General features: G+C 43.1%; 4 protein-coding genes across 4 annotated transcripts; 1 reads left to right on the forward strand and 3 right to left on the reverse strand.

The window, feature by feature from the left end:
• Positions 1-1,685: 1,685 nt before the first annotated feature.
• FAM237B (family with sequence similarity 237 member B) lies at positions 1,686-2,981 on the forward strand. The gene is made up of 2 exons (XM_065397751.1): positions 1,686-2,067; positions 2,953-2,981. The coding sequence occupies exons 1-2, from the start codon at positions 1,686-1,688 to the stop codon at positions 2,979-2,981; spliced, it is 411 nt and encodes a 136-aa protein (XP_065253823.1).
• Positions 2,982-15,463: 12,482 nt separating this feature from the next.
• CFAP69 (cilia and flagella associated protein 69) lies at positions 15,464-56,217 on the reverse strand. The gene is made up of 23 exons (XM_065399518.1): positions 56,098-56,217; positions 54,622-54,675; positions 51,911-51,976; positions 50,906-51,015; positions 48,838-48,914; positions 47,403-47,501; positions 45,311-45,460; positions 45,015-45,192; positions 44,186-44,309; positions 43,237-43,285; positions 43,003-43,124; positions 41,597-41,813; positions 37,068-37,232; positions 34,733-34,851; positions 34,162-34,280; positions 32,416-32,497; positions 31,618-31,810; positions 30,747-30,884; positions 28,695-28,771; positions 28,061-28,258; positions 22,958-23,044; positions 19,580-19,684; positions 15,464-15,640 (listed from the first exon to the last, which is right to left on the reverse strand). The coding sequence occupies exons 1-23, from the start codon at positions 56,215-56,217 to the stop codon at positions 15,464-15,466; spliced, it is 2,826 nt and encodes a 941-aa protein (XP_065255590.1).
• Positions 56,218-68,633: 12,416 nt separating this feature from the next.
• STEAP2 (STEAP2 metalloreductase) lies at positions 68,634-83,679 on the reverse strand. The gene is made up of 4 exons (XM_065399112.1): positions 83,188-83,679; positions 78,888-79,415; positions 76,363-76,527; positions 68,634-68,918 (listed from the first exon to the last, which is right to left on the reverse strand). The coding sequence occupies exons 1-4, from the start codon at positions 83,677-83,679 to the stop codon at positions 68,634-68,636; spliced, it is 1,470 nt and encodes a 489-aa protein (XP_065255184.1).
• A 33,566-nt stretch (positions 83,680-117,245) lies between these two features.
• On the reverse strand, positions 117,246-128,805 carry STEAP1 (STEAP family member 1). The gene is made up of 5 exons (XM_065399977.1): positions 128,649-128,805; positions 126,231-126,323; positions 122,225-122,737; positions 120,190-120,354; positions 117,246-117,503 (listed from the first exon to the last, which is right to left on the reverse strand). The coding sequence occupies exons 2-5, from the start codon at positions 126,309-126,311 to the stop codon at positions 117,246-117,248; spliced, it is 1,017 nt and encodes a 338-aa protein (XP_065256049.1). The 5' UTR covers positions 126,312-126,323; positions 128,649-128,805.
• Between the last annotated feature and the right edge of the window lie 15,374 nt (positions 128,806-144,179).

Here is a 144,179-nt window from a genome sequence, read left to right on the forward strand (position 1 = left end):
CAGTCAGTAGAGGAATAATAAGGTTCTCTTGACTGAATGCGAATTGTTCCCCAAGTGGTTGGACAGTTAACAGTTTGTATATCCCTGAAACAACAATAGCAATTTAATATACTTCATTGCGTATTGGTGTTTTCCTATACTTCGTGTTAAGGTTCTGAGGCCTGTGACTCTTGGGTTCAAATAGAGGAGATGGCTCTAAACCTTGGGGGAGAGACGACCTATCATGTCAAAAAAATGGAAAGGCTCTCATTGACTTCAGTGAGATTTGGATTAGGCCAATAAGCCATAATTAACTTGGTCTGTGCAAATCATTTTATTCCACCTGTATTCAAGCACTGGGAATATGTGGATGCCGAGGAGAATAATTGTTGAATTAAAATACAAGTTGCATCACAGTGGAACAGATTTCCTTTTAAAGTGTGCTTCATTTGGATTTGAATAATAATTAAAAATTAAAAAGACACAGAAACAAAGATATTATGTACTGAAACAAATCAACAGTGTTCTTCCTATTTACAAGGTACATCCTGGCTCCAGCTCTTTCATCTCCCAGCTTTCATCTCAGCTGCTTTCTTAGGTATGTCTTCAGTGAGAAACTTCAACCTGTAATTTTCCATCAGTGTAGCTCAGTCAATGGTAACAATAGTGGAAGCTATAGGACAGAGAGGTCTCAGGTGTTTTAACCATTGTGCAATCTAACACTGTTCTGAAAGACAAGGTAAGTGAGGTGATATCTTTTATTGGACCAACTTCTGTTGGTGAGAGAGACAAGCTTTTGAGCTACACAGAACTCTTCTGCAGGTCTGGGAAATGTACTCAGTGTCACAGCTAAATACAAAGTGGAACAGATGGTTTAGCATAAGTAGTCAGATAGAGCTGCACCCGTGGAGAATTTCAGGTCAGAATTTTCACAGTGTAGATCAGCTCACAATGGCTGTATACTCTGTAGTGTTTGGCTTTTCATTATGACTGGTGGGGTTGCTACTCTTTGCCTCTCCCATTCTGCTCTCTCTAGATATCTAATATTTTATGCATACACGTTAGAAAAGCTATAATAAGTGTTTGCTTAATTTCAATGCAATACTAAAAGAAGATAGCCTTGGACTTACTCTTCCCTCTGTTATGGCTGGAAAGCCTCATTCTGTGTGCAACAGTTTACTCTTTGCCCTGTTACTGCCAGTCTGAATTGGAATGGTTAGTGACTGACAGAACTGCCAGCAGCGTAGATTGTTTATAATCCTGATACTTGATTACAATAATTTTAAACATGAGTGTTATAATTCTTTAAATCTCTACTAATAATTGAACAACTTGCAAAGAGGCAGGGTGGTCTAAACACAGGAGTGGTAGATGGGAGCTCCTGAGTTCTAAGACCAGCTCTGAGGCCAACATAGTCTGTGACTATTGGCAAGTCATTGAACTTTTTTATCTCAATTGTTCCATCTGTGAAATGGAGTTAATAATACGTAGTTGCTTTGCAAGCATATTGTAAAGCATATTGTATTGGTTAATGTTTATACTACTGCTTTGGAAATGAAAAGTGCTCTATAAATGTTAAGTGTTATGCATGACCACAGTTCATAAATCATCTTAGGGATACCTTCTAAAGTTATGTGAGAAAGGATTAGAGAAGGGCAAAGTTACTATTGTTTTTATGTCCTTTCTTTTAGGTACCAGTGTGAATCATGGACTCTGTGTGTAGAAGAAGGTGGTACCTTCAATTGGGCTGTATATTGATAGTGAATTTGGTTTATGCCAATCCAGAATATCAGAAAGAACCTCCTGGAAGCCTGGGTGAGATTGACCATCACTGCTGGGAGATCTCCTCTCACAGGCTGGTGGAAATGAAGAAACTCAAGGTAGCAGATGCTATCATTGCTCTCTGGGATTTCATGATGTTCCTAAAAGAATCACCAAAGGCCAAGCATAATGAACTCTTCAATGACTTAGCCCAGAACTTCTGGGATATGTATGTAGACTGTGTGCTTTCAAGGTCCCATGGAATGGGTAGAAGACAGTTACTATCTCCCAACTATTTTTCCACATACCCACAGAGAACCTCACAAGGTAACTCTAATGTACAATACTAACCAACTAAACACAAGCCTTTAAAGCCATAATATTGTTCCAGCCTTCAACTGTCTATTTTTCAGACAACTCAACACAATAATTTCTAGTTTTCTGCCCATCTTTCTTTATCGAATCCTTTGCAATGCCATTTTAATCATAATTTATATCCTTCTTTCCTTTTACATTTATAGTGCATCAAATTTTGGAGAATTTTGTGTGTTGTTCAGATTGTGCTAGATCATATATGCCCATATAACGCTACTATGTGCTCTATTCATGGCAAATTGGGCCATAATTACTTTCTTAAGCTATTATATTTTTACTAAGATTTCTCTTAAAAGTGTCTGTGTGAATTTAGTGCTAATAAAAGCTCATCAAGCGAAACTAACAAGGTTGGAGACTGAATTCTTCTGTTTATTCACAGAACAGAGGTAAAAGAAATAGCAACAGTGAAATCTTCATAGCAATTATGCTTCACCTCTGACCTGGAGAAATTATCTCTAGGAGAGGTTCAGATTCCCTGTCCATTCAAGTCTCATCCTTCCCACTGACACATACTATTAGGGCTTATTTTTGTAACATGGACACCTGGCCACTGAGAACCGCCAAATGGTAACAAATTCACAGGTCACTGTTGCTTTTGGGGGGATTTGAACTGGCAGCCTCTGGATGACCAGCTCTATATCTTATTAACCAATCCCCAGAGATAGCTTTGCCCCAAAGTAATATAACCCCAGTAGATTTTTTTTTTTACAGCGGCAAAGAGTTTAGATTGAACATGACACACAAATTGAATAGACCAAAATAAAAGATATCACATAACCCTAGCATTCCTAAACAGATTGCTAGGATAATAACCAGCCCTCTTTTCTAATCTTGCAGGGTCAGACTTCTCAAAACATCAGTTTTAGGCCAAAATGGGAGAAAAATGAAGATACCTCAGCAAGATGACATCAAACTGAAGGAAAAGAGCCTGCTTGTCAAAAGCACAGCCTGTACTGTAGCTGCTTATGAGCATTGTTCCTTTGATGGGTTTTGAGATTTTGTTTTATGTTGTACGAGCACATGATAATTGATAAGTACTTCAGATGTGTGTTACCAACATGTTCCCCTTTCTTTAAACGTACCAAGGTTGCCTCCCCCCCCCCACCCCCCCACCCCCCGCTGCATGTGTGAATGCTTTATGTATTTTGAGTCAATATCTGTGTTCTCTCAGGTAAACCTGTTTAAACTAGTGTTATATTTTTGTAGACATTCATCTTTCAAATAATTCTTTTTTAAAATGTTAACTGCAATGGAAACCCAATATATTTTTATACATTAAACAACAGAGTGAAATGGCAACAAGCATATTTTATACAGTATCTTGCATATGAAATGGATTTCAGTTTTAAGATCTGCAAAAAAGTACCAATATCAACCCAAAGGGAGAGATTATGCTTGATGTAGTGTCTTGCGCAGCCTCTAAGTTTGTATTTGATCACTGCTTGGTCTTGGTTATAGTTTAATTAAAATATTTTTCTATGCAACAAGGACTGAATAATAGTCACTGTCTCGTACTTGTCCATTTGTGTAGCTGATTAGTTACAAATTCAGTACATATATAATATAAAAAAGGGACAGTTACATATTTTGTATAAGATTAGCATGTGCCCTATGCACCCAGGTGAGAGTAAAAGGGGTGCAACGTATCCCACACGTGGGCTACTTGCATTACAGGTTGCAGTATAGTGGGAGAGTAGCCTCAGGCAGATGGGCATGGAGTGGAGAATGGATGGAGTCTTGCCTCCACTACAAGAAACCAACCAGCACAGTAGAGCTGGCAAAGAGGGGGCAATAACCGACTATCAGTCTCTTCCCAAGCAAGGGGAACTTGGTAATGAACTGTGGTTCTCCAAGTTGACACTTGTTTTCTGTTTTGCTCCTGGAGCTATGCGACTTATGGCAGAATGTTAAATCAAGGTCTAGCCCTTTACAGGGGTGGCACTGGGACAGCCTGGTGGGGGCTATAGCCATCCCAAAATTTGCCTTAGCCCCCCTGTAGCCACCCCTCCCAGTGCAAAAGTCAAATGTTACACAGAAGTAAGGGTGGCATGGTATGGTACTGCCACCCTTATTTCTCTGCTGCTGCTAGCAGTGGCACTGCCTTCAGAGCTGGGTTGTTGGAGAGCGGCGGCTGCTGGCCAGGTGCCCAGCTCTGAAGGCAGCACTGCCACCACCAGCAGAGAAGTAAGGGTGGCATGGTATGGCATTGCCACCCTTACTTCTGCAGTTCTGCGCTGCTGCTGGCTCTGACTTCTATCAGCACTGCCCCCAAAATACTACTGGGCAGAAGCAAAACAAGTGTGATTTCACTGGGCTAGGAATTTGACAAGATTCTCCTGATTAAAGGGGAAAATGTCCAGAAGGCTTCCCCAAATCCCCAATCACTGCCTTAAAATTTACAACCTTCTTACAAGGGCTGATGGGCCTTCTTGTGCTGGGAGAGGATAACGCTCCAGATGCTGGGTGCAAAGGAGGATATGTTTTTGTGAAGTCTTGAAACTCCAGACTGCTTGAAGTCAACTTTTACTCACCTGAAAAGGACAAACTCTTAGAATGGCTGTAATATTTTTTGTTATCTATATCCCAAGCCCTGGGACTTAAGTCTGAAAAGAACGAGCATACGTGTGACACAGTTACCAGTTGAGTAACCTGCAGGATGGGGTGGAGTGATTCTTAGGGCATATTTGTAAAGGGTCTTTACAATGGGTGAGAGATGAGACTCACTAGAGGCTCTTGCAAATGTGCCATACTACAGTCTGGATTCCAATGTGGACCAATCCTGAATTTGCTTCAGTTTGAACGGCTTCCAAACTGCGTGAGATATGACCCAACCCATTTGCCTTAATACATGTGGTTTCATTTGCTTTGTGCGCTTGTGCTGGAGCCCAGGGTCTAGGACCCCGCGGGGTGGGAGGGTCCCAGAGATCAGGCTCCAGCCCATCCCTACACAGTAATGAAACAGCCCTGCAGCTTGAGCCCTGTGAGCCCGGGTCAACTGGCAGGGGCCAGCTGTGGGTTTTTCTTTGCCGTGTAGACATACCCTTGGAAAGCCAGTGAACGATGCTTAAGTTAAAAAAATTAGCTGAGGATGCTGCAAGGCTTCAGATCAGCAAGACCTTTCAAAATAAATTTATTTATAAAACAAAAGTTGAATTTTTACTACAATCCTCATTTTGACTTAACGGCTATAGCTGGAGTATGCTTCTTTAGCGACCCAATATATAAAGCTGGATCAATTGTTTGCCTTATAGAGCCCAGTTTATCTGAGCTTTCTAACTTGGCCATATAAACAGTGCAGTAATGATCCAGGGTTTTTCAGTGAATAAAAAAGGTGACTTTAACTATAGTTCATTTACACAGGTGTAAAACGCATTCACACTCATAAGGTCACCATTTATGCTCATTTATATCAGCACTATTTTTGAACGGAACAACAGTTGCAATGCACCATACATATTTTAAAGGACTCCATCCTGCAGCGTGCAGGGAGTCCTCAACTCTCATTGATTTCAACTGGAGATGAAGGGACTCAACACCTTGCAGGATCAAATCTAATATTTTTTTATACTCTGATGCACTTGTCCCAATGCAAAGTGGTCTCTGATATCTTAAGAAACTATATAATATTGACTATACTAATATGCTAAAAACAAGTCAAAGGTACAATTATAATAAGTTCAATAATGCCAAGGCATGTATTATTATTCGTACATGGAGTACTTCACAAACAAGTCCTTGACCCAAGTAATTTACAATATAGTGTAAACAATCAATTCAAATGGGACTTTATTGTCATGACAAGCTAGCCAAAGAACATTGACAAAAAGGATGAAGTTGATTGGAGGAGGCTGTTCTAAGCATAAACGGAAGCCTGATGGAAGACATTGAATGAAGTGTGTGAGAGATTGAAGGATAAAAGATTGGACAACCTGTGGGTGAGGGGGATGAGAGAAAGAGTATTGGTTAATTATCTTGGAAAATTCATACCTAGTCTACCAAAGCAGCATTTTACACCTAGAGAATAAAAAGTGAATGGTGCTGAGGTGCAGAACAGGAGGAATCATGGGAAGGTTTAAAACAACAACTAATACAAGAGCCAGTGTTAAAGGTCTATGCACCAGGAAGGCCTATTAAAATTTCAGCAGATGCTTCACAGTCTGGGTTAGGTGCAGTGATTTTACAGAAGCATGAGGCTTGTTGGCAACCAGTGATATATGCATGCAAAATCACTGACTGAGGAAGAAACCATATATGCACAGATTGAGAAGGAGCTTTTAGGAATATTGTTTGCCTGTCAGAGATTCAATCAGTATATTTACAGCCAGATAGTGGAAGTTGAATTGGACACAAGCCCCTGATAGTGTTATTTAGCAAACTGCTAAATGACTGTACCTTAAGGCTTCAAAGAATGATAAAGCTGCAAAAGTATGATTTGGTTGTGACCTACGCACCCGGTAAATTCATGTTCACTGGCACTGCAGATGCACTTTCCAGAGCAGTGACTTCCACTACGAAACCAGAGAAGACTTTAGAGACAGAGATTCAAGCCTATGTAGATCTGATTGTAAAGTCAATTCCCATAGCTAACAGGAAACTGCAACAAATAGCAGGAGAACTAATGAAAGATGAATCATTGGGGATCCTTAAAGAAGTGATCATTAAAGGGTGGTCTGAAAAATAAGAACCTGCCATCCAAGTATAAGACTATTGGAACTGCAGACATGAATTTACTGTGATAGATGGGGCGATTTTCAAGGGCAGAAAGGTTGTAATTCCAGTGTGCCTCCAAAAAGAAATGCTACAGAAGATCCATGACGGTCATTTGGGAATTGAGAAGTGCAAATAAGTGAGCACAAGAGGTGCTGTATTGGCCATGGATCAATCATGACATTACTAATGTGGTAAGAAATGGCTTTTCATGCTTGAAATACAAGCCATGGCAACAGGCAAAGCCACCGAGACCTCATCCAGTTCCACAAGGACTTACGAGAAGGTAGGCACTGACTTATTTACCTGGCAATCAAAGGATTATTTAATAGTCACAGATTATTATTCTCTGTATCCAGAAATTTGCACACTGCACAGTGCTAATAGTAAGTCAGTAATAGTGAGCATGAAGGGAATCTTCTCCAGACATGGAATTCCAGATGAAGTCTTTAGTGATAATGGGCTGGAATTTTCCAGTGCAGATTTTAGGCAATTTGCCATAGATTGGGATTTTCATCACAAAACATCAAGTCCAAATGACCCCCAATCACATGGACTTGTGGAAAAGTCTATTCGGTCAGTAAAGAACTGTATGAAAAAGATTTTGATAGTGGGGGCAATTTGTATAAAGCTTTATTGGTTTATGGAAGTACACCCCTGGAGAATGGCTTTTCTCCAGCTCAGCTGTTAATGGGAAGAAGGATCAGATCTAATTTACCAATTACTGATTACTTGCTGAAATCTCATAACAATGAAACCATATGGAAAATGAAAGAAAATCAGAAGTGGAAGCAGAAATATTATTTTGACAAAAGGGCCCGTGATCTCCCATCTCTTAAATCAAGAGATGGGGTGAGCCTGAGGAATGACACCTCTAGTACTTGGGGCCAAAGGGGTACCATTGAAGAACAGCTGCATCCGAGGTCTTATGTAGTTCAGACAGATCGGGGGACACATTTTGACATAATCGAAGGGATCTAAGAGTCATCCCAGAAAGTTCCAAAACATTGACAGAATATGTGGACATTGGCATTTCCCCAGAGCCGCCCGGGGGGGGGGGGGCAAGTGGGGCAATTTGCCCCAGGCCCCGGACCCCGCAGGGGCCCCCACGAGAATATAATATTCTATAGTATTGCAACTTTTTTTATGGAAGGGGCCCCCGAAATTGCTTTGCCCCAGGCCCCCTGAATCCTCTGGGCGGGCCTGCATTTCCCAACTGACTGATCATTTATCATCAAAGGGGAAAGTGTCAAGGAACAAGAGAACAACTCAGACTCTAGTGAAAAGCTGATACTGAGAAGATCAGAGCAGGAGATTAAATGTCCTGAAAGACTCAAAAACTTGCTAACCTGCCTAAAGAAGGGGTATTTGAGGAAAGTGAGTGGTAAAGACTCGAGAGTGATGTGCTGGTAACGTCTCCTCTCTAGGTAGTTGACATATTGGGTTTATAGAAATGTACTAGATGGGCTGAGAATTTAATGTATGTGTTATTAGATAGTTGATAGCTGGACACACACACACACACACACACACACACACACACTCGGCAGGGAGCTTGTATGTGCCAGATCAGGCTAGCACAATGACTCTGGTGCTGGAACCAGTCCCCAAGGGGCTTTGCCCCCACAGCAGCTGCAGCAGATCCTGGGTGCGTACCTGAAGGAGCTCCCCACACCAGGTGCAGTCTGCCACAGAGCCAACTGCAGAAATAGAAGAGACAGAACTTACCCCAGAGCCTGGTAAGTTTCTGGCTCCAAGTTTATTTTTTATTAATATAGGAATGAGATGGATTTCCAAGTTATGAACCAATGCAAAAGTTATTACAAGTTGCAGGCAGCAGTGAGTAATGTATCCATTAATGACGGCTTGCACGCTGACAACTTGTTGTCCCACCCACCCACTACATGGAATTCAATGGAGACTGGGAAATGTAAACTGTGAAACAATTGTTTAAAATGAAGTTTAACTAGAAAACTGCACATTTGAGCTAAGATGTGCTGGTGTGTTAAAAATAAGAAGCTTATATTGCCTTCCCTGTTAGTATGCTGCTCTGTACTAACACAACAGCATAAGAGGGCCACCTGGAAACAGTTAACTGTCGGGGAGCAGGTTGAAATGTAGTCTATGTGCAAATGTAGTCCATTTAAACTAGGGTGTAGTCCATGGGCAATGAAATAATTTGTCCAAAATACAGCTGGGGGGTTGTATGCAGTCCAGAAGTGTGCCTGGGGTGGGGTGGGGTGGGGTGCGGGATGTAGTTGTGGAGTTCTTTGTGTCCGTATAAATGTGTAGGTTTGTATGCAATCATCAAAGGCTGTACTGGAAGTTGTGGCGAGGTGGTAATCCATACTAACGCAGCATCATGTTGATCCCAGCATGAGTTTTGCCCTGATCCTGAGTGCTAATAGCTGCAAACTTTACCCATAGCAGAACTCCAGCTAGGTAGTCACATTTCAGGGAAGGGTGTATTTTCCAGGGCCACCGTGATAGCTGACGAGCCCACTCCACTTGTAGACGTGCTAATCAGTCACAATAAGTTTGAATAGTTCGGTGGCATACATTGCTGGCCTGCCACTGGCAGCTTGGAAAAAACCTCTCTCTTTGCCTTTCAGGAACCACAATAATTGTTATGTCCTCCAAACTGTGGAATGCTTGCAATGACAGAGAAGGCTTGAATAGTACACCATGGCCACCTCCCCTCCCCAAAGCCCAAGGCAGTCTGCAATTTTTAAATAAAATTGTGATTTTACACTTACCATTCTCTGTTCACCTTTTCCCCCCTGCAGTTATCCTGGTTGTGGCCACAGAGCTTCGAGGATCTGAAGAGTTCCTCTCACAATATACTGAAGTGCAGTTTTACAAAGTATCAGTTTTTGTCCTTGAGCGTCCATAAGGATTTTTTTTTGTGCTCGTGAACTGAATTATTTGTGATTCACTGAGACAATGTTGTTGTTTTATGTCTGCTGGCAGGCACCTCTACTGGTTGCTGTACCTTGGCAGGTTGAGCACATGCCAGTAGAAGTGGGGGGAGGGATAGCTCAGTGGTTTGAGCATTGGCCTGCTAAACCCAGGGTTGTGAGTTCAATCCTTGAGGGGGCCACTTGGGGATCTGGGGCAAAATCAGTACTTGGTCCTGCTAGTGAAGGCAGAGGGCTGGATTCAATGACCTTTCAAGGTCCCTTCCAGTTCTAGGAGATGGGCTATCTCCATTAATTATTATTAAAGTCTGGGTCTCTGTAGCGGTCCAAGAGGAAGAGTTTCCAGGAGGAACTTATGGCTGACATTCTGGACAGGCCAAGCATGTGCAATACCAAACACAGAAGGATTCATGGCAAGCGGAAAGGCCAATAGGGGGCAAATGGAAAGGCACAGGCAGGCAGCAGAGCCTGAGGACAGAATTGCAGGGCGGGAGCAAACACTTGTATCGCAGTTCCTGGAACAGGAATGTTAGTTGAAGGAGAAAGACAGAGCCCAGCAGAAAGACCTGTTTGGGCGGCTGGTTTTGCTAACGGCCACAAGAGTGTAGGCTCCTGCTCCTCCTGCACCATAGGCAGAGCACCCTCTGCTGTACCATGCACTGCATACCAGGAACACTTTGAACAATTCCATGGCTCGGTGGCCGATGCAATCTGGACTCAAAAACAGCTGGACAGGGCCAACCCATCATCAGCATACTTCCACCCCCAAGCTGACCTCCTCCCCCTTGTAGTCTGGGGAGCAAGCCTCCACACCCGTGCAGGGGTGGCAAGAACATGCTAAACACAGAAGAAAGGGAAAGGAGAACATGCCAGGGGCCATGCAAAATTAGGGGATTTTATTGATGGGACTGTTTTCAGTGTTCAGAGTTTGGTTGATGCTCTGTTTTATTACTGGTTGTGGTGTTGGTTTATTACTGTTCCAGTGTTCTAAAGGCAGCTGGCCTGCCTGGCCATGCTTTAATATTGTTATTTTTGTAAGACGAATAAAGGCTTTTATTTTATTAAGAGAGTTTATTTTCACCACTACATCACATCTTATACTGTGTAAGTCTGGTTGAGTATTGGTTCAACAATCCATGACTGTCTTGGGCCCATTCAGGAGCAAACGGCTCACTTTTGGCTTCCCCGGGATGGTGCAGAGCACAGCAAGCCACAGTAATGCAGACAGCCTTGATGACACTGGAATCCAAATGGGTCTATAGACTGTGCCAGTGGGATTTCAATCCGCCAAACACACATCCAGTCACCATTCTACAACTGCTGAGGGTGTAATTAAACCTTCTTTTGCCAGGAGCTCTGAGATCAGGCTGTAGTTTCATAAACTAAGGCAAAAGGCGATCTGTGGAGTCCCCCAGAATAACAGTGGGGACAGTAACTCCATTTATGACAATGTCATGTGGTGGGAATAGTGTCCCAACCTGTCCATGAAGATAGACTCCTGATCAGCAGAAAACCCTGGCATCATGAACCTTTCCACTGCAGCCCACGTTGGCATCCATAAATTGGCCTCTGTAGTCCACAATGGCCTGCATAATAATTGAGTAGTACCCTTTGCGGTGCATATACTCATTTACTCCCTGAGAAAGGCAAATTATAGACATGAGTCTCATCAGTGGTCCTGGCGCAGTTTGGAAAGCCCATTCTCTCAAAACCAGCAATTACTTCTGGGATATTGTTTACGCCCACCACTTCTGGGTAAATCACACACCTGATTGCCTGAGAAACCTCCACCACCATTTTACCCATAGATGACTTTCCAACACCAAACTGGTTAGCAATAGGCCAGTTGGTGTAGCCACATTCCAGACAGTTATAGCAACCCTCTTTTGGACCGATATGGCCATCTCCTCATGCATGCACTATGATGCTGGACAGTTGGGGCAAGCTGCTCACAAAGCTCCAGAAATGTAGCTTTCTTCATGCAAAAGTTCTGGATCCACTGCTGGTCATCTCAGGTCTGCAGGATGATGTGATCTCACTGGTCTGTGCTTGTGGCCCTGCTCCAGAAGTACCAGTCTAAGTAGCAGGGGATCAGTGGCTATATCAAAAGTCATGAGCAGCATCAGCCAGTTTGAGGCTTCCACATCTGTATTGTCATCCTCCTCTTCCTCCTGTTGCTCTGTCAGGTACCTTTGGTGGGTCAGAAGATGCCACTGAAATATCCACCAGCATCTCATGGAATCTCTGCCTGTTTCCTGACACAGGAGTTAAAGACCAATCAAGAGAAACTCTTCAATTGGCAACTCCTCCATGTGGCTGGCTCTGGTTGCTGGGAGTATGCAGCCCCAAAAGATGGCTTGGCAGGATCTGTTGGGAACTTGGTGGGCTGCGACAACTTCCTGGAATGTGCAGGGTGGACAGTCAAGTTTTCTGACACTGCACGATGAACAAAGGGCTAGAGCAACCACATTTCAGGAGGGCGCGAGGAAGCCTGGGAAATAGTTGGTTGGACTCAGGTCTGCATATTGCACTGTGGATGCTGGAGCTCCTGTGTGCTAGTGTCCAGTAAGCTAGTGTCAATATGCAGTGTGGGTGCTCAATCCCTGGGTTTAAAAACCCTGGGTCCATGGACTCACATCCCACTAACCCTGGGCTTATGTTGCAGCGTAGACATACCTTTTAGCAGTACAGGTGTAGCGATCCCCCCCCCCTTTCAGTAATTAGGCTAAAGTACTTGTTAGGACAAGTGGATGGATAACATGCCAGCCCAGGTCTGTATCTTTGCAAGCTAATCAAATCTCCGAATATGGTGACGATGGTTCTCCCCCAACTTGTGCTTGGAATCATGGGCAGCTCCTTATGGACTCTGAATCTGCTGCCTTGTGGTTGGGGTTTGGTTCTAATGCGGGACACATCGCCTCTTTCATAAGGTGAACTTTGAGGCAGAAATCCCTGTTTTTTTTGTCATGGTGGGAAGGAGGTACAAATAGGGCATTTGTCCCTCACACAGCCCCCAGTGAGGCAAGTCAAGCAGCTGTTGTGCCTATCTGCAACAGGGAACACTATCTTTCACATTGCACATAGCTTGAAATCTGGGGATTTTTTTCATAAAAAAATCCACAGGGTACCTATACTATAACTATACTACACTAAATATTGCTATCTATAACTATGTAGACTAGAGGAATTTTGCAACATGCTCGCCATGCTTAATATCCACTGTGACATTGCATGAAAGCTAGATTTCCCTCCCTCAATAATTAGTGCATTTGCACAGAAAAAGGCTAGAAAAGTATTTGTTAAATTAAAAAATATTCAAATTATGTCTCACTCTTTTTTTGGTGCCTTATTTTGTTTTCATGTGTCGTCATTTCTTATTTTTATTATTGCATGGGTCCTCAAAAGCTGGAAGTGACCCAGGCCTCTCTGGACTTCTGGGAGGGCCTGGCTGCATGTGCTACCTAGTGGTATTGCTGGTAAAACTCTTGGGCCCACACACAGGTGTATATGTGCACAATCACTCAAAGAGAGCAACTAATAAGAGCTTCTGTAGGTAATTCCTACAGTAGCAATACAGCAGGGCATTTGCAATACAGGCACAATGGAAGATGCAACTGGGTAGGGTCTTATGTTTCCAAAAAAAAAAAGTCGGTGAGATGGCTGTGTGCATTAACATAACTTTTGCCCAGCTAACTAGTGGGAGTTGAGAATGGTACATGTATCTTAAACATATATCTATTTTGAAAAATTGGCAGGTGCTCAGCAGCTAGCAGTAATGAGTGCTATAGGCAAATAATAAATTTCAAATGCAACCTTAATTCTTCTATACAAGTATTTATTTAAAAAAGAAAAATGGAGTATGCTTTTCTGTTAACCCAGCACTTGGATTTCGACTCACATATCATGCCATTCTGTGAGTCAGCATCATGCATGAAGAGTCATGAAATTACAGTAATATGAATTGATTGAACAGGGCATTTACTGACATGCAAGGTGTTAAGCGGATAGTCTATTGAAAGGGTAACCTCATTGTTAAATTAACATCATAGACACCAGAGGTAGTCAATTATGTTTTGTCAAGGTCCAAATTTCTTGACTGAGGTATAGTTAAGATCCAGATGCCAGAGAAACACTTTTGACACTGCAGTAATAATTATAACAATAAGTAAATAGCTTTCACAGTCTATTCAAAAGCATCTGGCAGTCTGGATTTGGCCTATGGTCTGCCTATTGACTATGCCTGATGTACACAGTCTCTATTAACTTCTCAGTGACAGTATGTCAGAAATGGCAGAGCTGCTTACATTTAGTTCCTTTATAAATTCCACAAACAAAGATTAAAATACTTGTCACCCTTGCATGCAGAAAGCAAAGAAATGCTTCTTTAATAAAGCATGGCTAACTTTTCTGCAGGGGGAATTTGGAAAAAAAAAATCTTATAAACATAAACTAAACAAGCCAGATGTAGGTTAAACACCAACAACCAGAAAGGAGCCAGACCCTCAGGTGCTGTAAATTGACATGGTTCAACTGAATAATCTTCACTAAAATTATAGACAGCTTTCATGCCTTACAAAGTAACATTTTGGGCCCATGCTTACTGCCCCTCCATATGAGAAACTGTGACTGACTTCAAGGGAAGGTGGAGAGGTCTTAGAGGATTAATTACAATTAATGGTGTTGTGTACATGATTTTGTCATTTTTTCCTTTGCAGTCTTCTTTATATAGAATTAAAGTAGGATATTTCAACAAATGTCTGTCTTCATTTTTGCCTACAGCACCCTATAAATTCTTTCCATTCAAAACACAACCACTGGATTGTGAAGAAAAGCACACACAGAAAAAACCCTCTTCCTAGGAATTACAAAGGGACTAATTTGTGGTTAAGTTCTAGAGAAGTAAACACGTTTTTTTTCTAATTTCCTTTACCCCTTTACACAGTGAATGTTTGTATTTCCCCTGTGGGTGGGAAAGACAGACACTATACACAGTTAAAGCAATTTATGCTGCAGTGTTGTGATAGCTACAAATTGCAAGGTCAATCAGTGGCACAGGAGACCTGGATGTGTAAGGGGTTAGGGCCCCAAAACACTGGCCTTTGCTCAGGTCACCTCATATGCTGCCTCTGAGCTGTTTCCACTTCATATAAAAAGGACTGTGACTCATGCAGGGGACCAGTGGGGCTAGGGAGGTCTCTCCAAAGAGGCTCGGGTGGGACTGGCACAGTTCTCTGCCAAGAGGGAATTTGGGCAATTGTCTGGGAAGGAACTGATGGAATAAGACCAGTGGAGGCCTGAAAAATCTAGGGAGAGCAGGATATTCTAGAGTATCTTCACTTGCATGAGAGAGTTAGTGTGCCACTCTGCACCTGGAAGCTGACAACTGGTTTCTGAAGTTTGTGTACTTTATGGTACCAACAGCGGAAACTGAGGCACATCCAGCCAGCTATTGAGTCAGGGTAAACTGAGCCTAGCACAGCTGGCTTCAATGATCAGAATCAATGAACCTCTGGAACACACATTGCATGGAATTCTTTATTCATGAACATTGGGATGTTCATTTTTTGTAAAGCAAAAATATATTTTCATCTATAATAATTAATATCAAGATCTTCTATATATTTAACCAAAGAAATACAAATAGATTATATCTTACAAATGATGTTTGGAAATATATTAACTAAAAAATACAAAGCACTGTCTGAAACAGTACAGGACAATGTTTACTTTACAGATACTGAATCTTTCTTGAATGGGTCCAACACTTTAACTCCTTTGATCTTTTTTAAGGCTCCTCCACGAACAGAGAGCTTTCTAAGAGCAAGGTCTGTGTCAGGCAGAGGCCCTCCAGTTAATTCAGAAGGTGTACTTTCTACAGTTACCAAGCGACCAGATGCAATCTAGAAAACAAAACAAATGGCTTGACATTCATATTAGTCTTTTAAAATGAAATGAGAGTTAAATCACAGGCCCTGTCTTTTGAAAATGCTACTCAGAAGCTGGAGGTGCATTATGAAGGTTTCCTACCTCCTCTCAAAATACTCTTTAAACAATATACATAATTATTCTATCAATAATGTAGGTTGAACAGCTTCTTGATGCACTATGCTGCTCAGCCTTTATGTCTGATCTTTAGCATGTAAGAAAAGAAAATCAAGTTCTCATTAGACGAATAAGATGTTGTGCAATGTATTCTGCTATTTGGATTTGCAGTGTTGCAAGTATTTTAGTGAAGAAATAAACATGTGGATTGTAATTTATTGGTCAACTGGCTTCCTTAGGCTGGTTTATAAAAGAGGGTGAGAGCAGTATTTCCATTGTTTATAGTCGAAGATAATTCTGTAACCGATTCCCAGAATCCCTAGTTATATATGTTAGTGCATCATATCACCCCACAAACTCTCTCCACCAGGCTTGATTATGCCTTGAGAATAAGGAAATAAGGAGACTAGAACCTGTTTCTCTGATACTCTTCTAACTGCTCTCATCTATTGCCTTCAGAAACATTAGACATTCAATGTTTTATAATGGATCCCTGGCGGGGGTGGGGGGGGAGGGAGAGGGAGGATGGGATAAGAGTTTGATGTGGAGTGGCTTCTAGATGAGATTTGTTTTGATCTTTAGGTCTTCTAGAGACCCACAGTTTTTCCATTATACTAGCCATCTTTAAACTGAACAGGTTAAAGCACTGGAATGGCAAATCCTCTATCCTGGACTGGAGACCTCAGGGGAAAGCTCAGAAGTCTCAGGTCTGAATGGCAGATATTAACTGTAGTCTCCACCAAACAAACCAACAACATATGGAGCTCTTTAGACCATATTTGGCCTTCTACAATAATCATCCTAGATTCCTCCCTCCTCACATACAGAGAACATTCTAGTGGAGGGATTTGGGTGCAGAGAGACTCTTGTTCCACAAATACGATCTGTAGATTGCCAGCAATGTGTGTAATTTGTAATTCTCATGTGCGGTGTTGCCGATGAATATGACGTTCTACTGCTAAATTTATTTTCTTTTTGTAGCATGGACTCATCTCTCCTTGATTTTTCTGCAGATGGTGGAACAACAATTCAAGGCAACATGTCCAAGAAATTTAATAAGATCCACATTAAAAGAACTTGCTACATCTTCTCTGCTTAACAGGACCCCACAGGTATAGAAGCAGACAGAAGTAAGTCAGAAGCGCTGAGCTGCCTTCATGAGGCACTGACTGGAATGGCGATTTTCTTCTTTTCATCTCAACTTCAAAATGTTAGATAGCAAGTCTTCTCCTGGACTGTCAAGAGTTCAAGACACAGAGACTTTGTCATGCTCCCAAGAAGATCCTGAAAACATCTGAAATCTTCTGAGGAAGAGGTAGTTGTACACACACACTCATATAAGGTAATAAAGAGAAGGGAAAAGACTGGATTAAACTTGAACTTTCTTTTTCCAAAGACTTTGTCTTCAGCCACATCAGATGGGACATCTGTGAAGGAATGGATAACTGGAAAGGAAGTCCTTACTGAAGTCATTAAGAGCTGCACAGGTCTTCCCAGTGACAGAGGCACAAGGTCCTAGTCTCTCCAAATTTTTCATAGAAGTCCTCCTGTGATATCAAGGTACAGACACCACAAGAGGAGTACAGGGGGTCTGAATGCCAAAGACTAAGCAAGTGAATCAACTGGTTGTATACAATGTTATGGATTCTGCCACTGCCTGACCTCCTACCTTGGGTGCCTTAATGATATGCTGCTATAGCTCAGAGCCCTGACACCAGTAACCAACCTACAAACATAAAGGTCTCGCTGTGGATTCCACCAGCCTAGTTACTCTTTGCAGGGTGATCCCCAAAGTCCTCCCAGTTCCAAGTCTCCCCAAAACAGTCTACCATGCATTTTTATCTACCAGGTGCTCAGACTTTTCCCCTCTGGTTCCTCACCCCTGAAGTAGTGAAACTTGCCCCCAGTTATCAGTTCACTTTGGCACATACACTCCACACAATTTGCACAACAGATACCTGCTTGGTGTAAAGGTAACCCCCCAGATAGAAAAAAAAAATCAGATTCAAAGATGAAATAGGAAGAAAAAGCAAACACATACAAGTTACACAGAAAACAAACAAAGACGCAACTTCAGGCTTTACATTTCCATATTAGCTAAATTCCATTTTCTAATATAAGTTACCTATTGCCTCTGAACAGGTTCTCAGCATACCCTCTGTCACAGACAGAATTGAGCCTTCCACAGACCACACTCTGCCTACAGGCTGGCCCTGAGTATTTGGATGTCCTTCACTTCAAATCCCTTCCTTTGTAAGGGTTTGCAGTTTTTTCCCCTCTCTCTCAGGTTATGGGATTCATGACAGGGGAAATGACCCACCGATACAGGTGCACTGCTGTAGAGTGTCTGGCGAAGACGCTCTATGCCAACTGGAGACAGCTCTCCTGTCAGCATAAGAAAACCATCTCAGCGAGAGGCAGTAGCTATGTCAGCGGAGAAGCTCTCCTGATGACATAGCACTGTCCACACTGGCACTTAGGTCAGAGTAACTTGGGTCACTAAGGGGGGTGACTTATTCACACCCCTGAGTGACATATACCGACATAAGTGGTAGTGTGTATGTAACCCACACACCTTTTGGGTGTGGTGTTCTGTCCCATCTAGTGGCACTGAGACCACTTAAGAGAGAGAGAAAATGAGTCTGCTCTACAGCCTTAGCTACCAGCCAGTTGGCTTTTAGCACATGCGGTAGAGGGCTCATGCACTAAGCTCCAAATGTCCCCGGTTCTATCCTGCTCGCCGATGACCGGGGTCTGTCAGCATTACATGTAGAAGTTCTTAGTTTTCCAAGTCTGGGGTTTTCTTTTCCGTTTCAAGTTGTTTCAGTGTTTTCCCATTTCCCAATGATTTTTTTCTAACTGGGCAATGGATGGGTACTTGAAGTTAGTTTTGTGTAAAATAACTGGCTTGGCAGGAGCTGCCATCCCCTCCTCCTTGCTATAACGTGTACTTGAAATTGTAGTACTGGACATGAACATACTATTGTATATACACATCAATATAAAGATTCATAACCACAGTTTTTATACATATCTCAATGACCATCGAGTTCAGAACATTGCAAGCATTCATAAAAGGTTTTACTTGGCATATTTTTATGCACAATAACATGGTATACAATCAGTTGATTCAAATGCTTATTCTTTGGAGTTCAAAACCCCTATTCTCCCCTTGGGGTGTCTGGACCCTGATTGACCCATAAATGGTAGAGCCTACATGCCTGAATTTCTTTACAATAGCTTCAGATCACAGAGACCTTCTCTGACCAATTTCAATTCCCTGATGCCTGTGGATGTGTTACAGTGGTAGAAGTGGTGCTTACTAACTATGCTGGGTGGGGCTCTGTGCAGACATCTACCTAAAAGACAAGACTAACTTCCATCAAGAATGCTTTCAGGACTCTTTCATGATCTTTGCAGGCTCAAGGAGTAAAAGCCACACTGCTGGAAAAGGCCTTTGTGATAAAAACCCTTTTCTGAAGCATCAAAACATGTGCATTCATAATAGACATCTTTCTGCTAAAAAAGGCACAGTACTTTAACCTCACATGCTTGGGTCTGGTCATCAAGGACATTTCTTAAAGCAACTTGGGAAAAGAGGGGATAGGACAAAAGATAGAATAGACTGAGATCAACTCATTTCTGGAACGGACAGGGAGCCTAACATTAAAAAACAAACAAACAAACAAACAAACAAAAACTAACTAACTAACTAACTCTTGAGCCTAAACTACACTATTTTATTTCTATTAGCTTGTTATTGTGAGTTAAGCTGAATGCCTGGAAACTTTACTTACTGTCGTATTCAGGCCTTTAATTTCAGTTGAGTGGAGCGTTGCATTCTGTGGTCTTGACTTTGATCTAGAAGCGTCTATTGATTTTTCCTGAAGTCTTTTTGCTTTCTAAAGATATTTAGCAAAGCAAGAGTTATTTTTATGAGACTTAGCACCACACCACATGCAACCAGACAGAGAACATGTAATTAGTATTATAAAATAAAACATGAAGGGTCATTTCTATTTACTTTTAACGAAAGTATGAATAATGAGAATGTAAAGTCTGTAATATGAGCTGATTCATCAAAATCTGTTGGAAAACAAAACAATTTGGTATTTCAGCCAGGAGATAAAAAAAAAGACAGAACAGAGTAAGTGTAGCCCAGGGGTCGGCAACCTACGGCACACATGCCAAACACGGCACGTGAGCCGATTCTATGTGGCACGCAGCTCCCTGCCGCGGTCCCGGCCCCCAGCCCCACTCAGCCCCTCCGCCCACCGCTCTCCCCTGCGGGGGCAGGAGGCAGAAGCTTGGTTCTGCGGCAGCCAAGCTTCCCCCCTCCCTAGGGTGACCAGATCACAGGGATGAAATATCGGGACGCGGGGGGGGGCAGAGCAAAAAAAAATGGCGGCGGAGCAAAAAAAAAAAAAAAGCAGTTTCGCAGGGGCGGGGGGCATTAGCAGGCCCCAGCCGCGCCGCCAGATTGTACACAGCGCCCCAGCCGTGCGCGCTGCCCACCCCAGGGCAAAAGGTGGTCCCGATGCAGAGGGGCCTGGGGATAAAGAGGGCATCGGGGGGGACCGAGAGGAAGCGCTGGGAAGCAAAGAAGTCCGGGTGGGCGAGGGCGTATGGCTCCAGCAGGGCCCCAGGCAGGGCACAGGCTGGATGGGCGCAAGGAGGCAGAGCCCTGTAGCGGGACTGGGCAGGGACAAAGCTGTCTCTCCCCCGGAAGCGGCTGCAGGAGCCCCCGAGTCCGCAGCTGGCCGCGGGGCAGCGGCGGTGCATGGGAGCCGGGGACCCCGGGGGCGGCGCGGGTGTGCAGGGGACCGGGGCTGGCTCAGCCGAGCTGCAGCGGCGGCCGGTCTCCCGAGGAGCTCCCCGGGGCTCCAGGCTGGGCAGCGGGCAGGAGCCGGGGCTTTTCCCGGCCCCGCAGAGCCTCCCGCCCCCCAGCCCGCCCTGGGCACATGCGGCACGTCCCGCCGCCGGCGGGGAGCCCCACGCCTCTCCCGCTCGGCTGCGCTCCACCGGCTCCTTCCCGGTGGGGCGAGCTGCTGGAGCGCAGCCGAGCGGGAGAGGCGTGGGGCTCCCCGGCCGGCTCCTCGCCCCTGTCCGCCAACCGCCCTGCCTGGGACAAGTCTCGCCTCCGCAGCCCCTCTCCGCCGTGTGTCTCCGGAGGCCCACGTCCCCGGTCCGCGCCGCCCATCCGGGCCAGAGCCAGCCCCGGCTGCTGCCTGCACGCAGCCCGGGCCATGCCCAGCTAGCCCCCGGCAGCCGCGGCAACTTTCCCTTCCCCTCCCGCACTCCTGGTAGATGCCCGACCCTCCTCCCTCCATCCCCCCTCCACACATCCCTCCTCCTAACCTCCTCCCTCCATGGAGGGATCCAATGGGGGATGGAGGGGGCGGAGTTGGGGTGTGGGGGGGGCGTGAGTGCCGGAGCGGAGGGCAAAATTGCTTTTTTGTCCAGTGTCCCGACCGAACATCGGTCGGGATGCCTGACAAAGAAGGAAATATCGGGACAGTCCTGGTAAAAGCAGGACGTCTGGTCACCCTACCCTTCCCCCGCTTCTTCCCACTGCGTGGTACTTTCCTGCCCTGCCTCCTCTCCATCTGGGCCTTTATTTATAGCTCAGCCATTCAACTTCTGCTCTTGGACAATCCTTTATCCTCTCTATACCTTAGTTTACACATCTTTGAAAGGGAAATGATACTACAGACTACCTCAGAGATTGGGTGTTGTAAAAGTTAAGCATTAATAGAGGCTGAGAAAAGGGTCAGAAGGGACATGACAGACCTAGAATTAGTAGTTGAGGGGCAGAAGAGGCAGGAATCTCATGAGAGCTGTGGTGTCCCAGGCTGATCAATACCTTCCCAACATGCAAGTTTTTCTTTTGTGTTTTGGATTTGCATGGTGGGCTGACATTCCCCAGAATAGGCTGGCTTGCTGCAGAGCCAATATCTGACTGAACAGAACGATCCACTAGCTCAGGGGTTCCCAAACTTGGTTTGCGGCTTGTTCACCCCTGGCGGGCCACAAGACGCTTTGTTTACTTGAGCGTCCGCAGGTAAACAAAGCGTCTCATGGCCTGCCAGTGGCTTACCCTGAACAAGCCGCGAACCAAGTTTGGGAACCCCCACACTAGCTAATGAGCCTGGAGGTTTTAAAAAAAAACAAAAAAAACCTCTCTTTATAGTCAACTTTTATTCTTCACTTAGTTTCAATTCATGACTGCAGGTTACACCTTGCCACACAGACGGAGAAGATCACAGCCTAGATCTCTGCTATATGCCTGTACTTGGTACACTTATACCAAGACCACTTTTTTCCTCGGGTGTCTCTTTTCAAGAATGAACAGATTTGGCTATAGACATATTTCATTGTCAATAATTTCCTTCAGTCCCCAAATTAGTCTGGTTGTCTTACTTTGGATTCTACCCTGGATGTCCTTTTTGAAATGTAAATGCAAATACTGTACACAATAAAAGTGATCTTGGTATCAGAACAGATTAGCATGCCTGAGGTTATCTTCAGATACTTGCTGTGGGAAAAACCAAGGGAGGGATTATCAAAAAAACACAATGATGGCCAAATTTTCAGTTTTAGCCTCTCTTTTTGGTATCTGCTTTTGCACATGAGCATGATTGTACTTGCAGAGAGAGTGCTCATCTCCACTTTGTGACTGGAAATCGAGGAGCAGTCGGGTTACTAGTGACTGCATGGCTCTGACAAGAAGCCTTTGTCTTCAGTAAAGAACAGAATTTCTTTTATGTTTTATGAATAAAAATAATACACCCTAGCTATTATATACTTCTTATTAGTAGATCTCAAAAAGTTCTTCACAATCTTTAATGTATTCATCTTCACTACACCCCTAGGGATGTATTATTATCCCCATTTAACAGGCGGGGAATTCAGGTACAGACAGAATAAATGACTTGCCCATGGTCACACAATAAATCTGTAATGGAGCAGAGAACCAAACCTGGTCTCTCAAGTACTAGGGAAGTGTACTAACCACTGAGCCTTACTTACTATTAGAGCATTACTAAATCAGATTTGAGTCCAGCTGTAATTTCTATAGTAATATCCTGGTATTCAATACTGAATAAAACTGCTTGGAATTGTTCAATGATATAACAACATTGCCAATATAACGCCCCCCCCAAAAAAATTCTTACCTTTAAAGCCTCATAATTTGACGTTCGAGTTAAGAAATTTTCCCAGGATTTATTTACCATTTCTCTCTGCTTATGGATAGCTTGAATCTACAATGTGACAAGAGATTTGAGGAGATGTAATACACACTGTATTTCCATTAACTGTATTGAATTCCTTGCTCCTGATACTTGGACAGTGCTTCCACCTATTTACCCTGATTTTGTGGCCTCCCCTCTGGCTATTCTTAATGTAGCACTTTTCCTTTGCCTGGAAGGATGAGCGGGATCAGTGCTTCTCTAGTACTGACTAGAGGAGACTGCTAGAGAATGTTGTGCTTGTCTCACTCCCAAATAAAGACCAGGCACATCACCACCACATCACCAGGCAAACCAGCTCTTCACTGCCCCTCAAGATGATGAAGGGGCCACAGAAAGCAGTACTGACAACTCTGTAATTGAGAAAGGAGAAATCCTTCATTCAATCCTGTCATAACTATAAAGGGAAGGGTAACAGCCCTCCTGTGTACAATACTATAAAATCCCTCCTGGCCAGAGACTCCAAAATCCTTTTACCTGTAAAGGGTTAAGAAGCTCAGGTAACCTGGCTGACACCTGACCCAAAGGACCAATAAGGGGACAAGATACTTTCAAATTTTGGTGGGGGGCTTTTGTTTGTGCTCTTTGTTTTGGGGGGAGTTCGCTCTTGGGACTAAGAGGGACCAGACATCAATCCATGCTCTCCAAATCTTTCTGAACAAGTCTCTCATATTTCAAACTTGTAAGTACAGTCAGGCAAGGCGTGTGAGTTTTATCTTTGTTTTCTCAACTTGTAAATGTACTTTTTGCTAGAGTGTTTACCTCTGTTTGCTGTAACTTTGAACCTAAGGCTACAGGGGGTTCCTCTGGGCTCTTTAAGTTTGATTACCCTATAAAGTTATTTTTCATCCTGATTTTACAGAGATGATTTTGACCTTTTTCTTTAATTAAAAGCCTTTTTTAATAACCTGATTGATTTTTCCTTGTTTTTAGATCCAAGGGGATTGGATCGGAATCCACCAGGAGTTGGTGGGAGAAAGGAGGGGGGATGGTTAATTTCTCCTTGTTTTAAGATCCAAGGGGTTGGATCTGTGTTCACGAGGGAGTTGGTGGAAGAGTCTCTCAAGGCTACCCAGGGAAGGGAGTTAGCCCATTGGGAGTGGTGGCAGCGGACCAGATCTAAGCTGGTAGTTAAGCTTAGAAGTTTTCATGCAGGCCCCCACATCTGTACCCTAAAGTTCAGAGTGGGGAAGGAGCCTTGACAAATCCTATCTACTTTAAAGCTGCATGGAAGAGGGAACAGAGATGCAATCAGTTGTGGTGGGAGGAAACAGATATGAAAGGGAGGGGGAATTACAATTATGAGACAAATAGGAAGACCTTCTTGAGAGGGGGAAAAAAGATGCTGTATGTCCTCCTAGTGGAAAGGAAGAAAACAGGGCCACGATCCCAGATGGCAGGAAGAAAGGAGAAGAGAGCTCCCCTACCTCAGGAATAGAGAGGGAGAGAGAAATGGAGATTGTGGAGGTGTTGATGGTGAGGGAATCAGGTGGATGTCTGCTGTCCTCTTCTTGAACATACCAGATGGGTATCAGGGCACTGCTTCTCTTGAAGAAAACAATGGCAAATAGAGAAAGCCTTTTGGGGAAGGTTCTTACATGGGGATGGCAGATCTTAGGGACGCCATAGGTTCAGATAAGCAGCCTAACTTTTGGATGTTTATCCAGTTCCAACTCTTTTGAGGCCCTGAATTAAGCTATTCATAAACCTCTACCCCGATACAACACGACCCGATATAACACGAATTCTGATATAATGCGGTAAAGCAGTGCTCCGGGGGGGCGGGGCTGCGCACTCCAGCGGATCAAAGCAAGTTCGATATAACGTGGTTTCACCTATAACATGGTAAGATTTTTTGGTTCCTGAGGACAGCGTTATATCGGGGTAGAGGTGTATTAAAAACAAAAATTCTAAAAGCCGCCAGAATAGACACAAAACTCTCTAGGGGACTGGGGCTCTAGTGTCCTCCAGACTTCCAATTTCTTTGAAGAGCTGTCCCTGGAATTTTTTTAGAATGTTGACAGCTACATACATATTTAGATTTAACCATCTAGTAATCAAAACTTTTACATTATATGTGGTGTTTTGGGGAATTAATTTTACTGTGATCACCTTAATTTTTAATTTCTGGATTTATTTCAATTTATAACCTAAACATTGCATTATCATAGCTCATGGATGAAATGTAAAACAGACAGCCCCCTACCTAAATGGGCTAGAATTGTTTTCTTTAAGAAAAGTTCCAACACAATTTTGGCACATCTGAGCTGGCCCTTTAAACTAGAACTGGGCCAATTTTTTTTCCCAGTAAAAACAGTTTATTCACCAGAAAAAGCAGTTTGCATGTTGACCAAAACTATTTGTGAATTTGCATGGTTTCAACTGAACTGAAAAAGCTGAAATATTTCGGAAATGTTGAAATGAAATGTTTTGTTTTGATCTAAAATAGGGAAAGAAAAGTCAAATTACTTAGACAAGTTAGATGTCTTCAAATCACCAGGGCCTGATGAAATGCATCCTAGAATATTCAGGGAGGTGACTGAGGAGATATCTGAGCCATTAGCAATTATCTTTGAAAAGTCATGGAAGACGGGAGACATTCCAGAAGACTGGAAAAGGGCAAATATAGTGCCGATCTATAAAAAGGGAAATAAGGACCACCCAGGGATTTACAGACCAGTCAGCTTAACGTCTGTACCCGGAAAGATAAAGGAGAAAATAACTAAGCAATCAATTTGCAAACACCTAGAAGATAATAAGGTGATAAATGACAGTCAGCATGGATTTGTCAAGAACAAATTATGTCAAACCAACCGGATGGCTTTCTTTGACAGGGTAACAAGCCTTGTGGATAGTGGGGGAAGCGGTAGATGTGGTATATCTTGACTTTAGTAAGGCTTTTGATACTGTCTCGCATGACCTTCTCATAAACAAACTAGGGAAATCAACCTAGATGGAGCTACTATAAGGTGGGTGCATAACTGGTTGGAAAATCGTTCCCAGAGAGTAGTTATCAGTGGTTCACAGTCATGCTGGAAGGACATAACGAGTGGGGTCCTGCAGAGATTGGTTCTGGGTCCGGTTCTGTTCAATATCTTCATAAATGATTTAGATAATGGCATAGAGAGTACACTTATAAAGTTTGAGGACGATACCAAGCTGGGAGGGGTTGCAAGTGCTTTGGAAGATAGGAATAAAATTCAAAATGATCTGGACAAACTGGAGAAATGATCTGAAGTAAATAGGATGAAATTCAATAAGGACAAATGCAAAGTACTCCACTTAGGAAGGAACAATCAGTTGCACACATACAAAATGGGAAATGACTGCCTAGGAAGGAATACTGCAGAAAGGGATCTGGGGGTCATAGTGGATCACAAGCTAAATATGAGTCAACAGTGTAACGCTGTTGCAAAAAAAGCAAACATCATTTTGGGATGTATTAGCAGGAGTATTGTAAGCAAGACACGAGAAGTAATTCTTCCGCTTTACTCCATGCTGATTAGGCCTCAACTGGAGTATTGTGTTCAGTTCTGGTTACCACATTTCAGGAAAGATGTGGACAAATTGGAGAAAGTCCAGAGAAGAGCGACAAAAATGATTAAAGGTCTAGAAAACATGATCTATGAGGGAAGATTGAAAAAATTGGGTTTGTTTAGTCTGGAGAAGAGAAGACTGAGAGGGGACATAATAACAGTTTAGAAGTGCATAAAAGGTTGTTACAAGGAGGAGGGAGAAAAATTCTTCTTCTTAACCTCTGAGGATAGGACAAGAAGCAATGGGCTTAAATTGCAGCAAGGGCGGTTTAGGTTGGACATTAGGAAAAACTTCCTAACCGTCAGAGTGGTTAAGCACTGGAATAAATTGCCTAGCGAGGTTGTGGAATCTCCATCATTGGGGATTTTTAAGAGCAGGTTAGACAAACACCTATCAGGGATGGTCTAGATAATACTTAGTCCTGCCTTGAGTGCAGGGGACTGGACTAGATGACCTCTCGAGGTCCCTTCCAGTTCTATGATTCTATGATCTGAAAAAAATCATTTTCATTTTTAGGCCTTTTGACGGAAGCAAGCAAAAGAGTCTCAAAAGAGGAAGAGATAGGGTAGTGCTAGTGCCTCTCTTATAAGCTTTAGCCCAGTGAGTAGCACATTCACCTGGGGTGTGGGAGACCTGGGTTCAGTTCCTGCCTATGCCTGATGGGAGAAAGGCTCTGAACCCAAGTCTCCCATATCTCAAATGAGTGCCCTAGCCACAGGGCTAAAGCTTATAAGGGAAGCACCTCCCTTATAAGCACCTTTGCTTGCTTTTGCCAAAATGCATGAAAGTCTAAACTAAATTTTTTGGGTTGAACTGAAATGTTTTGTTTTGACATTACTGAAACATTTTGACTTGAAGTTTTTTGTTTCAGTAATGTCAAATGATTTCAATTCATTTTAGTGTGAAATATTTTTGGACTTTTCAATGCACTGACCCAAGAGGACTTCTCTCCCCCATCTCCCTTGTTTCCAAAACTGCCAGTGAATCAAAAAAATCCATTATTCATCCCGCTCTACGTTAAACTGTATTGGAATCAGTTTTACCACTAATCATGTTTCAACTCAATTTTGGAAAACTGTGTAAATACAGCCCTTAGAGTTTCATTATAAGAAAGAGATCTATTTATAATGGTTGCTTTACAATTATTATAACCTTGCCCTTCCCTCTTCTGCAAAAGACGAGAGACAGACCTAACAAATATAGCAGTATGATTACTATTTTGATTCTACCAGTGGTGATACATTGCACAGTTGTTTCTTACATAGTGCTAATTAAATATTGACAAAATTATAATACTTGAGAAATAAAATTAAGTTTTAAAAAAATATTTCACTTTAACTGCTAATGAAATCTGAAGAGAATACCTTAATGCAAATATGGTGTGACTTTGAACTCTGTTAAACAAGAGAATCTTACTAATATAAATAGTCAGCAAAATAATTTATACTGAAGTAAATGGGCTTTTCTTGAATAAAATACTTCATGTCTTACCTTGGAATAAACCTTTTCTTCCTCCTGGAGTTCCTGGTGCTGTTGACTTTCCAGCATTTCAGTCTGGAGAGTGGCAACCATCTTTCCAACATTTTCTGATGCCTCTGAAATAACTTTCAAGGCTTCCTCATCAGGAGTGACTGGTCTGAATGTTTCTTCTTTTAGTTCTGCACATATTTCACTCCAGACTTCTCCGACCTTTGTGTTAAACAGACAGACTATTTTAAAAAAAGGCTTATGTTTATTTCTGAAAATACAAAATACAATCCACATATCCTCTCCCGCTCTCCTTTTTGTTAAGTTTTATTCTCCAGAATGCTTACACAGGGCTTGTCTTCAGAGAGTTGAACCAGGATGTAAATCTGTAGCCACACCATCTTTTGTGGTACAAAACTGCCTTATTAGGGGCCATAACAAGTTGTCATAATGTGTGTGTGCACACACGCATGCACGGGTGCTCAAGAAGATTAAGTCAGAAAAAACTTTTGAGGGTTGTGTGTTAAATCTGATTTATAACTTGTATATATTGCAGTTATTAAGGGGTTCTTCAGCTGTAATACATTTTTATTTTTCTTGTATTTTTTGTGTATGTGCAAATGATGGTAAAGTAGTAACATTTAAAAAAAATACTCACTTTAAAGTCAAGATATCGACGTATGATAGCGAGTGTGACAAAATCCTTAGCAGACAAACCAGGTAAATTTTCAAAGCCTAAAAAAGTATTGTTAATTATTATTTAGATATGTATGACATCATAGAATAGCATATCAGGGTTGGAAGGGACCTCAGGAGGTCATCTAGTCCAACCCCCTGCTCAAAGCAGGACCAATCCCCAGACAGATTTTTACCCCAGTTCCCTAAATGGCCCCCTTAAGGATTGAACTCACAACCCTGGGTTTAGCAGGCCAATGCTTAAACCACTGAGCTATCCTTCCCCCTATATTTGTCTTAAAATATAAGACAATACACCATGGCACTTACTAAGTGTGACAAAATGTTATCAAATGCAAAAGTGTTGTCACAAATGTGTATAGTATCTTCACCAAACACTCTTCTAATCCTGTCAGTTACTTGTACTGGCTTCTGGTGATAAGCTAGCCACTTCCCTATTACTAAATCATTCTGTTTTAATGCTTTACTTCTGGGTGTCCACACAACCTTCATATCACCTGTATTGCCATGGCTGGTGTTATGTCTCTGCTATTCTTGTGTGGCAAGGAAATGTTCCTCTATTTAAACTAAATCAGATTCCATAAGGCAGGGGTGGCCAACCTGAGCCTGAGAAGGAGTCAGAATTTACCAATGTACATTGCCAAAGAAATACATCAGCAACCAGCTCCCGCCCCCCGCCCATCATCAGCGCTGCCGATCAGCACCTCCCCCTCTCTCCCCACACCTGCCGATCAGCTGTTTTGTGGCGTGCAGGAAGCTCTGGGGGGAAGGGGGAGGAGTGAGGGCATGGCAGGCTCAGGGGAGGGGGTGGGAAAGGGTGGAGTGGGGGCAGGGCTTGTGGCAGAGCCAGGAGTTGAGCAGTGAGCACCTCTGGCACACTGGAAAGTTGGCGCCTGTAGCTCCAGCCCCGGAGTCAGTGCCTACACAAGGAGCCGCAAATTAACTTTTGAAGAGCTGCATGTGGCTCCAGAGCCACAGGTTGGCCACCCCTGCCATAAGGGATAGACGTAGCTAACTCCTTCCTTATTGAGAAGCATGATACTATGGCTCCAGTAAAGTGATGAATCATGGAGGAGCAGAGCTGTTTAGCTAAGAAGTAGCCAACAGGAGGAGAGTCATACTACAGGGATTTTGGTACTTTCTTTCAGGGATTTGTACTGAGAGCCTCTTCTAACTCCTGAACTCAGCCTTGCAAACAGAATGACTCCAGTATTTTATAAAATGTTACTGAGAATAAATGTAAACAGAGATGGTGGAGGCAAGGTACAGCTACTAGGACTTTGAATTCTCACTTTTGTGCATGTTTAATTTCAATAATAATATCCAATTAACATAATTTTGAATTGTTCAGATACTACATTTGCCCAAATCTCATTATAAATCTCACATTCACAAAATACTTGTAGCCCAACACTGTAGTATGTGTTTATTAGAGTATGTTTTACATCATTTTACAGTTTTAAAGCATTTTGTGACATGTAGCATGGCATAAAAGGAAAAGCCTTAACAATAGATTTTTTGAATCTGCCATATCAGACAAAAAAAACCTGTATGTGACATGGCTTCATTGAGAGGTATGCCACACAGTTTTAAATGCTGTAAAAAGCTTTCCAATTTTGTATAATCCATTTCCATGCTATTTGTTTCTCACATCTGGTGTTCTGAACTACAGAAGCAATATGGAGATGTTGTCTGAATCATAGATATGTAGGGATGGAAGGGACCTTGAGAAGTCATCAAGTCCAACCCCCTGCGCTGTGGCAAGACCAAGTAAAGCTAGACCATCCCTGACAGGTGTTTGTCAACTTGTTTTTAAGAGCTTCCAATGATGGGGACTCCACAATGTCCCTTAGAAGCCTATTCCAGAACTTATCTACCCTTATGGTTAGAAAGTTTTTCCTGATAGCTAACCTGAATGTAGGTCAAGCATGTATAGCAATGGCTATATTGTGCTGCTGGTGAAGTTCAGATTAATGACAAATTTGAAAATTGGGATGCAATGTGTACTCCTTACCTAGCTTGCATAATACAGAATAAATTTTTGCCCTCATGTTTTCAGACACTTCCATGATAGCAATGCTGGGGCAGTTGGCAGGCATTGGGATCACTCCTTGTTGTTCTTGGAAGCTGCCAACTAAAGGTTCCTTTGCATCTAATAATTTCATAACACACACACACATACACAAAAAGTTAACAAGTGTCAGGTTACACGTTATTAAACTTTTATAATTTTTTTAAAATAGGTTATATGGCTTCATGTTAGCCAACCACTATATACTGGTATATTTCACTATTTATCCTTGGTCACCTCCAAAACTGGGGTAGTCATCTCATTTAATGTATACCCACACAAACCTAGAATAGCTCCATTGATTTGGTGTGAGATAGGGCAGAATTTGGGCCAGGAAATGCTGATTAATACTGATAACTTCTTGTGGCAATAAAACTTTCCCTTTCTTGCTATTTCACATTTTATATCTGTATAAGTTATTTGCAGGAAGCTCTCAGCATTAGAGGAAAACCACTTTCAAGTAAACTTTGAAATATGACATAGAACTCTCCTTAAGGACACAGATGATATACAGATGCAGAATGAAGCTGTTCAACTGTCAATCGTTAAAAAGGAATGGACAGTTGAGGATATTAAGGATAGTTCTCTTGCCAGGTAATGAAGCAAATGCCACCTAGTGGCAAACCTGTATAACAAAATTAAAACTTTATATGTAGGCATTTTGAGGTTGGTCAGATGAAGAAGCACTGACATAGGAATGAGATTTACTATAATTTATTTATATTTGAAGGACTCAGTTGTTAGAAGAATAATTTATTTTCTACTTTATTCAATGAAACTGCACACAGATGGTTTAAAGTCTGCTAACCCTTACCAACAATTCTTCCATCTTGATCATGTTTGACTCCCAGCTCCAACTCCTCTTGTTTCCACAAATGTATTAAAAGGCTAGCAGCAGTCTGATCTTTTTTCCCTCTCCAGGTGTTGATGTGAGAAGCAGTTTTAGAATTGTCACAAAATTCAACCAATATTCCAAGAATTAGGTTGCATATGTTCTTTTGTTTTAACTTTGTCAAGGACCAGGGAAAAGAGTTGAAAGTAGTTTAGAACACAAAGAAATTCCATCTTCATAGCCAAAACAGAGAAATCCTATGGACCAAACTGTTCAAAACTAGTCACCAAAATTACTTTCACAAAACTTCCACATACACTTGCATGTGGAAGGCCCACAAGTTTTGTGAGAGTACATTAGGTTGCCAGTAGTAAAATGCTGGCCATGTGTCTATAAAGTACCTTTTAAGACCCTAATTCATCAAGACACTTAAGGGCATGCTTAAGTGTATCCCTATTGATTTCAATGAGACTTAAGCATGTGCTTAAATGCTTTCCTGAATCAGGACCTAAGTGAATAGCCTATAAATAGAAGAATCCATTAAAATATAAATTTTAGTGAAATTAACACCGACAAATATTTAAAAAAAAAACAAAGATAAAAGGAGAAACTTGTATGATATATGCATGTACCCTGGAGTGTAGGTACTTAACAATGAGTGAATTAACTGTTCTGGGGTACACCGATGTGATACTCTCAGGAGGAGCAGTAACAAAAAGGAAAAAGTTGCTATTTTTCTATGTTTTAGTACTAGTGTTATTCTCTAATAATAATACCTACTGCCAACAAATCCAGAAGGAGAAAAATGCCCTCTTTTTCGAGAAAATAATCCTCTGCTATGTAACATCCCATGACACAGCACCTTAAATGGAAATAACTTCCATGTTAGAAATAACACCTTTCACGCTATACAATATCCTAGTAAACATGCAGATAATTTGCTTTAATGTGTTGCATAAAAATCATATATCATAGGAAGGTTACATATATTAACTCTACATTGCTTGTAACAGAACAAATAAATATACTTGTTAAAAAATTGATTAAAGAAGCCACTAATTTTAAGTATATTTCAGAATTTTTTTTTGGTAAGGTTTGTTTCTGCCGTTGTAGGTTAGAGCAACCTCATTTGGGCCCCAGCCAGCCTCAGGACCAGGGGAGACTAAGGGCTTGTCTACACTGGCAAGTTTCTGTGCAGTAAAGCAGCTTTTTGCGCTCAAACTGCAGATGTGTACACACTGCCAAGCCACTTTTTGTGCAGAAACTCCTCAGTTGCAGTGCTGCAAAAAAACCCCACCTTGACGAGGGTCGTAAGGCTATTTGCGCAGAGGCTCCAGCGCTCAATTGCCAGTGTAAACACTAGATTGCTTTCTGTGCAGTAACTGGCCTCCTGAACTGTCCCATAATGCCTCAAGTGACCGCTCTGCTCATTGTTTTGAACTCGGATGCCCTGGAGACATGCGCCCCTCCCCTTTCAAAGTACCGTTTCTGTCTGAACTTACAAGACAGCATGCTGACACACTCTCTGCCCCCCAAAACACAGTCTCTCTGCCTCCCTCCCTCCCTACACACACACACACTCTCCCCCGTCCCCCAAACTTCAGTTGAAAAGCAGCTGGCGATGTAGTAGGATGCCCATGGAACAATGGGATTGGGAAACCTGCATCATGTGACATTGTGCCTGCCCCATGAGGCATTGCAAACCCTTCCCAAAGCACCCTGCAGCCAGTTGCACAGTGGGATAGCTACCACAATGCACGGCTGTCTTTGCTGTTGCAAGAGCTGCTAATGTGCATGAGCTCCAGCATCACACGGAGCACAGTGTGGACATGCAACAGCGGTTTAATTCCAGCGTTTTAATAAAAGTAGTATAACTTGTAGTGCAGAAACTTGCCAGTGTGAACATATCCTTAGAGACACTTTTGCTTCTCCACGTTCATGGTCAGCATCATCTGAAGATTGAAACCAGTGCCTAAAGAACTTCTTTGCATATCAGTGATGCAATCTTCATTCAGTACAGCTCAAAGCCACCTTTCTACTACCTCAATCCTGGGTTGCCTGGGGGCAGAAACAGCTCACAGTACAAGAGATGCTACTTGTACCCAGTGTGGCAACTGAGGATGAGTTCACAAGGTGCTCCACCTCCCACCTTGGAATGGCCCTTCCTTACTCCCAACAGGACACTTGTGTCAAGAGTGGGAGGAGGAAGTGGATGGCCTAGAGTCAACTATTGCTTGTGCAATCCAAGAATTTTCCTGGCACAGGAGAAATCTTAAGCTGCTCTTTTAGGGCATCTTTCTGTCTGCTATGGGTGAAACTAGGACGAAGGATTGAGCCCCAGATCTAGTATGAATTGTGTACAAAAATATTTTTATTATTATGATTTAGTCAAATAGTATAATGAACATTTAAGCACTTTAAATGAGAGAAAGGTCTTCATGTCTAGAGAAGAGTAACAACCTTACAAACATAAAATACAAGACTTCCTTTTAACAATTACTGTTGTTAAAATAGTTCCACACTTACCACAAACTGTCTAATGTGCTAAAAAGGAGTCGATTATGACCTAATCCACTATATAACTTATTTGGATCCATCTTCATGAATGGAATAAGTATATCCACTCCTTCACAGCCAAACAGTTCCTGTTAAGACATTAATCAAAAGTTGTATTTTTCCTAAATACACACAAAATCTCAAAGAAACAAAAACTAAATCACGTTCCTTGTATCTGTATTAGTTCTTCCTCATGAACTAGAGGAGAAATTTTTCCTTATACTGTCAGTGCTAAAATAGATTTTCAGTTTTTGATTCTAAAAGTCCTTCCAATCTCACTATTTCTTCACCCCAACAAACATATTTTCATCCCTTGATATAGATGATGCAAAATGGTAATGGCAGGGTTCAGTCAACTGCTCAAAAGGACTATGAGTAAGATGATGGAAGTAAAATGCAACATCACTGAAACTAGTTGTCAGAGAGCCTTTGATTCATGAGCGGTGAACTACAAATGATACTTACCTTTGAAGAAAATGGCAGTGTAATTTAAATAAAAATATATTTTGACTTTTCTCACAGAATAATGCAGTAGGATTACCTTTCTATGAAGATCATTTTCACAGAGAGTAGACAAGATAAGTAATATATCAGTTTGAATTTCCAGTACAATGGCATCTTCTTTTTCTTTAGATTTGTTTGTTATATGCTTTAAGATATCTGGAATGACAGATGAATTAAAAACATGAGTGTCCTGTTTTACAAAGAAAACCTAATTATATCCAGTTACTACCTTTGCTGATATTTTTAAAATAAAATTTTCCAAAGCAAGTACTCTATTGTCTAACACAATCTACCTGTGCTATACAAGATTTATCTACTGAGCTTCACAAAACCTCACACAACCTGTAGTACTCTTGAATGAAAATTAGTTGCTAACAATGAAAATTAAGGAGTAGATTGTGTAACCTTGACCCCCATAGACTAAAGCCAGTGGAACTACAGGCTTGTCCACACAGCAAACTACTGTACACCAGCTTGCTGTGCACTAACTTGCCATGTGGATACAGAGCAGTGAAAGTCCCAGAGTACGGCTTAGTGTACGGACAGCAGAATACTAAGCAGCACTCCAGGACTATCACCGTGCTGCAGTAGTATCCATATATCCAGTTAGCGTGCAGCAAGCTGGTGTGCTGTAGATTCACATCCTGGCTTGCCACAAGATAACTCACCAAGTAGACAAGACCACTTAAGTACCCTTTCAGGATAAATTAAAGCTCCATAATTTGATATCCAAAATAAGGGGTGAAATTCTGGCTTCACTGCAACGAATGGGTGTTTTTCCATTGACTTCAGTGGGACCAGATTTTCATTGAAGGACATTAAACCCTTTATTTCTTTCCAAAATAGAATTTCTGTTATAAGACATTCCCTATCTTTCACATCATGCCATCATTAGATTCCTCCATTTTTGGTTCTGCTGCACTCCTAGAAGTTTTATTTAAAAAGCAAAACAAAACAAAAAGAACTTTTTAAACAATTCATGATTTCACAATTGACACAAATTAAAAATAATAAATAGTACATTATAGCAGGTATGATATATTGGACTAAGAAGTGGTCTGAGGTGCAGAGTGGGACAGAAGCAGAGCAGCTTTACTCTGCATTTCTCTCCCTTATTCTCCTGGCACAACATTTATCAGATAAAAGACTTAAGTGTAGGCACTGATTCTGCGTTTACACTAAGGCCCCTTTTCACCACTCTGACAGTGAAAATGAGTGAGAGTTACATTTCTGTTCATTTTAAGGTCCCTTTTCTCTGCCAGAGTGCTTTAAAATGATCTTAGTGTAAATGAGAATTAGGGTCACAGTCTCTGACCCTGCTCCTATCCAAGTCAACTGGAGTTCTGCCATTGATTTCAGGAGACAAGGATCAGGGCCATAATCATGTATGTAAATTATATGGGAGTTCGGCGAATACAAAACAGTAATGGGATCCACACCTTTCACTCCTAAACTGTGAAGTGCTTTGAGATTTACTGACAAAAAGTGCTATATGAGACAAAGATATTATTATTAAATCATGGATTCAGATCAGTTCAGTCAATTCTGGTCAAAAGTTATCATAGGATACTTGTTCAGTGACCTATGAGTCTGCATACCCTTGTGAGTACTCTCACCAAAAAAGGATAAAGAATGAATTAAGATGGATGATAAACTACTCTCTCTCCACCCTCCAGAGCAGGTTTGAGCAATCTTTGTGTTGTGTGTTTGTACAGTACCAGCACAATGGGGCCCTGGTCCATAACGGGGGTCCCTAGGTGCTACCAGAATAATAATAATAATAATTAGACAGCTTGCACTTTACAAATTATATCCCTTGGCTTTACAGAAGTATTCTATTTTTGTGTGTGTGTTGTAGTGTCACAACATTAAAACAAATTAAATCAATGAATTTTTACATTGTTTTCACTTTCCCCCCCCAATCGTGCCCTCACATATTGAAATTTTTCAGCAGTCGGGGACATGTATTAAAAACTAAAGCACAAGAACATGGAGGGATCTGGATATGTCTTACTGATCAAGAGACCATGCTCTGACAGAAATGTTTCATGAAAGAGATTAATTCCTTTTTTAAGAGAAAAAAGGGAAGTATCTCAGATAAGAGTCAAAGCTGTTAATTAATGACGACACTCAAGTGTTAATATCTATGAACTAGTACCTGTACCACTTGGCACAATGTTGATTGTACATCAATATTATAAATATAAAAAAAGGAGCACATCTAATTTTATGTGCTAGAAGGTAAAAATAGGAAGTTACAAAACATAATATTCCCAGTTTGTACACTTAAGTGCAACATTCCAAACACAGTATATTCAACAGAAGAACACACTATATATTGGATAAATATCACAACATAAATTGTGCTTTACCCAACAGTTGGTTAATTGCTCCCTGATCACAAAGATCGAGGTTCACAGCTTCGTCACAAAGGGACACCACAGGTCTCAGGACTCTCAGACTGTAGCGCATCTGTGCAAGTTTGTTGCCACGACCACCTGCACCATGGAAACAGTTACCTTGACCGAAGAAGGGATCTGTGGATAAATCAAAATGAACATCTGCTTTTGCAATTCAGTGTAGATTCAAAATAAAGTTATGCTTTCAGCTGCTATTTTGCAGGTTTCAAATAAACCAAAACCAAAGTAACTAAACCCTTATTACAAAGGCTTTGTGCTTAAAAATAATTTTCTAATAAGAAATCTTAAAATACTTATGACTATACTTATTATCATAACAAATGTGTTTTTAATGAGTATTTTTCATTATTTCAACAATTTAGTTATCTCAATAAGTTACTGATTAGTTTTTTTTTCAGTGGAATCTGTGCTCCAATAGTGTTGTACCATGGGTACTGTGCTATATAATCAGTTATGTTTTGGCTATATACAGTGTATGTTTTATAGTAAAAATTAAGGTATTAAAATAAATAAATAGGATGGTTTAAATGGGCAGAAATTAGCTAATCATCTGATTCTAAAAGCAAAAATAACTCAGTTTTTGAAAAAAAAAAAACCACCCCAAAATGTAAAAAACAAATTCTCCAAATAACACATGCAAATAAAAATATAATTAAAATCCCTACTTCTAAAAAAGAACTCACTGCATATCATTGGTATGATGTTTTTACAGGCTGTTCGCCCACTTCCAAAGGCATATTGTCAATTATGCTTCATCCATTGTTAATTGTATTGGTACTATCCTGTACTTGCCTAATTATAATGTTTTGTATGTGCTGTTAAACAAAAAAAATGTTTATTAAGTTACAACCACAAGCTCAAATTGCCTCCCAATACGTTGCTATAAAACAATTATATAAAATATGACCCACTCAAAAATTGTTTTTGAGGGGTCAAAAGGGGAATTATGTTGTACCATGGGTACTGTGCTATATAATTGGTTATGTTTTGGCTATATACAGTGTATGTTTTATAGTAAAACTTAAGGTATTAAAATAAATAAATAGAATAGTGAATGCTAGTATTAGCCATTTTCTTTTTATTCATGCCTTGCAAGTAACAGACAGGATTTTGTCTGTGTCTATGTTAATTAAATTAAAAAAAATTCAAAAGCCTAGGCCCCAATGTAGGAAAAAATAGGTGCAAAATTTAGTAAAGACTAATTTACAATGCCTTTCTTGTTCAACATAAAACACTGCTATTTGTTACCTTTTAAAGGTCTCTGTAAAAAACTGTTTATGTAAATAATGTATCGGGAAAAAAAAAAAAAAAGTGTAAAGGCCATTGTTAAAGCCAAATGGCCAAAAAAAAAACCAAAACAAAAAAACCCCCAAGCTAAAAAAAACTAAAACCCCCTTAAAAATGCCAAAAAAACATCAGCGCACATTCATGGTTAAAAAGGGGTAAACTAACAACCCTGAGGTAAAGGCTGGCACCCTTAGAACACAAAATAATTAATTATATCAAAACTAAACAAAATAACCCTCCCAAAGGTGTTTTAGGCCAGCAAAAAATAACACCCACTAAAAAGTAACTGGTCATAAACTAACACAGCAAAATCCATAAACTTCAATTAAAAAACAACAACAACAAAAACCCTATAAAAACAGGGTGATTTGCCATGGGGCTTTGGGTTTGTCTTGCCAACAGCTCCAAAAGCATCAAACAGCAACCGACAGAGCCCGGCTCCCCTCTGCAACCAATCTGGCTGGCCACTAAATTAATCCAGACTCTGGACTGGTAACTGTAACATCAACTGGCGGGACTGTATGTGTATGTAACTAAAAAGCATATGCTAATTGCTGTATTCTCAATAAATGCGGCGTGTTGCCTTGTCCCCTATAAAAAAAAAATCTCGTGTGCTTTGTATGAGCATAACAGTAGGATAAGTAAAAGAACACAAACACATAAGAACAGCCATACTGGGTCAGACCAAAGGTCCATCTAGCCCAGTATCCGGTCTTCTGACAGTGGCCAATGCCAGGTTCCCCAGAGAGAATGAACAGAACAGGAATCAAATGATCCATTCCCTGTCTCCCATTCCCAGCTTCTGGCAAACAGAGGTCAGGGACACCATCCCTGCCCATCCTGGCTAATAGCCATTTATGGACCTATCCTCCATGAATTTATCTAGTTCTGTTTTGAACCCTGTTACAGTCTTGGCCTTCACAACATCCTCTGGCAAAGAGTTCCACAGGTTGACTGTGCATTGTGTGAAGAAATACTTCCCTTTGTTTTAAACCTGCTGCCTATTAATTTCATCTGGTGACCCCTAGTTCTTGTGTTATGAGGAGTAAATAACACTTCTGTATTAACTTTCTCCACACCAGTCATGATTTTATAGACCTCAATCATATTCCCCCTTAGCAGTCTCTTTTCCAAGCTGAAAAGTCCCAGTCTTATTAATCTCTCCTCATATACGGAAGCCATTCCATACCCCTTATCACTTTTGTTGCCCTTTTCTGAACCTTTTCCAATTCCAATATATCTTTTTTGAGATGGGGTGACCACATCCGCATGCGATATTCAACATGTGGGCATACCATGGATTTATATAGAGACAATATTATATTTTCTGTCTTATCTATCCCTTTCTTAATGATTCCCAACATTCTGTTAATTTTTTTTGACTGCTGCTGCACATTGAGTGGATGACTCCAAGATCTCTTTCTTGAGTGGCAACAGCTAATTTAGACTCGATCGTTTTATACGTATAGTTGGGATAATGTTTTCCAATGTGCATTACTTTGCATTTATCAATATTGAATTTCATCTGCCATTTTGTTGCCCAGTCACCCAGTTTTGTGAGATCCCTTTGTAGCTCTTTGCAGTCTGCTTTGGATTTAACTATTTTGAGTAGTTTTGTAGCATCTTCAAATTTTGCCACCTCACTGTTTATCCCTTTTTCCAGATCATTTATGAATACGTTGAACAGCACTTGGCTCAGTATAGACCCCTAGGGGACACCACTATTTACCTCTCTCCATTCTGAAAACTGACCATTTATTGCTACCCTTTGTTTCCTATCTTTTAACCAGTTGCCAATCCCTGAGAGGACCTTCCCTCTTATCCCATGACAGCTTACTTTGCTTAAGAACCTTTGGTGAGGGACCTTGTCAAAGGCTTTCTGAAAATCTAAGTACACTATATGCACTGGTTTCCCCTTGTCCACATGCTTGTTGACCTCCCTCAAAGAATTCTAGTAGATTGGTGAGGCATGATTTCCCTTTACAAAAACCATGTTGACTCTTTTCCAACAAATTAAGTTCATCTATGTGTCTGACAATTTTGTTATTTACTATAGTTTCAACCAGTTTGCCCGGTACTGAAGTCGGGCTTACCGGCCTGTAATTGCCGGGATCACCTCTGGAGATCTTTTTTAAAATTGGCATCATATTAGCTATCCTCCAGTCATTTGGTACAGAAGCTCATTTAAATGATAACTTACAGACTACAGTTAGTAGTTCTGCAATTTCACATTTGAGTTCCTTCAGAACTCTTGAGTTAATACCATCTGGTCCTGGTGACTTATTTCTGTTTATCTATTTGTTCCAAAACCTCCTCTAACACCACCTCAATCTGGGACAGTTCCTCAGATTTGTCACCTAAAAAGAATGGCTCAGGTTTAGGAATCTCCCTCACATCCTCAGCTGTGAAGACTGATGCAAAGAATTCATTTAATTTCTCCGCAATGGCCTTATCGTCCTTGAGTTCTCCTTTAGCATCTTGATCGTCTGGTGGCCCCACTGGTTGTTTAGGTTTCCTGCTTCTGATTTACTTAATTTTTTTTGCTGTTACTTTTTTGAGTCTTTGGTTGCTGTTCTTCAAATTCTTTTTTGGCCTTTCTAATTATATTTTTACACTTCACTTGCCAGAGTTTATGTTCCTTTCTATTTTCCTCACTAGGATTTAACATCCACTTTTTAAAAGATGCCTTTTTGCCTCTCAATGCTTCTTTTATTTTGTTGTTTAGCCACAGTGGCACTTTTTTGGTTCTCTTAAATGTATACCCCAAATTAAAAAACATAGTAAGTTGAGCCTCTATTATGGTGTCTTTAAAAAGAGGAAAGACAGAGATTACCAGATTAAGTGAATATTTATCTGTACCATAAAATATTCATCTGATTAAATTTACTTATTTCTGTGCAGGAAACACCCAAAACTGGAATAAAAAAAAAAAAAGTAATGTGGGCCAGCTATGAGGTGCATTGGATGAGCTGCTGTGTAGAAAACTGTAGAGCATTTTTCTTCAGTATGAGAGTTCATTCCTATTTATTTATGTTTTTCAAAAACTGATGAGAAAACTGATACATTTCCTACATGAACTATTTTTGAAAATTGTATTCCATATTCATCAGTTTTACAGTTTTTCTGTCTAATAGTTGTGTTGTATTTTCAGGGCCATGATATATAATTGAGATAGATGTCTAAAGTCAACTCACCTTGGCCCACACACCATTCTAGAAACATAAGGAGACGAGTATTCCCTTGACAGGTCATATAGTCATCCACTAACAATGGAGCTACTGAAGCTAACGTAGCAATTGCATGAAGCTGTAATTCTTCATATTGGGCAGCAGACCAGTCATGTACACCAGGCTTTTCATTTGGTTTGACATAATGAAACAAAGCCAGCACCACTTTACCCTCATTTAGCAGCTGCAGATTCAAAAGATAAATAGGTATAGATATAGCTTAAAGATGTCACATGTAAATATGAAAAAATCTAAGAGACTGAGTCAACTAATTTTTAAAGTAGTTTTAAACTCAACTGTTTGCAATTTCCTCCTTAAGACTTTTCAAATGTACCCTTCAGTGTTTAGGCAACACACAGACTCTCTCTGGGCATGATAAATAGCCACTTTACCATCACCTCGTATCAATGGTCAGTGGATCAAGCCCTCAGTGAGTTTGTTCTAATTCAGTGATTAACACCACACTGTTTTTTTTTTTTTTTTTAAATTAGTCTCTTGGATAAAGCCGTTGGGCCACATCCTCATCTGGTATAAATAATCATAGGGGCAGGCACCGCTTTTGGGTCTTTGTTTGTACAGCCCCTAGCACAAAGGAGTCCCACTTATGGACCAGGACCTCAAGCTGCTACAATAATACAACCAATAATAATAATTATAAAATTGAAGTCATTATGAGGGTAGGCGGATCTACATCACAAGTTTGATGGGGTGTCAGGGATGTTTTGACTGTTGCTGGTGATGGTAGTGGTATGGTGTAATGCTGATATAAAAGGCTCAAAGACAGGTGTGTGGTGGGAAGACAGAGTAGCAACTAATGACAAGCTTGACTGATGGTACTTCTTGGCTACTATAGGCACTCAGCAAGCCTCTGATCAGTTTCACTGACTCACTGCCCAGTGGCTCCTTCAGGTTGTCAAAATTTGCAGAAATAGGGAGAAAATGCCCAGGACAGGACTGGTCTGTACTAGGAAAATTACCCACGGTTGGCAATGGGAGCAGGTACAGTGAAACTAGTGCTGAATATAGTTCAGTGAAGACACATACTTTTCATATTCTGCATCAATTCAGTAAACATGGTTTCTGAAACAGTGATGAACTTGGCTTGTCCTAGTCTACATCTGCATTTGAATCATGTTCAGCATTCGCTTTTCAGAATGGGTAATTATTTTAGTGTTGGACTAGATTTGCAAAACCTCTAAAAATAGACACCTTATATTGCAGTATAGCATCAGCACGAGGTCTGAGGCTAAGTACTGGCATAAGATTATTAATTATTCACCTACAGAAGAGCATATGGACATGGATAGTAAAGGATATTGCTATGATCAGTATAACCCTCATTTATTTACACAACCAATTTGGGTACAACTTACCTGTACTGAACACAGATCTTTCGCTAAGACTGCAACCATGTTAAACAGCAATTTTTTCAGCTCAAAGTCTTCATAACTGTAGGTAAGCTTAAAACCTTTTACCAAAGGATTATGGCTTTTAACTGGGAAGGAAATTATAGCCAAATTACAACTAAAGCTAAACAAGAAATTCAAAAGATGATAATTAGGAAAGAAGCACTTATATTTCACATGTGCAATAATAAGACATCTTACCTTCACTAAACGTTGCTAATAGTATTAACTGCTTAGTAAATCCACTTTCCTAGCAGACATACAAAATAAATGCTTTAATTAAATCATAGCTCATAATTTCATTGACATCAATGTCAGTTAGGCACATAAATACCTTTGAGGATCTGGGCCCTGAAAACTTCAGACATGAAATAAGCTACTGTAAAAGTGCAATGGACATTCTAAAATGGCTACTGGGAAAACAGGAAGTGTGAATTAAATTCCAAATTATAAGGGCTATCCAGCAAGTGTGAAACTCTTATTCAAGTGTGAAACTTAATGTGAAACTCTTATTCAAGCAAAGATGAATTCCATAAAAGGAGAACATGCCTGACCAGGCCTCTAAACAACATCCAGCTGATTCATGTAATCAGGAATTTGACGAATTATTCATTATGTCATGACTATTTAGAATTCTAAATCTAAAACTATGAAACAGAGAGTAAAAGAATATTAGCTTATTTAAAACAAGGAACCGTAGAGCTCTCTCGTAAAAGCTATGAAATATTCCAGAAGATGTGGGTAACGAAGTAAACACACACTTCTTAGGCAACTTACTGTAATAAACTTACTCCTTAGATTTTCCAAACAATGAGTACAGTTTTAAACATAAGGCTCCCTGTAACAGGACCCTTCTGTTAAGCTTTGCAGTTATTTTTGTTTTCTCACTATCAAATCATCTTTATGTTATTGGGCAGGAGCTAACAGTGTTAAGGGTTTGAGTGTCTCTGAGGCATAGGGAACTACAGAAAGAAACAGAGTCTTCCTGGAAGGAAAGCCCTGAACAGCCAGAAATGGGAGAAAGAATAGGCTGAATTTAACAATACAACAAATCCCAAGAAAGTGGTAACTTTGGACTATATCCAGTGCATACAGAACAGGGTAGTTAATATGTCACCAGCCTATAAGGCTCAAAAATATGAATACTCACAATCATTGGTGCTCCAGGGTTTTCAGCTATGAGTGTGGCTATTACTAAGAGGTCGTTTCTTAGCTGGCGATCATAGTGACGGAAACCATGCATGAGTAAGTTCACAAACACTTCCTTCAAAGCACTTAGAAGAAAATGAAAGTCAGAGTTTTATATTCCTTTTCGTATTCTATTTATGTGCAGCTCCTGAGTACATGAATCCCATTGCTACGTCAGACTTTTCAGTCTAGATTAGTGTGCAGTTGCAAGCACCACAACTTCCCAAGGTTTTTCAAAATTGATATTTTATATGTACCACTGTGTATCTAATTTAAGCATCAACTGCTATAATAGGCACAATTAGACACAAATCTTTGTTTTACAGGTGTTAAATTGAATTTATAAAGAGATGTCTATTTACTCAAGCAAAGGTATGCTTAACTGCATCGTGCTGTCTGATTAAAATATTTCCTTTAAAAACAGAAGGGCAAATCCTCAGTGAACGTCAACACAACTCCATTGACTAATGGAGCAATGTAGTTGAGGATCTGGTTCTCAGTCTTGTATTTTATAACATATCATTTACTACTAATTTTATAATACTGAAATGCTAAAAAAAAAAAAAAAAGTAATGAACTGCATTGATTTAAGGCCTGATTCTGCAGTCCTTTCCTTCTGCAGGATCAGGCCCATAATAATTACTGCTAAACTGCATAACCCGAATTCCTCTTGTCTCGTCTCTCAGCATGTATCAAACAAAATGCCAAAATCCAGCAACATATTATTTTAAAACTACACAGATTGCTCCAAAATTGCAATACTAGTTTACATAATGTTTGATTGTACTTACTATATACATTCCAAGTTACTGAGCTGATTAACAATTTCTTCCTTTGACATGTTTTCTAATAAGTTCCATAGGATTTCTGATGAACGGAACAGTAGCTGTCCAGAGGGATCGGCATCATTTAGATGAGAACAGATTCTGCTGGCTGCTTGGGCTTTCATCATAAGTTTACAATTTACTCCTGGAATTAAGAAAGTCTGAATAATCAACTCCCTGCAGGTTGGTAAATTGTTTTAGGTGTATATAAAGAAAAGCATATCTGAGATAACGAGATTGTTAAAAAAATATCCTATACTAACCAGATGTGGAGAGATGCTGTAGGGCTTTAAGTACCCATAACTTCTCAGCAAGTTGATTTTCAACCAATGCTAGAGACAAAACTAGGGTTTCTGCTAAACCTCCCAATTCAGCCATCTGTATCTTATAGTTTGCACTCGTAGAGTGTAAACCTGTATGTACAATAGTTGAGAGTTATAACTATTTAGACAAGCATAATCACATATAATATTTAGCTTTCTTCAAAAAATGGATGAAATGTGAATTACAGTAATTTTAATGATAATTATCTAAAGTGAAACTTTTAACCAAGATCAAGACCTCATTGTGTTAGGTGCTATACAAACATATAGTAAGAGTTGGTTCCTAGCTTGAAGAGTTAGCAGTCTAGCAGACACATGGTGTGAGAGGAAACAGAGGCACAGAACAGTGATGTGACTTGCTCTAGGTCACACAAAAAATCAGTGGCAGACATGGAACAGAACCCAAGTCTCCTGAGTCCCAGTCCACTGCCCTAATTCTCTGGACCATGCTGCCGCTCATGATTAGCATATCTGTTTATCAGTCAGCATGACTAAATCCCATTGCTTAACATGACTCCTCAAGGTCACGTTGACTAAATTTGAATTGCCAACATGTGTTTTTTCCTTTGCCCATGCATACAGAAACCACTACTGTGGTTCTTTTTGTAGTGTAGATGGGGACAGAAGTATTGAGATGAGCAGTTCACATTCTTATGTTCCACCTTATCAGGTAACAGAAAGTTAAGTTTGAGCAATTTTTAAAAGACAAATGATATTTTAGAGAAAAGGCCCATTTTTGTTTTTTTTAAAAGACGAGATTCTTGTAAAAATTCCCCTTATTTAGTACTAGTCAAACACATCCCTTCATTTCCTCATTTGGCAGAGGAACCACTTGCAATGATGACCTCTTCCATTAGCAGATTTGCCGGCAATGTCTTGTCTGCTGTGAATGACCAAGGGCTCAATCCTGTTAAGTATTGAGCACTCTGGCCATGATCCAGCAAAGCGTCAACACTCTCGTGAGTAGCTCCATTTACTTCAGCAGGGTTAAGCATGTGCTTTGATCCTTTTGCTGCTTTGCCAGAGTGCTCAGCACCTTACAGGATCATACCTCAATTTAAACCCCAGTCTAAAGGAAAGGCAAAAACTCCAAGAACTTCAACACTTATTGAAGTAAATGGAACTACTCAATTATGTAAAGTTAAACGTGTTTGCAGAATTTGGAGTAATACTTTTAAAAACTAAAAACAGATTGCTTTGACATTTCCAGATTCCTGTAATTGGAGTGAGAGCACCAACCTGAGCTTTGCAGGCCACAGAAGCCACGTTAGCCTGCGACCAAAGTCACAGAGTCAAAGGCCATGTGGGACCATCTGATAATCCAGTTCAACCTCCTATATATCAATCACAGGCCACCTGTACCACCCAGCACCCATGCACCAAACCCAACAACCATAATTAGACCTAAGTATTAAAGCCCACAGGAGACTAGACTATTATGTGGCACTGGTAGAGGATTAAGGGGTACCAGTGTCCGAGGTCCCCACATGGCAAGGAAATGGCCAGTTGCTGTAAGCTTCCTAAATCATAAAACCCAGGAAGAGGAGACAATGCTTCTGCTCTAGAGGTTATATGGCCAAACCAAGAATTCTATATTTTTTCCCACTTCCAGCCCCAAAACCATCCACTCCTTTTTCCTGTATCCTCCATGTTTCAGAATCCTTGTGGCTCTCCCCACAATCATTTGTACTGTTTCACCCTAGCCCCCCAAAATGTTATAATAAACAGTCTAACTAAATTAATTTTGCATATATTGCCAGATTAGACAGATACATTCAATGCATACACATGGATAATTTAATTTTTAATATTTTAAATGACAATATATACATTCCTATTGAAGATTATATTAATTGCACATTCTCCAATGCGGTCTATTTAATTAAGGTAATTATGGCACTTATTTATCTGCGCAAATAAAAATTCTTAACTGCAGTCAGAGCTGAGTGCAAAGAGCCATTTCAGAGTAGAAGACAGATCACATACATTTCATTGTTTCATTCTTGCAAAACTTTAAAATTGTGTATTTTACCTGCAAGCTGTTTGTTTGGTGGCTCTGGATGGTAAAAGCTAATGATACACTTACAGATTTGTATCCTCACTTGAGAGCTTGGCACCCTCATCAAGTAACCTGTAAGAAACAGACAAATTCTGATTTGCAATTTTCACAAGATAGAATAGTTTAAAAAATGTCATGATTCCTCCTACTTATATTCCCTTGTACTACACTGAGTAATGTGTGTTCCTTCTTATTGTTTACACCCTGTATATATTTGTGTTCACTCCTTATGAGGGTAACCATGTTGGGCCGGTATTAACTTATCCCAGGTTTGACTATAAATACCTGAGAGACAGGATTCACTGCCACAGAGGGGAAGGAAGTGGTTTTGGGAAAATGGCCTGAGGTTTATAAAGAAGCCTATTCTGTTGCCCTTTGTTTTACAGCCTGAGTCTGGAGTTCCCTGAGTAAGGTGGGCTGGAACTCCGCCCTCTCCAGAGTGGTGAGGGATTAGGCCAACTCAATGGTTCCAGACAGTTTCCTCAGAACAAAGAAAGCAGGATTACTAATACCGCAGCTGACAGCATGGTTGCTATATTAGTAATCCTAGCGTCTGGTGAGGCACAATGGCATATAAGGGGAACATATAAAAAATACCTTTTCAACAAAATAGGGAGAGAATTGGAGAGAGCCATGCTGTGGAGATAGTCTCTCTTGGGGAGCATGCCCAATTAAACTGACTTGCTTTCTCTTTTAATTTTGTAATCCTTCACTTTGTAATAAGTTTTGGGGCAGACACCACCAAAGAGGGTCTGAAACAGAGACTGTGGGTCTATTTTGCTATCTCTTTGGACAGATGAAAATAAAGACCTCCAGGCAGGAGAACTTTCTGTTCCCAGATTCCAAGGATATTCCTTTTTGTTTGACCTGTCACACACGGCCTTTTGCTCCACCTCTCTATTGCTCAAGTCTTCCCACTTGCTGACCTGCTATTCGTCTTCTCATTCCCGTCGCTATTGGATAGTCAAGACCCCATGCTCTCTTGACCCACAGAGCTTGTGGTGGTGGTGTTCTTTGAAAACTCAAGTATAATAGTTAAGATTCTCAAAGCAAAATGAAATCAGCCAGTGGATCAGGCTACAGGAGTAATACTGGTTTATTTCTTGAGCTCTCCTGGGCTAACTCTGGTGGGTAGCCTCTCTCACTAGGCAGAAAGAAACCTCATTGGCTAATCAGCCAATTAGGATTCTCCAATATTCTGACAGCTGCACAGATGAAGTTCATAGCAAAGTAGAAATGCTTCTGAATGCTGGGAAATTCAGAATGTTGACTGACTCAGGAGGTAGCAAGAACTTGTAATTATATGTACGGTAACAAAAATCATATAAATTCTAAGCTACAACTGAGAAGATAATTGTGGTTCTTGTTATTATCCTGGAGGGCATTGCAGCACAGCAATTTAACTTACCCAATTGTGCAATTGATTCTAAAGTAACTGGTGTGTAGTTTACTTCATCAGATAATTTCCTCTTTAAAAACGGTAACCTGCAAAAATTGAACAAGCAAGTTATTATAACTATCCTTAGAACACAGCAGAAAAAAACAGATTAATCAAAACATGTTCATGTTGGTGCCAACATCTGATAGAAAAATCAATATCTTATGTTCTATCCTATGAAATTCCTTGAAGATGTCTTGGAAAAACTGTCCTCAAGTATATTCTTTGCAGACACTGATCCCAGAACAAAATGTTTACTTTCATGATCTAGCAACTAATTTTTTGGCTGGTAGAAGTAAATGCCTACAGGTATCATTGTAGTAATTCATATTTGGTAAACCAGGAAATAATCCCAGCAAACAGATGTCATTTAAGTATGGTAGATTAAGCTCAGTAACTGGGGTGACATCAGTCATATGCCAGAGGCAGGCTATGAATAGACATGCTCACCACACATGGGGGAAAAAGGAACCGATCCCTAGGCAGGACAGCTAGCAATATGGAAAAATAGAACTATTCGTTGTATTTAGGCTACTTGGAGTCAAATTATCTCTTTAAACTGGGGTATTGTTCAGATAAATTCACTCAGATACCATGAGCACAGAGTTTATGTAATAAATACATGCTCTAAAATTGCCCTCATATTCAATTAAATATTCAGATGTTATGCTCCGTTCACAACATAGTGTAGTGCATGCACAGCTTTGCTGTAGGTTTTCTGGAGAGGGGTTAGGAAAGGGAAAGATCCCCTGTTGGTATCAGCAGCAGAGCCAGAAGAAAAGAAGGGAGAGAGAAAATAATGGGACAAATGGGGAGAAGGAGACAGAAACGGTGAGAAAGAAAGAAGTGTGAGCAAGATAAGCAAAAAAATAAAGGTAGTGGTGGAAGAGTGGAAAACTGTAGGAATGACAGGACCAGCTGCTAAAAGGAACTTCCAAGTAACACCTACTCTAATTATTGGCTTCTCCTTCTCACCTGTAAAAGCACTGAAGTGTGGAAACATCCCTATCAGACAAAAATTAAAGCAAAGAACTGGGGTCCAAAGCCATATGCATACATTCACTGCAGAAACTAGTATTATTTCTGAACTCTACAATAGGTGAAAATGTACTTCTCACTTGAACTGATACAATTCTGTATGGACCTTACACCTTCACTGCAAAGTTTGTCATGTTGCTGCCATACACAGAAGAAACTTGAAAACTTCATGATGTATTCTCTCATTAACCACCGTGGGGCAGCAAAGCAGCACAATTAATTATGCTCAGAGAAGTAAGAAGTTCAGTTGCAATGTTGTATCACTGCTGTATTTATCAGCTGAAAATGAGCGATCAAAAAAGTTAAGGGGAAGTCTTCTGTATAATCATTATTATGGCTGCAATTTTCAAACCAAAAGGAAAGTACGGACAAACATAAAATGAATGACACTTTATTCTGATTTGAAAATAATGTAGAGTAGTATGGCAATGAAGATGTTAAAAAGCCCTCACAATTAAACGTTAAATTCTAAAGTAGATTAAAATCGATAAAATTAAAACAAAACCCTTAAATTGTTTTTGTATTCCACCCCCTCCCCAATAAATTGACCTAAAGTTTATCACTTCATAAAGCTTACCTAAAGTTATTAAGGTCCCTTCGCTTCATCTCAGGTTTTTAACTCACCAGGAGAACATTTTGAAACAACAAAATACACCTTAACAAGATTTATTGTTTAATCTCTTGGGGGGCAATAGTCCCAGAACACCCTACTGCAGGCAATGAGACACCTGTGGGAATCCTGCTTTCTGGTATCCAGGGGTTAATTATAATACAGTCCTGAGTGCAGCACTAGGTAGTTCTATAGTCACTGAACTACTAAAAACAGTCTTTTTGTGTCTACAGCAATCATACACAAAGAAAATCAGTTTATAAAAGGGAAAGAAGGGGAACCAGTGTATGCCTACTCATCTCACAGGGGTGTTGTAAAAATCACTTAACATTTGTATAGCACTTATATAAGTCCTCAGTGCTATTTATTACTAAAGACTGATGTACTTACCTGCATAATTTAAGAATTTCACATGTAGGCTCTATGAAAGCCTCTTGGTCCTGAATTTTTTCTGCACATAGGTTAAGAATTTTAAATATTTGTGCTAAATCCTTAAGAGGCTTTTAATGTTCAATAATTAAGGAAATTAGACTGTTAGAACTCCTGAGAATGAGAAAAAAAAAAAAAGAACTTATTTCTTGTAATATACTTTATTTTCAGAAAGAAATACTTTAGTCCAACACGGTCAGATTTGGATAACTAAAAATTAGGCACATAAATCCCTAACTATAAGTGGCCTGATTTTCAAATGTGTGAAGCACCTGAGCTTTCTTACCCAGTGAGATCAATGGGAGTTGTGGGCACTAAACACCACTGAAAAGTATGCCTAAATATGGGTTTATATGCCTAACTTTAGGCATTCAAGTTTGAAAATGTGAACCAAATACACATTTGTGAGGTAATCTTTATACCTAGTCTCACCTGTCATTTCTAGAAATTTGTTACATACGACTGGTACTGTTTATATAAAAAAAAGTGTCCAGCTAATTAATCTGGGTTTGGTTTTATTTAAATGTCACCTTATGCCCACTAGTCATTGTTATTCTTATCTGCATTTCTTAAGTATTAATCAATATAGCACTTAGAAACCACATCTGTGCTGAGTTGTAAAAGCTGAAATTACATTTAGGTTTGTATAGCCTTTTATCTACATTTTTCTATGTTATTGCTTACAGAGATTTTTCTATTCTATTTTGAAGCAGGTAGCCCCAAGCATCCAAAGAATATTTCTTATCCAAGCAACCCTAGCAATGATAAGTGTGCATAGAAGGCCTTCTCTAAGCCAGTGATTAAATTATGAGTGAACCACTGCTGCTATCAGGGAAAGCTATACATCTCTGTGAAATGTAGCCGATGATAAGCCACTTTGCTGAAAAGTCAAAAATATTAAAAAAATATAAAATACCACATCTTATTTGAACTGTAGTTTCCGTGGAGGAGAAAAAAAAAGGATACAAGCCCAGTCTCATACTGCTTCATCACTTTCTTGAGAGTTTCTAGCTGTCTTTCCTCCTCATCATTCTTAAAAAGAAAAGAAAAAAAACCCTTAACTTTAAATTGCAGTGTGCCTTTAAAACCTTAAATGATCTTGTTCTGTTCCCTTTTGAGTACAAGTGCAAGTGGAAAAATAGATTAAAAAGTCACAAGATACTATGAAATTCTGAAAGTGTTCAGCAGCAGGATTAGTTTCTTGATCTAACTATATATTTTTAAATGCACAGACCACATTCCTATAATCTTGCAGAGTCTTTTAGTAATGGATATTTTGGTTGAACATGTGGGCTCACTGGATTAAAGCATCTGACAGCACTATAGGGTTGTCTGATAAGTGAAGCAGTATGCCATCACTATAGGTATAGTGCCTGTATGAAAGTATGGTATGGCATGGCATTTTGATTTTAAAATTAGGCATACTGATGTAATTAAAGATGCATTGACACAGGATAGATTTATTCAGAAATGTTGTATTATATCTGAGGCATCAAAAATTGTTGTTATGAAAATGTCTAATGCCACATTAAGTAGTGTATGCATCAGCCTGTTCTTTGTCTGCCTTCACTGGCAACTTCTGTTTCGGACTCTGAATATATTCTCACTCCTTACACGTGAAGCCCCAGAAACGTATTCTCTCCTCCCCACTGAGGCCATTCCATCCCTTTTAAACAATTATTAATTATTATTCATTATTTGTACTGTGATAGTACCTAGAAGCCCCAGTCATGCATCAGGGCCCCCAATGTGCTAGATACTGCACACAAACAGAACAAAAAGATGATCTTGCACCAAAGAGCTTACAATCTAAGACAAGAGACAACCGGTGGAAACAGACAGACAGATGGAAGAGTACAAGGAAACGAGACAATATTGGTCAGTACGATAGGCAGCAGTCACAACACACCAACTGTCAAGTTTTTGATGGGCATCATACAAAGGAGAATTTTAAGAAGGGATTTGAAAGAGAATAATGAGGTAGCTTTGTAAATGTTTAGGGAGAGTGCCTCCAAAGCATACGGGGCAGCGTGGAAGAAAGCTTGTTTGAAAATTTAACACGTGATGATGGAGACTGGTGTCACTGGCCAACTGGAGGTGAGCGTCGACAACTTGATAGCATATGAGAAGCACTAAGTTGGTTATGCATAAGTCCTGATGGGCCTTAGAAATGAAAACAAGCAGCTTAAGTTTGATGCAATGAAGAAAAGAGAGCCAGTGGATGGATGCAAAGAGAGGAATTACATTGTCAAGGTGACGAGCTAGAAAAGTGAGCTTTGCAGCAGCACTCTGAATGGGTATGAGCCAGGCAAGATTGTATTTGTCCTCTTCATCCACTTAACCACTGCCCACTACTACTGGAAAGATAGTGGATTAAATGGACAAGAGTTCCACTCTGGAGTTGCAGTTCCCATTATCTGTACTCCTACTGAGGTGATCCCTCCTGCATACAAGCCCCTAATTTTTCCATTCTTCTGAAGCACCATTTTTGATACCGACCAGTTTTCTAATAAAGCTCAGATTCTAGAACTGTCCAATTCTCTCCTTTGCTACAGTTCCCATATCTTGCATAAAATCCCCCTTCGCAGCCAAGAATCTCTCAATGCCAGCACTGTATAGGCCTGGTAAAGGGGCAGTGCTGGAAAAGGGACTAAGGGTATGTCAGGACATGTCAATAGTGGCACTGTAGAACACTCCACTGTGGCCATTTTGGGCTCCTTTGCCACTAGGCAAGGCTAATTTAGAGTAGCCAAGGAGTTGCTCTAAATTAGACCAGCAGTTGTTTCAGCCCACTCACCAGCCCAGAATCTGAAGGCCTCCTTCCCCATGTTGCACCTATGTGTGCTTTGCCTCCTGGAGGTGCAGCACACAATCTCACAAAAAATATTTTTATGAAGATCATGCACAGCTTACTCTTTCAGCTGTATATCATAAAGAAAAGAGAGAGAAAGACTAGCTCTTCTTAGATTTTTTAATCATCAATTTGATATGTTCCATGAAGCTGTTGCTTAAAGACTATAAATTATTATGCTTTTGCAGTCACAGGGAACTTATCAAATACACAAGAATTATAATTGTCAAATCTTTCTACAATGACCAAAAATAGTTTTTGAGGTCCAGGCTATAATTGCTACTGTTTTTCTGTGTGTCTATTTAGTCCCATTTGTTCTTGACTCCTGAGCTTTATAAATGTTCTCTCTCCTCCAATTCAAGCCCCTAGAGAAATGTTAGCAGTTAATATGGGCAATTACATGCATGCTGACAAGCTTTAAACAATTCTAGATGTTGTAACTGCTTTCTTAGTGTTGGGTTTCACAATCTAAAGTTGCCATCTTGGACAGTCAATTGCACACCAACACTGTGTCATTTGCCCACCTGGATTCTATAATCTACACATTTGCAACAATTTTTTGTGAAAGTCCATATTTAGGCACATGAATGAATATTTAACATAAATGTTCATGGGTACCATTGCTCCTTGACACTGAATATCTTCAAAGAAAGACTTATTTATAATTCTACCAGTATAATTCTTCCACTTTGGGGATTTGTAGTCCTAACCACTGGGGCTCAATATCTGGCTATTTTAGTTTTATTTGTGTATTTAATTGTAACATGTATTTTATTATTACCCTTATAAAATGTATCACAAGCCTTTTTCCTCATGTTGTACTTACCGAGTTGGAATCTTCAAGTAGTTTGATGACACGATTAAGGTCCACAGACTTCAACTGAATACACCACAAACAAATACAGTTCTTAATTTTTTTCAATATTTAAAAATGCTAAAATTGAACAATGTTAAATATGAACAAATAAGGACCTAAACTTTGAGGCTATAATTCTAGTGAGGGGTGCGAGGGATATCATAGATAATGAGACTCAGGCCTTGTCTACACTGCAGGATAAGTTGATGTAAGTTACGCAATTTTAGTTACATAATTTACATTACTGAGGTGTCTACACCGTGCTATGTCGACGGAAGACACTCTCGCATCGACATAGCTTCTGCCGCTTGTTGAGGTAGAATACTGAAGTTGACAGGAGAGCGCTCTCCCATCTTCACCAGACCTGATAAATCGACGCTGCTGCATTGATTGCAGAAGTGCTGATTTAGCCCACAGTGAAGACAAGCCCTGAGACTCTAGTGGTTTCGAAGTTACAATAATAATAATAATTCAAAATATAGAGTTTTCTTCTGATTTATATAAATGCCTGGATAGGAGTCCCAGATTTCCATTTGCATTCCCTCTACCCATACCACCTCCACAACCTATCCCTTTCCACAGTATTACTTCCTAGGCAGTCATTTCCCATTTTGTATTGATTGAGTTTGACGCCAGAAGAGACGACCAGAAAAAAATAGTCTAGTCTGACCATCTGCACATCACAGGCCACTAAACCCCACCCAGTTACCCCTGGATTAAACTGATGTGTCACAGCTGTTATGAGACTAAACTAGCATGTGCCACAAGCCCCTACAATGGCAAGGAATTGATTTGGTGAGACACACCCAGATGCAGCACTGAACCAGTTTACACGTGCTTCAATCTTCATCACAACCACACGAACTAGATTTTTTTTAAAAAAATTGAAAAGTCCACTTGGGACGAGCAGGAACCTTCCGTGGGCAAATGCCATCCCCTTGTACAAAAGCCAAGCTTTCATTCAGTCAAAACAAGCAACAACCCCCCAAACACGAACCAACTGTAAACGGATTCAGTACTGTCTGTCTGTCTTCCTCCGCCACCGAGAGCCCCCTCACCCCGCCAACCCCCTTCCTTGGCTTTGCTGCAGCTCGCAGCAGATAGCGGTGGGGTCTCGCGGCTGGTGTTCAGGGCCGGGTCAGATTCCTGCTGCTGCGGGGGAAAGCGAGGAGGAGCAGCTGAGGAAGGGGAGAGGCCCCGAGACCGGCGGGTTTTCCCCTGTCCTGGTGCCAAGGCCAGCAGGGGCTTCCTAAGGGCAGCTACAAAAGGCGCCTCCGCACGCAGCAGGGCGCACGGACCATCACCCAGGAGACGAGGTGGGGACGGGGGGTGACGGGGGCTGAGCGGATCATTCCTCCTTCCCCCTTCCCCCAGTGACCGTGCTTCGCCCCCGGCCCGCTCCCCTGGACCGCGCTGTTGGTGCCGGTCACCCTGGGTCGCGCCCACCTGGCTGGTCCGCAGGTCACTGTCCGAGGCCAGCTTCGGCCTGCGCTTCTCCCTGCCGGCCAGATGGGACAGGGCTGGGGATGGGGCCGGGGCGACTTCGGACCCGGCCGGCGAGGACATCGATGCGGTGAACGTCGGGGTCAGTGCAGGGCTCGTGCAGCAACCGCCACCTCCCTGTTCCAGCGCCGGGGCACCAACACAGGCCGGGCTCCGTTCCCATGGCAGCGAGGGAAGCCGCCTACGGCAGCCCCAGGGGGTCCGAACAGCTGCCAGGGCGCGTTCGAACGCGCGGAAATCAGAGCAAAAGCTCCCCCTAGTGGCCGGCACAGGGAGAGAACTGGGGGGAGAGGGGAAGGCTGCCACATTCAACCCCCCCGCCCCAGCAATTCCCTCGCTCACAGCACTTCCGTCCCCACCTCAACCCTCTCGCTCACAATACCTCCCCCTACACCTCAACCCCCTTCCCGGGTAGCCTTCTCCCTCACAGTGCATCCCTCCACCTCAGCCCCCCTCACAGCATGTCCCTCTTCCCCTTCCCCTGCAAGGAGTGGCTGGGACTGTGTCAGACCCACTCCCAGAAACCTCACCCAGCTGCAGGAAGTACAGCATCCTCCCCTGCTTCCTGCCCCCATTGCTCCTCAGCTGCAGGGGGAGTGGTCACTGTACTGGGAGGTGCTCTCCCATCCACTCACCACCTTGCCTCCGACCTCCCATGCCCAGACACCTCTGCCAAGCCACCCCATATGCCCAGAATACCCCTAGCCCTCCATACCCAAACCCCACCCCACTGAACCTCGACACCTGCATCTGGAGCCCCCTGCACCCAGATCTCCTGCCTCTAGACCCCCACTCCTGCACCCAGACCACCGCCACTGAGCTCCCTGCACTCAAACCCTGACCCTGAGCCCCACCCCTCTGCATCCCCCTGAGCCCCCACATCCCCATGCCACTGACCCCCAACTAGCTGCATCCAGACCCCCACCCCACCAAGCCCCACTCCCTCAGCACCCAGACCCCACTGCTGAGACCCCCACACCCAGACCCCTCTGCTGAACCCCAACCACCTTCACTTGGAAGCCTCTGCAAAGTCCCATTGCACCTACAACACCCTCCCCCCCCATGAGCCTCTGTGCATCCAGATCCCCGCACACCTAGAACCCCCACTGAGCTGCCTGCACCCAGATTGTCCCACATAGAATCCTCTCACCCCACACCTGGATCCCCTCACACTTGGATACTGCCTGGTTGAGCCTGCCTGCCCCACCCCTGGCATAGAGGGGCAGGGCCCCAGGGTGTTTCTGGGGTAGGCCCAGGCCTTGTGCTGTGTCAGGGTGCAACTTCACCACTGAGTCCGTGTCCCGGGGGTGAGGGTTGGGGGAGCTGCAGGGTGATCTCCCACCTTTGTGCACCCAGTGGCCTCTGCTCCCCGCTGCCATGCTGCAGCCTGTGCATTTATTTATTGAAAAATAAAACTTGCAGAATTTTGCAGAATTTTAAAATATTGTGTGCAGAATTTTTAAAATTGTGGTGCAGAATTTTTAATTTTTTGGTGAAGAATGCCCTCAGGAGTAACACTGTGTCCCTCCACCTCCACTACATATCACTGCCATGGCAACCCCCTCACAGTGTGTCCCTCTGCCTCCCCTACACATCACCCCGCCCACACATGGTCCCCCTCACACAGCCTGTTCCTCTGCCTCCGCTACAGATCAATGCCCCAGCCACACATGGCATCCCCTCACACAGTGTCCCGCCGCTTCCTCTACACATCAACCTCTCCCCGCACACTCGCAGAGGGCTTGTCTACAGTTGACAGTTATTACTGATTAAGTTAATATGTGAATTTAAAGGACAGTAGCTATTCCGGAATAAGAATGTCAACATGGGGACCTGTTCCTGTGTAACAATAATACCTAACTCTTATATAATGCGTTTCATCAGTAGATCTCAATGCTCTGTGCAAAGGAGGTCAGTATCATTTTCTCTGTTTTACAGATGGGGAAACTGAGGCACAGAGGTGACGGGACTTAGACAAGGTCACCCAGTTGGCCAGTGGCAGGAATAGAATGCAGGTCAGTTGGCCACACTCTGTAGACAAGCTCTGATAGATTCTGAAACTACAACACCCCCCCCCCCAACACACACACCTCTTCTGTTGTGTATATTTCCTACACTACACACACCTCTACCAAAACCTTTAGACCACACACGCTAATAGAACTGGACATGCTGTACCAAATTTCCCCTCTCCCCCACACTAACATCCCCCTACTTTCCCTGACACTTTCTGGAATCCGGGAGTCTAGCCCCTGCACACAATAATGGAGCTGGGGCCCTGACTCTTGCCAAACCTCCCGCCATACTGTGCCATGCACCCTCCACTACACAATCCTTCCCACTACCTGCACTAACAGGACTGGTTGCCTTATTTATTTTTCATTAACTATCCAATTAATTAAATTCTTTTTCCAGTCTGTGAATTTTTTCATGCCTTTATCCAGATTTTTTCTCATTTTCCTTATTTTTAACTATTTGGTGGATAATTTGGACAAATAATGTTCAGTCTGTTAGGTGTCTGCCATCTGCTCACTTCTATTGCTCGGTTATTGTGTGGTTATTCACTTCAGTTACTTGGTACTGTCCCTGACTGGATGACTGCAGCAGAATTCCTCATGGTGCATCATGAATACCCTTATTTCCATGCAAATGTGGTTACTTGTATGGAGAACAGATATTCTCCAAACGTTAGTAAACATATCCATTTGGGTGTATGCATTAAAATAGGCCAAACATAGTTGAACTGAACAATGTTTTTGTAGTATTCAGCCTGCTGTACAGCTGGGTCCCTGCACACTGTACCACTCCATCACCACAAGCACCATATGCACACCTCCACGTTACACATACTTCCCCAGCAGATAAATTACAATCCATCCCTTGCATTCCTTCACCTCATACAATGCACAGACTGCACTATGCCCAGCAAATCTCCTTTAAAGAGACAAATGCACAGCAGCTTGTTGCTTTAACTGGAGTTAATAATCACTTCAAATCAAACACAGTTCAGGTTGATTTAGAATAAAAGTAAAAAGTTTATTTAACAAAAGAGCTAGGTTTTAAGTGAGTTTAAGTAAAAGGACAAAGACAAAACTGTTACAAGCAAATAAAAGTAAAATATGCTTTCTAGTGGCTAAGACTTAATTCAACAAGCTATAGTCAGGGCCGGCTCCAGGCACCAGCTTACCAAGCAGGTGCTTGGGGCGGCCACTTCGGAGAGGGGCGGCACGTCCAGCTGTTCGGCGGCAATTCGGCGGACGGTCCCTCACTCCTGTTCGGAGCGAAGGACCTCCCGCTGAATTGCCGCCGCAGATCGCAATTGCGATCGCGGCTTTTTTGTTGTTGTTGTTTGGCTGCTTGGGGCGGCCAAAACCCTGGAGCCAGCCCTGGCTATAGTCTTGGTTCAAGGTAGATTTCTTACTTTTTCTTTCCAGCCAAGACTAACTTTCTCTCAGTTAGAACCTTCCACAGAAGTACTAGTTGCTGGCTTCCCTTGTCTTCCTAGGTGAAAGATCTTTGTCTAAGCAGGTTTGACACATATATTCAGTTCCCAGAGACTCTAACCGCCTTGGTTGACCCATCTTTCTCAGCTTGAAAGAGCTCTGGCTCCTTGTGTCTATCCAGTGATGGATGCCAGGATGGCTGCTTCTCTCTCCATATATCTTCCTAAACTCACTGTTTTGTCCCAAGACTCAGGATAACCTTATGCTCTTCTTCCCTTCTTGTGGACTTCCCATCTCCCTGCTGATTTGTATATAAATGGGGCTTCCATTGTTTTGTTTCCATAGTGCTACCTTTCTTCCTGTCTGAGGAAAAACCTGTTTCTCCCTGTGTTTGGTCACAAAATTTAAAGCATAATATCAGTGAGTATCCATTTTTTCTCATATATCATGAATACATACATTTCACAATGATATTAATCACCAGTGCGTCATTAGGTTTCAGAAAAGACTTTACCTGATACACTTTTATAATACAGCAATATTGTATACTGTCAGTTGATTCAATTCCTTTTCATTTGAAGTTCAGACCCCTGCAAGAGGCTCTCCCCCACACTGGCTTCATTGACAGCTTTGTTTACTTTTTATGTAAATATACCTTTCTTGTCTCTGCAGATGACCATGCTCATCAGACAAACAAATAAACATCCCTTTGTCTAAGGCAGTACTCCTGTTCTGGATCTCGGGGACAATGATAGATGACCAGAACCAATGCTCAGGCACAAACAGGAATGGATACTCAGAAACATGCCAACAACTATGGACTGACTTGACCAGCCAGCTTTAAACCAAAGAGATCCTCTCCTGCACATGTCTGTCCTGCTCAGTCTGTCTCTTAATTTACTCTTGGTTTCTCTGAGTCCTGGCTTCCCTCCATCCTTCTGGTTGCCCCCTCCCCTCACCCTGCTTCTCTCAGTTTACTCACAGACTCTGTTTCTCTTGATCTTTCTCCCTTAGGCTCTCTGCTGCCTGCCTCTGTCCCTCAACCATCTCCCCTCTTCTCCTCCAACTGTCACTTCCCCTCACTCTGAGGAGAGAGGCCACCTCCTCTCACGCTCTCAGAAGGAAGGGCTACTTCCTCTCCATAGAAAAGGGACAGTGCATTCACCCCAAACACACCCTAAATCATGTATCCCTATCCAGGGTCCAGTCCTTTTACCTTATTTACATCTGGTTCCTCCTTTCTTGGAGGGGAGTTCAAAAGATCCCAGACAAGTCCCACCCCCTTGCTACAGAGATGCTGCACCAGCATGCCCCCTCATGGCCAGAACTGGTATTTCAGTAGCTTTGCCTCAGTTTCCCTATGTCCTTTCTGGCTCAGTCTGGCCATTGGTGTGACTTGGCCCCCTGGTCAGGCCACATAGCAGAATCCAATGTCTTTCAGGGCCTGAGGATCTTATTTAAAGTCCGAGGAAAAACAGCATAACAACCAAATCGTCAGCCCAGGTGGGCTCAGCTGTTAGTCTCCTCTTCTTTGCAGCGTGGCCCCAGCTGCAATAAACTGTCCCAACATCAGCTCTAGTTCTTGGGCTTCAATCTCACTGCCCAGGAGCTAGCACACCCAGGGTTTTCCACAAGGCTCTAATCCCTGATCAGTTCCTGCTAGGCTCCTGTCATGTGATCAGGACATGGGCAATTGTACCTGGTAGTTGGAGCAGAAGTCAGGCCTAACAGTCAGAGCAGGCGTTGGTAGCCAGGAATCAGAGCTCGGGGTCAGAGCCAGGGGTCAAGAATGAGAGCCAGGGGTAGGGGCAGGTTTGGGGCTAAGGTTAGAACAAAGCAGGAGCTAAATCCACTATAGGCAAATAGTTTGGCAGCTACTCAAAGTACTGCTGGTGCTAGGCTTAAGAGCTGGTCTGCTGACTCTTGCAACCAATCAGCCAGTATAGTCAAACAGGCAGCCTACTACAGGCCAGCTGTGCTCATTAGGGGTATGTTTACACAGGGAAGAAAAACCCACAGCTGGCCTGTGCCAGCCAACTTTGGCTCACTGGGCTGTTTTGTTGCTGTGTAGACTTCCAGGCTTGGCCTGGAGCCTGGGCTCTAGGACCCTGTGGGGTGGGAGGGTCCCCTGAGCCCAGAAGTTTACGCAGCAATGAAACAGCCCTGCAGCCTGAGTCCCACAAGCCTGAGTCAGCTGGCATGGGACAGACATGGGTTCTTCTTGGCTATGTAGACATACCCGTGGTTGCCCGGAGACTGGCTCTGCTGTAAGCCCTGCTTTCTGACAGCTCCTTGCCCACCACAGACCACTTTGTCTACTCTACTTCCCCCACCAGCCCCCTATTGGTGGGCTTGCTTCCTTGTAAATCTAATCCTGCACAGGCGTAGCAAGGTGGGCCAAAAGGATGGAACAGAGTACCACAAGGTCCTTAAAGGGGCAAGCCACCTTGTTACAGTTAAAAAAGGTAGGGTTTCCCAGGGGTGGCAGAATGGGGGTGGCAGGTGCTAGTGCCCTGCAATGGAAATATTGTAGGGGCTGCCCCTATGTAAACTTGTGCATGCCCAGGGGCAGAGGCAGGGGCAGAAGTGAGAGCAGGAGCTGGATGGACTGAAGGAGCCACCCCGGGGCCCAGGATTGGCTGAGGAGCAGAGATCAGGACCCAGAGGGGCTGGAACAGGCCTGGGAGCAGGTAGGAACTCCCAGAACCCTAATTCTCAGGCTAGGTTCCCCACACCCTTCCAAGTCTCAGTACTTCCCCTCTAGGGTTGCCAACTTTGGTTGGATGAATTCTTGGAGATTTCATCACATGACATAATCTTTAATTAAAGATTAATCTTTAATTCCTGGAGACTCCAGGACAATCCTGGCAACCCTACTCCCCTATTCCCCACCCCATTCCTCTGCCTCCCCCCCATTCACAGGGAGTTTCTGCCCCCACCCTCTGAGGTTTCCTGTGCTAGGGTTAGGATTATAAAGGGTAGGACTCTCTAGGCCGGGGTTAAGGTTAGAAAAGTTAAAGCATCCCAGGCTAGGGTTAGGGTGACAAAGGGACCCTCCTTGGTAGTCGTAGCTTGGAGATTGCTCTAAATTATGCTAGGAGAATGACCTGGAATAGAGTGGACCTGGCTTTAGGCATGCAAAGGCCAATTTTACACCCTTCATCCCTGAGCTGCACTGTGAATTCTTCAGCTATTATATGGGATTTGGGCTATAACTCAAATGTTGTTTTTTTATTGAACATTTTTATCTATATTTTCCTCATACAGATTATCTTGATAATGCTTACAGGTTTGCAACTCATTTAACCTTGGATAAATCTGATGATATGAATTTTTTTGGACTGTTGTCCAGGCAGTCAATTCTGTGCTCTGTATGCTGAACTAAACTTTCTGAATTTCAGAAATAGATCAAAAATACACTGGAATATTGCAGCTTTAACTGTGTATGGTTTGACTGACAAATGTATGGAAACCATATGTAAATTGGGCAGCATTTTCTGTACATTATAAGCTTAGGTCATGAGACATTTACTGGTTGAGTGTTCCAAAGATCACACTGCCAGGATTCATTTGCTCTCACTGCAACTTCTTCATGAATCAAGCTTTTTTTACATGGGATGAAAGCAACATTGTACAGGGCTGACTAGAGGTTCTGCTGCTCTAGGCAAACATCAACCCCTACAAACCTGCAGTCAACCACACAAACATTTTATGAAATTTGCTATCCCAGACAACTGGCTTATATGGTAGAGCCATCTCTTTCACTGCAAATTGATAATAATTATCCTTTTTATAGTGTTTTGCAACAGAAAATTTTAATTCACCACATGCCACATACTTTACAAAGGTGGACCCTGAGAGGTTCCTGTTGTTACTGCACATAACTTTTCTGAGTGAGAAGACATTTCAGTGCGTTTTTCTTCTGAGCTCAATTTAAATTAAATAAAGCAATGAGAGGCAGTATAGGCTAATAGGTAGGGCACCAGAGGTCTATGCCCAGCTCTGCTACTAATCTACTGTTGACCTTGCTGAGCAAGTGACTTTACCTCTCTGCACCTTTATTTCCTTCCCACTCTTTGTCTGCTTTGACTGGAAGCTCTTCAGGGCAGGCACTGTCTCTGGCTATGTATTTGTACAGCACCTAGCACAAGGGGGCACTGATCTCAGTTGGGGCCCCTAGATGCTATTGTGATGCAAATAACAAATAAAAGCAATCACTATAATGTATGAGAAAATGGTGCAGGAGTTGAACAAACTAGGGAAAAACAGACACCAATGGTGAAATTTTCATCAGTGAGACAGGCAGGGCACAAGTAGAAAGAGGTGTGAAAATGTAATTTTGGACATTGAACATATCAGACATCTGTTTCATTGTTTGTAAGAGATGATTTTGTATTATTTGTCAGATCTCTTCTGCAGAGAAGCAGCAATATGGGGTGGTTATACAAGTTAACATAAACTTGCCAAGTTCACTGATTTGTGCACAGGAGAAATTGTGACTCTATTGATGTCAATGGAAGTTAAGTTACTGACTTTAATGTGTCAGGATCACTCCAATTTTTCTTTCCCCCTCTTGTCATAATTTTCCTTGAAACATATATAATGTTTCCAGAGAGGAGTGAGGGAGAGGAAAAGCTATTCATTTATTTTCCCATTGAAACACTCCTGCTTTTTCACACCCACAACCAAACAGGAAGAACACGAGCACTTGACAAACAAATTAAGCAGTCTCAGTTTTGCCTCAAATGTTTGTACTTTGCTCCTGAAAAATGTACTGACTATATTGCTAGTATTACAGTGTTCAGTTTGTGCAATTTGAAGAGAAGAGGCGTGAATACTTGTAATAAGGCATGGGGCAGCCTCCCGCAGTGTATTTTAAAAAAAATAGCTGTCATCCAGCCCATTCCAGAGGAAACGAATTTGCTCTTCAGAAGCATTTTTATGAGCCCCACAGCCATGCCCTCTCTACTAGAGGACATATTAATCAAAGCACAAATGCATGTTAAAGAAAGGCAAAATAAAAAAAATTAAGTTGAAATTTGAACAAGTCAAAATATTTGATATTAAGTTTTTATTGATCTTTGTGTAAAACAGATTCTATGGAAAAATATGTGAAAGCACTGCCAGTCATTTATAATAGCCCTGTTCAGATAGACAACACAAACAGTAGTTGACAAAGTTGGAGAACACAACTACAGAGAGGACTGTCAAGTAAGTATTGCACAGAGGAGACTCATAATATGTTCACTGTGAAACATTGTCAGCAAGGCATGAGAAACAGTATACAAAGATTATGGAGATCATTGTTTAAATTCGTTCAACGTGTCACTCATTTTAAAGGTAGCAATCTAGTTAACTGAAGCAGCATCATGTAGTGATAAAATATGATAACTTGAAAGTTACTTATTACATTTATAGGAAATAGTTATAAGAACTAGGATGAACATCCAATAAAGGCAAAACTTTTGTACTCAGAGAAGTACTGTTTGAAAAGAACTACTCATATGCCTCCACTACCACTGAGTCTATTCACCTGAACTCTTGAAAATATCATATTGAAGAAATCAATCAATCTAATATTTATTTGCATGATATTTCTGATTTTTGCTTTTATCAGACTTAGAAGAACTCAGGTTCCTAACGCTATTCATACATTGTGAAATTCATAGCTACTCGGGAATAAACAACAGCTGCCTTAACTGTTCTTTCCCATTAATGCTATTAGGGCTGCATTTATAGCTAATTACACATTGAACATGTACAAGATATTTTATAAGTGATTTACCAACAAATGAAAATACAGTTGCACGTTCTCATGTTGGCACATCACATGCTATACAATGTTGGAACAAAATTCAGACATGGCACCAGTACACTGTAAATGTAACATTGTCACAAACTAAGTAAAGAACTTAAAATACAACCGAATCTCAAAATAATTTACCTATTAAAAATCAAATTTCAACAAGGTGATTTTTGTCAACTTTGTATATAATAGCAATATTGAACAGAATTACACTGTGAAATTAAGCACAAACATGAAACATTTTTATGGCACTATATAATAAATTTTGTGGATAAAAAATACCATAATCATCTGCAGAAAACAAAGAACATGTTCCAAAATGTCATTCCAATTATTTACTGCAGAGAAATGTGCATTTACTGATAGAATGTGTGCAATATTGCATTATATGTTAAGTGGTATTTTGTTATTATGAAATATGGCGGGGTGGCCAAACTGTGGCTCTTTTACAGTTAATGTGTGGCTCGTGGAGCCTTCCACTCCCTCCCATTCTCCACCTGACTGTGGGGCGGGGGAGCTCGGGGCTTCTGCCCTGTGGTGGGGTGGTAGGACTAGGGGCTTCTACCAGTGATGACTGGTGCCAGCTGAGAGTGGGGGGGTACAACTTATATGTTTGCCCCCACCAGCAGCTTGAGTCACGCCCCCCCAGCACCCTCTCCTTACCCTCAGTGGCCCCTCCCTGCAGATCCCAGGTGTTAGCTCTGAGTGGACAGGCAGCAGCAAACAGCTGGGAGCTGTAGGGAGGGAGTCCAGTGGCACCATGTGACTGAGTGGGGCCAGCAAACCCTGGCAAAAATTCGGGTAGACATGTGACCCTTTGGCTTCTGTCCAGCAGAGAGGGAAGTCTGAGGTCTTCAGCCCCACGGAGTGCGACTGCCGGGGATCAGGACTTCAGCAGGAGCAAGGCTGAAGCCCTGAGCCCTGGCAGTCGCAACCTAGCTCTCGAACTTTTGAATACTGTCATATGTAGCTCAGCAGGTCAGTAAGTTTGGCCACCCTTGGTGGCACGGAAGAGAATTCAGTTGTTTTCATACTATATAGGACATAATATATAGGATATCCCTACAATCAATAAATGGTGAATGCAATGTTGTATAAAAATATATCATTCTCAAAGTTGGTTGTTGAAGTTATGCACCTAAATCTATATTTAGGCACCTAAATAATGGAGATGTCTAACTGTAGGCAACCAACATTGAGAATTTTGACTTTAGAACTTGATCCTGGAAATCTGGACTCACAGGAGAAGTCCTTATGCAAACAGTTCCGTAGAAATCAATGAGATTAACCACATGAAGAAAGATTTCTTACATGAATAGAAGTTGGCAGGATCTGATCCATAATATGTGCCATGCAAGACCTTGTCATTTTACTTTCAGAATTCTTGCTAAATAGAATCAATCTTTACAATAAAGTAAATTACAAAAGATTTAATAGCAAGTCAGCTTGTTACTCCAGTTAGAAATGAATACATAGGCTAGCTGGGTACACTAGTACATATATAGCACAAATATTTCATAAAATTTCTTAATTTAGTTGATCCAAAAATATAAGCTATTTCTTCACACTTCAATATTTCAACTTTCAAGACACATAAAATAAAAAGCGCATATTTATTTCCCATACACATGGTTGAACCCCCCCCCCCCACCAATCCATGACAACATTTTAAGAAACGTCATGTGGTCCAGATTTACCATGAGTTTAAACATTCTTGAAATGAGTTAATCATGAAATGATCTAATTACTTTTTACATATGTTAAGCAGCATACTACATTGTATGATTTTTTTCCTGTTAGAACTAAGTATTTCTTTTTGCATAGGAATAAGGATAAATATAGTGCATTACACACCACAGAACAGATGGACTAAGGTGACAATGCACAGTTGCTACTGTATTTTAATAATGCAACAATATTAATACTGTATTAGTACTACTGCAAAAATAGGTAGAGATGTAGAGCCAAATTCTGCACTCTGATGCATGGGAACAACTTCCACTGATTTCTATAGGAGCAGCACGAGTGTAAATGAGTACAGTTTGGCCTATTCCTTAAAAAAGAACAAAACATGCTAAAGTAGTCATTGATAAATCATTCTAAACAACATTCAGAAAGCCTCAGAAAACCAGAATTACAAATTTTAGAGGGAAATTTCCATTTCACGAGATCATCAACTCATGTTAAAATGCTGAAGTATAGCAATATTTGTTTTTGTTTCTTAAAAATTCACAGTAAAGCATTCCCCACAGATGCTGGCTGTAAAAACAAAAGTTTCATATAAAAATAGAACATTATTTGTGCAACAAAAATACATTAAAAGATCTTAAGGTTGAAAGAGAGGCAAATTAATGTGCCATAACTGAAACTCCAACACAGAAACACAGATGACATTAACATTATGGTCGTTCTCTATTGTGCTTAAGATATTGGAAGTTTCACCCATAAAGTTGAATTTTTTTATTGCAAATTTCTCCCAACTTTAATTTTTTAAAATAATTTTTGGCATGTTTTATTTTTAAAGTGATCATTAGTTGATTGTACAAATTTATATAAGTCCTTCTTGCACTTTCAAAGTATTGGATTGGATTTTCACTGCGTGACTCATTAACGTCAATGGACATTACATGTCTAAAACCATATGCAGCACTTTGAAATCATATTCCTTAATGCAACTCACATTTTTATTATATTCAAGTCATGTTTTGGTTCAAAATCCTTGTTGAGCTACACAAATATGTGTAATGTACGTGTGCAATAAATAATTTCAACCATTAAAAATTTAATCTCAGCTGTTTCAAAACATGTTTATTTCCTAAATCATTAAAATCTATTATTCTACATTCTGGACTAACTAAAAAAGGATGGTTTTAATAAAAAAAAGGACTGTCTGGAACATATGCTATCAGTCAAAGAAATGCTGTCTGGAACATTTGGTTTTAATTATAAAACCACAATGTTTGTGATACAAATTGTGCAAAGAAGCATTAAAAAAATCCTGATTTCACATTGTTTGCCCTCTTGTAACTTAAAATTTATGTGATTTTTAAAAAAAAAAATGTCTGAAGAAAAATAAATTGCTCATTCCTTGGCTGAGAGCCTGTACCATATGCCAAGCAAGTCCATAGCAACTTTTACATGTGAGTTATATAAACTCCTAAAAACACAAGTTTAAAAAAAAAAAAAAAAAAACAGTGGCAACTCTAGTGCTAATGGACACTATTCTACCATCACATCACCGTAATCCTTTCTGGTGAGAGATGTGGAACAGTCCCACCTCTTTCTTCCATAACTTGGCTTTTTTCCCAGCCTCTTCTGATTCTTCTCAGTTTCCTGCTTATACATGGAAAGAGTAAAATGATCTTACCTACAATTACAATAGAAGGCAAAACAAGGGCAAGAACAAAGTTTGGTGGTGTATAAAACCTGTAGTATTCTTCTTCAAAGGCTCTTTTCCACCCATAAATTAACACATGGAAAGTACTTATGAGCAGAGCGACATATCCCAGTGTAGACTTTGGAAAAAAACAGGGAAAAGAAACAGAAGTTAAAACCTGACCCATTATCAGCCACGCCTTCTATACCTTTAAAATTTCAGCCAGGTTCAATTTTATTTAAAAAAATCTCAATGTACTCATTATTGTAATGTGCTGAAAATTAAGGGCTAAATTCTACCCTGATTTACATCCCATCCCTCTTGGCTTCCACAGGCCTGCATGCTTGCTCTACTTTAAAAGGCTAAGAGGTCCTCAAACATGTAAAGCAAACAAACTAGTCAAAATCTAAAATCTGGCAGTCAGTTGAGTTTCAGGGGTGTAAATAATGAAGTTAATGGAGTTATGTAAGAGTAAAACTGGTGTTGTGATATCAGATTCAGGTACCCAGTGTGTCGCATGAGAGAACAAAGGGCTGGTTTGCTCAGCCATGAGTATCGAGCAGTGTGGCTATGCAGGAGGAGCCCTGGATAGGAACTCCCTGATCATCATTGCTCCTACAGGGAGAAAGGAGTAAACTGTGATACCCCTAAAGGGTGCTGCTTCCTTCCCCATCACAATGGCCCAGCTCCACTGGTTAGATGGTGGAATCAAGACTTGGACCACTCCTTACGGTGATGATACCACAAGCATACACCCATTAATTGGCTACTCCCCAGATAAAATCCAGTATGAGATGCTGGTGCTCTGCCTTTTCTTCCTATCGCTCAAAAAACCATGGGAAATTCATTGCAAAAATCTAAGCAAAAAGAACATTAAAGCTGCCCAGTTAAGCACTCAGTAGTCAGGAAATTAAGGTTGCATGTGTAATGATAGCTGAATCTAACTTAAAAATGATTCTTAGCTGCATGATTGTTCTTTCCCTCTGAAATAATATAACTTTTTTGACATCCTTATAAAACACAATTGTGCTTAGGGTTTCCATAGGGATCCTTACCCCCATTCTTTTGTGTATAAACAATTTTTGTTGCCTCCCTTTATCGGGCAGTACAAAACAGCCTGTTACAGGTGTAAACAGTTGTAGAAAAAATTGTATGGTATCTTTTTAAAAGATCACGTGAGTGGAAATGTACTACATCTCTATGCTTATGCACAAGAGGTAAAGTTGCACAGGTAATCTTAATTTTGGCTTAACTTAATTTCTTGAATTGAGTGCTTTAAAACTTTTCATTTTAATATCATGTCCCTTCCCTGACAACTAGTTAATGGGGATATCTGGAGTGTAGGGGCTACACTCCACACCTAATCCTAAGAATCTGTGTAGCCAAGTAAAAACAAGCACATCATCAACAGAACAATTATGCAGACTCCAAGTTAAAAGCATTAGCCTGCATTCTAGAAATCCCAAACCACCTTAAAAATGACTGCAGCGGTGCTTTTAACTGTGATGTTTATCGTATGAAAGGAAACACTTCACCACAAAAGTGATGTAAGGTGTCACTCAGTTGGGAAAGATTTAGTGGAAGAATAATCAAAACTGGCCACCAAGATTTTGTTCTCTAACTACAGTAAAAATAAAGAGGTAGAAACCTAACCTCTCTCCTGTCGTTAAGGAAAAGTACAACCTGAAGGGCAAAAGATTCAGTGACACAAAAAAGGGAAATATTTCTGTCAGTCTTTTGAGGAAGGCAACAGACTTTTGCGTATAGCAAGCTGCTATTTTCTATGCATTACTTTTTCCAGTGTACACAATGGTTTCCAGAGTTGTGTTGGCATTTTTTTAGATGTACTACCTATTTAGTTAAAAAGAACAAGAACAAAAATCCCCAAGAAATTGAACATCACAGGTATATTGGTGCTGTGAATTGAATGCAATATTTTTAGATATACTATGCAGTGATTTTTAAAATCACCTTCTCAGTTGTGTTATGAGCAACTGTGCAGCCAAACAGATTGCTATCTGTAACCTGGTGCCTGTAACCTGGTCAGGCACCAGGTTACAGATAGCAATCAGAGAGACAAGGAAAGAACAAACCAGGGTCAGAAGCCAGAGTCTCAGGACTGTCATTAGGAGGGTCAGAAGCAGACAGGTGGTCTGTGTTGTTGCTCAGACAGCTCCTCATCATGGCTTCCTGGTTTTATATACTGGTATTGGCCAGTCAGTGGGCCGTGGGGTGCCACTCAGGCCCTGAAGGGTGGTACTTCCTCTCGGCTCTAGCTTTGCAGGGTCCTCTTCAGGATGCCTGACCTAAACCTCTAGTGGTGATGCAGAGGCATCAGCCAGAATCCCCTGAGTACCAGGCTCTAGCTTGGCAGGTTCTTACACTGAGCCCTCATCTGTAGGATAGAAGTGAGAATTTCAGCAGCTATTGCTTTGGAAAATCTATGCTTCTGCTAGATACAGGAGTAAAACTAGTGTCATGCTACTCCAGCACCAACTCCCCTGGCTATACTGAGCTGACCAGCCCTTATTCCACTCTGCATCTCCTGCTGATTTCAGGCAGGATTATAATCATTAAGTACAAACCTTCTTTATAATATTATATTTCAGTAGATGGAGAAATAGCTCTAAAAGGGCATTTGCTGTATTTTATCTGGCTCTGCCTAAGCACTCTATATGAGATTTGAACTTAATCACTTAATGTGTGGTGGAATGCCAGCTTCATTTTCCTTGGTAAAAAAAACCCTTGTAAGGTCAGTGATTATGAAACAAGGCTTGAGGCAGAGGATGTTTCCTAAGAATTAATGAGTAGCTAGGGAACATTTAATGCCCCAAGAAACAGCTAAAGACCATTACATTTAGTTGGTCATTAATCCCGAAGGAAACACCTTGTGTTTCAATTATTACTGCCATTACACACCAAAGGTGATAATTAAAAAGACAATTTGTCCAAATTCTCTTTAATGTGTGATGCAGTTTCACATGAGGGCATGTCTAGAGGAGGAATGTCCTGTACACCAGTCAGACGTCTTGAATCATCTCTCAGCATTTCATTACAGTTTATAAGCTGTGATAACTAGAAACAAGTTGATTTTTATTACAGTAGGAATAGTTGTAGTATACCAGTGCATTCCAAAGACCACAAAACAATTGCACAATGATTTGCCTCCATGCACATTTCTACCCCCACAATCTGAGGCCCAAGTTTGGAAACTTTGGTAAGGAAAAGCTACAATTGCATGACTTGCTGCTGGAGTTCCTAATCATACACTGGATGTATGGCTGAAATCACCTGTGACTAATTGTTGTTGGTTTATTTTAAACTGAAGATTTAGTTCATACCATCATCTCTAGCATAGTTCCAGGCAGAGAACTTCTGAAGGAGAAAGTCTGCCTGGCAGTGAGGTTATGGAAATGCAAAGGGCCACAACTTTGCTTCTCTTCATTACCTAAGAAGTGGGTGGCACTTGTCAGGGAGGGGGAAGAGCCAGGTCAGTTGGGGGAAGTGCTGATTCAACACATTTCTTCAGCAACCACTGTTGGAGGTTTCCTATAGATTCCCCCCTTGACAGAAACCCAAAGAGAGAGAAGGAGGAATCCCTCCACAGACAGAACACCTCTGATAATTGCAGCTAATGCAATGTTCAATGTCACTCCCCTTAAAATGGCTATAATTTACAAAGCCCTTCTAGAGCCCTAATTATTAAAGTAATGATGATGTGTGTTACATGTGAGGAGATATGATTGCTCTCTATAAATACATCAGAGGGATACACTCAAAGGAGGAAGAAGAGTTACTTAAGTTAAGCGCCAATATGGACACAAGACCAAATGGATGTAAAGTGGTCATCAACAAGTTTAAGCTCAAAATTAGGCAAAGGTTTCTAACCATCAGAGGAGTGAAGTTCTGGAACAGCCTTTCAAGGGGAGCAGTGGGGGTAAAAATCCTAATCGGCTTCAAGATTGAGCTGGATAAATTTCAGCAGTGGGTGAGGTTCTGTGGCTGCAATGTGCAGGAGGTCAGATTAGATGATCACGATGGTCCCTTCTGATCTTAAAGTGTCTGAGTCTACATAGGCAAGAATCAGTCAACAGTGACAGGATTATGAACTAGGCAATGTAATTACAATGGGACAAACCAGACCTTAGTCAGACAGGACTCTGAGTAAGGCCTACATTAATACACTCCAAACTATAGCAAAATACACACTTTTCAGATGTGCTCTATCAGAATGTCTCCTGGCAACAGACGTAAGTCTATTAGTACTTCATATCAATAACCACAGCTTAAAGGTGACAATAATTTCATTTCATGCTGACACCTTTCTGTGATTAATTGGGACTTGTGCTTTTTGTATGTCTCAATGCTTCTTGCTGGTTATGTCTATTTGCTTCTCTATCAGCTTTCGGTACTACTTACGATGTGTTACACACAGGAAGTATATGAAGTGCTTCACCACAGCTTATTGTTAAGTGTTTTTCTGATCCTTCTATGTGATCTACACATATGTTGGGCTGCCATGCCTGCATTTTCCCAGCTGCTGCATGGAAGTTCCTAGTTCAGGGCAGACAGTTCTGGGTTGGTCCAGTGACATGACAGTCTGTCTCTCATCAGACAGTGGCATTACTATTAAAATGGTGACTTCTGCAAGTCAGGAATGCCTGCTGATGGGGATGAAAGGCCTCCTTTATGCCACATGTATAGCAAATGCAGTCTCTTATTTCCAGTTTCATGAGTATAATGCATTTAGGAGCTAGCTATGCTTTGCCCTTCAAAGGCCCTACATGCTGTGATTTATGGAGGGCAGCAAATAAAAATAAAGTATATGGAAGTGGAAGAAGGACAACATGACATGTTCCCACTGTGATGCTGGCAGACCAGGTGCCAGCTCATGCGAAGGCCCTTAGGCCTCACTGAATACTGACAAATGCAGAGCTGGAAACCAGTCTGGCTCACCTAGGTGTTAATATTATTAAAGTAGATATTAGAGTTATAAGAATGTGTTTAGACTTTATGAAATGCTTGCAGGATGCTGCATGTATTAATCTCACTTAACAGCTATACCCTATGTTATAAGGTTATATTAAGGGTTTGCATTGTAAACCTCTGTAATAGTATAACTCAAACAGGAAAGAAGCATTAAATAATGTAAAATGCCAGCTTCCTATAGAAGGTGTTAGGTCCTGCATACAAGAAAGCCCACTAAAACCAAATGAGCCATTCTGAAACATCAAAGGACATAGACTTTGTTGATTGCTCCCCCCCACACTCTTGAAGTGGAGACATGCAAGAGGCCTTATCCCATCACCTTGAACTCTGGGGGAAGTGAATATAAGTCCCTGACAAGAAAGAACTATATCTCCATGCTGCTTGAACTCTGAGGGGTGAAGATTTCTAAGCATAAGCAAGAGTTTCCTATTGCTTGGCCTGGGTTAGCCCTAAAAGACATACAGAGCTTCCACGTTACAGCAGCTTCTATTACCTTTTTGAACCTTAGATTGTAACTCATGTCTGTGTACGTTTATCTGATTTAACCTTGTATTTCTTGTGCTAGTTAATAAATCTTTAGTTATTTTATTATAGGATTACTACAAGCATGGTCTTTGGTAGGGAGATCTAGGGTGCAAGTGACTGGTCCTTTGGGACTAGGAGTAACCTGAATATTGTTGTGATTTTTGGTGTAAGGGACTATCTATCTCAAAGTCAAGCTTGCGTAGGCAGCAAGGTAGACTGGAGTACCCAAGGAGGACTGTCTGTGACTCCAAGTTAAGGCTATTGTAGTGCTTGAGGAGTTCACATTTGGTTGGTGAAATCTAAGTATAGAACTCACTGTTTGGGTTTGTGCCCTGCTTCTTCAGAGTCTGCCCTGAGGTTGGTACTCATGCTCGTGAGCCACTTCAGACAGCTTAACACTCACCTCCAGAGATTGTGGATGCATCTCTGCTTCATGTGTGAAGGGAGGGGGGGGGGGGAAGTGTGCCAGGGCAGGAGGAAGGGACAAAAGGCTCCCCTAGAAAAATGCAAAAATACAGCCTGCCAAAGTATCGGGAGTTAATCTAGCAGGAATCAACATTAATTCCCCCTCTCTGGATGGGGAGCAAGTCAGAGAAAATGGCAGCATTGCACCACAGGTACCCACATTGCCATGGAGACTGAAGTGTGAGGAGCACCGTGTAGGTTGCTGTCCTTCCACATAGGTCCCTGCAATTTTCAGGAAACTAAAGTGTTGGAAGCTGCATTTCCTGCCCTTTCTGCAGCCCCCAACACCTATCGCCTGAAGGGATTATTCAGTGGAAACTCTATGCGGTAAACTTTATGGAATTTCTGTTCTTCTTCCACCAATTTTACAATAGAAGAACACAATATAGCCCCAAGAATCCTGTAGACTTATTCTAAATACAGCCAAACCCTGCTATTATTGTATATGTTACTTCTCTCTTGAAGTATTGCTGGCACCTCCTGGAAAATACTGAAAACATTCTATGTGCTCTTTTTAAGAAAAAGTTAGGGACATTTGCATGAAAAGAAGGTCTGTATAATTTACAAGTTTATGTACTTCTGATGGCTCACTTGAGGAATAAGCACCAGAAGCAGACAGACTTTTGTTTATTAACAAAAATATTTATGGTCTCTCAGTGAGTTCAGATTGAATCTGTTCTGTTTACAAGTAAACTGATGTTTTTGTTCTAACTGCCAGCCCTGCAAATTCACTCTGGGATCTGAAAGTCAAGCTCTGCTCTTTTTACTCAGGGCATCATCCCCTGTAATAAAGGTTCTAATGACCATATTAGATCTTCAGTTATAAAGTTATGTGCATCCCCATTCAGTGACACCTGTTCAGTTGAATTGCCTGCAGTGGGTCTGCACATGTGTAACTGACTGAAACCCAATACATTCTGTCAATAAAAAAGGAATACTGCCAGCGTACTCAGTCTTAGCTGTGTTGGTTCTGCAAGGCCAACAGGAGTAAAATGCAGTAAATACTAATGTCACTAATGGAGATGGATTTCACTGAATACACACAGAAAGAGCTGCTTGGGATTTTTTTTTTGACAAATATCACTTTTGTCAAAATATATCCATTTGTCAAAATTGAAATGGCTCGTAAAAGAGGACTGAGTTTGTCAAATCTCTCAACTCAAAAAAAGAGTTTCAAAATTGTGAAAACGTTTTGTTCTGACACTTTCCAAACAAACATTTCTGGTTTTCAGGTTGGAAATGACTTTTCAAACTATCAAAATTATTATTCAAATGATCAAAACTAAACATTCTGTATAATCTGAGATTCAGTTTTTTGGTTCAAATATTTTTGAGATTTTGACTTCTCATCTCAATTTGAGACAGGAGAAAATTTTTAACTCCTGAAAACAGTAGGAGGACAGGAAAACCATTTTCTGCCCAACTCTAAGAGGGACTCTCTCTGTTGATTGAGAAGTTGTATCATTTTTACAGTTACTATTGAGAGGGAAAAAACCCTTATATTTCATCCTATAGCAAAAGTGTGGTTCAAAATAAAAATGAACATGCATTCTTATTAACCATTAAACCCCTTATTAACACAAACAACCAGAGAACACACACACCTGAATAAAACTGAATTCCCTCCAGTTTAAGGCACTGTTTACTGAAGGGATGGAAGTAACTGCCAACAAAGAAAGCAAGCCGAGACTCATTATTCCAAAGGAGATATACATTTCAATTCGCCACACTTCTTCCTCATTCCAAGAATTTTCCACATTTGCATGAACCTGAGAAGACAGCAAAAAAGATTATTTTCCAGAATATTAAATACTATTTACAAAAGCTCTTTTGATGAGCAATAGCCTCCAGTCTGAGTTTTGTAAGAAAACAGATTACAAGCAAATATAAAATGTAGTCAAATATTTTAGAGATTTCTTCATGTCTTGGAGAAAAAGCTATTTGTTTCATCACTGCGGGTTCTGGGTGCATATTAGGTTGAAAGATATGTTGAAACAGTGGAAAAAGGACAGGCATTAGCTACTCCTTATTTATAGAAATTATCTCATGAAATCAGATGAGATTCTCCACATTGCGACACAAAGTACCTACATTTTTCAGGCATCAACAATTTATGTTCTACACTATAAAATGGGTGGGTCTGCAATTCTCTTTATTTTGTTGAATTTACAAATAAATCATCATTATTTCCTGCTATTGCTTCAACTCCTTGTGCTGACTCCTAAATTACTCTGTCTCTTCTGTTATTAACATCAGACATAAAAAAGATGGATGAGCTTGGACATCCTCATGACAGGAAAGAAACAATTCACTTCAACTGTCAAGTCACTTGTATTCTCAATTAGATCTCACAAATTTCCAATTCCCTGGGGTCTATCAAATCTGTAATTACATGTCAGTTCTTGCAAGGGGCCACCATTGATGAGGACATGTGAGATTTTTCAAATTAATATAGAAGATATGAGAACTTCTTCACAAAAGTACTAGCAGGTCCTTTGACAAGTATGTAAACCTAAACAATTAGGGTTCCTTGCTGAATTCTGTGTAGGTCTGTGGGAGGCAGAGCTGCACTGTAATCCCCACATCAGGGCCATGTGTGATATTGCATGCGCTTCCCACCTAAGTCTTCAAGATTTGGCTGCCAGTTTGGGGCAGGGTAGCCTGTGCCGTGAGCGCCTCTGAACAATCAAGTAACAAACCAGCAATTTAGGATTTGCCTGTCTGTGCCTTTAAACAAAGAGTAAAAACTCCCCCCATATGCAAGTGCTCTGTTGCTATGCTCAAGGCAAGGCTCTGGCCTAGGTTCTGGGGGAACCTTGAGGAGGTCCTGCTCTGTCCCAGTCTTTGCTCATGAGCAAAAGGAGGCAAGCCTTCTTAATTGGCCTGCTGGGCCTTGATTGGTCAGTATTTCCTCCTAGCCCTTCTAAGCCTCTGGAGGACTGTCTTGCTGGTCACTAGTCTGAGTGGATTTTCCTTAAATGGGGAGTGTCAGACACTGAACCCTCCTGCAGGGGGAAAAGAAGACCTGACAGACCCCATCACAATGCCTGTCATAGATTCATTCATGCTCTTCAGCTGTCTTGTTTTAATATTTCATGCTCACCCTTCTTTCTACACTGTTGATCCAATCCCCTTTTATTCTTTCCATTATTATGGCTTGATTTGCTTAGCTGCTGCTTCTTCCTGCCTCATCCCTTGGCTCTGCAGATTTCATATGCTGAAAGGCCAGCCTGCCTTATGAAATGCTAGTGTAGAAGAAGAGGCAAACAGACACCTCACTGACAGTTTGATTAGGAAAAGCAGACCTTTCTGCCTAGGATGATTGTTTTGTCCAGGATTGTTTTGATATAAAACTAACTGCTGTTCAGAACTCTGAGTCAATGCCTCCTGCCAATAACTGAAGAGGAACAAAGAATTTCTTGTAAACAAAATATATATTTTTACCACTAGTTTGAGAAGTGATACAGCATCTTCATTTTCCCTAGTAGGAACATATATTTGCTTAGGATTTTGCTGTCCTAGACGGTTGTGTAGTGTTATGGCATGCTATTAAACAGCTGGCATACCTCTGCCCAAAAGTGTCTGCATTTCAGTGACGCAGTGAGTGATCCCTGTGTATAATATAGTTTGTATATTAATGCGGCCACCTGTAAAAACCTTTTCAACAACATACATCTACATTTATGACATACACACACCAAACCCTTTGGGACCAGAGAGATGAAAACAACTTGCTAGATGTTTTGAGCTTTCTTATGAATTATCATTCAGCCCTTACATCCCAAGATGATAGAAACTAAGAGTGCTCTTCTGATTTTACCATTGGCCTGCCTCTTCCCCACCCTCTCTAGGGTAATATTCATGCCTGGTGGGGAATAAAAAAAGGGAAAAAATGCTAGATTCCCCCTACTGGAGGGACTTGATTGTGGTTGACCCCATCTGAAGCTTGCCGCAAGGTAGGGGGCTCCTTGTAGCCTCTTTCCCTATTGGCCAATAGGCAGTCACAATGTAGCCCCAAGATTTTCCATTGAAAATGTATTCAAAGACACTGATATATGTCACATAAATACAATCAAGGCATTCTGATTCTCTCTTCTGTCATTAGATAAAAAAATGGTATGTTCCTTACCTGCTGATAAGCCATATTAAGAAACAAGTATCGTTCAGACCTCCTCATTGGTAAGCAGAGACTATAAGCCACGTGCACGGTAGCAAAGAAAAAACTGAGTAGTCCCAGCTGTTTCCTACATTGCAACCAACTCTCCAGCCAGGGAGGAAGTCGCCTATATTTAGTGCCATAATAAAGCTGATAAGCAGCTGCCAGGAGTCCTGATAAATACACCAGAGACAACAAAGTAATAGCAACAACTGGTAAAGTCTTGTTCACAATCTCAATGGGAATCTTGTAAAAGTCGCTCTGCTGGTTTCTCACATATGGATGGATTATATCTCTGATGAAAGAATAGATGAAGAAAAACGTGGCCAAACTAACAGCCACCACTACCGGCCCTTTCCACAACGTGAACAGCCGCAGAGGTAAGTTTTCAATCTCCCTTGCAGAAGACAATGCCCCCAAATCAATGGGAATAAAATTCAGCTGTCGGGCAAGTTCGATAACTTGATGGCGAGCTTGAACATTGTTACCGCATATAAAGACCTGATGGAAAAGTCAAATTAATTATTTTTAGTCACAGAGATGCTTTTAAAGATGAAATCAACAATTTCAAGGCCTCCAGGCAGATGTCACAGTACAAAGATCTAAACTAGCCATTGTCACTAGCACATCAACTGAACCACAAAAATTAACCCATGAACAACTCAGGTCAATATTGAAATATGAAAAATGATTAAACAACAAGGTAACCAAATAAAAAGACTGTATATCATCTGAGTTAATATAAACTGGTTTCAAGATGCCTGGTATTCACAACACTAAAATGTCTACAGGATTAGAATGAACTTTGGGCCAATGGCTAAAATCATGTTAAAAATGAATGAACCACTTAAATATAGAAAGTAGGGCTGTCAAGCAATTAAAAAAGTAATCGTGATTAATCATGCTGTTAAATAATATTTTTGGATGTTTTCCACATTTTCAGATATATTGATTTCAATTACAACACAGAATACAAAGTGTACAGTGCTCACTTTATATTTATTTTTATTATAAATCTTTGCACGGTAAAAATAAAATAAATAGTATTTTTCAATTCACTTAATACAAGTACTATAGTGCAATCTCTTTATCATGAAAGTTGAACTTACAAATGTAGAGTCATGTTCAAAAAATAACTGCATTCAAAAATAAAACAATGTAAAACTTTAGAGTCTACAAGTCCACTCGGTTCTACTTCTTGTTCAGCCAATCACTCAGACAAACAAGTTTGTTTACATTTGCAGGAGATAATGCTGCCTGCTTCTTGTTTACAATGCCACCTGAAAGTGAGAACAGGTGTTCACATGGCACTGTTGTAGCCGACACTGCAAGATATTTACATGCCAAATGTGCTAAAGATTCATATGTCCCTTCATGCTTCAACCACCATTCCAGTGGACATGCATCCATGCCGATGATGGGTTCTGCTCAATAACAATCCAAAGCAGTGCGAACCGACACATGTTCATTTTTATTATCTGAGTCAGATGCCACCAGCAGAAGGTTGATTTTCTTTTTTGGTGGTTCAGGTTCTGTAGTTTCCGCATCAGAGTGTTGCTCTTTTAAGACTTCTGAAAGCATGATCCACACCCCGTCCTTCTCAGATTTTGCAAGGCACTTCAGATTCGTAAATCTTGGGTTGAGTGCTGTAGCTATCTTTTGAAATCTCACATGGTACCTTCTTTGCATTTTGTCAAATCTGCAGTGAAAGTGTTCTTAAAACGAACAACATGCTGGGTCATCATCCGAGACTGCTATAACATGAAATACTTGGCAGAATGCGAATAAAAAAAACAGAGCAGGAGACATGCAATTCTCCCCGAAGGAGTTCACAAATTTAATTAACACATTATTTTTTTAACGAGTGCCATCGGCATGGAAGCATGTCCCTGGAATGGTGGCCAAAGCATGAAGGGATATACGAATGTTTAGCATATCTGGCACGTAAATTCCTCGCAACGCCGGCTACAAGAGTGCCATTCAAATGTCTGTTCTCACTTTCAGGTAACATTGTAAATAAGAAGCGGGAAGCATTATCTACCGTAAATGTTAACAAACTTGTTTCTCTTAGCGATTGGCTGCGCAAGAAGTAGGACTGAGTGGACTTGTAGGCTCTAAAGTTTTACATTGTTTTGGTTTTGAGTGCAGTTATGTAACAAAAAAACCCTACATTTGTAAGTTGCATTTTCACGCGAGAGATTTCACTACGGTACTTGTATGAAATGAATTGAAAAATATTACTTTTTATCATTTTTACAGTGCAAATATTTGTAATACAAATAATATAAAGTGAGCACTGTACACTTTGTATTTTGTGTGTAATTGAAATCAATGTTTGAAAATGTAGAAAAACATCCAAAATATTTAATAAATTTCAATTGGTATTCTATTGTTTAACAGTGTGATTAAAACTGCAATTAATTGCGATTAATTTTTTTAACCATGATTAATTTTTTGAGTTAATCGCATGAGTTAACTGCGATTAATTGACAGCCCTAATAGAAAACTTGCCCAATGGCCCAGGACAGCTGCAACTGAGTAAGGAATCCCACCTGACCTCTGTTTTTTAACTAATCATAGTTTGTACAACAATTTGAGCTGCATTTGACAGCTCAGGTTCTGAAAAAAGTAGAGATGGCTTAGCAGGATGTTAAAGGGGAAAAAAAAAGACGCAAGATCCAAGGGATACTTCATTATACTTAAAAAAAAGTGCTATTACACAATTTAAACAAAGTGCTAGATTTTGCTCCTTTTTTACCTACAGTCATATAGTTTGCCATCACCATGGCATCTGATCATCTTTTTAACCTACTGATGATCAGCTTTGAGTTCAACTTTGACTGAGGTCTAATAAAATAACTACATACAGCACAGTTCCACTCTGAAAAGTGGCTCTGTAAAAATGATGTATGTGAGGGGGGTCCCATTTTTTATATCTTAGTTTTTGGAGATATCCTATCTCCTAGAACTGGAAGGGACCCCGAAAGGTCATCGAGTCCAGCCCCCTGCCTTCACTAGCAGGACCAAGTACTGATTTTGCCCCAGATCCCTAAGTGACCCCCTCAAGGATTGAACTCACAACCCTGGGTTTAGCAGGCCAATGCTCAAACCACTGAGCTATCCCTCCCCCAAAATGTGTATTCTTTTTCGAGTATATATCTGATTCCATATCAATTTACTCAGTTTAAAAATAAATAGATGGTTGTTTTCTAAATGCCAGATTTGGAAACTCATCCTTGGCTCTGGGAGCCATGCTAGGTTAGTTACTTCTCATGTTGCACCATAACCAGCAAAGGTTCCAAGGACTAGATTTTTGCCCTTGCTTATAAAATCACCTTTTCACTACTCCAGCAGTGCAAAGAAAACTTAAAGTGGCTTTAACGAGCAGCTGAACCCCTATCTGCTCCTCCACTTTGCGCAGGAGGCACTCTGGGGAGACAATTTAGGGATGGAGCTTGAGCATGAGGGGCTCTTGAGATCCTGTGCTAGTGGAAAGGTCCCTAAGGTTGGGTGAGGACTAAAGGCAGGTTTGAGCTGCCTTTGCCTTCCTCCTTTACTTCAACTGTGTGAGCTCAGGGCAGTTGAAGACCTAGGCCTACAAAACAAACTATGCCTTTAGTTACATCCAAGCTGCCATCTTGAAAGTAAATTGTTTTAAATTAGATCATTCATTTATTTCCCACAATTTCTCTTGCAACAGTTGATACTATCACTAACAGCTAAAGTAGAGCACTACAGGAAACGCAGCTTCTAGCCTTGTTTAGATGTTAGGCGGGACGAAAGTAACTTAAGGGATTTACCGGTATGCTGGGCCGGGGTCCTGAGCAAGGGGGGAGGGGGGGGCTCAACCAGAAGGAGCGGGTCCTTTAAATCCCTGGGCCCTTTAAATCGCCACCAGAGCCCCATGGTAGCGGTAGCAGTGGCCGGGAGCCCCAAGGCTCTGGCAGCAGGGCTTTGGCGGCAATTTAAAGGGCCAGGTGCTTTGGTAGCTGCTGGGAGCCCAAGGCCCTTTTAAATTGCCAGCCCAGGGAAGCTGCCCCCTGCCAGTACGATCGGCTGTGTACAGGCTCTTGCCGGTACGCCCTACCAGACCATACTAGCTTACTTTCACCTCTGGTGTTGGGGGGGGGGGGGGGAAATCACAAAAATAATGTTTTTGGAAAAAGACAGTAAGTGTTGGTTCTGACAGCTGATACCAGGGAGTTGCTGTTATTACAGTTACTGTAGTTTTTGTTCTGCACACACACTAAATGAACTCAAACACAAAGCATACCTGTCTGCTGGCATCCTTTGGTCCTAACTGCAGTGCCCAGGCTGAGATGACATTGAATCCTTTGACAATCAGCGAATCTGGGAACAGGGAGGCCAAATACTCTGCATTGGATTCTGGATACTGATTCACCCTCATATTGTTGCTAACATCTACAAGGATTTTACCTATAAGTAAATGCTTGAGGTCCCACAAAGAGGCATAATGTTCTCTGTGTATGGCGACAAAAATGATGTTAGTTTTTGCTATAGCATCTTCATGGTGAGTAACATCAACCACATGTGGGAAGAATTCAGCAGCAAATTTAGGGTTTCTGCTTCCTACGACCACATGATATCCACATTTTATAAGCCTAATGGTCAGGGACTTGGCAAAGTCTCCACTTCCAAATATGCCTATTGTGATCTTACTGGCATCCTTGATACCATTAACACCATTTGGTAAGAAGGTTTCATTGAGGTTCTTAGGACTTCCCATCATAGAGATTGATTCCATATTTTCAAGACACCAAGCTTACAATGATTTCCTTTAAAAGAAAACAAAAAGAAAATATGCAGCATTAATCATTTTTACAAGACACTAGAGTAATCAAAACACACTCTAAAGCAAATTTGGTGGGTCTAATTTAACCTATTTACTCTTCTTTATAAAGTATGCACTAATCACTTTTATTCTGTATAGTGACAGTGATACAATCCGAAATACAAAATGTTTTAAGCAGTTAAGTAATATAGTTGCATACATAAATAACAATGGAGAGAAAATAAGAAAGAAATTAAAAAGTACAGGCAAGAGAGTAAAAATGTATTTTCAAATGTATTTGAAATAAGATGCGGAGTCAATGCAGAAGAGATATGTGAATGCTGTTCCAGATAGGAAAAAAAATGTAGGGGAGAAGGCTTTTGGGCTAACACCTATGAGATTTAGTGGAGAGCGCAAGGAGGCCAGTGCTTAATGATCAAAGGGAGATTTCACATATGAATGAGAGACAATGGGCTATATTCTGTTCTTGATTACACATCATGATCTCAGGTTACTCTGGGGTAAATTCCAAGGAATTCTGTTGACTCCCCCACTGAAAAAATCAGGCACCTAAATATGGCTTTAAGTTCCTGACTTTGGGGGATACAAGTTTGAAAATCAGAGGGGTAGCCATGTTAGTCTGGATCTGTAAAAGCAGCAAAGAGTCCTGTGGCACCTTATAGACTAACAGACGTATTGGAGCATGAGCTTTCATGCATCCGACGAAGTGGGTATTCACCCATGAAAGCTCATGCTCCAATACGTCTGTTAGTCTATAAGGTGCCACAGGACTCTTTGCTGCTTTTACAAGTTTGAAAATGCTGACCTTAAACACTCTGTACCCTTTGTAGAATTAGGATGATAACTCTTTCTGGGATCACTATCATGAGAGCTATGTACAAAAACGTTGTGGAAGTATATTATTATCAGGGGCGGCTCCAGGCACCAGTGCACCAAGCACGTGCCTGGGGCGGCAAGTCGCAGGGGGCGGCCTGCCGGTTGCCGTGAGGGTGACAGTCATGCTGCCTTCGGCATGCCTGCGGGAGGTCCGCCGGTCCCGCGGCTTCGGCGGCAATTCGGCAGCGTGCACGCCGAAGGCGCGGGACCGGCGGACCTCCCGCAGGCATGCCGCCGAATCCGCGTGACCAGCGGACGTCCTGCAGGCATGCCGCCGAAGGCTGCCTCATTGCCGTGCTTGGGGCGGCAAAATACATAGAGCCGCCCCTGGTTATTATTACAGTTGTTACATGTGTTGACTTGTCATGATGAAATCTCACAGTAGCATTCATGACTGTAGTACTGGAGCAATCTGCAGGGGACCTAATGTAGCCTATTTGTAAGACAAGAGAGACAAACAATTAAATAGCCTGGAAGCCTAATACGTCTCTCTATTTCTTTTTCCACCGTGCAAGACAAATAGTTATTATTGGTATTATCACAGTGTCTAGGAGCCCTAGTTATGGACCAGGACCCCATTGGGCTAGGTGCTGTACAAACACAGAACAAAGACAGCCCCTGCCACAAAGAGCTTACAGTCCAAGACTTTTTTAAAGAAGGATGAAATCTAGCTAATGAATCTAAATGCAACAACTCAGTTTAGGCAAGTTTTACTTTCTGAAGCCAGTGTCTTACAACCCTATATCCAGATAAAATATCTGCAAAATCATTCTTGGTCCTGGGTGCATGCCAAGCTAAGAATTGCGAAACAGTATTGTTGTTCAATCTATCACATCTAGTTGTACGGCAATCCAGGCACAATATCATATCACTTACACCCTTCAAATCTAACAAAAAAAAAAAAAAAGAAACAACCTCTTACTAACTAATGATATTTTACTTACCCTGAATGAGAAGGCTGGCCAAAGGATTCAACATTACAGCTCTATGTATTACCCTTTCACTCAGCACTGTAACAATGGAAGAAACATTGAAGCAGGGTTACATTGGCTCTCAACATCATGTGTTGGCCTTATCTTTCAGAGATGATGAGTGTCAGGTGACAATGGCAAAAAAAAAAAAAAATCACAATCATTTTCTTCTAACCCTGAACAAGAAACTTTAGTAGAATGAGGAAAACACTATTGTCCCTAAAGCTTCTATCTTACCTTCAGTGTAGAACTTCTGCCTAGAGCAGTGATACTCAGACTGAGGCTTGGGAGCCACAAGCGTCTCTTTAATGTGTCTCCTGCAGCTTTTTGCAGCGCATATGAAATTATGTAAGATGCAATTATTAACCAATTTAAGGTATTAACCAATCAGGATGCTTTTACTATGTTATTAACCAATTATAGTTGATAAAATAATAATTGGTGAAAATTATATGTATATATAGTAAATGAAACAGTGAATTCACACTACTGTGGGTCTTTGGTAATGTTGATTGCTAATTTGGCTCCTGAACCACTGAGGTCTGAGTATCACTGACTTAGAGCATTCACAAACCTCCCTCTACCTAGCTGTTACAGATTTAAAGAACAGTACACATCTTACCTTTCCCCCCCGATGAGCAATCTTTAACAAGAATATTTAACAGCAAATAATAACATATTCAGACAAAACACCAACTTCTCTACTCATCCAGATCCGAAAATCTTTTGGACTTGAAGAGGGTATTGTCCAGTTGAATTCACTTGAATAATCTCTCAGTTTTATATCCTTTTAGCAGGGCCCCTAAGGACAAACATTTTCCTACAAAATTAACTATGTCGCTCTGATATGTGGACCCAAAAAACGTTGAGGTGGATTCACTCCAGTGCCTGACATGAAGATTGACCTATGGTCAGGAGAACTAACACATGGGCTTTTTGCTCAAGAATTCTCTTAGCCATTTGCAAAAAGAACGAGGAGTACTTGTGGCACCTTGGGGACTAACAAATTTATTTGGGCATAAGCTTTCGTGGGCTAAAACCCACTTCATCGGATGCATGCAGTGGAAAATACAGTAGGAAGATATATACACACACACACACACCACGAAAAAATGGGTGTTGCCAAGTGGGTTTTAGCCCACGAAAGCTTATGCCCAAATAAATTTGTTAGCCCCCAAGGTGCCACAAGTACTCCTCATTCTTTTTGCTGATACAGACTAACACAGCTACCACTCTGAAACCCTTAGCTATTTGTACTTCATCTCCCCACCAGTCTATTCTCTTGTGGGAAATGGGGGCTGGAAGTTATACTGTACACATAAAAATGGAATGGACTACTTTTTTTGGAATGCCCAAATGAGAATGGACACTTTTTAGCATTTCACTCTGAGATTGTACCTTCTATGATGGGAAGAATATACCTTTCTTCCTTATTGCTACATTGACCTTCTTAGGTCTATGTAGATATAGTTATACCCCTTTCCTTCCAAAAAGGCACCATATGAGCACACCATTGTCAGTTCAGGATTGTGCTCCATTACACTATCCTTCCCCATCCTGAATGGTTCTTTCACCGCATTAGGAAGCAGCAGTATGGGCAAGGTCTAGACTGTTCTAATTAAAAAAGAATTATGGTCCCCTCTTTCAAGAGGTTCCACACTAGTTATTTAAGCAGGCCTTTTCCACCTAATACTGTTCCAGCTTCCTCTATGTGGTATACAAGGCCCATCTCAATAGCTGTGGTTTGGTCTATGGTTACTACTTGTGGTGACTCCATTAATGACAAAGGGAACATTCAAACAGACCATTCAAAGGCATCCTTGCCTTTGTAGCTATATATATATTGAACTGACTCAACTGTCCCTGTAGGCTACTGAGCAATACCTGCGACAGCTTCATTTTAGTGCATCTCCTTCAAGCCTATGCACCCGAGTCAATTTTAAATTTAACAACAGTATTGAAAATCTTGAGTGAACAATCCAAGACAATTGTTATGCTGAGAAGTGCTGGTGACTGCCTGGATCACAAACATCATTGAGACTGATGGGTGTGAACACATCTCCGCTTTCCATGCTCCCCTCACTTTGACTGCAGCTACAGTAGCAGGTAGCACAAGTAGAGGCAAATGCCCATCCGGCCCTAGCTGGGAGCTGTGAAAGGACATGCAGTGATGGCTTCTCTGCAAGACAACTTGCCCATTCTACTTTCATTCCCATAGACATATACCCTCTTCAGTAGCAAAATCACCATGGGACAAAACCCTGTGCTCCTGAGACCCCTGGTGAGTGGGAGAATGGAAATAAGGATGTGGAAAAAAGCCAGATAATTAAGGAAAGTATTAGGAAGCACCAAGGATCAAGTAATTAGGATGGGACTGAAAAATGCTGGATCAAGAGATGCAGGTGACTGCATTGCAACTAGCATTTGGGAGGAGGGGATATTGGTGGCTGAATTGCATTGCAAACTAAGGAAGATTATCTTTGTGAAAACCCATTATTAACATAGAAGCAGCACTTCACTGAAATTTTGATCCAACATTGTCTGCTTTTGGAGTGCTCTGGGACGTTGTTGTGTAAGGTTAAGGCATATGTCACAAATCAAGTACTCAACAGATGTGATGTCAAGATTGCTGTCTTCAGAGATTCCACCACCAGCTGCTTTGACAATTACAGATTGGAAGACAGCATGGAAAAAAAACAGACTGACATATCCTTAAGGCAACGTTGCAGAGTACAAAGTATTAAGAAACTCATTAAGCTAAGGTTATGGCATCCAGTAATAGTTTACAAGGAATATTTCATCCACAGCTACATTCCTTGAGCTGTTTTCTTGGGTGCTACCAATAAGCGATAGGATCAAGAGTGTCTGATGGCTTTAGGGAGCTCCCATAGCTGTTATACAAGTAGAATTCCACAAAATTAACTAGCATTCAAAATCATCCATACATAATAATGGTTTCCTGTTTTTAGCAGCACTGGCAGAATTGGGAAGACAGCCAGATGGATCTTTACACATTTTATTTTTAAAAATTCCATATAGTCACTCAAGAGAAAGTATCAGGGGGTAGCCATGTTAGTCTGTAACCACAAAAACAACAAGGAGTCTGGTGGCACCTTAAAGCCTAACAGATTTATTTGGGCATAAGCTTTCGTGGGTGCAAAACCCACTTCTTCAGATACATGGAGTGAAAATTACAGATGCAGGCATTATTATACTGACACATGAAGAGAAGGGAGTTACCTCACAAGTGGAGAACCAGTGTTGACAGGGCCAATACAATCAGGAGAAACTAAATACATATCTCATGCTTCACCTAATAATATTTCACTGTCATAATTCACCTGTGGAGATTAGGAAGGAAGGAATCTCTCTACACTGCACAACTAGCCAGCTAAGTGTCTTAAATATAGAATTTTTGGTTGGTTAGTTTTTGGTTCATTTGGGGTCTTATGTTGGTGTTGGGCAAGGTGCTATGTGCCAGACTTAATGGACTAATGATATGGTTTGGCATGGTAAATTCTAAATCCCTGTTCTACAGGTCGTTTGATAGTTAACAGGATACTATCAAATAAATATTTTATTCTGCTACTCTACTGAAGCTGATAAGGGTTGGTTCAGCCAGGGAGACACTGACTTTACAGGGGAAAAAGAGAAACCAATTATACACAAAGTGTTGTCAAATGGACAAAGTACACAAACTAAAAGAGTGAAAAATATTTGTTTTTTGCCAACTTATTTCACTTATAGATATCTTGAGTGTTACTTTTTACTATGGATAATACACATTTTTCAGTCAGAAATATGCTTTTCAAGATGATGGTTTCCTTTTTAATTTTCCTCTTGTAGCATCTAGGAACATGTAGAAAGAAAGAAACACAAAAGGAAGAAAGGTAGAGAGACAGAAATAAGGGGAAAGAGAAGAAAAAATAAAAAATACAGAGCAATAGAAACATAGAAAAATGAGACAGAATGTCAAAAACTGAAAGGCAAAAATGAGAAAGAGAAAAGCTCCTAGTCAATGAATCTGTTTTTAAGTAAAATAATTAATTAAAACACCTTCTCTAACAATTAAGTCCTTTCATCTTAAAAGAATCCACAGTGGTGTCCCAGCCTGCACATAGACAACTGGGCCAAAGTCTGTTCTCAGTTACACTGATGTAATGTGAAAGGCAATGTGGCATAGAGGCTGGGATCCAGGAAACCTATGTCTACGCTATAGGGGCTGCACCAGCATAGCTATGGTGCAATTAGTATGGTGGCATAAACCCGTAGCGTAGACACATCCTACACCAATAGAAAAGGTTTTTCTGTCGCTGTAGGTACACCCTCTCCCTGAGTGATGTTAGCTAGGCCAATGGAAGCATTCTTCCATCAACCTAACTACTACACCGGGGATTATGTTGGCACAGCGATGATGTTCAGGGGGGAGTGGATTTTTCACATCCCTGAGCAACGTAGCTATGTTGACCTCATTTTTACGTGTAGGCCAGCCCTAGATTCTATTCCTGACTCTGCTGTTGATCTACTGTAGGACCTTGGACAAGTCACTTCTCTATTTATGTCACTCCCCTCTCCCATGCTTTGTCTCTTTAGATTGTAAACTCTTTGGGGACAGGGACTGTCTCTCACGATTCATCTGTACAGTGCCTAGCACAATGGGGGCCCTGATGTTGGTTGGGGCCTCTAGCTTCTACCATAATAAGTCAGTGAAGAAATGACTGATGTGCAACAGAGCAGAATTTGGCCTGGTACCTACCTTCTCAGGGGACATTTCCCAACACACCAAAGTCACTTACCAGCCTGAGTCCCACTGACAAGAGTTGACACTGAAAGTGACTTTGGGGTGCTTTTCAAAATGTGACCTGCCCACGATAACATGCACTGGGTCCAGTTCCGGGCTGACTTTACACCCTGCGTGCCCCACTGAACTGCAGGGTGTGCGTGCAAAAAGAGGCTGACGATCAGTGCAGAATGCGCCCCCCTAGCCGTTTCTTCGGGGGTGGAGTGGGGGGACAAGCTACATCAGGCCTGGCAGGGCGCTGCTGTACTGAGGGGTTGCTGGCAGGCAGCCGCTGGGCTGAAGCCCCCAGCCTGTGGCCCCAGCAGCGCAGGTCTGTGGCGCTGCCCCCCCGGCGCTTGCTCTGCCCAGCCCGACGATGGAGAGGAGAGGGGGCACTGGATAAATGGGGCCGCAGGGCTCTGGCCCACGGTGGGGCTGGAGGACAAGGCTCGCCCGAAGACTCCCCCCCCCGTGCAGCCCACCGCGGAGACGTGCGTGGGGGGAATGCATCCTCCCGCCCCGGACCCGCTCACCTCCCGGGACGAGCCTCCAGCAGCAGCCACCGCGCCGCGTCTCTCTCCGGACTCCGGCCCCCAGCACCTGGAGGGAGGCGCCTCTCCCGCTCCTCCAGCCCGCCCCCTGCGGCCGGGCCCGGCTCCGGCTCCGGCTCCTTCCTACAGCCGCCGCGACAGGCAGAGGGCGGGGGGCGGCTGCGGAGTGACACGGAGCGATGGGGCCGTGTGTGTGCAGGGAGGCTAAGGGGGCTACAGCAGCCGCCGCTGGCCGGACTTCAGCCCTCCCTCTCCGCCGGAGCGGTGACTCCTCCTGGGCCCAAACCCCTTGTGGTCTGTAAGCCTGGAGCCCTTCCTCAGCCGCGGAGACCCGGCTAATGCAGAGGACGGACATCCGAGACCCCGGGCCCAGAGAGCCCCGCTCACCGTCAGAGGCTGGTCACTGGGCTCTCTGTGACAAGAAACCCCCCTCCTACTCGGCCCTGCATTTGGGCCCCGCAGGAAGCGGCTTTTGCCTTGATTTGTCTTTAATAGGAGCCGGTGTGACACACCGGCCTCTAGTTACTAGTTTCAAAAATGCAGCTTCTTTACCGAGCCATTGTCAGCGGTGGCATGGTAGGAAATCAGGAGGTAAAAATTCCCTCCAAGGGGCTGTATTCTGCACTGAGTGCAGCCCGCGCTGGTTTCACACAGATTGGATGGGGGTGCCCACAGAGAATTTTGGCTCCTGGGTTTAATTTATATCTGTCACATTATTCTACCTTGATTCATTTATTCCCTGTACTGGGGTCACATAAAGTGTAATTCAGCACATACTTTGGCTGAACTATTATAAAAAGTAAATCTAAACTCTAAGGCACTGGTCCTCAAAGGTATTTGGGCACCTAAATCCCTTTGATTTCTGTGGGAGTTGGATGCCTAACGCCTTTGAGGATCTAGGCCTAAGAGCCAAAACCTGCAGGCCTTACTTGGGTGAATCCCCCACTGATGGCAATGTGGTGTTTGCCTGTGTAACAACTGCAGAGTTTGGCCTTTAATGTATATTAATTTATGGGCCAAGTTCTGTCCATTACATCTGTGCAATATGGTTACATAAGTGTAAAAGAGGACAGCTATTAGCCCTATGTGTTCAACATGCATGTTACAAAAGCAGCCAGGGATTAAACAACAAATAGGCACAACTAGGTCCAACAGAAAACAGCCAATACACACACAAGCGATTAAAAAAAATAAAGTTACTTATGGCAGCTCAGTGAAATTCTTAATGTGTATATTTTCATGCATTAGCTGTATAGAGTGATTTTTTTACTGCAGGGTAGTTCATGAGTATAGGGCTTTATTTTATTTAGAAAATCTGAGTCAGATGGATCACCACATCAAACATTTGTTCCCATGAATACTAACAAATATGATACGGGATTTGCAAAGAGATCTAAGAAACCCTTTCATCACAAAAGCTCAGAGCTTTTTCAAACATTAAATAATACAGCTCGGTGCATGGTGGAGATGTTTCTAACCATTTTGCATATGGGGAAACTGAAGCACAGAAACTCAGAACCTGATCCTCCAGGCTGCTGCACTCTCAGTTCCCAGGACTTTATTACCTGATCTAGAGCTCAGTGAAGTCAAAGGAAAGATGGGCTTTGGAACATGCACCAAATGATTTTCCCCACTTAGTGGGAGGACCAGAAATTCAGCCCTTTAATTCCCTGTTTTAATTACTAGACAGTCCTCCTTTGGTTTGGAACGGGTTCAGAATGTTTTCAGATGCTTGGTTTCTTTTTCCTTAGCCAGTTCAACTATAGCAGTCTACATCTAGTCTTTAAAATGTCAGCTCCAAATATTCAACAAATATATTCTTAATTATATGCTAACTCAAAATAAGTAGCTTTACATATTTTAATACTGTTTTACTGCAGCTGGTGCTTCAGCTAGTTCTTGGGATTCTCTTAGCAGTTTAAAGTATTTACATTAAAATGGGCATAATTTGTCACGGGAGATATTCACACCTGTCAAAATGACAACTCTGCATATGCTTACAAGGTGAAGGCTAATCACAGTCACACAGGCTAGAAACTTAACTTATTTGAAGCGAAAGTTTAGACTGAGAATATATCAACATTCATAGGAAGATCCTACACCTGAATGCTTGTGATATTTTTTCTGTATTGTGCATTTTTATACTCCTCAGATATGTTCTATCACAGTAAAAAAAATGTGATACTTATCATAGCATATTCAAACTTTTAGGGGATATTGCATTAGATAAATACTGTAGCAAGGAGAGTAATTCTTTTTTTCTAAGCAGACAGCTCAGGTTTTGCTCTCTGAATCTGATTTGCAGCTGTCTCTTGTTTCACAGCTTTTTGCCTTCTGATTGTTCACCGGTTAAATTTGCCTTCTCTAAGGCCTTGTCTACACTACGAGAGTACTTCGATTTTAGTTAATTCGACTATGTGGAATCGATATTACTAAGTCGAACGTGTGTGTCCACACTAAGGACAGTAATTCGACTTTGTGAGACTTTGTGAGTCCACACTAACGGGGCAAGCGTCGACATTGGAAGCGGTGCACTGTGGGCAGCTATCCCACAGTTCCCGCAGTCCCCCCTGCCCATTGGAATTCTGGGTCGAGCCCCAAATGCCTTCTGGGTAAAAAAATGTGTCGAGGGTGCTTTTGGGCGCCTGTCGTCATCCGTCCGTCACTCAAGCCCTCCCTCCCTCCCTCCCTGAAAGCGCCGGCGGGAAATCAGTTCGCGCGCTTTTCTGATTACTGACAGCGCGGACGCCACAGCAGTGCGAGCATGGATCCCGCTGCGACCATCGCTGCAGTTGTGGCAGTTCTCAACGCCTCGCAGCTTCTCCTCCACCTGTACCAGAGGCAGCTGCAGATCAATCATGAGAGGAGGCTACGGCACTACCGTGACGGCATGAAGTCGGACACTAGCTCCGACCTCTCTGAGAACATGAGACCCAGCGCCCAGGACATCTCGCTGTCACTGGGTCTTGTTGATACTGTTGAACGGCGATTCTGGGCCCGTGAAACCAGCACGGAATGGTGGGACCGCATAGTGCTGCAGGTCTGGGATGAATCCCAGTGGCTGCGCAACTTTCGCATGCGGAAGGGGACTTTCCTCGAACTGTGTGAGTTGCTGTCCCCTTCCCTGAAGCGAAAGGACACCCGGATGCGGGCAGCCCTGACTGTCCAGAAGCGAGTGGCCATAGCCCTCTGGAAGCTCGCAACGCCAGACAGCTACCGGTCCGTCGCTAACCAGTTTGGCGTGGGCAAGTCTACCGTGGGGGTTGCTGTTATGCAAGTAGCCAGGGCAATCGTCAAGCTACTGCTATCTAAGGTAGTGACCCTGGGAAACGTGGAGCTCATCAGAGATGGCTTTGCCGAGATGGGATTCCCAAACTGCGGTGGGGCTATAGATGGGACTCACATCCCTATCCTGGCACCGGACCACCAGGCTAGCCAGTACATCAACCGGAAGGGCTACTTTTCCATGGTGCTGCAAGCACTGGTGGACCATCGGGGACGTTTTACCAATATCTACGTTGGATGGCCTGGCAAGGTTCATGACGCTAGGGTGTTCAGGAACTCTGGTCTGTGTAGACGGCTGCAGGAAGGTCTTTACTTCCCGGACCACAAAGTAACTGTTGGGGATGTGGAGATGCCAACAGTCATCCTCGGGGACCCTGCATACCCGCTAATGCCCTGGCTCATGAAGCCCTACACTGGCGCACTGGACTCAGGGAAAGAACTATTCAACTACCGGCTCAGCAAGTGCAGAATGGTGGTGGAGTGTGCTTTTGGCCGTCTCAAGGGGAGATGGAGAAGCCTACTCACTCGCTGTGATCTCAGCGAGACCAATATCCCGATTGTGATAGCTGCTTGCTGTGTGCTCCACAATTTGTGTGAGAGCAAGGGGGAGACCTTTATGGCGGGGTGGGAGCTTGAGGCAAATAGCCTGGCTTCTGATTACGTCCAGCCAGACAGCAGGGCGATTAGAAGATCACAGCGGGACGCGCTGTGCATCAGGGAGGCTTTGAAAGCCAGGTTCCTGACTGAACAGGGTCTCCAGTGACTTTTTACTTTGTGGACACAGATGCTGAACCTGCCCCCGTTTCTTTACCCAGTTACTGTTGACTATCCTTCCAAGTTACATAACCCCTTCCCCACCTTCCCAACAAATAAAATCTGTTCTGTTCTGTTAATGAACAAGGTTCTCTTTTTTACTGTTTTCGCGGGAATGTTTTAAACCGGGGGCGCAGACTGTGGTGGGGGGCGGGCTTAGTGTTTTGATGCAAATGATGCTTCTAAAGTCCGGGAATGACAGGCTCCGCAGTGCTGCATTGGTTGTTTCAACGCAGGCTGCCAGCAGTCCTGGGCGGGACTGGATGTATGTGTCGGCCAAGTGACTTTCTGGCAGGGGGCGGAGGGTAACAGATCCCCTGCTGCGTGGCTCTGTGATCCAGGATAAGGACCGCGGCATAGGATCTCTAACTGCCCTCCCCCGACACAAAGTCACAGATCAACCCCCTCGCACCCCAGAACAAGAAAACCGCCTCCCAGACTGACCAGGGTAACTGGTGACTGTGCTGTGTATGTGTCCTGATGCTGGACCTGCCCCCGCCTCTGTAGCCTGCTACAGGTGACTGTCCTGTCCAAGTAACAAACCCCTTCCCCCCCTTCAGACAGAATCCCCTCCAAAAGACACTCTCGGAAACAGTACTTAACAGAAACAGATGTTTTATTACGAACCGCACATGAAAGGGGGGGGGGAAGGAAACTTGGACATGGGCTAGTGTGAGATGGGTAGGAAAGGACTTTTCAAACTTTGGAACGAGAGCCTTCCATTGCTGCAGCAGTGTGCAGTGGCCGACTGACAGTTTTAACGGCCCTTGCCGCCCCTCCTTCTTTGTACTTTTGGTGAGGGGGGTGTGGGACTTGGTGGCGGGGGAGGGCGGTTAGAGATAGACAGCAGCAGTGCTCTGTCCTCCTGCCTCCGGTCTTGCAGAACATCCACTAGGCGCCGGAGCGTCTCCGTTTGCTCCCTCATTAGTCCAAGCAGGGTTTGAGTAGCCTGCTGGTCCTCCTGGCGCCACCTCTCCTCCCGTTCCATGACTGCTCTGTGCATTTGTGACAAGTTCTCCCTCCACTGTGTCGTCTGGGCTGCCTGCTCTCGTGAGCACTCCATAAGTTCATAAAACATGTCTTCACGAGTTTTTCTCTTCCTTCTTCTAATCTGCGCTAGCCTCTGGGAGTGTGATGCCAGGCTGGGTTGGGAGACAGTCGCAGATGTGTCTGTGGGAATGGGAAAAAGGGAGTAAATTCCTGAGACAGATAAATGAAGTTGCTAACAAAGAGCATAGTCTTTCTCTGTGAACAACACCATGCACTGCACCTTTCACATGCGCACTCAGGACAAGGTCGAATTTTCGGCCCTCGCCTTATGTGTCTGGGGTCCTGCAGTTGCGATCAGAGAAGCGTTGCAGGACACCTCTACTTCTGCTGCGGGAAAACATGGTAAGCCGTAGACTTGTGGCAGCTTAAACATGTAATAGTAGCACTGGGCTCCTTTCGCACTGAATGCAAGGCCACTCTCTGCTGGCAGCAATCAGGGAAGCATGAGCTCTGCCCCTGTCCCACCACCTCGCAGCTGTCCCCGGGAAAGATCCCTGTATGCTGCCCCTCTGCCGCCTCCACCGCGTGGCTGTAAAGCAGTCCAAATACTAACATTCCCCTCCCTAATTTAAAGCAGGGCGTCATGTGTGACATAACCCTCATGAGGATCTCGGAGACCGAGAGGGGAAGGATGCTGCGTGAATGCATGCAGAGGCCTGGGCCATATGCCGCCATGCTGTGCCGCGCACTGATCCCCGACTACCTCATGGACTCATGGCGTGGGAACGTGTGCTACCACGGGGGACCAAACAAGATTGCCCTGCCGTTGAACCTCGTGCGCATGCTGGAGCGGTACCTCCAGGAGAGCTATGCGGAGCTATCCCAGGAGGACTGTCTGTCCATTCCCGGGCACATTGACCGCCTTTTCCTTTAAGTTGAGCATAACGGACTACAGAGTGGAGGGGCCGTGTTGTGGACTAATCATGAATATCCGGACAGTACTTGATTTTCTATACATAGTTAGTAGTAAAAAGTTTACTAAGCCAACTAAATCATGAACAACAAATTACTGATATAGTTATTATTCCTGTTTTGTTATAAATAAAAGTTTCTATGTTTAACTGAGTGACTGAAAAGCCCATTCTTAACAATATAAATATTCCACTTATGTTAAAATGAAATGTTTAGATGTTTAAAGCACTCACTGCTTGATCCTTCCCCTGATTCGGTGTCCGGGGTAAGGGCTGTGGACGGTTGGTAGGGGATCTCGGTAAGGGTGATGAAGAGCTCCTGGCTGTCGTTGAAATCAGCGGTGCAAGCGCTGTCGACTGCCTCGTCCTCCTCATCTCCTTCCTCATCTTCCCCATCACCTAACATTTCCGAGGAGGAACCGGCCGTGGACAATATCCCATCCTCGGAGTCCACGGTCACTGGTGGGGTAGTGGTGGCGGCCGCACCTAGGATGGAATGCAGTGCCTCGTAGAAACGTGATGTGTGGGGCTGGGATCCGGAGCGTCGGTTTGCCTCTTTGGTTTTTTGGTAGCCTTGTCTCAGCTCCTTGATTTTCACGCGGCACTGCGTTGCATCCCGGCTGTATCCTCTCTCTGCCATGGCTTTAGAGATCTTCTCATAGATCTTTGCATTCCTTCTTTTGGAGCGCAGCTCTGAAAGCACGGACTCATCGCCCCACACAGCGATGAGATCCAAGACCTCCCGATCAGTCCATGCTGGGGCCCTCTTTCTATTAGATTGCAGGGCCAACTCTGCTGGAGAGCTCTGCATCGTTGCCAGTGCTGCTGAGCTCTCCACGCTGTCCAAACAGAAAATGAGATTCAAACTGGCCAGACAGGAAAAGGAATTCAAATTTTCCCGGGGCTTTTCCTGTGTGGCTGGTCAGAGCATCCGAGCTCGAAGTGCTGTCCAGAGCGTCAACAGAGTGGTGCACTGTGGGATAGCTCCCGGAGCTATTACCGTCGATTTCCATCCACACCTAGCCTAATTCGATATTGCCATTTCGAATTTAGCGCTACTCCTCTCGTTTTCGAGGATTACAGAAGTCGAATTTAAAAGAGCTCTATTTCGAACTAAGTAGCTTCCTGGTGTGGACGGGTGCAGGGTTAATTCGATGTAACGGCGCTAAATTCGATATAAGCTCCTAGTGTAGACCAGGCCTAAGTCCCACACATTCTGGTCTGTGCATTGCATGATGTTCCAGTTCAGGCCCTGATCTTGTATGCCCTTATGCATGCAAACTCCCACTGAAGTCATTTACTGTACTCTCGGCTACATTGTTTTTTCTCATCTAATTATCTAACATGTTACTAGAATTAATTGCACATATCAAATGCATAAATAGAAGGCAAGCTTACTAACACAGTGTGAATTTAGTTGCTTTGCTCTTTCATATTGATATGTACCCCTGATTTCATTTTCTGGTTGTTGGCAATTAAACAAGTTTTAAGTGACCTTCACAGGATCATTCATTAACAAGGAAAACAAGAGTGGGCCTCAGTACCCTTGAACCACTGAACTTTTATCTCTTGGGTACTTGAACTGCTGACCTGTACAAGTACCCTTTGCTTTAACCTGTTTTTACTGTATTCCTTTTACTCTCCTTGTACAATATTAACTGGCTATGATCCAATCATTTGTGTAATAGAATATATTTCCTGAAATTTAGCTCTATTATGACAACTTTTCAAATAGCCTTGTCACAGCCATTTGCTAATGCATTAACAAGGCACCATCAATTTGATATCTAGACATCTTAAAAAATGAGTTAAAGGTAGTTTCAAGTACTACACCTGACCGCGGGTCTCCCTGCTGATTGTTATGGATTTACAGTGTCAATTTCCATATATATATAATATATATATTTTAAATCTTTCCCCCATTGTTATGTGAAAGACCCACTCAAACAGATGAAAGGGGTGAAAGGTGGCCCACAAGTTAGGGTGCTATCTTGTAACTCAAGAGAATGGGGTTCAGTTCCCTCCCATAAGCAGAGGGAGGTCCTGATCTTGCAGTGAACTGTGCATGGGAGCAACAGTGTGTCCACACACAAAGCTCATTGCAAAATTGGAGCCTGACTATTCTGTGAAACTTACCTAAACCAAGAGCTGTCCAATTACATAAACCTTAAAGTGTGTAGATGTAACAATAGCATGTAAAACATTTAGGCCTGGTCTAGTCAAGAAAATTAGATTGGTTTAACTACATCAGTTAGGTGTGTGAAAAATCCACACCCCACAGTGGCATGGATAAACTGATCTAAATTCCTATGTAGACAGTGCCAGGTTAACAGAAGATTTTTTCCGTTGACCTAGCTGCTTCTTTTTGGGTATAGCTGCTCCCGCTGGTATAGTAGTGTCTACACTGAAGCACTTCAACTGTCTTGCTGTAGCATTTTAAATATAGACAAGCCCTTAAACAAGAGTTTTAAAATGACGGTGTTACTTTAAAGGAAAAAATACTAAACAGTCAGTGTAAAGAAAACAGGAACCTTTTTTTCTTTCAGGAAGGTTTTTTTGTTTGTTTTTTTAAGCAGGGTCCAGACAAACTTTTATTTCTTCCTTGGAAGGAGGGACTATAACAAAGAAACTCCCAGTTGGCAAAGGGAAAGAGAAATTTTGGATCTTCCTTCTGGCCATGGGAAAACAAAGCTCCTGGGCAGGGTAGTGAAAACAAACACAAAAAAGTTTCCCTTCCCAGCAGGGTAACAAATCAAACACAATAGTTTTTGGTGTGCTGCTTTCAAGGCAGCCAGTTTTGAGTTCTGGTCAACAGAGAGATACAGCCTCTCCAAACCAGGCTCTTCCACCCCAACTGATCCCCACCATCTTTAGGGTTGCCTGGTAAAGGAAAGTAGGACTGCCTGTTAAAGGATTATTTTTAAATTGCACTTGTGCCCATTATTGCTTCTTCATAGTGGATAAAAAAGGCCTGATAGGTTGAAAAACAAAAACAAAACAAAAAAACCCTTAATTTTTCTGCCTGTGGTGTGTGTGGGTTACACTTGCTTTTCACCTTAGAAATGGGACTATGAGATCTGCTCTTCCCTTTCCCCCCCCATAGGACCTTCTAGTTGCCGTAAAGCATGTGTATTATAGAATCATAGAAATGTAGCTCTGAAAAGGACATTGAGAAGCCATCAAATCCAGTCCCCTTCATTGGGGCAGGACCAAGTATACCTACACCATCCCCCGAGAGGTGTTTGTCTAACCTGTTCTAAAAACCTCTAATATGGATTCCACAACTTCCCTTAGAAGCCTATTCCAGAGCTTAACTGCCCATATAGTTAGAAAGTTTTTCCTAATGTCTAACTAAATCTCCCTTGCTGCAGATTAAGCCCTTAACTCTTGTCCGTATCTTCAGTGGACAATTGATCACCATCCTCTTTATAACAGCCCTTAACATAAAGACTGTTATCAGATTTCCCCCTCAGTCTTTGTTTCTCAAGTCTAAACATGCTCTGTTTTTTTAACCTTTCCTCAAAGGTCAGGTTTTCTAAACCTTTTATCATTTTTGTTGCTCTTCTCTGGACTCACTAGACACAATATGCCCGCTGAGCCCTCACCAGTGTCCAGTACAGCAGAACAATTACCACCCATGTCTTATACATGACACTCCTGTTAATACATCGCAGAATAATATTAGTCTGTTTTGCAACTACATCACTTTGTAGACATACCGTATATATTTGTTCATAAGCCGAATTTTTTTAGTAAAAAAGGGAAGCATCAGAGAAGGGTGTCGGCTTATGAACGGGTACAGAGAGGGAGAGGTGGGACACGGCTCCTCCCCCCAAGAGGGGGCAAGGAGAGGCAGCACAGCCAGCAGAGCGAGAAGGGAAGAGGCGGGGCCAGAGTCTCTCCGCTGCTGGCCATGCTGCTCTTCCCACAGCCTCCAAAGCAGCTGCAGCTCCAGGGCTGGCAGGCTGCAACCGTGCCGCTCAGCCCTGCACCCCAGAGCAGGCTGTGGCCGCGCCGCCCGGCCCGCTGGAGCAAGCCATGCCGCCTGGCCCAGCCCACCGGAGCAGGCTGCGGCCGTGCTGCCCAACCTGCCGGAGCAGCTCTGGCCAGGCCAGAGACATCCTCACCTGGCCCGCCTCAGCTAAGGTGGGAAGGGATGGGATGGGGAGAGTGTGGGGGTCCTGGGCTAGGGGTGGGGTCATGTGGGGGGTGGTCACAGGGGTTACTTCCCTGACCCCCAGCTTCTCCCCTCACCTCCCACCTCCACCCCAAATTTCCCCACCAGTTGCTGTCCCGGCCCGTCAGGGTAAGCCACTGGCGCACCGGGACACTTTGTTTACTTAGGTTTACCTCTGTGCCTGCGGACGCTTGAGGTAAACAAACCATCTCGGCCCGCCAGTGGCTTATCCTGATGGCCCGGGAGCCAAAGTTTGCCGACCCCTGAATTATAGGGTCGGCTTATGAATGGGTCATAAAAATTTTCCATTTTTACTTATCCATCTTGTGGGGGTCGGCCTATAAATGAACCAGCTTATGATCGAGTATATACAGAATTCTACTATAATTTCCAGATCCTTTTCAGCAGTACTATTGTATAACCAGTTATTCCCTATTTTGTATCTGTGCATTTGATTTTCCTACCCAAATGTAGTACTTTGTTCTTATCTTTATTGAATTTCATCTTGTTAATTTCAGACCAATTCTCCAATTTGCTAAGGTTGTTTTGAATTCTAATCCTGTCCTCCACAGTGCTTGCAACTCCACCTAGCCTGGTACCATCAGCGGATTTCATAAGCCTACTCTCCACTCTGTTATCCAAGTCATTAATGAAAATATTGAATAATGCCAGACCCAGGACAAGGCCTTTGGGACCCTACTAGATACATCACCCCAATTTGACAGCAAACCATTGATAACTACATCCTGAGTATGGTCTTTCAACCAGTTATGCACCCACCATATAGTAATTTCATTTAGACCACATTTCCGTAGTTTGCTAATGAGAAGTCACAGTGCCTACGTCCTTTTGTGGATCCAGGCCAGAGTGTTAAACAGTCTGACTAAAAAAATCCTTTTACCTCTCAATTGCTTCAATTTCACTCTCAATTCCTCTCCTGGAATTGACACCTCCTCATCTATTATTGGGAGTGGACTACATCCACCCTGATTGAATTGGCCCTGTCAACACTGGTTCTCCACTTGCGAAGTAACTCCCTGCTCTCCATGTGTCAGTATATAATGCCTACATCTGTAACTTTCACTCTATGCATCCGAAGAAGTGAGGTTTTTACTCACGAAAGCTTATGCCCAAATAAATCTGTTAGTCTTTAAGGTGCCACCAGACTCCTTGTTGTTTTTGTAGATACAGACTAACACGGCTACCCCCTGATAGTATACACAGAAGCATTCCTGGTAAAACCTCTTCTGTTGTATCAGGTGCATTGGAAGCAGCTACAATATTTCATTTTTGAAAAATTGACACAACTGTGTACTGACCCTATAGAACAACTTTCTTTTGAGGCTCTCAAAGCATTTTACAAATATTTATTAATTCAGCTCCACAGCACTCATTCGAGTATAATAATAACGAACATTTTACAGATGAGTTAAATGGAGTCACAGAGGGTGAAATCCTAGCCCAATTAAAATCAATGGGAGTTTTGCCATTGACTTCAATAAGGCCAGGATTTCACCAAGAGAACCTAGTGATCTTGGCCTAGTCAGTAGTAGATCCATACATAATTTTCTTACTGTAGTTGCTGCTGCTTCTGTGTTAAATCCACTAATCCCTGGCTCCCCTGAGTCAGCATCACGGACACAGGACCTCCCCTCACTAAGTAAACAGACCAGCTGCTTGGTGGAAGGCTGACTTGGCAAATTGGGAGCTTAATCTTCAGTGGTAAATACAATATGTAAATGTAAAACCTGGGAGATGGGAAACAGAGGCTATGAGGAAAGAATCAGAGGGAACTGCAGAAGTAAGACTTGGGTAAAGTAAATGCAACTGAATAAATAAATAGGGTATGGGCAGAAAGAAGAGAGGGAAGAGATGAAAAAGAGAATGAATGTTTCTAAGTGGGTAATGGGGACAGGGGAGAGCAGAGAAAAATAGGGTTGGTAAGGCTATAAGAGAAAAGGATAAAAGAGGAGTGGGTGCAACAAAGATAAGGATTGTGGTGGGAAAACTAAGGATGTGACAGAATAGAAGAGAAAATAAGAGGTGAGGTCATCAGCTGCACAAACCATTTTAAGAATATTTTCCAAGCCAGTCATTCCCACAATTATGTTGAGGTCAGTCATTTCTATCTGTTTTAATATTTTTTTCTATGGATTCCTTGACTGATGATTTGTAGAAAACTAAGGACTCTGGATAATAAACAAAGCAATAAAACACAATCATATCACTCTCGCTATTGAAATGGGGTAAAGTAGTAACTCCAGCTTTGGATTTAAAAAGCCCTAATGTACTCAAAAACAGAACACTATTGAAGTATTTGCTATTCAGGGGCAGCTGTAGAAGCAAAGGATTTGGTCTTACTTCTTTGACGTCAATGGAAAAGCTATCATTGATTTCATTCGAAGTGGGATCAAGCCATAAGTGAAGAAAACAAGAGTGTTGAAGAAATGTGTGTAAAATTCTTATATAGTAGACATAAATAAACGTGGTTACAGGGAAATTAATGAATGAATTTTAGGTCTGATTTTTAAAGGGGCATCAACCTGCCCTCTGGTGTTTTCCATGAAATTTTGTAGACATAGCTAATTGCATGTCCACTTGATATCTACAAATCAGGTAGATAGATGTCATAAGTAGGGCCCTACCAAATTCACTGCCATGAAAAATGTGTCATGGACCATGAAATCTGGTCTCTCCCTGTGAAATCTATTCTTTTGTGAGCTTTTACTCTATACTATACAGATTTCACAGGGGAGACCAGATTTTCTCAAATTGGGGGTCCTGACCCAAAAGGGAGTTGCAGGGGGGTCACAAGGTTATTTTAGGGGGGTCACAGTATTGCCACCCTTATTTCTGAGCTGCCTTCAGATCTGGGAGGATGGAAAGCGGCGTTTGTTAGCCAGGCACCCAGCTCTGAAGGCAGCGCCCCACCAGCAGCAGCACAGAAGTAAGCGTGGCAATACAATACTATGCCACCCTTACTTCTGCGCTGTTGCCTTCAGAGCTGGGCAGTCAGAGAGTAGTGGCTACTGACTGAGGGCCCAGCTCTGCAGGCAGCAGTGCAGAAATAAGGGTGGCAATACCATACCATGCCATGCTTACTTCTGCGCTGCTACTGACGACGGCTCTGCCTTCAGAGCTGGGCTCTCGGCCAGCAGCCGCTGCTCTCTAGCTGCTCTGAAGGCAGTGCCACCGCCAGCAGCAGTGCAGAAGTAAGGGTGGAGGTACCACAACCTCCCCACAACTCCTTTATAGGTCAGTACCCCTAAAATTACAACACTGTGAAATTACAGATTTAAATAGCTGAAATAATAAAATTTACAATTTTAAAAATCCTATGACCATGAAATTGACCAAAATGGACCGTGAATTTGGTAGGGCCCTAGTCATAAGGATATAAACTGAATGAAATACATGCATGGGAGCCTAAGTGGCATTCAGATTTTAGTTATAATTGTATGGATTGAATTATATATAGTACTAACAGAAGAAAAAACACCCATGTGAGTGAATCAGATACTGCAATGTTTTCAGCTATGTCTATCCAAGGTATTCATATGACTCCCATCACTGTTGCAAGTATCGCTCAAGCTCTAATGTATTTAGCCTCACTACACTGCTGTGAGGTAGGGCCGTGCTATTAGTCTCATATTTCAAATGGGAAACTGAGTCACACAGCTGAATGGGAGTTAGGCTCCTAAGTACCTTTGTGAATCCCATCCAGAGAGATTAAGTTATGTAGTCAACGGGGCGGCTCCAGGCACCAGCTTACCAAGCAGGTGCTTGGGGCGGCCTCTTCGGAGAGAGGCGGCACATCCAGCTGTTTGGCGGCAATTCGGCGGACGGTCCCTCACTCCTGGTCAGAGTGAAGGACCTTCCGCCGAATTGCCGCCGCAGATCACGATCGCGGCTTTTTTTTTTTTGTTTGGCTGCTTGGGGCGGCCAAAACCTTGGAGCCGGCCCTGGTAGTCAAAGTCTCCCAGGAAGACTGTGGTAGAGGAGGGACTTAACCAAGGTATCCTGAGTCCCAGTCCAATGTCCTAACCACTGGATCATTCTTCCCCTCCTTTGAATTAAAGACTCCTGTTAAACAGAAAATCTGGATCTTGCACAATAAACAATAACCAGGAAATAATCTATTTATAATTTGTTTTTTCTTTGTTGCTCATTAATGTAAGGGTTGCAACTGACCACAGCTAGGAATGGCTTTCATGGGTGCTATGCAAACTTCAGCTACCAGTGTACATTTCTGCTATTACCTTTGGCCAGTCAGAGAGAGCAAACCCTCAGATGTGCTCAAATGTCACAGTATATGTGGTGGGGATGTGAGGAAGATAAGCCTCTGCCTTTACAATAGGAGGAGACCATCAAACTGATTTATACTTGTAACCTAAGCTAGGATTTCAACCAATTTCAGACATTGAAGTCAGCGGAGCTATTCTGATTTGCATCAGCTGAGAATCTTGCTCTATATGAATATCAAACGCACCTTGTGATAATATATTACAGACACAAACTGTCACTACAACTTCATTTTCTTTACATACTTAAGGTGGGTCTTAATTGTAGCTTACTGACAATGCACCTGGATACATGCTGGAAAAATCAGATTCAGAGCTCTTGTAATCATTTTATATTCTGTCTCACCCTCTACAAAGCTATAACCTAGAGATTAAAAATAGGATATACCAACTGTAGTTTTATGTAAGATAATTCCCCCACTGTTTTAAAAAGGATGAATATAAACTCGGAAGTGCTGTACAAATTACAGCTAGATAATTAAAAATGCACATTTTCAAGGATTTACTTCAACACTTTCTGAAGTGACTGTAGTGCTTGTGATATGTCCTGGTCTGATGTCCTGCAGACCAAGTCTATTTATCTGCAGAATATGCACAGTAGGGGCAGCAGTTCCCTTGCATTGCTCAACTAATATACATTACACCTGAAATGGCGGGATCACTCTTGATGGCATGGAGAATATGGGTACAGTAGTTTAATTTTCAGGCCCATTCAGTCCTTGGCCTCTCTACTAACAGTGGTCCCAAGTGGTTTGGTGCTCTTTGTAATGTGAACCTGTGCATCAGAAATTGCACTAAGATAATTTCCTATGGATCACCAAAGACCCTTCAGGAATGACTTTTAGGACTTGGAAAAAATTTCAAAAGCACCGAAAATGACTTATGAGCATAGGTCCCATTTTCTAAAATGGCTTAGACACTTAGGGCCAGATTTTAAAGGTATTTAGGCATCTAACAAGCAGATAGGTGTCTAGTGGGATTTTCCAAAGGGCTTAGGCACCTAATTCCCATTGAAATCAAGTGTGAAGGGTTTGTATTGTTCCAATACTAGGATCATTGCAGACACAAAAATGGTGTGACACAGGGTGCTAAATTTCTTGAGACCCGTTTTAAAATTAATTTTAACTGAAACAAATTAATGCATTTACTTGTAAAGACTCAGAAGATTCATCTTGTGCCCTAAGTGTTGTAATTTTGGGGAGGATATGCTGTATTCTTCATGCATAATGAAGAAATAAATAGGATTTAGGATGCCAAAGCCCCAGTACAATTCACAAACCAGAGGAAGATAGGTGTTCCTCCATCTAACCTGCCTTCAGGGCCCGGTTTTGTAATTTTGCCTAATTCCACACAAAAAAGCTGGGTGGGGAGGACCTCCCTCATATCTTTTGGCCCAGAGGTTATGGTCCTTACCTGGGCAGTGGGAGACCCCCCCTACCTCAAGTCCACCCTCACCTAAGAGAGAGAAGGGATTGGAACAGAGATCTGTTACCTCTCCAGTGAGTGCCTTAACCACTGGGCTGTGGGATATTGTGTGGTGGGGCTTCCTCAATTTCTCCTGTTGAAGCTGTTCCACTGTGGCTAAATAAAGAGTCATTGGGCCAAAGAGAGTGAGAGTGCAAACCTGCACAAGAATGACCTTGTAGTCCTGGTGGTTCCAGCACTCACCCGGGATGTGGAAGAACCAGGATCCAGTTCCCCTGTGCCAATGACTCTGTAACTAGTTCTCCACAGTGGAACAGCTTCCACAGGAGAGACTGAGGCAGTTCCACCTTGGAATATCCCACAACTCAGTGATTAGGACATTTACCAGAGAGGTAGCAGATTCCCATTCAAATCCTCTCTCTCTCTCAGACAACAGAAGGACTTGACTACAGGGTTTCCCACATCTCAGATGGGTACCCTCACCACTGGACTAAAAAGCAGGGAGCTGCTGCTTGCAAGAAATACCATAGGTGCTTCACTCCAGAAGTGGGTTCGTAGCTGAGAAGCCCACGCAGAGATAGGCATTGAACTCCTGGAAAACGGTGCAGCTTACAACACACCCCTCCCATTGGCTAGCTTTGGCAGGGAGACACCTAGCATGCTGGCTTTTGTGAATCACGTTCTTAGGCACCTATCTTCCTCCATTCATTGCCTAGAAAGGCTGAGCACTCAACTTAGGCTTTGTGAATCCCAATGATTTTCTATGTACCTAAAAGTTAAGTGTGGTAACGCTGAGTGTTGCAACACCTAGATCCCAGCGTGCATCTAGCCATAAGTCACTTTTGAAAAATGGGAGTTAGGCTCCTAAGTCACATAGGCACTTGAAAATGCAACCCTTTGCCTATATTGATAGTTCACTTTGTAGTCAGCCACTAATGTAGTTGTACCAGTTCAAGCCCCAAGTGTGAACAAGAAAACCCCCAATTTGCACTGATAGAGCTTACCATTACCAGTTCAAGTGTGGTTAAGATAACACAAGTGAAAAACTTTCAAGTCCATTACTAATCCCCTGAGCAATTCTGTTCACGACATGTGTACAATTGTATTATTAGGTTGCTTTTCATTTTTACAGGCAGCACACTGGTTGCTTTAAAAGACTTTTTTAAAGCATGCGTTTAATCCATCTCCTCTCCGAAGCTTTCAACAATCAAGGGTCAGGTTCTGCTTAGATCTGTGTGTCGCAATGCCTGGTTACCCTCAGAGCTGTTTATTTCAACTCTGTGTCAAAGGTTCTGATTCCACTGTCAGCTGTAAAACAATTAATCCAGAATGCAACACAATGGAAAGTGCTCCAAACCAAAATCTTTTAAAGAAGAAGCAAACCAGGGCTGCTCCAGCAAAGAGCACAAGATGTTTAATAGATAATCATTCAAGATCAAATACTACCTTCTGTTACATGGTGCACTGGGGGGCTTGCACTGTGTTACTAAGTCTATGACTACACTTTTGGCAGGCACTACAGGCGTAGCTACATGTAAGCGGGGGAATGGTCCCGCTATTGTGGGGAACTTTCCTGGCTTCTGCACTACCCCGGTGAAGTGGGCTAACGAAAGGATCCGAGTCCTCGCTCCCACTTCCTTTACCCAGAGGCCTCCCTGCCCTTGAGGACTCCCCTTCCACTCTCCTGTCTGGCAGAGTCCTCGTAAACCCCGACAAGGCTGGGCCCAGGATTCCTGGGGGGCTTGACCCCCAACCCTGCTGTGGTCACCTAGGACAGGGGCTAGGGTGTCCCCACTCCGGGGTACTCTCTTTGCACTGGGCACCTCCCTGACCCACTGATCATTTTATACAATTTAAAGCAAATACAAGTTATTTAATTAACAATTACTTTTAAAAAAGAATAAGGAAAAATGGAAAAGGTTAAAGGAAACACATCACCCTGCTCTGAGGCAGGGAATATCACAAGCAGTGTCTCTGGAACGTCAGGGCAGTTCACAGTCTGTTCCTTATAGGTCCCGGGCCTCCTTCTCAGGCCCTGGCTGTGCTGCAGGGACGCTGTGGGTTGGACACTTGCTCTGGCGGTGGCCACACGCTCTCAGGCTCTAGGTGGCAGGACCCTTCTTCCCAGCGTCGCCCCCGCCCTGTCAGGATTACGATCCCCCTCCAAGTCTGGCCTGCAAGGCCTCTTGGCTGAGGTATCTCCCTGCGCTGGGCCCACTGCCAGGGTCCCCCTCACTCTCCCCAGCTGCTCACCGCACCCAGCTCCGGACTGCTCCAGCCCCAGCTCCACTCTGCCTCAGCACGGCTGCTGCTGCTGCTCTGCCTCCAGCTCCCTGGGCTGCTTCTCTGGCCCCTCTGGCTCTGGTTGCTGCAGCTCTCCTCCCAGGGCAGGTCTGCTCTGCAGGCTGCTTCTGTAACTCTGCTTTGGGGCTGCAGCTCTGCTCCCAGCAACTTAGCTCAGGCCCCTGCTCTCTCCTGGCTGTGCTCTGGCTTTGGGGCTGCAGCTCTGCTCCCAGCAACTTAGCTCAGGCCCCTGCTCTCTCCTGGCTGTGCTCTGGCTTTGGGGCTGCAGCTCTGCTCCCAGCAACTTAGCTCAGGCCCCTCTCTGTCCTGGCTGTGCTCTGGCTTTGTGGCTGCGCCTCTGGCCCCTCTGGATCTGGCACGGTTCTGCTCTCCAGCTCAGCTTGGGCCCCTGCTTTCTCCTTAGCTCGGCCCCACTCAGTCTGACCCAGGCAATTCCAGCTCACACGGAGGACGGGACCTCCCTTGCCTCCTGACCCTCTGATTAACCTGCCCGCCCTGTCAATCAGGCTGATCTGGAGCATTGGCCTCTCCCCCATTGTTCCTGGGGACTGTCAGTCTCAGGCTCCTGATTTGCCATCGACCCTTCCCCTTTTAGTACTGGGAGCAAGCCAATCAAAACACCCCCACTGAATGTTAGTAAGGGGGCAACAGTCCCCTTACATTCCCCCTTGCTAAAATACTGCCACATCCACAATATTCACACCGGTACATCCGGGCCCCATAGTAACAACATATACCCACATCATTTTATATCAACAACCCATTAACAATTATCAAAAGAACATTTAACATATTTAACATTCCACATCTACTTCTTAATACCATACATAACAATATTCATTAAAACACTACATAGAACCAATAACATAATTATCTCTAAGTCTAACAGGAAGTACACCCTTATTAGCCCTCTGCGACCTTCTTAAGACTGGCGGTTCGTTACCCATATTTTCTATTTCCCTATCCTCAGGTAATACTGGGTCAGTTTGAAGGATCTGGCCATTCTCGTTAGGGTTTGGGTTTGCCCCACTCTGTCCCCCTCTGTATTCGGTTTGTGGGACTAGAACCATTTCCCAATTGGTTTCAGCCTCCTCGGGGTGTACTGATCTACGCCTCCTATGGTCCCTATCTGGACTAAGAGTGCAATGTTTCAACTGGTCCCTATGTACTACTCTCTCAGGACCTCCTCGTTCAGGCTGGTTAGCGTACACTGGCAGTTCGGGATTGTTGTGGGTGACCACAGTGTGGGGATTTGGCTTCCATTTGTCCTGTATTTTATTACATCTCCGGCGTCTATGGCTACGAACTGGTACACAGTCACCAGATCTGATGAGAGCCCCACTGGACTTGCTATCATAAGTCCTTTTCCTACTTTGGGCTGTGTCTTTAGTTGTACTGAGAGCAACTTTCCAGGCTGTCTTCAGCCTGTCATGGTGACCTTTGACCTGGTCATCATAATTGGTCACCTCATCCTTAGAAAAGACTTCCTGATGCTTCTCTGGCAACGCCCTTATGTTAGCCACATGTGCAGGAATCAGCCCTTGGCGTGCCGCTTGAACTGAACTGGCAGTCTCCCATCACATCTTTCTTGAAGAAAGGTAACTCGTCCTCTCTTCTCCCTCGTCACCTGCAGCTCATTTCCTGGTACACAGCTGTGTTCGTCAAGGATCTTCCCTCTCCAAGGAGGAATAATGGTCTTCCGTTTTCTGCCCACTTTAACATTTCCCATATGCCTTGTGGGGCCCAGAGAAAGACTCTGCCTCTCCGCTCGAGCCAGTACTTTACTCAGCACAGCATTCTTCGTAGAGTGCTCGTGACAGTTCATCCTCCTGGTCCCTTTTCCTGGTAAGAGTAGCTCCTTCAGCTCACTAATGATGTTCATCCCTAGAATCCCTGGAACTCCTTCTCCTATATGGCTCCCTTTTGAGGCTTTGTCTTTCAGGATGAAGATGCATTTTCCTGGCAGTGTCTGGCCCATATACTCTATGTCCGCTTCAAGGCACCCCACCATTGGGATTGCCAGTCCATTAACAGCTGTTAGACGTACAAACCGTGTGCTGTGCATGGTCAGGTCCTTGTCCTTCAGATATTTTTGAAAATGCGACTCAGTAATGGTGGTGACTTCTGAGCCAGTATCTAACAAACATCTGGTCTTCACCCCTGCTATACATACTTCAGCAGTTAGACAGTCTCCAAATGCTCGCTTACAGAAGTCGCTAGATATGCTGGCACTGCCCACGTTCCTCTCAACACTGTATGCAGAGGGATTTTCTACGAAGGACAGGCCTAGGAATCCTTCTGCCACTGCTTGGCCTTCTACTGTAGATGGACCACTTGCTCCTGGTGCCCCATTGGTTTCGAGTGCCTGGGACTCTGTTCTCCTTCTCAGTGGACATTCTCGGCTAGTATGTCCTGGCCTTTCACAAGTGTAACAAATGTATCTTCCCAGCTCGTCCTTCAGTGGGGCTCTTCGGGATCCCGGTGCCCTTGGATACTTTGGCATACTAATGGGATTTTTTTCTTTCATCAACTCGGTCATCACTTTCAGCATCTCCCCCTGTTGGACCGCCAGTTTTTGGACAGCTTCACTTAAGCTTTCCAATGTTAGCTCTGTTTGAGGCAGGGCCTTTTCCCCAGCAGCTGCATTCACTAGGCCCCCACTTCGTGTATGGGGGTTAGGCTTGGCCGTCTCTGCCACAGGAACTTCCTCTTCTTCTGACCACATAATGGCAGCCTGCATGAGTTCATGGAACTTCTTACTGGGCTCTTCTTTAAACCTCCTTTTCATTTCACGTCGGAAGGAGTCATCACGGAGCCCCAGCACCAACTGCTCTTTCAGAACCGTATCTGGGTCTGGAACTCGCTGAGGGTCTCACCGCTCCACTTTGCTCATTCTCTCCTGGAGGTCATATGCGTATGCCCGGACAGTTTCACCAGGCTCCTGCTTTTTCTCAAAAAACTCCTTTAGTCGGGTTCCAATAGGTACCTTGTCTCCATACACTTTTAGGAGGAGTTCAAATACCTTTTCCACATCTTTCTTGTCTGCCACTGCCATGAACTTTACTGTGGCCTTGGCCTGGCCCTTGAGGTGCTCCTCTATGAAGTCCACATGATCTTCTTCAGGTACTCTTAGCACACGCAGAGCCGCCTTCACAGACTTGACCCACTCCTCTACTGTAATGTCTCCTGGTCTAGTCGGGAAGCCACCAAACTCCGTGACCTTCCGCTCCCGTGGGATATAAATAGTAGGGGGTTTCTTAGCTTCTGCTGTCTGTTGGTCTATTACTGCCTTGGCCAGCGATAAGGCTTCTCTCTGTTCAGTTCTAGCTTGCTGTAATGCCTCCGCTTGGTCTGATAATCTGCGCTGAAGTTCAGCAAACTGGGTTCGTAGTTCTTCAATTCCAGCCATGGTAGGGTGCTCAACCAGGCCCGGACCGTGCTACTAGATCTTAACCAGAAAACCAATGGGATGGACCCTGTGGATAGGATCCTGTTCGTGACGCCAATTATGTAAGCGGGGGAATGGTCCCGCTATTGTGGGGAACTTTCCTGGCTTCTGCACTACCCCGGTGAAGTGGGCTAACGAAAGGATCCGAGTCCTCGCTCCCACTTCCTTTACCCAGAGGCCTCCCTGCCCTTGAGGACTCCCCTTCCACTCTCCTGTCTGGCAGAGTCCTCGTAAACCCCGACAAGGCTGGGCCCAGGATTCCTGGGGGGCTTGACCCCCAACCCTGCTGTGGTCACCTAGGACAGGGGCTAGGGTGTCCCCACTCCGGGGTACTCTCTTTGCACTGGGCACCTCCCTGACCCACTGATCATTTTATACAATTTAAAGCAAATACAAGTTATTTAATTAACAATTACTTTTAAAAAAGAATAAGGAAAAATGGAAAAGGTTAAAGGAAACACATCACCCTGCTCTGAGGCAGGGAATATCACAAGCAGTGTCTCTGGAACGTCAGGGCAGTTCACAGTCTGTTCCTTATAGGTCCCGGGCCTCCTTCTCAGGCCCTGGCTGTGCTGCAGGGACGCTGTGGGTTGGACACTTGCTCTGGCGGTGGCCACACGCTCTCAGGTTCTAGGTGGCAGGACCCTTCTTCCCAGCGTCGCCCCCGCCCTGTCAGGATTACGATCCCCCTCCAAGTCTGGCCTGCAAGGCCTCTTGGCTGAGGTATCTCCCTGCGCTGGGCCCACTGCCAGGGTCCCCCTCACTCTCCCCAGCTGCTCACCGCACCCAGCTCCGGACTGCTCCAGCCCCAGCTCCAGCTCCACTCTGCCTCAGCACGGCTGCTGCTGCTGCTCTGCCTCCAGCTCCCTGGGCTGCTTCTCTGGCCCCTCTGGCTCTGGTTGCTGCAGCTCTCCTCCCAGGGCAGGTCTGCTCTGCAGGCTGCTTCTGTAACTCTGCTTTGGGGCTGCAGCTCTGCTCCCAGCAACTTAGCTCAGGCCCCTGCTCTCTCCTGGCTGTGCTCTGGCTTTGGGGCTGCAGCTCTGCTCCCAGCAACTTAGCTCAGGCCCCTGCTCTCTCCTGGCTGTGCTCTGGCTTTGGGGCTGCAGCTCTGCTCCCAGCAACTTAGCTCAGGCCCCTCTCTGTCCTGGCTGTGCTCTGGCTTTGTGGCTGCGCCTCTGGCCCCTCTGGATCTGGCACGGTTCTGCTCTCCAGCTCAGCTTGGGCCCCTGCTTTCTCCTTAGCTCGGCCCCACTCAGTCTGACCCAGGCAATTCCAGCTCACACGGAGGACGGGACCTCCCTTGCCTCCTGACCCTCTGATTAACCTGCCCGCCGTCAATCAGGCTGATCTGGAGCATTGGCCTCTCCCCATTGTTCCTGGGGACTGTCAGTCTCAGGCTCCTGATTTGCCATCGACCCTTCCCCTTTTAGTACTGGGAGCAAGCCAATCAAAACACCCCCACTGAATGTTAGTAAGGGGGCAACAGTCCCCTTACATACACACCACAGTGAAAGGCTTCAGTAACTCCCTTTCCTGCTGCTGGAGCCTTTTCCTGCTGCCCCAGTCTTTCACTGCAGTGGGGAAAGTCTCCGCCAGCAGGGAGGGAGTAGGACACTACATTCCTACAAAAAGCAGTGTAGCCACGAGACGGACTGCTTGGGTGAGTAGAGAGCTGTGTAGGGTACATAGCCTGGGGGTCAGGCATGTAGGGCACTCCACTTACCTAAGCTGTGTCTCACTGTCTACACTGCTATTTATACCTATGCTATGACTGAACTTGGCCCTAGGCATTCAATTTGGTCAGGTTTTATGGTTACATCTTGAATATATAAAAGCAATTAGATTCCACGCACCCCCCCATCACTACAATGGGAGAGGAAATTAGCAGCCGGTACATTTTTTATATTAAAAATACTAGTTGGTTTGTTGGGTAAAGGAAGGAGGTGAACTCAAAGTACTCTGCTACCCGTTATCTAATCTGGTAAACTGGTTCGTGTAGTTCTGTAGCATTGTTAGTAAACTATTTTACAGCATCTTACTATGGAGTGCAGATAATGCTTTGATTAAACAAATACCAGGAGCCATTGGTAGCTCCTAAACTATGTCCATGATAACATCCTCTCATTCATTTTATTTTAGTGATGGCACTCCAAGTGTTAATGTACTGATAATTGCATGCGCCCTGTTCCTAGAGTAAATAAGTCTGAAATGTTCTTGGACTCATATTGCACACTAGCGTCCTTTGTTTAAATTCCTTAGACAACGTCCATCACTATCTGGCAGTACTGACTTTTATACACGACAGCTTGGCAGTGAGATTTTAGGAGGCTAGTGGGTTTAGAAACACTGAACATATTAAAATATATTTGTGTTTTAGACACCACAAGTACAGACCAGTCATGGCCACTAACAGTGTTATCCACTTTCTCTTTAGTCAGTGAAGTATCGAGGTAACCACTCCCTTATGTTTTGTACTAAAGCAACATATGAATATGCTTAATGCAAGATTTAAGTAGTGTAGTAGACTACAGTTACAAAAAGACAGGAAATGTAAAATATACTGTCCCTACAGCAATGTTAACTGGTCCATTAGTCTTGCTATGTATGCTAGGTCCATTAATGTATAGTAGACTAATTAGTTTTAAGGTATACTGGATCCATGTATAATGTACACTAGATCCATTCCTTTTTACCAATCATCAATTTTCTCCTGTTTCTGATTTGTAGAGGGTTTGTTGGAATCATTTTGCCACGTGCGTGTTGTGTGTGGTCCAGTGAAGCAATTACAACTCTTATTTCATTGGTCCCAACAGGAGCCTGGCATCATCAGCACCAGTTCTGGGCTCCCTAGTCAGCCCAAATAGGAGAGTGGCAGTGATAGAGCTAACGCTGGGTGAATAATGAAAAAAGTAGTCACTACATAATTTATTTGAAAAATATCCTGACATTTGTCAAGTGAATTATTCAACTAATTTCATTCAATCAGCTGTTGCTATCACAGAGAATGTGAGGATTCATTAGCTTTGATTAAAATCTCAGTAGAAGCAGAGTAAGTATATTCAGAATTGGTTTCATATTTTAAAAAGTAATGATCTCACCCAATCTAAACAAAATTCTCAATAAGGACTATGTCAATGCTAAGTTTCAAAGCGTTGTTTATTCTCTGACATTTCTCCCCCACTCCACCCTATTTGGTCAGAAGTGTCTAAAAGGGCTTAACTGAAAAATAAAATCACCCTTGGGTACAGAGTAAAGGTCAATCCTGCAAACACTTATGCATGATCTTAACTTCGGTGGCAATTTGGCGGCAGGTCCTTCGCTCCGAGAGGGACTGAGGGACCCACTGCCGAATTGCCGCTGCCCTTGGTATTGGCCGCCCCAAGCACCTGCTTCTTTAGCTGGTGCCTGGAGCCAGCCCTGGTCCCGATATTCAGGTAAGGAGGTGAGCGGGAGGGAGGTGCTGACTCCATGGGTGCTCCAGGGTTGGAGCACCCACGGGGAAAAATTGCAGCCAAGCTCCCCCCTCCTCGCCTCCTTCTCCCTCTCTCCCCCCAGCATGCCGCATCCCTGCTCCTTCCCCCCTCCCAGTGCTTCCCGCTGCGGCACTTAGCACTTTCCAGGAGGAAGGGGGTGGGGCGGGGATGCGGCACGCTCAGGGGAGGAGATGGAGAAGAGGCAGGGCAGGGCGGGGACTTGGGGGAAGGGGGCGGAGCGAGGGCGGATGCTTGGGCGGAAAGAGGCAGGGGGGTGGGCGAGCACCCACCTGGCAGAGGGGAAGTCGGTGCCGGAGAGGTGAGTGGCGGGCAGGGGGGTGAAGAGGGAAGGGGCAGGCGGGGAGGGTGAAGAAGCGAGTGAGCGACGGGCGGCCGGGGTGGGTGAGGGGCCGAGCGGGGAGGGCGTGGGACCTGGGGCAGAGTGGGGGCGGAGCCTGGGAGGAGCAGGGGTGGACTGTGGGCAGGGCTGACGGCACCCCAATGTGTCCCGATATTTTAGTGTTGTGATCTGGTCACCCTACATGTGAGCAGCCCACCTGAAGTCACTGAGAGGACTTACGTGAGTTAAGTTAAGCACATGTGGAAGTGTGTGCTTGTTCCCGCCGAAAGCATGGAAAAAATAAATAAAGAAGCAAATAGGAAAAAAAATAAAAATAAAAAAGAGGGGAAAAAAGGAATGGGGAAAAAATGTGACATGTGTTACCTTAAACATAGCAAGCACTGGGAAACACCCTCTATAGTATAAGAGTCAGATCTGGTTCTTTCAAATTGTTATCTTATTGACCGTCTGTAGTCAACATGTCAAGCAGTGATTTATGATTGCCTTTCCCTATGGCTGATGATAGTATTACTTATGGGAATGAAGAATTGGATTTTAAATGGCATAACACTCAGAATAAAGAAATAAGTGAATGCCTGAGGACCCCAATTCAATCCACTGTCTCAGTAAAGGATACTCCCTTAGCCCAGATCAGGTCAGAGGAGAACACAGATACCACACCCCCAAACAATAGTTGAAATGAAAAATATAAAAGAAGTATTTAACCAATGCATGCAAAAAAACCCCAACATGTGACCATTTCATAGACCTCATTAAATCTATACATGGCAGCAGGATAAACACTCATTCAATCTACAGTCTGGAAGTCATCTGTGTTTTATTCATCTCTGTGTTAGCATCCCAACCGCATCGGATCTTCTGGATCTTCTTCCTAAGGCATGGGAGAAGCAGGACGCTTTTACAAAGCAGGACTATAATAGGAAGAAAAATGGCTATCATAAATGTAGGGGGAGTGTACCACACAAATTGGTTTACGTCAACCCATTTATTCCAGGCAAATACCAATGCGTGAATTGTGCATAGCAGCAAAGCTAAATACCCCATCTTGCTCTGGAAAGAGAAAAGAACACAAGTTTATTTTTTTCCAATAACAGTAAAAAATGTACTTTATAAGGCAGATGTTGTAAGCACTAAGGGCTTGATACATAACCCACAAAAGTCACTGGGCTTTAGATCAGATCAAAGACCATTAATTCAGTAACTAAGGGGCTCAATCCTACACCCATCAAAGTAGTGGCAAAATTCTCCTCGACTTTAATGGGAGAAAGTTTGGGCACATTTTTGCAACTTTTCCCCAGAGCAGAAGTATAAATGAGATGTCAAGAGAGATGGGTGGTCTATGGTGCTACATGCAAATCGTACTTTCCTCAGAAGACATAGGTCCATTCTTGATATCAGCTTAGTTTCCCCACACGCCATTTTTATCCTGCGTTAGCAGGAGCATGGATGTGACTTGATGTTTTGTTAGGTCTTTCCCACCTCTTATTTCTATAAGTACAAAGTAAGATTTTTTTTTTAATTTCTTGCAAAGCGAATTATTACAATCAAGAACTTCTGATGTTCCGTGCTATGAAAAAAAACCCCAATTTAATAACTGTAGAAGAGCTCAGTGCAGAAATAACTCCCACTGACATCACTGGATTTGATTTAGGATGCTCAGGGAATTCAGGATCGGGCCCGAAGAGAAAAAAGTACTAGCAGCAACACCGAGAAAACAAATTTTTTTTTTTAATGTAACTTTTCATAGTAATCACTGGGAAATCATACACTGCACTTTCATGTTCTAGATATCCCTTCACATAATCAGATTGATAAATTATTTGTTTACAAAACTAATCTAGCATATTAGTGTTATTCTTCTGGTTAGATGGACTTCTTTACCTTGCTGCTGGTATGGGCTGGGTGACACCTAGTTGAAGAAGAAGGTGGGCATAACTGCTGCCCTTTCATTTAGGACAGCATGAGAAGCTATTGAGCTCCTCTAGAGAACTGAGACGTTGAAACACTACGAGCATCACTCAAAACAAAGGCAGATGCGAGACAGGTCAGAAACAGAGCCACACAGGTGAAGGGGTTTCACTGGATATTGTTTTAGTGGAGATGTGTGTGTCTGTGATAAAAGCAGGAGGGAAGAAAAAACACCACAGAAGCTGAGACACAAGCAGTAGAAGGCCAAGGGCACAGCCAGAACCAGCACTGTCTGGGAATGTGTTCTTGAGAGAGCTTTGGGGCTAAGTGCTGGCTGGAACTGAGAGAAACAAAACTGTCTCCTGCTATTTGATTCCTGCTGTGTTCAGAGAAACAGGACTTTATGTACATTCTTTGGAAATTAACAGAGTTGTATCAGAGAAACACTGGAATATCAGCAATTTCTCCTCTACTGAAACAACCCTCTAGAACCTGAATCTTGGCTTACTGGTTGGGTCAAAAAGGGATAACAGTACTTTAATATGAATAGCCAAAATTGTGAGGTAGAGGCCCCTCTTCACTACCTTCCCCCAGCTACTCTCTATACATCTGAGAATTTTCACCACAACTGATTGCATCTCAAGTTACAGTATATATGATCCCCCATCACAGCACTGTCAGGAGATACTCATTGATGACCTAATGCAAAGTGCTTAATAGGTCATCAAACTTTCATATTTAGGTGCTCAGGGCCTGATTCACCACTCTTCTAAACCAGTTTTACACTGACTTCAGGGGAGTCTTTTAAAATTAATACTAATGTAAGTTAGAGGAAAACCCCAGCCCCTCAAACTGACGCCTAGGTGGCTGAAGCAAGCACATGTGGATGCTGAGATTACATATGGTACATATGTAGGATTGATTGGGTGTACCTATGGGCAGAATTTGACCCCTTACTTTTTCAACTAGGTTCCTTTGCTTTGAATACACCTTTTGTGCTGGAGAGGGAGAGTGAAAGCCTATGTTTATGGTAAGGACCTGATCCTTGCCCTCCCTTCCATCTGCTTTGTGCTGCTCAGGCACATCAGGGCCAGTAGGAATGGGCCAAGTTATTTCTGAAATGCCTTTTATGGCAATGATACTTGGCCAATAGAATGATCCCAAAGTGACCATCACTGTCAGTGGCCAGCCCCTGGATTAGTGGAGCAGAAAGGCGGCCTTTCCCCCTACCTTGTCTCCTATACTGAATGCAAGTTGGCTTGGTCCCAAGGATCTGGCCTTAATGGTTTGATATAGGATGTGGCAGTACAAATGCATCTCCGCTGCCCTGCCAACATACCTTGATCCTGTTCTGGACTCAAAAGAATCTCATGTTAACACCCTTCTAATACTTGACTTTATGATCAAGCCTCGAACAAAGGTGCAAATTGTGGGGGTGTTTTTTGTGATGGACTGCACTGAGTCCAGAGTCTCATTTCTCATGCAGTAAGTCATGGAACAGCCATCTGATTTTTTATAACCAAGAATGTCAAGTTGGTGACATCTGAACTAGTGTCGTACAGGTGTGAGGATACTCCTTGTCATTAACAATCTCTAATCCTCAACAACATTGTAGCCTACCAATATGTCAATTCTTTTTTTTGCCAAGTAACAAAGTAGAATGTTTGTTGCAAAGCAATTGGCAAAGGACACCGAGTAAATTTTCAGACTGGTTTCCATGAACACTGTAATGGTCTGATATTTTAAAGAAAGGCTATTACTGCTGATCTTAATTTATAATGTAAAATCCTCCAAGAGCACACAGATCACATGTAATGTTTATGTGTACCTGAATACAGTGGAACTCTCTCCAGGTCAAAGAATGGCTGACAGATGGAATTGATGTTACTGCCAGTATGGCCAGCAGAGCTAGTCCCAGAAACCCTAGAGACACGTAAATCTCCATTCTCCAGACATCATGTTCAATCCAGGCATTTTCCTTTTTTTGCTTGACCTGCCAAAAGAACATCACATTTAAAGTGACAGACGGACACAGGACCTTGCTGTTCCCAAGAATTGTAGCTATTTACATTAGAGTCATTTAGCCATGAGCCAAGAGAAATACTGGGCTTTGTTTTCACTCTCTTTCTTTTGCTTTTGCCCTACAAGTGAGAACACAGCTGAGTCTCTGCATTTAACTGTTAGGTTATTTACTTCTGATGACAAAGGTTGCATCAGTCTATGCTGAAGGAAAATCACCTAGATTGAGAAGTGTTTACTGACTTGAGAAATGCCTTGACCCAGAGGAGACTTTTCCTGCAGCCTTCGTAACCTGACTTCACAGCAGGGGAATCTTTATTCTTTCACAAACAAAATTCCACCTATGGCTAAACACCATATTTGGAAGATTCTAACAGGAAATATATTAACCTGGACTATTTTAAGGGGCTAATCAGCAGGCATTCTCAATTACTTTGTTATCCTGCCAGGATAGCTATTTAGCTCTAAGAATTACACTTGGCCCATTGAGCTGCCCTGAAAACAATGGTCTGTACAGAGGAAAGGATTAGACTTCAGAGGACCTTGATCCTCCAGGTTATTCTAATTTATGGCTGCCTGCAACAGCCCTTAAGAGGCCATTGCATCATCACAATGCAGTGTGCTCCAGTCACAGTCATTCTAGCCTGACATGGCACCAGGACACTCTCTATACCGGGTGGACTGCGAGTGGCTTAGCAGCACTACACTACCTGGGGATACTCTAATGCCAGGGAAATTCCCAGCAGGCCATTCAGGCCAGTTTTTTGTAAATTCTGGAGCAAAGAGCTTGTGCATGTGCAGAATTCTCAAGAAGCTGAAAGCACCCTACCCTCTTTGAGTCAAACACATCTACGCTCATAGGAGCCAACTCCGTGGGTGCTCTGGGGCTGGAGCACCCATAGGGAAAAATTAGTGGGTGCAACCAAGCTCCCCTCACTCCCACCCTACCTCCTCCCCTCCTGAGCACGTCGTGTCCCTGCTCCTCCGCCTACCTCCCAGTGTTTCCCACCCGGCCGTCGCCAAACAGCTGTTTGGTGGCGTTAGCATGCTCTGGGGGGGAGGGGGGAGGAGCGGAACGTCACACGCTCAGGGGAGGAGGCGGGGAAGAGGCAGGGCTGGGGATTTGGGGAAGGAGTTGGAATGGGGGCAGGGAGGGGGCGGAGACTTTGGGGGAAGGGGTTGGAATGGGCAGGGCAGGGGTGGGAAGAGGCGGGGCAAGGGCAGGGCCTCATGGAAAGGGTGGCATGGGGGCAGGGGCAGAGGGAGGGTTGAGCACCCAGGGGAAAGTGGGGAAGTCGGCACCTATGTCTACGCTGTTAGCGGAAAGCTGAGATAGGATTTTAAGACTAACACCACTTCATACTTATTTGTTACTTATAGGACAATGGCAATCGGGATTAGTACAGGAGCTGTATAGATAGGAAGACAGTCAGGTGAGGATCTCAAAGTACTTTACAAACAACTAATTACCTGTGAGGCAGGTATGATTGTAGCTGTTTTATGGAGGGCTAATCTCAAGCCCACATAGGGGAAGTGACTTGCTCAAGAGTATGCAGATTCATTGGCAGACTCATGATTGACACCTGGAGGACGGGACTCTTAGTTCCAGGCTTTAGCAATCAGATTCTGCTCTCTCACTTTAACATACCCTGGCCTGTTAAATGAATCAATATATACTTTGTGGGTCAGCCCATTGGTTTTTAAACAAAGAGCTTTGTGGCGGCTGCCTCAGATTCAAATGAAAATCTTTCTCCTCACAGGCTTCTCTGCGTGAGTTGAGTAGATGTGAGATCAGGACTCTGTCAATAAAGAAGTTTTAGTTGGATATTTGGACCCAATCATACCTGTTGGTACGCCCAGTTCAAAAGCTTGTATCTGTAAGATCTCCTCATTGGGTAGCACAAGCTATAGCATGCATGCATTGAGGCAAAGAAAAAACTGAGAAGGCCGAGTTGCTTTCTTGATAACATCCACCCATTCAACCACTGTGGAAATCGTTTGTACTTGGTCCCATAGTGGAGCTGGAAACCTGCAGCAAATATCCCTGGTAAATAAACCAGTGCAAGAAGGGTGATTGAAACCACTGGTAAAACTTTGTTTATGACCAGTATTGGAATTTTATAGAAAGTGTTTTCATTAGTAGTGACAAAAGGGTGGACAACATCTCTCAGAAAAGTATAGATAAATATTAGCAATGAGGCTATAGATGCTATCTTCAGTGGCAAGTGCCATTTGGGGAAGAGATCTTGCTTGCAGTATTGATCTGAAGGGTATTCAAACTCATCAAAATGATGTGTTTGATGTAAATGAAAAAACGCAACCTCTTCGTGGGTGTAGGTGACTTGCAAATCCGTATTCTGAAAAGGATAAAAAGAAAAAAACCGTGTCAAGTGTAAGAGGAAATTAAAGAATCCATCAATCATGTTAGACTCCTGCATTATTGCCCTTTCACCATATGTTTCCCTTACATTATACAAAAACAGTAACATAATAGCTATCAAAGACAAGACAGCTCAAACATGTGATGTTTCAACTCTCAGATACTTAGGTACTTAGCTGATCTGTGCTGAGGCAATTTAAATCTAGATTTCTGGTTCCCTATTCATCCTCTAAGGTGGCTTCTGAATAGATTTTCACTCCAGGAAGTTAACTACCACAAGAGAAGATTTCATTATGACCTCTTCTGATAAGAGGAATAAATTTCAAGACACAGATTAATAATGTAACCCAAATAACGCACATGGCAATGGAAGCCAGAGATTGTATAATACAACATTCTAGTCAGCCAGTGATATTTTAACTGCATTTGCAGGAGAAATTGAAATTTTTTTGATTGATGGTTCACAGACAGTAGAAACCAGAGAGCTAGGAGTACACATCAGCCCACTCCACGCTTGAGTCCCCTCCTCCCTCACCAGATACACACAAGATCTAATAGTTTTCTGCCTCATTTCCCCCTTCACAAAATGATATGAAATTAGATCATCTCAACTACAAAATTTAATTTTCTTCTGCCAGGTAGGCATGGCTTGATTGACTCTTGCTGAAGTTGGTGACAAAACTCTCATTGACTTTGGTGGGAACAGAATTAGGCCAGAACTTCAGCATAACACTATAGCATGCATTACAGTCAGTGAATTTAAAGATTGTCCTGTGGTTATTAACTCTTGGAGAGGGAAACAGATTAGAATTTATGTTTTCCTTTTATATCTATGCAATGATGAGATGCTGGTAAAAGTTTGTCTGGGGGTGAGGAATTGCATTTATTCTTCACAATCCAAAAGGAGTGTTCCCTTCATAATCCCGTAAAAATAAAATAAAGCCTCAAATAAGCCAGAAATGGTTCCGTTTGAAGACATCTAACTTGGCATATGTCCAGAACTCAGTGAAGAAAAGTCTCTGTACTAGATTTGGGAAAAAATAATTAGCGACTGTAATTTGGAAGTTCTAAATCTGCCTCATGTTAGGACATTGGAGGACTCCCAAACACAGGCGCTAACTTTCTTCTTTCCGGGTGGGTGGTTCACCCCTGCTTCGCCCAGAGTCCCTGCCCCCACTCTGCTCCTTCCCCCAAGGCCCCACTCTTGCTCTGCCTCTTCCTGCCTCCTCTCCGCCCCCTCCCCTGAGCGTGCCCTGCCCTCACTCCACCTCTTCCCACCCTGCTCTGACCCCCTCCCCCCAGCGCCTCCTGCCTGCCGCTGAACAGCTGATCAACGGCAGGCGCTGGGCGAAGAGGCAGAGCAGGGGGAGAAGGGGGCCCACCGAGCAGCTGACTGGCGGGTGCTGAGCACCCACTATTTTTTAGCATGGGTGTTCCAGCCCCGGAGCACCCATGGAGTCAGTGCCTATTCTCCCAAAGCAGGTTCAGGGCTGTCATCCAGCATCATTCTCAAGAACCAAACTGCTCCATATGACAAGTCAGAGGGGGAAATTCAGAGATGATGTGCAAAAGGGGGCAGCATGTAGCTCATTGGTAATTGGGTGCGAGTCTCCACTTCAAGCTGGGAGTGTCATTTCCAGCTCAAGGAGACATACCTGTGCTAGTTATGATTGAGTAAGCACGCTAAAAATAGAATGTAGTCCCAGTGGTGTGAGGGATTGGTTGTGCAGCAGGAAGGGTAGCCAGCCCGAGTATGTAACTGTCCAAGACCACATGCACATACCTGGGGAAGCTAGCTCCTCCTGCCGCCACAGCTACACTCTATTTTTAGCATGCTAGCTCCATCAGAGCTAGCGAGGGTATGTCTCGTTGAGCTGGGAATTCCACACCCAGCTCGAAGTGCAGGCATACCCTAAGGCTTTGTCTTCACTGACAGAATAGTATTTGGGTTTTTGACAGCGAGATAACAAGTGTGCATAGTGATCTCGCTGTAAAATCCTAAGTGGAGACAAGGTACTCGCAATGGTTACTGCGTGACAGCGAGGTGAAATCAGCCCTCCTCTGCGGTTTGACCTAGTTTACCTTATGCCTTGTCTCCAGTAGGTTTTACACTGGGACAGCTAACATGCTAGTTATGCCACAGTAAAAGCATAGCTTGTCTGTCTGTGAAGACAGACTCCATTAGATGCACTCAGGCTAGGGGTACCCCTACGCTGCAATCGGAGGTGTGACTGTAGCTCAGGTAGACATACCCGTGCTAGCTTTAATCTAGCTAGCATGGCTAAAAACAGAAGTTTAGATGTGGCAGCTCAGGGTTCAGCACGGGCTATACAAGCCCGCTGGGGTCCTTGAGTACCTACTCCCATCACTAGCCCATGCTGCCACATCTACACTGATACTTTTAGCAATGACAGTGTGAGTAAAGCCAGCACGGCTATGTCTGCCTGAGCTGCATCTTGGATTGCAGTGCAGACATTCCGTAAGCAGCTCTAGAGGGTGAGCAGAGGCAGGCTGAACTGGTGTAACATACATGCGGAGAGGACAGAAGATGGGGTAAATTATACGCACTAAAATTCATCTGTGAACTTGGCCCAGAGGTTCTAACCTTTTGAAGAAGTGGTTTGAAAGGCCTAATTCAATGATAAGGGATAGCTACCCTCAGGATAAGGAATTAGTTCTGTGACTCAGCACCTACTGAGGCTCTGGGGGATGGGCGGGCACAAGCCTGCCCACATCTAAATGCCCCTCCCCCAGCCTAAGGGGAGGAGCTACTTGACCCAGGTGTCAAGCAGATTTGGGGGGGGAAACAAATGAAAAAAACCAGGCAAGGGAGTGAGGGTCACAGGGTTAAAAGCAGGGAGCCAGAGGCGGACACTGAGCAGAGAACCCTGGACTGTGCCCACTGCTTCTCAAAGTCATCCAGGGAGCCAGTGGACACGGCCCAGAGGAACTCTGCCCAGAGACATGACTTTAGGCAGGTTCAGAAATAGGCCCCACAGTCGCAGAGCACTTCCCAGTCCAGCTTCCTCCTGCAGAGGCAAATTTCTGCTGGAAAATATTTTTTTTTGCTGGACTTTTCTTTTGGGGCAGTGAGGAAGACATAATGTTCATTGTGAGATGACTACTTTAAAAAGACTGTCTTTTAAAGGGGGAGTTCAAGGATTTCTTACTGGAATAAAATGATTTCTACTGGGCTTTGTTCAGCTAGTAGGGCACAACTCAAACCCCTTATGTAGCTCTGAACTGTGCTGCTACTCCACTGGCCCAAACTGTGTGTTTAAGCATGGTCTCTGACTACACAGAATGAAATGTCTTTATCTTTTTATCTCCTCATGACAATATTGTTACAAGACTTAAAGATGAGCTGATGAGATCCCCGTGTTATGGAAACAGTTAATTCTCTAGAACAACCGAGGTGCAAGATCAAACATTTGCATGATGCATATGAGCTTTTTTTATATGGATGTTACCGAATCGTTATGGTTTCCCGTATTTCTCCCAGGCTCCGGTTTCTGAACTTCATCCTGATCCAGAGTATTCCTGCTCTCCATTATGGAGGAACCCTGAAAAATAACTACAGGATGTAAGTCATCAAGTGCTCAAATGCACTGCTGCAATTTTGTCACTTATTTTACTGAAATGCAGAAATGACCATATTTTTCATTTGCCATATGTTTTCAGGACCATTTGCCTCCTATGGAAGTGACACTCAGCCTGTGGCTTTAGAGTGGTGCATGCTTCCTTGAGGCACTCATGGCTCTAACTGGAGTTCCTTTCATTTTTTCCTGATCCTAGGCAGAATGAGGATCATGAGACCACTCAGTTCTGTCTGAGACATTAAAGGCAGCATAGGTAAAGCTGAGCAAGTTGAATGGACTTGCGAAGATCATGTCAATCCATAACAGTGAGGTCAAGGTTTGGGGAAGAGATAAAATGGAAAGGGTCTGCAGCACTACCCTCTCTTGTTTTCAATGCTGCCATTCTAATAATCCTTTTTTGTACCACTTCACACAGATTTCCAAGAGCATGATGTGGATTGGAAAGATAGATGGGCAAGTGATATTCATGCATTAAGACATGCAGCTCTTATTCTGATACTACACATTCTAGAGATGAGAATCCCAACAATACCTGCCTGCTATTAAAGGCTTGGGATATTGTGGAGTATGTAGTGAAATTTACTATAATGGCTATCAGCTGGGCTGACAGCTGTTGTTGCAAAAGTAATGATTAGAAGCCAATTTATCAGTTTTCTGGAAATAAAAACATTCCTAATAAGCAATACTGAAAAAAGAAACTGTGAGAATGAATGCATGTTCTCATCCAATGCAACACACGTCTCAGCTGTGGAGCTGCACACAATGAATCATAGGGGACGGGTCATGAAAGTGCACTTGTTTTCTTGAGCCAGAATTAATGAAATAAAATATCTGCTGAATGTCCAATAATGAGATATGGGTTAGGAGGGTCCATAATAGGAGACATTAATAATTCTACTCTGTGGTAAATGCTAAATGAATTGGCAAGAAGCAGCCACAACCAGTGCACCCACTGAGACAAAGAAAATTACATTTAAAAGCCCAGCTGTTGAGGAAATAGCTAAATAGAATTATGGCTAAGTAGATCATAATTATTATTATTGTATGACAAAAGTGTTGTAGTAAGTCCTTTCCTCACTGCACGTCAGCTCAACTTCCCACCTTCTACAGTGAAGCAGTAAAACCATTTAAAACTATAAGGGACAAGCTCCCGCTGTTGAATATAAGGTTTGCTGTCCACTTTGAGCTCAGCTGGTAAACCAAATGGTATTTTTCCTTCTGATGTGACCATTCCATTTTGTAACATGAAAAGCTGACTCAGAATTATGCTAAATAAATAAACTAAGGTCCAAAATCTGCAGCCCTCACTCAGGAAAAGCTACCTACGAAGACAATGGGAGATTTTACAGAGTAAGGACTGCAGGACTTGGCCTTATGAGAAGAGACATAATAAACATGATTAGAACCTACTGTGGGAGTTACATCTGAAAACCTGCTGTTATATTTGCAAAATTACAGCATAGGTATCAAGAACCAAAAGTTTTTCTTTTAAAGAACTCTGCATTGTTTGGACATATGCACACAGTTTCTAAAAAAAGAACTTTCCACATTTGCATTTAGCAAAGCTTTCGTTCTGAACTTTGTGGAAGATCTAGTGAGAAACACACAGTATTTGGAATAGTTAAAGCATTGTTGTGGATTTCCTCTACAGTCAGAATGGGATTAGACCTTCTCCAGGTTTTGAGACATTGTCCCTAAAAAGCGACCCAGGTGAGGATGTATGACAATCCGTGAACAAGCATTGTTCTTCACAGAAATAGTCTAAAGTCTGTTCCAATCAACCAACCCAGCGGGGTGGAAGTCAGACTCGCAGGCACAGGAAATATGAATAAGCTGCTGTTTACTGCAAACGGGAGCCTTGTCTGGAAACATTTCCCCAGGACTCGGGCGACTTCTGTACAGGCAGCTCAGATTAAAGCCTGGAAAACTAAACCAAACAAGACTTTGTCACCCTGAGTCTGGGGTTTACTCCCCTCCCTTTGTGGACTGTAAAACTAGTTCTTACAGCGATTTCGGAGTCACCAGTTGCAGGAAGGTACTGATTGAATTTGCCGCTGGAGTGGGGGAGGGAGCGGACTCCGGAGTGAAGTGAAGTTAGAGGTTGCTCTCCAGGACTCCTCCTGCTCCCGTTGAAACGGGTCTCCCGAGAGCCCACCAGTGGCTCGGCTCAGTAAGTATTTGATTAATCAGGGCAAGGCAGGAGAAAGCGAATCGATTGCTGCTATTTGTCTGCGTGAACGTAAAACGCGGGGTGTTAGAAAACGCAGAGATTAAACTGAAGTTACTTACAAACTTTCTACCTCGGTTTAGGGCTCCAGGCTCAGGACAGGGTGAGATTCCAAGGCGCGCTGGCGCAGCCCACACGCGACCTTGCAAGTCTGATGCCCAGACTTCAGCCTGCCCATCCTCCCTCCCTCCCTCCTTCCTTCCAGCCCCGCCTTCTGCATCCATCCGGCTCCACCCCGTCTCCGCTGGGGCTGGGTGAAAACCGGATTTGCCAGAATCCTGCTGATTTTCGTCCACACAGCCCTCAAATTGTAAGGGCTAACTAGAGATCAGGTTTCACCGCGCCTTCTGCACCAAAAAAACTTTAGGCTCATGCCGCCCCGGTACAGAAATCTCCGGATCCGGCAGCTGGAGTTTTCTGGATCCAACCACGTTTGGCCCCCACCCTCAAATTCTAATGTGTGAAGAGAGGACACATGTAGCTGCTCCTCTCACCCCAAAGCCGTTCAGTCCCCAACGCATCCTGGCACATCAGTGCCACCACCAATCCATGGATCTGGTATCTGGATCCCGCGGGATCCAGCCAATTTTTGGCTCCCACCCTGCAAATTGCACTGCTTAGACCGAAGGCGAGACATCCCACTGCATCCTAGCGCAACAGTGGCGCAAAAAGCCGGAGCTAGCGCCCCAGATCCTGCCAGTTTGGGGCCCTAACTCCCCCCTCCCCCCAATTTCCCAGCCTAAATAGAGAGCGCCTTGAGCTGTTCTTACCGCTCCCTGAAAAATCCTGGTCCTGAAACAGTGGCAGTTAATCCCTAGTTCCCTGTCCTCCTTTTCCTTATCTTTGCCAATCGTCCTGTGAGGATCTTCTCTAACCCTTCTGCACTTTGACCCTGCCTCTTGGCAGATATTCTTGCCCTACCAAATAGAACACAAACTTAGGCGCTCCCTTTACACCAAAAATAAATAAAAATAAATCTGAACCCCAACGCCTGCCTCCTCCAGTCTCAAACCTACATCCCATGAACTACTCCTGCCCCGCTGCCTGCCCAATACCCTCCCTACATCCGATAACATGCCTCACCTCAATTACACATTCAATTCCGAGCTCCCTCCCCCAACCCCGCTGCCAGCCAAACCCGTCTCCTTCCTGCTGACAAATAGCACTTCTGCAGCCCTGTGTCTACTAACGTAACTCTCACGACCAAAGTCTGCCCTGATCTTGCCCCTTTTATCTGTGGCAATTCTGACAAAGCTGACCCACCTTGGAGATGCATTCAGAACACTAGCTCAGGACTGTGGATTATCTTGTCGGCATTTAGGAAGTTACTGCCATTGATACAAAATGTTATTCGCCTCTCGCACTTGCTGTCAGAGTAAATCGCCTGTGCCTCGGGCTGCACTCGGGTTTAGAGGAGGTTTGCTAATGTAATGAGCCTCATTTGGTTGTTTAATTCGAAGTACTTGACTCCACGCCTTTGATTTGGTGTGGATCTACATAGCACAAGGTCGTCCACGCTGAGCCACGTGGCTGGCAGCAGATAAGAGCTTGCCTGTAGATATAGTTTTCTTCTCCTTTCGTGCTCTCTGTCACGCTTTAAAAATTACTGTCAGGGTGACATCTAGCGGTAGGAACATGAGGGGAGGCACATGACTGCTTTAATCAGCGACAGCTAAGGGTAGTGTTATATGTAGAGAGAACTGGCTCAGTCTTTATATAAATATTACGGTCCAAAGGCGGTCATGCTTCCATAGAGATCAATGGCAAAACTCTCATTAGAAATTCTCAATTGACTAGTTTAGTGGTATCTGGGCTACATTTGTTAAGTTATTTATAACATGACTAATATTGTTAAGCTGGGGGTTGGGCAATCATGTCATCTCATTGAAGCTGTTGATTATGACAGTCAACTTCCATTCAGGCTGAACAAGGAAACAATTAAGTGTCCTTTTGTTTAGTGAAAGGTAAAACAATGGAAAACCAGTACCAAAGGGCTAGACTGCTTGCAAACCTGGGCAGTGGCTAGACCATGCAGTCCAAGATGTGTCCCAGGCTTCTGATAACAAACATCAGGGTGGAAGGATTGATTTGATTACAGCTGTGTGTTTGTATGCAGGGGTGTGAAAGGGTGTACCTGCTCTGTAGTACTCCCTTCTAGCCCAGCCTGGCTCAGGAGCACCTGCCTCAGTTTTCCTTTCACTCAGAGTCCCTTAAAAAGTCCATGCAAGCCAGATATTCAAAATATTTTCCTTTCTGGAGTCCAATTTATGAAGTCCTATACAGTCTTTCAAAAGAAAACAAACTTAGAAAGTCTTTATCCCCTTTTCAGATAGGCCCAGTTCCTCCTCCCCAAGAACACAGCTTCCTTCTCCCCCCAGCACCTCTAGCCTAAAGATTAGCCTTCTCCACAGGCCTTCCCTACTGATTCAGAGCCCTTCAGGAACCATCTTACTCCCTACATTGTCTGCAGGCAATTGCTAACATCTAGCAACAGCTGTGTCCCCCTTTACAAGGTCCAGGTGCCTTCCTGTAACCCTATTGGGCAGCAGGTAATCAGTCCAGATGCACAGGTCTTAAAGGGACCAGCCCCTCTGTGACAGGGGGAGAGAAGCAGTAGAAGCAGATAGTGAAGCAAGCAAGCAAGCAAGCAAAGACAGTGAAAGATACACATGTAGCATGATCCTGAGAAAAACTAAGCAAGGGTGCTTCTGGGTAGAGTGCTAGCTGAAAGAGACTTGGGATGTGAGGAAAGGAACTGTCTCCTGCTGTTTGATTCCTATTGAGGTCAGGGAAACAGGACTTTAGGTACAGGAATTATGAAGCCACTCTAAAAATGTTTATTGCCCCTGTCTTCTGCTAACTTGCCTGGCTAAGGCTGTCTGGTAAACTACACTGTTTAGGAATGGCTTGCTATTTTCACCATATTTTAGCATCAGGGGTATCCAAAAGCATGAGGTGAGACCACCAACTCTAATCTGAGAGGTGGCAACTGTACCTCTCAAGGTAAGAGGGGTCCTTCAGTCTTCATGGATGATGCAGTTCTTGGCCTCTCCGCTGAGTCTGCCAAATGGTGTGATGGGTGATGGTGAGTTTGTGATATGGGAACTGGAATAGAGACCCACCAAACTCATCTTATATAGAGGCCATCAAATAGCCATTAGATTGGAGGGGGAAAAAAACTTCTAATCACTACATGAGCTTCACTGTATTCAGACTGGTCTAGTGGTGCCAAGCTTTTTAGCAATGAGCTGAAGCATCCAGTTTCCCAATAGGTGCTAATTTAGGAAGGGGATTTTATTCTACCTAAGTTCTTATACGGCGCTTGTCACCAGAGTATCTGAACATTAAGTGAGGTGACTATCACCTGTCACATGTGGTTTGTTCTCTCATTTTCTCTCTACTGGGAAAATTACACGTGCAGCAGAGTGGTGCTAGGGTTGCCGTTATTTCCCCATGTTCTTTGTTAGGTGTTTCTATTAGAGAAGGCAAGGTTGAAGAAATGCACCTTGCTCTTGAAGTGGAAGGTGCAGGGCTGCCCAGAGGATTCAGGGGGCCTGGGGCAAAGCAATTTCGGGGGCCTCTTCCATAAAAAAAAGTAGTAACATGTATTTGGAAATGTAAAAAATAACCAGTGAAATACATTTAAAAATTAATTTTTAATAATTTGAAAATACACCAAATACATTATTTAAAAACATTAAATCCTTTAATGGTATGTATACATTTGAAATTACATAATGGGCTGTTGCTGGGTGATGGTGATGGTTGGTGCCAATGGGCTGTAGCTGCCTGGGGGTGGCGCTACTGTTGCGCAGGGCTGGGTGGGGAGCTGGGCTCTGGGTCGGGGGGTGCCCGGCTCAGAGGGGCTGGGCTCAGAGTTGGGGGGTGCCCGGTTCTGAGGGGCTTATCATGCCGCTTACCCCCTCTCCCAGAGCCTCAGCGAGCCGAAGAATGGAGTGGTGCGATTGTGCTGCCACGGCCTTTTTTTTTTTTTTTGCCGCTTGGGGCGGCAGAAAACCTGGAGCCGGCCCTGTTTTTATTGTAGGAAGTTTCATGAGCTTTAGGAGCAGAATTTTTGACAGGGCCTTCATTGTGGAGCAATAGGCAATCTTCTAGATATCCTGGGCCCAGAGTGCTTTGAATCATAGAATCATAGAACTGGAAGAGACCTCAAGAGGTCATCTAGTCCTGCCTTGAGTGCAGGGGACTGGACTAAGTATTATCTATACCATCCCTGTCAGGTGTTTGTCCAACCTGCTCTTAAAAATCCCCAATGATGGAGATTCCACAACCTCCCTAGGCAATTTATTTCAGTGCTTAACCACTCTGACAGTTAGGAAGTTTTTCCTAATGTCCAAACTAAACCACCCTTGCTGCAATTTAAGCCCATTGCTTCTTGTCTGTCCTCAGAGGTTAAGAAGAACAATTTTTCTCCCTCCTCCTTGTAACAACCCTTTATGCACTTCTAAACTGTTATCATGTCCCCTCTCAGTCTTCTCTTCTCCAGACTAAACAAATCCAATTTTTTCAATCTCCCCTCATACGTCATATTTTCTAGATCTTTAATAATTTTTGTTGCTCTTCTCTGGACTTTCTCCAGTTTGTCCACATCTTTCCTGAAATGTGGTGCCCAGAACTGGACACAATACTCCAGTTAAGGCCTAATCAGCATGGAGTAGAGCGGAAGAATTACTTCTCATGTCATGCTTACAATACTCCTGCTAATACATCCCAGAATGATGTTTGCTTTTCTTGCAAAAGCATTACACTGTTGACTCTCATTTACCTTGTGATCCACTATATCCCCCAGATCCCTTTCCGCAGTATTCCTTCCTAGGCAGTCATTTCCCATTTTGTATGTGTGCAACTGATTGTTCCTTCCTAAGTGGAGTACTTTGCATTTGTCCTTATTGAATTTCATCCTGTTTACTTCAGATCATTTCTCCAGTTTGTCCAGATCATTTTGAATTTTAATCCTATCCTCCAAAGCACTTGCAACCCCTTCCAGCTTGGTATCGTCTGCAAACTTTATAAGTGTACTCTCTATGCCATTATCTAAATCCTTTATGAAGATATTGAACAGAACCAGACCCAGAACCGATCCCTGCGGGACCCCACTCGTTATGCCCTTCCAGCATGACTGTGAACCACTGATAACTACTCTCTTGGAATGATTTTCCAACCAGTTATGCACCCACCTTATACTAGCTCCATCTAGGTTGCATTTCCCTAGATTGTTTATGAGAAGGTCATGCGAGACAGTATCAAAAGCCTTACTAAAGTCAAGATATACCACATCTACCATTTCCCCCCAGCCACAAGGCTGTCAAAGAAAGCTATCAGGTTGGTTTGACATGATTTGTTCTTGACAAATCCATGCTGACTATTATTTATCACCTCATTATCTTCTAGGTGTTTGCAAATTGATTGCTTAATTATTTGCTACATTATCTTTCCGGGTCCAGAAGTTAAGCTGACTGGTCTGTAATACCCCAGGTTGTCCTTATTTCCCTTTTTATAGATGGGCACTATATTTTTCCTTTTCCATGTCTTCTGGAATGTCTCCCGTCTTCCATGACTTTTCAAAGATAATTGCTAATGGCTCAGATATCTCCTCAGTCAGCTCCTTGAGTATTCTAGGATGCATTTAATCAGGCCCTGGTGATTTGAAGATATCTAACTTGTCTAAGTAATTTTGACTTGTTCTTTCCCTATTTTAGCCTCTGATCCTACCTCATTTTCACTGGCATTCACTATGTTAGACTCCAATAGCCACCAACCTTCTTGGTGAAAACCGAAACAAAGAAGTCATTAAGCACCTCTGCCATTTCCACTTTTTCTGTTATTGTCTTTCCCCCCTCATTGAGTAACGGGCCTACTCTGTCCTGGGTCTTCCTCTTGCTTCTAATGTATTTGTAGAATGTTTTCTTGTTTTCTTTTATGTCCCTAGCTAATTTGATCTCATTTTGTGCATTGGCCTTTCTAATTTTGTCCCTACATACTTGATATTTGTTTATATTCATCCTTTGTAATTTGACCGAGTTTCCACTTTTTGTAAGATTCTTTTTTGAGTTTTAGATCATTGAAGATCTCCTGGTTAAGCCAGGGTGGTCTCTTGCCATACTTCCTATCTTTCCTATGCAGTGGTTTCTCTTGTGCCCTTAAAATGTCTCTTTGAAAAACTGCCAACTGTCTTCAATAGTTTTCCCCCTTAGACTTGCTTCCAATGGGATTTTACCTACCAACTCCCTGAGTTTGCTAAAGTCTGCCTTCTTGAAATCCACTGTCTTTATTGTGCTGTTCGCCCTCCTACCATTCCATACAATCATGAACTCTACCATTTCGTGATCACTTTCACCCAAGTTGCCTTCCACTTTCAAATTTTCAACCAGTTCCTCCCTATTTGTCAAAATCAAATCTAGAACTGCCTTCCCCCAGTAGCTTTCTCAGCCTTGTGAAATAAAAAATTGTCTCCAATACATTCCAAGAATTTGTTGGATAATCTGTGCCTTGCTGTGTTATTTCCCCAACAGATGTCTGCATAGTTGAAGTCCCCCATCACCACCAAGTCCTGTGCTTTGGATGATTTTGTTAGTTGTTTAAAAAAAGCCTCATCCACCTCTTCTTCCTGGTTTGGCGGTCTGTAGTAGACCCCTACCATGACATCAGCCTTGTTTTTTACCCCTTTTATCCTTACCCAGAGACTTTCAACAAGTCTGTCTCTTATTTCTATCTCAACCTCAGTCCAAGTGTGTACATTTTTAATATACAAGGCAACACCTCCTCCCTTTTTCCTTTGCCTGTCCTTCCTGAGCAAGCTGTATCCTTCTATACCAATATTCCAGTCATGCATATCATCCCGCCAAGTCTCTGTGATACCAACTATGTCATAGTTATGTTTATTTACAAACATTTCGAATTCTTCCTGCTTATTCCCCATACTTCTCACATTAGTCTACAGACATCTAAGATAATGATTTGATTTGAAGATAATAACTGAGACCTTGAATTTGACTCAATGATCTATGGGCAGCCAGTGTAGAGAGTAGAAGACAGGTTTGCTGTGCTTGCAGTATCCCATATTCCTAAGGAGATGCAACATTCTGTAATAGCTGGAGTTTCCCAAGAGCTGATGGCTTCATGACCAGGTATATTGTATTACTATAATCCGGACAAGAGGTGACAAAGGTGTGTGTATTACATGCAAAAATACCCAAAAAACAAATAGTGAAAAGGATGATAAGGTTACAGAGTCCAGTACTCAAAGGTTAGGAAATGCCAGAATTAAAACTGCCTGTGCAACCTTAAAAAATCCCCTTTGTGCATATGCATTATGGTACAGTCTTTAATGGCATGATCACGTGCTATTTTTTCCCAATGGCTCTTTATCTGTGTTTGAACCAAGGACATGCAGATTAATAGCACAGATTGCTACCACTTGAGCTAAAGAAGTAACTAGTAGGAATAGTATAGTGTTATCCTTATGTGGATATACACACATTTATCAGAGGGTTACACAACTGTTTTGAGACAAGTGTCAGGGTCCTGTGTTCTGTTCCTGGCTGTGATGGGGAGTGTGATCTATCAGGGGTGAGTAAATTACGGCCTGCGGCCACATCTGGCCCATTAGACCATCTAATCCGTCCCTCAGCTCCAGCCAGGGAGCAGGGTTGGGTGCTTGCCCTGCTCCATGCGTCTCCCAGGAAACAGCCGGCATGACCCCCACCTCTGGCTCCTACGTTATATGCGGAAGCACAGCAGGTGGCTCTGCCCTGTCCACAGGCGCCACCTCTGCAGCTCCCATTGGCCACAGTTCCCGGCCAATGGGAGCTGCAGGGGTGGTGCCTGTGGACAGGGCAGCGCAACTCGGAGTTGGGACATGCTTCCAGGAGCTGCTTGCGGTAAGCGCTGCCTGGAGCCTGCACCCCTGAGCCCCCCCAGTGCCCCAATCCCCTGCCACAGCCCTAATCCCCCTCCCACCCTCTGAACCCTTCAATCCCAGACCAGAGCCCCCTCTTGTACCCCAAGCCCCTCATCCCCAGCCCCACCCCATAGCCCATACCCCTAGCCAGAGCCCTCACCCCCTCATGCCCCAACAGCCTGCCCCATCCCTGATCCTCCTCCTGCCCTCTGAACCCATTGGTCCCAGCCCGGAGCACCCTCCTGCATCCCAAACCCCGCATCCCCGGCCACACCCCAGAGCCTGCACCCCCAGCCGTAGCCCTCACACCCCTCCCCTGTACCCCAACCCCCTGCCCCAGCCCTGATCCTCCTCCCACCCTCTGAACCCCTCAGTCCCAGCCTGGAGCCCACTCCTGCACCCCAAACCCCTCACCCCTAGCCCCACCCCAGAGCCCGCACCCCCAACCCAGAGCCCCCTCCTGCACTCTGAACTCCTCATTTCTGGCTCCACCCCAGAGACCACACCCCCAGTCGGAGCCTGCACCTTCTCCTGCATCCCTACCCCCAATTTCATGAGCATTCATGGCCTGCCATACAATTTCCATATCCCAATGTGGCCCTCAGGCCAAAAAGTTTGCCCACCTCTCATAGCAGATACAGAAAATCTACCAGAAAGGCACCCAGGCACATACATGTAGCATTCTCAGTCTGAAAGGTATTGTGACTGAGCCCTGGTCTACACTGGGGGGATCGAGCTAAGTTACGCAACTTCAGCTACGTGAATAATGTAGCTGAGGTCGATGTACTTAGATCGACTTACCGTGGTATCTTCACCGCGGTGAGTCGACTGCTGCTGCACCCCTGTCGACTCCACCTGCGCCTCTCGTGGCGGTGGAGTACATGAGTCGATGGGAGAGCGCGCGGGGGTCTATTTATCGCGTCTAGACTAGACGTGATAAATCAATCCCCGCTGAATCGATCACTGCCCGCTGATCCGGCGGGTAGTGAAGACATACCCTAAGTGAGACTTGGTTCTGTCATATTAGACAGCTGGGTTCTCTTCCCCACTCTGCCAGAAATGAATGTGTACAATCTTTCATTTGCCTTATTTGTAAAATGAGTGAGTGATTAATAAAGGCATGGAAGTGCACAGAAATAGTAACACTATCAGGAATGCAATTAGACCAGAAATTATGGTCTCTTGGATCCCAGTCCAGTTCACCTAGATCAAAAGGCATATGGATAGGGAAGGCTCATTCTGTGTATGTCTACACTGGAGTTCAAGGTGTAATTTCCAGCTCAAGTAGACATATGTGCGCTAGCTCTGATTGATGTAGCACACTAAAAATAGTGGTGTAGCCACAGCAGTGCAAGCCACCCAAGTATGTACCTACGTCTTGAAGAAGATTGTACTTGGGTAACACTGGTCTACAATTTTTGAGAAGTTGTCTGCTTCAGAGATAAAATGTGCTATTTATTATGTATTTTGATGTGCTGAATTCAAATATGACAATTAAAACAACTGATTGGCTACTGTTTCTAAGATATTGAAGTTTTTACATTTTAGGTCTATGTATATTGTGTAGATAGTAGAGTTTTAATCATAAATTGTAAACCTAGGTCTTTTCATGTGTTTATGGTTGCTTTACATGATAATATTTCACCTGTCCTGTTTATGTAACACTTTAAAAATCAGCAAAAGGGTTATATAAATAAAATTTATTATGAAACAAAAGGCAAAAAACTATTCTGTACATAGTTTAGTCCTATTCAGTGTCTACTCGGCGCTTCTTGGCTTGTCTCTTGTATTCATTAAATGGAGCATCTCTTGTCACTGTCCAGCAATAGTCTGCAAGCATTGATGGGCTCCATTTGCCCTGATAGCGTTTCTCCATTGTTGCAATGTCCTGGTGAAATCGCTCGCTGTGCTCGTCGCTCACTGCTCCGCAGTTCGGTGGAAAAAAATCTAGATGAGAGTGCAAAAAATGTATCTTTAGTGACATGTTGCAACCAAGGCTTTTGTATGCCTTGAGGAGGTTTTCCACCAACAACCTGTAGTTGTCTGCCTTGTTGTTTCCGAGAAAATTTATTGCCACTAACTGGAAGGCTTTCCATGCCGTCTTTTCCTTGCCATGCAGTGCATGGTCACATGCATCATCTCGAAGAAGTTCACGAATCTGAGGACCAACAAAGACACCTTCCTTTATCTTAGCTTCACTTAACCTTGGAAATTTTCCACGGAGGTACTTGAAAGCTGCTTGTGTTTTGTCAATGGCCTTGACAAAGTTCTTCTTCAGACCCAGCTTGATGTGTAAGGGTGGTAACAAAATCTTCCTTGATTCAACAAGTGGTGGATGCTGAACACTTTTCCTCCCAGGCTCCAATGACTGTCGGAGTGGCCAATCTTTCTTGATGTAGTGGGAATCTCTTGCACGACTATCCCATTCGCAGAGAAAACAGCAGTACTTTGTGTATCCAGTCTGCAGACCAAGCAAGAGAGCAACAACCTTCAAATCGCCACAAAGCTGCCACTGATGTTGGTCATAGTTTATGCACCTCCAAAGTTGTTTCATGTTGTCATAGGTTTCCTTCATATGGACTGCATGACCAACTGGAATTGATGGCAAAACATTGCCATTATGCAGTAAAACAGCTTTAAGACTCGTCTTCAATGAATCAATGAACAGTCTCCACTCATCTGGATCGTGAACGATGTTGAGGGCTGCCATCACACCATCGATGTTGTTGCAGGCTACAAGATCACCTTCCATGAAGAAGAATGGGTCAAGATCCTTTTGACGGTCATGGAACATGGAAACCCTAACATCACCTGCCAGGAGATTCCACTGCTGTAGTCTGGAGCCCAACAGCTCTGCCTTACTCTTGGCTAGTTCCAAATCCCTGACAAGGTCATTCAGTTCACCTTGTGTTATGAGGTGTGGTTCAGAGAAGGAGGATGGGAGAAAATGTGGGTCCTGAGACACTGATGGTTCAGGACCAGAAGTTTCATCCTCTTCCTCTTCCTCGTCTGACTCAAGTGAGAATGATTCTGGTGCATCAGGAACCGGCAGTCCTTCTCCGTGGGGTACTGGGCGTATAGCTGATGGAATGTTTGGATAATGCACAGTCCACTCTTTCTTCTTTGACACACCTTTCCCAGCTGGAGGCACCATGCAGAAGTAACAATTGCTGGTATGATCTGTTGGCTCTCTCCAAATCATTGGCACTGCAAAAGGCATAGATTTCCTTTTCCTGTTCAACCACTGGCGAAGATTTGTTGCACAAGTGTTGCAGCATATGTGTGGGGCCCACCTCTTGTCCTGATCTCCAATTTTGCAGCCAAAATAAAGGTGATAGGCTTTCTTAACCATAGTGGTTATACTGCGCTTTTGTGATGCAAAAGTCACTTCACCACAAACATAGCAGAAGTTATCTGCACTGTTCACACAAGTACGAGGCATCTCTGCTCACTTTGGCTAAACAGAAATGTGTCCCTTTGCAAAATCAAACACTGACAAATAAGAGAGCACGACACTGTATGATCTCTAGAGCTGATATAGGGCAATTTGTTCAGCAGAGTGCTGTAAGCTTTGTTATGATTGCATCATCCATGACTTCTAGGAATAACATGATGCAATTCATATCATGTATGACGCAATACCAGCTTCAGATTGCATCATTCATTGTTTTGCCTAAAAAGCAAGTACTGTCCAAACCCAGTCATAGATTTATTCATAGATCCAGTCAAAGATGTATTTTAGTCATTTCTGGTTTAAATTGAGATCCCTTCCCTTTATAACTCACTTATCCTCCGCCATTCCCAAGTCAAGGGTCGTATATACTGACCCAATAGCATATCTTGAAAACTAGAGCCAATCAACAATTTTAAGCATCATTTTCGTTCTCAGTGACCCAGAATTAGTAAAGTTTGACTACATTTATTTCAGAAGCATTTCGGCTGCAGAGCAGTGTAGTGTGTCCAGCTGCCCGCATAGCTGCGGCTACACTTACTTTTAGTGAGCAAGCTCAAACAGAGCTAGCACAGGTACGTCTACCTGAGCTGGAAATTACACTACAGCTCCAGTGTAGACATACCCTGTGTCGCCTCTCTATTCTGCTTTGTCACTTCTGCAGCGCAACCATGAGAGGGCTTGGGACAGCCCTTTCAGGGTAGGGACTGTCCCAGGGAAAAGTGAGACAAGTGGCAATTCTATCTGCAGCTGGAGATAGCCATGTTTCATCACCTCCTCCTATGCTGGGGCTCGGTGTAGGTGATGTGCACCAACAGAGAGCCCCTTCATGCCAAAGAAATTCTCTGCTGGCTAGATCGGGCTGATTTGTACCACTAGAATGTTGCAAAGAGTCCAGAACACATAGTGGAATCTGGCCCACTGGGCTATATCCACAAAGGGGGACTTGGGCTCAGCATTGCAAGGTCTGATGTTTAGTGCTCTACCACTTAATGGTATCCACATCCCTGAGTTAGGTCTCCAGACTCCTCATACAATGCACGGGGAGAGTTAGATGCCTAGGGTAAGGGATTAACAGAAGCCAGCACATTGATTGCAGAAGCCACCTAAACTAGCCAAAAGGAAATGCTGAGAAGAGGGGTGTCGCTGAAGTCCTACTCTTCAAAGGGACCTAGGCACCTATTTCTGCTCAGGATTCACAGCCAAGAAACCGCTTCTGGAGTTAGATGCCTAAGCTCTTTCTCACAAAAAATGGTGGCATTGGTGACCCTTTCTAACCCGTAGTTAGTGGTTGGAGCACTCAGACAGGATGTGGGAGACTCATGTTCAAATCCCCATCTCTGCCTGATTTGGAGCAGGGATTTGAACACACATCTCCCACCTCTCAGGACAGTGTCTTCACCACGGGGGTGGGATTCTCTCAATCTCTTCTGTTGAATCCATTTCACTTTGTATAAATAATTAAATATTCATAGGACCAGAGAAAATGTAAGAACGACTCTATAACTCAGTGGCTCAAGAACTCCCTGGGAGGTGGGAGACCCAAGTTCCCATGACTGCTTAATTATTTATATAAAGTGGAACAGTTTCAGTAGGAGAGATTGAGGGATGACCCACTCTAGAATATCCCACAGCCCAGTGGTTGGGACACTTTTTCTCTGATCTGGGTTTTTAATAAGGTCCCTCCCCATTCTGAGCCCCATGTGCCTAGAAGCAACTCACTTGGTGTGGGGGGGGGCACCCCCTTGTGTCTGGTTGCACGGCCTTCCCCTTGGTTGCCTCCTATTAGTCATCTCCATTTGGGTCTTTCATCGCTTAGCCCTCCAGCCAGGTCACTTAAAAGTTCAATCCGCTTCTGGGGTATTGGAGTCTGGTTGTAAAAGGACAGGCCCTAAGCTGGCTTCTCCCAACTGGCCTCTTCAAAGGTCTTTTACCTGGCTCCTCCCAGGCCAGCAGCAAACTCCTTCCAGCTCACCACAGAACTCAACAAAATTCGCACTCTTCGTTCCAGAGTAGCAGGTCCCAGGGCCCCTCAGTAAAGCTCAAAATGACAAACAAAAATCACTGAAGCCTCTCTTGCTCCTCTCCTGGCTTGAGCCTCTCACCTCTCCTGGGGTCCTCATGGAACACTGGCCCCAGTCTGACTCTCTCCTTGGGGCCCACTATGGGAGTTAGCTCCACTCCTGGAACTCAGCTACTCAGCTCATTCTCTGACTGCTAGCTTTCCTCCCTTTTTTTTTTTTTTTTTTTAAAATAAATGGAGATATCCTATCTCCTAGAACTGGAAGGGACCTTGAAAGGTCAGCAAGTCCAGCCCCCTGCTTTCACTAGCAGGACCAATTACTGATTTTGCCCCAGATCCCTAAGTGGCCCCCTCAAGGATTGAACTCACAACCCTGGGTTTAGCAGGCCAATGCTCAAACCACTGAGCTATCCCTCCCCCCCTTTAAGTTCTACGTTCAGCAAAAGTGTGGCAGGGTGCAGATAATTAAACAGAGTTGGCCAGCCCGGGCTTCCTGGTCCTTAAAGGGGCAGCTCATCTTGTTACAGGATTCAAATCATGCAGAAGGGGCATTTAAACCTGGGTGTTCCACATCCTGGGTGAGTGATCTAACTACTGGGATAAAGGTTAGATGTGGCTGTGTTTTGAGTGAGGCCTGTTCAGTCCCCACAGGTGAGATTTGTGGGGAATGCCTAGTTTGAAGACCCACTCGGGCTTAGGCCTGAGGAAGGCACCAGACGTCAGGACTTAGGCAGATGTGCACATGCTCAGTGGCAGATTTTGACGCTCCTTAGGGACTTTTGTAGGCAGAAACGTAGATTCTTACAGGGTTAGGAGTCAGCTAAATTGGGGTTTTGAGGATCTAAATTTTGTACTAAGTGCCTAAAGTGGCAGTTAGGTGCCTAAATCCCTTTGCGGATCTAGCCCATAGTGTATAGTTGGAGTGACAATGATTGACTCATCATCATCATGCATTACATGACAGCTCTGATTTGCCTGAAAATAGAGGGACAAAATGACTATTTTTAAAATAAAGAAGCTTCAATGGGATGAGGGAAGAGTTGGTGGCTGAAGGAAGCTGAGATCTCTTGTACGCTGGCTTTTAGGGATGGAGAAATAAATGCTGCCCTTTTCTGATTATCTCAGCCTTTGAAAGAGCAACAGGTCATCTTTATACAATGCCTTTGAAAGGAAGGGAGATGAAGTATTTCACAGATCACTAGAGCGTGGTAAAATGGCGATGGAACAAATTCTTCAGGCAATATAGTCATTTCAAATTCAAGTTTACATAGAAAATTTATAAGTGGCAATGGCTTTCATAAATGAGTCACATACTGTAGCAACGTTAAATATGCATACAATTATAATGAGGAAAAAATTAAGATACAACTGAAATCACAGGAGAGAAAAAGAAACAATGTTTTCTTATATAAGAGTTCCTCTCCTCCACTAAAATGTAGGTACATATGTAATCAGAAATAATAAGTGAAGCTACAATGCCTTTTGGGTATAGATTAGAGCCAGTGGTGTAGAATAGATTAGACTGGGTTGAAACACTAGAAGTGCTTGGCTTATATATAGTAATTTAAGAAAGTGAATGATGGCGATGACAGATTGTTCAGTGCTGACCAGGGGCCGGACTCAATCTTGCTAATACCTGTTTCATACCAGTGGAATGCTATTGATTTTGCTGGAATTACTCCTGATTCAGCCACGTATAAGTGAGAGCAAAATCTAGCCTCAGGAGTTGAACACTTGTTAAAATTCTTCACTAAGCTGGCAGAAAATTTAGTAAATGTATGATACTGAAACATTCCACAATGAAAAACTTTCCCTTTTGAGGTCCTTTAAATTTGGCCTGCTATAATAATTAATTTAAGCCTGGTCTCATTGTATTGTATAATAATACCCTTCACTTTACTTTCAACCTTTAATAGAGCCACTTTCCATTTTCATCCCTAGAAGGAAGTCCAATCCATACTCTGGTTCTAAATATTTTATACCTCTTTCATTTACTGCAGGGGTTCTCAAGATTTCATAGTGCACTGCAGACCACATCTTAATAGGGAGGTTCTCTGGTGAACACATCTCCTCCCATGTGCAATCGCACATACACCTCTACCTCGACATAACGCTGTCCTCGGGAGCCAAAAAATCTTACCGTGTTATAGGTGAAACTGCGTTATATCGAACTTGCTTTGATCCACCAGAGTGCGCAG

The sequence above is a fragment of the Emys orbicularis genome, chromosome 2 (genome assembly GCF_028017835.1).
Source record: "Emys orbicularis isolate rEmyOrb1 chromosome 2, rEmyOrb1.hap1, whole genome shotgun sequence".
Lineage (NCBI taxonomy): Eukaryota > Metazoa > Chordata > Testudines > Emydidae > Emys > Emys orbicularis.

Excerpts from the sequence above, each read along its gene's own strand:
- FAM237B (XM_065397751.1), top strand. The coding sequence starts at position 1,686 with ATGGACTCTGTGTGTAGAAGAAGGTGGTACCTTCAATTGGGCTGTATA. Across the intron at positions 2,068-2,952 it reads CCCACAGAGAACCTCACAAG|GGTCAGACTTCTCAAAACAT; the intron begins GTAACTCTAATG and ends CTAATCTTGCAG.
- CFAP69 (XM_065399518.1), bottom strand. The coding sequence starts at position 56,217 with ATGTCCTCGCCGGCCGGGTCCGAAGTCGCCCCGGCCCCATCCCCAGCC. Across the intron at positions 45,461-47,402 it reads ACCAAACAAACAGCTTGCAG|GTTTACACTCTACGAGTGCA; the intron begins GTAAAATACACA and ends TTGTACATACAG. Across the intron at positions 32,498-34,161 it reads AGCACATTAGACAGTTTGTG|GTGCTGTGTCATGGGATGTT; the intron begins GTAAGTGTGGAA and ends TTTCCATTTAAG.
- STEAP2 (XM_065399112.1), bottom strand. The coding sequence starts at position 83,679 with ATGGAATCAATCTCTATGATGGGAAGTCCTAAGAACCTCAATGAAACC. Across the intron at positions 79,416-83,187 it reads CAAAGGATGCCAGCAGACAG|GTCTTTATATGCGGTAACAA; the intron begins GTATGCTTTGTG and ends CTTTTCCATCAG. Across the intron at positions 68,919-76,362 it reads GGGAATTCAGTTTTATTCAG|TCTACACTGGGATATGTCGC; the intron begins GTGTGTGTGTTC and ends TTTTTTCCAAAG.
- STEAP1 (XM_065399977.1), bottom strand. The coding sequence starts at position 126,311 with ATGGAGAGCAGGAATACTCTGGATCAGGATGAAGTTCAGAAACCGGAG. Across the intron at positions 120,355-122,224 it reads TGAACTGGGCGTACCAACAG|GTCAAGCAAAAAAAGGAAAA; the intron begins GTATGATTGGGT and ends TTCTTTTGGCAG. Across the intron at positions 117,504-120,189 it reads GAGAGTTCCACTGTATTCAG|AGCAAGATGGGGTATTTAGC; the intron begins GTACACATAAAC and ends TTCTCTTTCCAG.